At 43.1% G+C, this 126,925-nt stretch overlaps 1 protein-coding gene across 3 annotated transcripts; it reads left to right on the top strand.

The window, feature by feature from the left end:
- The first annotated feature begins 40,889 nt into the window (after window positions 1-40,889).
- Window positions 40,890-109,113, top strand: CPT1A (carnitine palmitoyltransferase 1A). 3 transcript variants are annotated; one of them, XM_072118528.1, is made up of 19 exons: window positions 40,890-40,934; window positions 63,889-64,041; window positions 64,951-65,093; window positions 65,936-66,107; window positions 68,734-68,835; window positions 71,538-71,675; window positions 75,200-75,277; window positions 76,779-76,886; window positions 79,139-79,226; window positions 83,131-83,326; window positions 83,810-83,998; window positions 95,318-95,423; window positions 96,038-96,154; window positions 97,071-97,235; window positions 97,358-97,492; window positions 97,843-97,995; window positions 99,380-99,493; window positions 99,636-99,728; window positions 103,473-109,113. In XM_072118528.1, the coding sequence occupies exons 2-19, from the start codon at window positions 63,901-63,903 to the stop codon at window positions 103,569-103,571; spliced, it is 2,337 nt and encodes a 778-aa protein (XP_071974629.1). In that variant the 5' UTR covers window positions 40,890-40,934; window positions 63,889-63,900; the 3' UTR covers window positions 103,572-109,113. The 3 variants fall into 3 exon arrangements, with proteins under 3 accessions (XP_071974629.1, XP_071974628.1, XP_071974630.1); XM_072118527.1 differs by lacking the exon at window positions 40,890-40,934 and adding an exon at window positions 55,227-55,343; XM_072118529.1 differs by lacking the exons at window positions 40,890-40,934; window positions 79,139-79,226 and adding exons at window positions 55,231-55,343; window positions 80,052-80,136.
- Window positions 109,114-126,925: the final 17,812 nt, after the last annotated feature.

The following is a 126,925-nucleotide window of genomic DNA, read 5'->3' as shown; positions in this document are numbered from 1 at the left end:
CTCTTTCTCTGAACCTTTCCACTGCTGGAACTACTCGGACTTCCCTGTTAGGATCAGTCAAGTTCTAGAACATTTCATAACCCTGTATTTTATATATAATACTATCTAGAGGACTCAAAATTCAAAGACCTGGGAGAAGGTATGGTTCCACATCTACTGATGGATGCAAACATCACCTGTCTGACCTTTATCCAATTATGCCCCCATCATATTACAGAACTTGGGTTTCCCAAAACAGCTGCACTTCCAGTTATAATAGTTTCAAAAATGGCCACCAAAAATATCTTAAAGGGTTATTCTCACGAAGACAAAATTTTTAAATATACTCGGGATGACAAAATAACACAATGGGGGACATTTACTTACCCGGTCCTGTCGCGATCCCCGAGGTGCATTGCCCTACGAGGATGAAGTCTGACGCGATTCATCAAGATCGTGTGCCCGAGATCCTGCATAATGTCGCTTCCCTGATCAGGTTCCGCCGGAGTTCACCATCTTCTTCCCGGTGTATGTCAGTGCATGTCTCGCGACACAATATGAATTGTTAAATCCCGCACGTGGTCTGAATAGGTTAGATATAATTCTAACCTATCTCTATCAGTCCTGCTGTTGTATGTTTTAGTTGGCATTGGATACGACCATAAGTTAAGTCTTGACTATAGTCCTGTGTGGTCAGATTCCTCTGACATTAACATGCATCACATTGCCGGCGCATATGTTTGGCTGGCAGGGAGGACGTCCTTGCATTATATTTCTATATAGTACTATGCACTGTGTACAACCCGTGGGATCGGCCACCATACGACCAGTTTCCATGGGTTTCACATGTTTGTGTGCATAAGTCCTTAGGCTACTTTAACATCTTGTTTCTGTAATCCATTACAAGGATATGTCAGGTGGATTCTTGACGTTTCTTAACAACGAATGGCATAGATATATGTGGGATACATCATCCTGCCCCCCCCCCCCTACCCTCGAAAGTGGGAGGAGGAGTAAACATCAGCTGCCAGTGATTGGCTGTCGCCAAATTTCAGAGTATTTCTGAAGGGATGTCACTGTCCTTAGATGAACAGTGACAGAGCACATGAGCACATGCTCAGCGGAGGCTGGGGGGAGGATGCAATAAGTTGCATCAGGCCCTCATTACCTCCAATGACTTCCAACGAGCTTGTGCGTTCTCAGCAGGAAGAAAGAAAATGACAGTACATCACAATGGAAATAACAACGTTATACTGCAAATACCCCATAAACCGATAGTTTGCCCTAAATGGCCCTCAATAAATCCTGATCAATCTCTACTATTTCCTTACAGCATCTTGGAAGTTGAGTATGTCACGTGCCGGCACTCGCTAGCACTCAGCATCTGTTATCAGCATGTCTTGGCACAACCTCTACTTGACAGATTTAGCGATCGGCATTACACGACGCTGCATTACACCAGGTTTTTGGTGCATCAGACCAGATATTTTCCCTATTACCGATACAATTACATCAGGGAAAGAACAATGGTGCCTCAGCAATAAAAGGTGACGTGATAGGTGCAACTACTGTAGAAGGACCCCTACTCTGTGACCAAAAAATTGTAAAAAATATTAAAGTTAAAGGACATCTACCATAAGTTTTTCTGTCCTACGAAGAAGTTCCATGAGGAACAATGCTCGGCAGGACTTCCTTTATTGTAACTCTATACACCACAATTGTAGGGGCTTATTTACTAAGGGTCCCGCGGCCGCATTTCCGTCTGATTTTTCGACGTTTTCAGGGATCGCACCACTGGGATAGGGAATTAGAAAGGGATTGTGTCGCACGTGATCGGATTGTGGCGCATCGGTGCCAACTTTTATGCAACAGAAATTGAGAGCCGTGCCGTCGGACGATCTGACTGATTCGGACTGAGCGCGGGATTTAACTTTAAAATTGTGTCACAAGCCCCAGAACTTACATGCACCAGGAAGAAGTAGGTAAACTCCGGTGAACCTGAGCGGGGAAGCGACACATGCAGGATATCAGGCGCACGATCTTAGTGAATCCCGGCAGAGTTCATTCTCGTCTGACACTCCGGATCGGGGAACGCGCAGGACCAGGTAAATAAATGTGCCCCATAGAGTTATAAAAATTATGTTAATCAGCCTGGCCCGGAGCACCTCAGATAACCTCATCTCAGAATTTATTCAACTCCCCCCTTGTGATTCGCCCAGTCCCACTCGTCCACAGTTCATAGAGCAGGTGATGATCGGGACTTGTATCTGAACGGGTGGGGGGTTGAATAAATTATAAAGATGAGACGATATGAGATGCTCTGGTGACGCAGAGGCTAATTAGCATAATTTGTATTACTCTATATTGCAGACATCACAGCATATAGAGTTATAATTAAAAAAAAGCAGGAACTTCTTAGTAGGACACGTCTACCATCAATAAAACTGATGGTAGATGTCCTTTAAGTTTATTAAGGTTGGGGAGAAGAGGACAATTACACATCATTTTAAAATAGTCCCTGCTATTGCCTCCATTTAAGTCGAAAGATCGGCACACCATTCTGACCAATCACAGTCCTGGTAACTATGATTCATGTATTAAGTCAAAGGAAACCTATCATCAGGAATCTACTTACTCAGTAGATTCTGATGGTAGATTCCCCTAGTCTAACTCATTCCTAATCAACTTTTACTATTTTCTAAAACCTTATGTATAACCTAAACCTTACCACACCCCATAAGCCTCTGCAGCTAATTAGCACAAAAATTAAAATAAACTATTATAACACATAGGTTAAGAGAAAATGGTAATAGTAGATGAGGGGATGCTACTGTCTGTAAGAAGATCCCTCACACTAGGTTTCCTTTAAGGTAAGTCATTGTAATGTTTTGATAAAGAAATTTAGACAATTAAATACAGGCGGTCCCCACTTGACTTACAGACGACCCCTAGTTACAAACGGACCTCTGAATGTTGGTAATTTACTGTATTCTAGTCCAAGGCTACAATGATCAGCTGTAACAGTTATTAAAAGTGTCTACAATTAAGATTTATTGTTAATCTTGGTTCTTATGACAATCCAAAAATTTTTGGCTGGGGTTACATTTATAAAATATACAGTTCCGACTTACATACAAATTCGACTTAAGAACAGACCTGCAGAACCTATCTTGTACATAACCTGGGGACTGTCTGTACAGTGTAACTCTAATTGCTGTTGTATAACCCCTTAGGACAGTGATGGCAAACCTTTTAGAGACCGAGTGCCCAAATTACAACAAAAACCCACTTATTTATCGCAAAGTGCCAACACAGAAATTTAATGTGTGATTTATACTCCCTTCTCTGTCACAGTTTTCATTGATACCAGCACCTGAGGCACCAATAAGGCAGAAAATAGTCCCAGGCAGCGCTGTCACTATAAAATAGCTCTGTGCACAGCAAGTCCTGGGCAGTCTGGGACTGCAGGAAGATACCTGGAGTCATCTCTGGTGATGGCCTGAGTGCCCACAGAAAGGGCTCTGAGTGCCACCTCTGGCACCAGTGCTATAGGTTAGCCATCACTGCCTTAGGAAATGCGGTTAGTTGTGACCACAGCGTCAAGGGGGTCATTTACAGGCTTTAGAGCCAAAGCAATGCAATTTATATGGAAACCTGTGACCTTTAAGAGCTCCTAGGTCTGCTATCCTTAAATCATAATCAGGGTCTGCCTCCTTCTAGTATTTTATTTAATTAGTCTATCAGAGAAGGGGCATCCCACTCCCCCCATACCCTCCCCCCATAGTGAGCCAATAGAAAGAGGTGGAGCAGAAAAAGGAGTCACACATGCAAGTAGTCCACAATAGTGATGAGTGGATCTGTTAAAATTCTAATTTTACACTGTAACACCTCGCAATGATAGTGGGCGTTAACTGTTTAAATGCCTTTGATGAGTGACAGTTCTTCCGAAAATGTAATGCTAGTGCCAGTGTGTGCGGCCGCTGGGATTTAAAGGCCGTTGACTCCCGCGATCGCTGTCACTGACTATGGGGGGAGGTGGCAATGAGCTGGAACCAGAACTTCTAAGACAATTCTAAAGTAGACTAAAGTAAGCAGCTCCTAGTGCTTGAACAAACTCCGCAGTGTTAGGCTGCATTCACACTGCCGTTGCCCGCCGTACCGTACCGTAGCGGGCAATGGCAGTGCACGGGGAGAGGAGGAGGAGGTGAGCGCAGCTCACCCCCGCCCCTCTCCATAGTAAGTAATGGCGCACGGCGCCGTACTACGGGTAAAGATAGGACAGGTCCTATCTTTTTCCCGAGTACGGTGCCGCACGTGTGCTGCACCGTACCGCTCCCGTAGGGCGCTGTGCGCCCATTGCCGTCTATGGAGGACGTATATCGGCCGTATATACGTCGGCCGTATATAGGTCCTCCATACGTTAGTGTGAATGCAGCCTTAGAGTGATAGCGTTACCGAAAACCTCCGATAACGATATCTAACACTGTGGCGGGTTACAATGTTATCATTGGACCGCTTGCAAAGCTGTCCGATGTATTCATGAGGGGGCGGTCCGAGGCGCTGCCTCTTCCCCGGACCGCCCCGCTCGCTCCATAGCCCGGCAGTGACTGCCACACGTCATGCGGCAGTCACCGCCCCTAGCCACGCCCCAACCCTGCCCCCTCATGAATACGTCGGAAAGCTTTGTGAGCGTCCGACGATTACACTGTACCCTGCCAGTGTTAGATAGCAATACCGGAGGTTTCTGGTAACGCTATCATTCTAACACTGTGGCTCCTAGTGCCGAAAATTTGGGTGACAGGTCCTCTTTAAGAAACGTCAACTATTTTTCATGATGGTGCGTTGTGTAAACCTTGATTTACTCTGAGAATATACCGTAACAGTATAAATTAAAAAATACTTCACTTTTATGGGATCTTTTTTTTCTATATCTGCCCAGTACATTGGGAAAAAAATATTCCCTGGAATTTTGTAAAGTGCGGATCATAAGATGAAAACCAGGATACAACTTTTCCGTGCTGTTGTGTGTGAAGGCAGCCATGTGCTTCAAATCAGAAACTCAAGGATCAGCTCAGCAGTTTCACACGTTTTAGATGTATTTCCAGTTCTTACGCAGAATTTCCTCAATAAAATAATACAAGTTTATGTATAAAGTCAGTAAGAAATCTTTATAAATAAATAATATAAAAGAATGTGATGTCAATCAACTGCTCCTAAAACCAGGCCACACATCTAATAAAAGGATTCCTAGAAAGACCCTAAAGGGAACCTGTCATCAGGAGCCCTTTTTCTGGATCCTCTGTGTCCCCATATAAAATTGGCTTTTTCCGGTAAAAGAAAAGTTAGATAAAAGTTTCCCTTTCTCTCCGTGTCCCATGGGAGCGGTCAGTGAGGGGTGCCACAACCCCCCTCCTTGCAGAGTGAAACAATAGTTGATGCTAGAGTATAGAGGGGCTCTGGCAGGGTCGGACTGGAGTACCTGGGGCCCACCAGAGGAAATTATTTTTAGGGCCCACCCTATCTTTTTGCTAGTAAGACTACCAGACTACTAATAGAAGTATAAAAAACAGCAGATAAAGGTGTACAGTTTTAGGCTACATTCACACGACGATATGATCTCCGTACTGTAGCACGGCGGGCGAACGGCGGCGCCCAGGAGAGGAGGAGGGGGTGAGTGCTTCACAACCCCGCCCCTCTCCATAGCACCCATTGCTGTCTATGGGGGATGATTATACGGCATATAAACATCGGACATATATACGTCGCCCATACGGCTGTGTGAATGTAGCCTTAAACACAATGGGGTAGTTTTATCTGAGAGCAGAACTGTTCTAGTTGCTCAAGGCAACCAATCAGAGTTCAGCATTCATTTTCCCATAGCAGTTTATGAAACGAAATCTGAGCTCTGATTGACTGCCATGAGTCACATTAAAAGACAAAGCACATGTTACTACTTGCAGAGCAATGCATTTGATGCATTTTGCCCAAATAATTTCAATGGCAAACATATCATCAGAAAGCGGCCTCTGACTGCGTTCACACTCTGCACTTGAATTACATTTAGGAAGGCAATTCCAGTGCAGTGCGGTGTTCCTAAATCAAATGTGTGAACACAACCATCAGGAACCTAAATGTGGCCACTAACCCCAAGCCAACTATACCCAGCCCGACTAATTATGCCCCATCTGATTGGGGGGTACAATCAGATGGGGGAGACACTGTGTAACACCAGCAATTACTGTAAATCCAACAACTCACACACATGACGTCTATAGTTGAAGGAATTCTCTTTAATTTCTCTATCCTTCTATCTGGAGGATACTTCTAGGAGCCAGAACTCTGCTCTAAAGGTTAAGAAACACAAAAAGTTAAGTTCCTCCTTTTCTCATCATCTCCCCCACCTTCTTATGACAATAGTGTAATAGTGTTATGTTCTTCCCCTAGAGATCACAATTATTCTCCTATAGTGGATATAGTCTTGACCCCACATACCCACAATTCTTGCAGAGCAATGCCCCCCCCCCAAGTAGTGAAGGTGCATGTCACCCTGCACCCCCACATTACATCCATGTCACCCTGCACCCCCACATTACACCCATGTCACCCTGCACCCCCACATTACACCCATGTCACCCTGCACCCCCACATTACACCCATGTCACCCTGCACTCCCACATTACACCCATGTCACCCTGCACCTCACATTACATCCCTGTCACCCTGCACCCCACATTACATCCATGTCACCCTGCACCTCACATTACATCCATGTCACCCTGCACCCCACATTACATCCCTGTCACCCTGCACCCCCACATTACACCCATGTCACCCTGCACCTCACATTACATCCCTGTCACCCTGCACCCCACATTACATCCATGTCACCCTGCACCTCACATTACATCCATGTCACCCTGCACCCTCACATTACACCCATGTCACCCTGCACCCCCACATTACACCCATGTCACCCTGCACCCCCACATTACACCCATGTCACCCTGCACCCCACATTACATCCATGTCACCCTGCACCCCCACATTACATCCATGTCACCCTGCACCCCCACATTACACCCATGTCACCCTGCACCCCACATTACATCCATGTCACCCTGCACCCCACATTACATCCATGTCACCCTGCACCCCCACATTACATCCATGTCACCCTGCACCCCCACATTACATCCATGTCACCCTGCACCCCCACATTACACCCATGTCACCCTGCACCCCCACATTACACCCATGTCACCCTGCACCCCACATTACATCCATGTCACCCTGAACCCCACATTACATCCATGTCACCCTGCACCTCACATTACATCCATGTCACCCTGAACCCCACATTACATCCATGTCACCCTGCACCCCCACATTACATCCATGTCACCCTGAACCCCACATTACATCCATGTCACCCTGCACCCCCACATTACATCCATGTCACCCTGCACCCCCACATTACATCCATGTCACCCTGCACCCCCACATTACATACATCCACATTTCCCCCTTGCACCCCTACATTACACGCAGATGACACCCTGCACCCCCACATTCCCCCTTTCACCCCTACATTACATGCAGGTTACACTGCACCCCCACATTTTCCCCTTTCACCCCTACATTACATGCAGATTACACTGCACCCCACATTCCCCCTTTCACCCCTACATTACATGCAGATTACACTGCACCCCCACATCCCCCCTTGCAACCCTACATTACATGTATATTACACTGCACCCTCACATCCCCCCTTGCACCCCTAAATTACATGCATATTACACTGCACCCCCACATCCCCCCTTGCACCCCTACATTACATGCATATTACACTGCACCCCACATCCCCCCTTGCATGTAATGTAGGGGTGTAAGGGCGGATGTGGGGGTGCAGTGTAATATGCATGTAATATAGGGGTGCAAGGGGGGATGTGGGGGTGCAGTGTAATATGCATGTAATGTAGGGGTGCAAGGGGGGATGTGGGGGTGCAGTGTAATATGCATGTAATGTAGGGGTGCAAGGGGGGATGTGGGGGTGCAGTGTAATATGCATGTAATGTAGGGGTGCAAGGGGAAATGTGGGGGTGCAGTGTAATATGCATGTAATGAAGGGGTGCAAGGGGGAATGTGGGGGTGCAGTGTAATATGCATGTAATGTAGGGGTGCATTACACTGCCCCCTTTCACCCCTACATTACATGCAGATTACACTGCACCCCCACATCCCCCCTTGCACCCCTACATTACATGTATATTACACTGCACCCCCACATCCCCCCTTGCACCCCTACATTACATGTATATTACACTGCACCCCCACATTCCCCCCTTGCACCCCTACATTACATGTATATTACACTGCACCCCCACATTCCCCCTTGCACCCCTACATTACATGTATATTACACTGCACCCCCACATTCCCCTTTGCACCCCTATATTACATACAGGTGCAGCATAACTTCACATACCCCAGGGCAGCTCTATCCGAGGACATGCTGAGTAGCTCCTCCCCGTCACATGGTAATGACCTCATCAAAGGTCCTTTACCATTGTACATTATACAGTGTGCAGGAGCCTGCGGGAAAGTGAAGATGCGCCCTGCGCCTGGTCCCCGCGGCCCACCCCTATCACCCGACCACCCCTCGGAACCCCGCCCCCCCCCCCCATCCCGCGGGGGAAGGGGGGGGGCATTCCTTCGGTGCCGATTTTTTTTTTTTTTTTAATCTTTTAATGAAAAAAAGTTTCTCTCCCCCTACCACACCAGTATCGGGGCCCAACTGAGGATTCTCCGGTCCTCCGCTGGGCCAGTCCGACACTGGGCTCTGGTAATGCTCCCTTCTGGCTAATAAGCATATTTTAAATGTTGATATTAGAAGGAAGGAGGCCACGGATGACAAATATAAGAAGATTACCACAGTCACAGTGTCTGGATCTATGAGGAAGTGCCCCTGGCTTATCATGATGGATTTTGATGGTCGATTTCTTTTAAATTGCTACTTCAATCAAGGTATGTATATACAGGTGTGTATGTATACAGGTACATATATACAAGTATATAGGTATACAGATACCTATATACAGGTATATAGGTATACAGATACCTATATACAGGTATATAGGTATACAGATACATATATATAGGTATACAAATACATATATACAGTTATATAGGTATACAAATATGTATATACAGGTATGTATATACAGGTATGTAGGTATACAGGTATGTATATACAGGTATCTAGGTATACAGGTATGTATATACAGGTATCTAGGTATACAGGTATGTATATACAGGTATGTAGGTATGTTCCTGAGAACATAAACGCACTTCACAGGAGGGGTCAGAGCCGGCTACACCTGCTGAGGAGGCTGAGGGCATTCGGAGTGCGGGGGGCTCTTCTTAAGACCTTCTTCAACTCTGTAGTGGCACCAGCCTTCTTCTTTGGTGTAGTCTGTTGGGGAAGCAGCATCTCGGCTAGGGAGGGGAGCAGACTGGACAAACTGATTAGGAAAGCCAGTTCTGTCCTGGGGGGTCCTCTTGACACAGTGCAGGTGGTAGCTGAGAGGAGGACACTGGGTAAGTTGAAGTCTATTCTGGAGAATAGCTCCCATCCCTTGCATGAGACTGTGGTGGCATTGGGGAGCACATTCAGTGACCGACTGCTTCACCCCAAATGTGAGAGAGAGCGTTATCGTAAGTCATTCCTCCCCGCTGCCATCAGGCTGTTCAACAAACAAGGCCCAAACAGAAGTAACCTGCGCCCCCCACCTAACCAGTCCCTGCAAGTCCCATCCACAGACTAAACATCAAACTGCCGATCATTGCTTGTCTCTTTTATGTCTTTTTATCCCCCTTTTATTTTTGTTCATTTATCCCTGATATTATTGTTGTCATAGTTTGTACTTCACTCTCTGTACCCTCTCTGCTGCTGTAACGCTGTGAATTTCCCCACTGTGGGACTAATAAAGGATTATCTTATCTTATCTTATGTAGGTATACAGGTATGTATATACAGGTATGTATATACAGGTATGTAGGTATACAGGTATGTATATACAGGTATCTAGGTATACAGGTATGTATATACAGGTATCTAGGTATACAGGTATGTATATACAGGTATCTAGGTATACAGGTATGTATATACAGGTATCTAGGTATACAGGTATGTAGGTATACAGGTGCGTATATACAGATATATAGGTATACAGGTATGTATATACAGGTATGTAGGTATACAGGTATGTATATACAGGTATGTAGGTGTACAGGTGCGTATATACAGATATATAGGTATACAGGTATGTATGTACAGGTATGTAGGTATACAGGTACGTATATACAGGTTTATAGGTATACAGGTATGTATATACAGGTATATAAATATACAGGTATACAGATATACAGGTACATATATACAGGTATGTTTATACAGGTCTGTAGGTATACAGGTCGGTATATACAGGTATGTAGGTATACAGGTAGATAAAAACCTTACATTAACATTTGCATGTATAGCTTAACTAGTTAAGGGGTCGGGTTAGCTCTAAATTATGGCAGATTTGGCTGATACGTCCGGAGGGCATCAGTGTCATTCACAACCCACAAGTTCAGTTCCACAAAGCTTACACCCCACATTCCAGCAACAGAAAGAATGAAAAGGTCTTTACATGACCCGAGACCAGTCTATGGAGGAAAAACAATCTCTTTTATTCACCCTTCTCATCTTTAACTTCACAACACGCGCAGAATATTACTTTCAATGTGGCAATGGATAGAATTGACGTCCCTGGGTTTTAGGCCCCAAATCCCAGCAGGATAAGATTATGTCCCTGCTTCACACACTAAGTGACATGTTCCCTTTAAAGAAAATCTACCACCGGGATGAAGTATTCTAAACCAAGCACACTGACATACTGGTGTGTGCCCCCTCTGACAGGATCCGCTATTATTTTATTATCTTATTTTTACAAAAGCAAGGTGTTAAAAAATGATGCAAATGATCCTGAGCGGGTCCATAGATGTTAATGGGACCTGGAGCCTGTCAGGCTCATTTGCATAAGAAAAAAATGTTTTAAAAAAAAACAAACCAGGGCATAACAAGCTAAAAGAAGAGCGGATCCTGCCAGAGGAGGCACACACCAGTATGTCAGTGTGCTTGGTTTACAGTCCTTCATCCTGGTGGTAAATTTACTTTAAATGGTGGTGAGCTCAAGAACTAGAGTAGAACAGTTCATCTGAGGTCTCAAAAGTTTCTTCTCCTCCCCTTGTTCAGTAGAATTATTGGTGGTAAATCTTGTGTTAGATGGATTATAAGTAGAAACATTTTGGAGCATGAGAAGGTCTTGGTATTTGCCAACATGGTGTCTTACTGTCCTATAAGTAAGGTTTATATGAGCCAATAAAATGTTACTGCAACATCATCTACACCAGAAAATATGCTAATTATTTATTAGGGTCAGACATTTGTGCTTTAAAATATCACCATGTACCAAAACAGAGCGGTCACCCATTGATATTTCCGAGGTCGGGTTTCTTCTCCTGGCAGTGTCTGACCGGCAGATGGAATGACAATCACTTACTAAGTTTTATATGAAAGTAGAAGATACAGATGGCACATGCATGGGTGTGATTATACGATGTTTACATACATAATAGTTGCGCTAAATTATATTACAACCTTGTCCCATTCACTGGAAAGTGAAAGAAAAAAAGTGAAGAGCAGTCAAGTTGTGCAAATCAAATCCCCTTGGTCGATTGTAAACCCGTACCGGAGCTTATATCCAGCCTGATCATGTAATCTGGACCCCACCCTGGATACCTCAAAGCTGCACCTAAGCCTGAATCCTGCCTGATCCAGAACCATGAACCCCAGCTTGATCCAAAACCATGAACCTGTACCTGAAACTGAAACCTGCATGATTCGGAACCACGAACCACATTCTGATCTGGAACACCGAACCTGTAACTGAGCCTGAATCCTGCCTGATCCGGAACCATGAAGCCCAGCTTGATCCAAAACCATGAACCTGTACCTGAGCCTGAATCTTGCATGATCCGGGAACCATGAACCACAGTCTGATCTGGAACCATAAACATGTACCTGAGCCCTACAACCTGCATGATCCAAAACCATGAACCACAGTCTGATCCGGAACCACGAACCTGCACCTAAGCCTGAATCCTGCCTGATTCAGAACCATGAACCACAGTCTGATCCGGAACACCGAACATGTAACTGAGCCTGTATCCTATATGATCTAAAACCATGAAGTCCAGCTTCCTCGAAAACCATGAACCTGTACCTAAGCCTGAATCCTGAACGATCCAGAAACCATGAACCACAGTCTGATCCGGAACCCTGAACCTGCAACTGAGCCTGAATCCTTCCCAATCCGGAACCATGAACTCCAGTATGATCCAGAACCCTGTACCTGAGCCTCAATCCTACCTGATTCAGAACCCTGAACTCCAACCTGATTCGGATACCCAAGCCTGTACTGAATCTAGTGTGAACCCTATTCCTAAGCCTGTTCCCCAATTATCCTGTGCCTGTCTCACTCTTCATTTCTTTGACTTCTGTTCTGAGCACATACTGAGAGTAGGGAGTGTCTAACAGTAGTCCCTTACCACTAGGGTTTGCAAGGCTTTTAGGTATTGGATAGGTGGGTAGAAATTTCAGGGCCGATTCTAGCATATTTGCTGCCTGTGGCGAATATTAAAATGCTGCCCCCCCCCCCTCCTCCGCTCCCTGTTCAGTAAATGCTGAAAACTTTACTAACAATTAACAATCCTACAGACAGCTCCCTGACATTGTGTGACTGACTACAGGTTCTGGGAGCCATTAGTGGCATCTAGTACCTTATAGATGACAATCTCTTCCATCAGGAGGATTTTATTCCGGGTTCTCCAATCCATGGAGTTGAGTTCACAGCCGGATATCTTCAGCTCCGTGCAGCATCTCCACCCGGCGTCCCTAAAAATACCACAGTCACTTACAGTGTAAAGTCTCCTGGATAACAACACTGCGCTCCTAAATAATATATACCCCTCACAACACAAGTGACCGCACTCTCCCCTGCATATAAAACATCCCTTCATTATATATATATATTTGTACTGGAATTATAGCATACACAGCACCAATCAATATACAACACCCCCAATTTATTAATACATCTTATAATGTATCTTATAACGAATATATAATAAGTGCTACCCTGATTAATGTAAATATGTTGCACCCCCTAATGAAAATATATAATTTATTTTTATAGGCCCCTTCAGTATAAACAGTATCCGACCCCATATAAATATATACAGCCCCCCCCCCCAGTGTAATAAGAATTTGGCCCCTCATATAAATATATACAGCCCCCCCCCCCAGTGTAATAAGAATTTGGCCCCTCAAATAAATATATACAGCCCCCCCCCCCCACCCACCCAGGAAAAAGGGGATCTGGCCCCTTATAAATGTACACAGCATCGCCAGTAAAAAAAAAAAAAGGAATCTGGCCTCATATAAGTATATATAGAAGATTCTAAAGAAAGCAATTGGCATAGTAACTTATGATGATTAATGTTTGATATTAACTAAAGCTGTGGCCAACACACTGGATCCAAATATTGAGGTGTTATTCTAAAGAAAGATGTATGTGGGAAAGTATAGGGAGGAGTTAACCAGGATTGAGTGGTCTTTGCTCTGAAAGTCATGTTGATTAGTCCTGTCTGGCCAGTTCAGGAAACTCTGTGTAATGTGTTTATCAACGGCAGGCTGAAGCAATGTTATAATTAAATGTTATATATTACATTAAAAGGTTAATAATCTACCTAAAGCTACATTCCCACTGCCGTGAGCCCGCCACACCGTAGCACGACGGGCAAACGGCAGCACGGGGAGAGGAGGAGGAGGTGAGAGCAGCTCACCCCTGCCCCTCTCCATAGCGATGTGTGGCCGCGGCGCCGTAATACGGGAAAAGATAGGACATGTCCTATCTTTTCCCGGGCTACAGAGCGGTACGGTGCCGCACGTGTGGGCGCCGCGAGCCCATAGAAGTGTATGGGGGACGTATATCGGCCGCATATACGTCGGCCATATATACGTCCCCCATACTGTAGTGTGAATGCAGCCTAAGGCAGGGAGTGGGATCTGGCAGATTAAATCATAATTCTCAGTGTGCAGAGCATGGTTTAGGCTCTTAATATGCTTAAAAGAAATCTACCATCAAAATCCAGCATAAGGAACCAGGAGCATTTACTCCAGGCACTGTGACTGTGGTGACCATCTCATGTTTGTTATCCATGACCTCCATCCTTCTAAAATCAACTTGTAAAATTATGCTGATGAGCGAGATGAGCGTCCCTCCGAGTTTGTCTCACCCCTGCTCCCTCAGCACTACCCTCTACCTCTGTCTGATATAATCTCACTTGAGCAGAGGAAGTATCAGCACAAAGTGGAAGGGGGGAAGTGCTCCTGCATGGTGTAACAGCCTGTGAACCACTCACCTCAGGCATTAAACAAGATATGTTTCTGCATCAATGTAGATGTTTGTTATAATAAATGCCCTACACAATGTGCGATACAGTAAAAGCACTTTGACTCCTGAAAAGTTTATAGCAAGTTTGCTCCTTACTTGGTGTAACATGACAGCAGAGAATATGACTATAGACATATGTTCTGTACTGTTTGGGAAACCCTGCGTAGAGATGTCATTTAATGCAGCAGGAAGCAAAATAGTTTCTTGTTTTACGACCTATAAATACACTGCGGCTCTCTGGGGTATGGGAATCCGATCAGGTGCCGGGCTGCAAGCAATCCACTTCTCCAAATCACTTTGGTCTCCAATCCAGAAGACAACATTCAGAAGTCACAGGGAGTTTTCAGGTGGGGTTTGCAGATCCTCAGGGTAATGTGATGAATAATTTGGACATAAATTCCAATGGGCCAAAAATAAACATACCTCATCTGCTCCGAGGGATTGTTTACAACCTCGAAATACTTCCGCCGGCCACCGAATCCGAGTGGAAGTCAGTAATGTCTTTAAAATACCAGGTGCATGGCAGGGTCCCAATGGTAATTTTGCACCGGCTTGTGTTAAGAGTGTGGCCCTCGAACGGAATGGGAAGTCCATTAAAAGGTTTGCCTGTTGCTAATTTTAGTTTTTTTCCCCCCTTGTCATATATTTTTGTAGCTCATCGCTTAGAGGAAATCTACCATCAAAATCCATCATGATAAACCAGCGACACTTACTCATACATCCCGGCACCGTGACTGTGATAATCTTCTTATATTTCTTATCTATGGCCTCCTTCCTTCTAGATCAACTTTCAAAATTATGCTAAAGAGAGCCCCTCTGTGCTGTAGCTTCACAGGCTGTTACACTGTGCAGGAAAACTTCCTCTTTCCCGCTGTGTGCTGATACTTCCTCTGCCGAAGTGAAATTATATCAGACAGAGGTAGGGGGAAGTGCTGCGGGAGCAGGGGTGAGACAAATTCGGAGGTAGTGCTCATGTGGCTCATCAGCATAATTTTACACTATAAGTGTATCGCTACCATGAGAATACAGAAGAGGGGGTGCTGAGGGACCAGGGGTGAGGGTGCAACTTGCTCTGCACAGTGTAACAGCCTGTGAAGCTGCAGCAAGGAGGGTCCCTTTAGGTTCATTAGCATAATTTTACAAGTTGATTTTAGAAGGGAAGAGGTCATGGATAACAAACATGAGAAGATTACCACAGTCACAGTGCCTGGATCTATGAGTAAGTGTCCCTGGTTTATCAGGATGGATTTTGATGGGAGATTTCTTTTAAGCATGTTAAGAGCCTCAACCATACTCTGCACACTGAGATTTATGATGGAATCTGCCAGACCACACTTCCTGCCTTAGGTAGATTATTAACCTTTTAATGTCATATATAGTAGTAGTTCAGTATATAGTCGAGTAACTGAGGCTATAGAGAACTATACACAATGTAAAGTCTATAGTAAGACCCTCAAGACCCAGAGTGAGTATAAGACTAATATTATAGGAAGGGGAGTCCCCTACTGAGATTAGTTCTGATCCATCTCCCCCAAGTCCTGTATACTGGACTTCTAAGCCAGACTGTATATTTTTTCTTTCTGTGATCCTGCATGCACCCTGTGAGCACCCTGTGAGCACCCACCTATCTGCTTTGCAATCAATTACCTCTTGCAAGAAGTTCAGGTTATCAAAGACTTACAAAAAGTTGATCTTGATGGAACGGTGTCTACATGTAACTAGATGCATGCTAATATTACAGTATATTGTGCCGCACGCAGCGCACATTACATATGCAGGAACACTTTTGCGCTGTGCATGACAGCAGTAGAGGACGTTGGGGGGAAACGTTCCCAGCCTAGCGGTGACATCTTCAGGCATCCAAGAACATTGCGGCCATAATATTTGTGCATATACTAGAAAACCTTATATACAATAACTACTAGAAAAGGTTCTATTCTACTACAAAGAGCAACAGTTGCATAGGAGACTGAGCATTGTACTGCATGATATGTATGGGAAATAATGGGGCTTATTTACTAGGGCTGGCGCCACACGTAGCGCTTTGTCTGCGCTTGCAAAAGCAGACAAAGTCGCGCCCACCGGGGCGGACCTCAGCCCGATTGCATCAGCGTTTCTATGGAAACGCCTGCGATCGGGAACGAGCCGCCGGTGTTTCGCGTAAAATTAACACAAAAGACCGGCGGCTCGTTCCCGATCGCAGGCGTTTCCATAGAAACACTGATGCGATCGGGCCGAGGCCCGCCCCGGTGGGAGCGACTTTGTCTGCGTTTGCGTTTGCGTTTGCAAGCGCAGACAAAGCGCTACGTGTGGCGCCAGCCTAAGAGTCGTGGATTGCACGTTTGTCAGATTTTCCACAGCTGTGACAAGTATTTAACAGGGGATTGTGTCACACACGATCAGATTGTGGAGCAGCTGCACTGCCTTTCATGCGGCAGAAGTAGGGGGGGGGGGGGCGTTGAACGATCCGACTGATTCGGACAGAGCTTGGGATTTAACTTTCAAATTGTGTCACAAGATCAAGCAGTTACATGCACCGGGAAGAAGAAGGTGAACTCTGGCAAACCTGAGCGGGGAAGCGACACATGGAGGATATCGGGCGCACGATTTTAGTGAATCACGGCACAGTGCATCATACAGTCATGGCCATAAGTTTTGAGAATGATACAAATGTTAATTTTTACAAAGTCTACTGCATCAGGTTTTATAATGGCAATTTGCATATACTCCAGAATGTAATAAAGAGTGATCAGCTTAAGAGCAATTAATTGCAAAGTCAATATTTGTCTAGAAAATGAACTTTTTCCCCCAAAACACATTTCAACTTCATTGCAGGCCTGCCTTAAAGGAGCAGCTAACATCGTTTCAGTGCTTGCTCCAGTAACACAGGTGTGGGTGTTGATGAGGACAGGGCTGGAGATCAATCTGTCATGATTAAGTAAGAATCACACCACTGGACACTTTAAAAGGAGACTGGTGCTTGGCATCATTGTTTCTCTTCTGTTAACCATGGTTATCTCTAAAGAAACACGTGCAATCATTATTGCACTGCACAAAACTGGCCTAACAGGGAAGAGTATCGCAGCTAGAAAGATTGCACCTCAGTCACCAATCTATCGCTTCATCAAGGAATTCAAGGAGAGAGGTTCCATTGTTGCCAAAAATGCTCCAGGGCGCTCAAGAAGGACCAGCAAGCCGCAGGACCGTCTCTTAAAAGTGTTTCAGCTTGGGGATGGGGCTACCAGCAGTGCAGAGCTTGCTCAGGAATGGCAGCAGGCAGGTGTGAGGCATCTGCACGCACTGTGAGACTGCGGAGACTCTTGGAGCAAGTCCTGGTGTCAAGGAGGGAAGCGAAGAAGCCACTTCTCTCCAGAAAAATCATCAGGGACAGACGGATATGCTGCAAAAGGTACAGGGAGTGGACTGCTGAGTACTGGGGTAAAGTCATTTTCTCTGATGAATCCCCTCTCCGATTGGAACTCTGTTCTCTGTTTGGAACATCTGGAAAACAGCTTGTTGGTAGAAGACAAGGTGAGCGATACCACCAGTCTTGTCTCATGCCACCTGTAAAGCATCCTGCAGCCATTCATGTGTGGGGCGGCTTCTCAGCCAAGGGAATCGGCTCTCTCACAGTCTTGCCTAAAAATACATCCATGAATAAAGAATGGGACCAGAATGTCCTCCAAGAGCAACTTCTCCCAACCGTCCAAGAGCAGTTTGGTGATCAACAATGCCTTCTCCAGCATGATGGAGCACATTGCCCTAAAGCAAAGGTGATAACTAAATGGCTCAGGGAACAAAACATTGGGGTTCATGGCCTGGAAACTCCCCAGATCTTAATCCCATTGAGAACTTGTGGTCAATCATCAAGAGACGGGTGGACAAACAAAAACCAACAAATTGTGACAAAATGCAAGAATTGATTGTGCAGGAATGGACGGCTATCAGTCAGGATTTGGTCCGGAAAGTGATTGAGAGCTGCCAGGGAGAATTGCAGAGGTCCTGAAGAAGAAGGGTCAACACTGCAAATGCGCCCCAATATCTGTAGGGAGATAGAACTCGCCAGGGTACTAGAAAATCCTCTACAGTAGAGGGACCTGGATCTTACACATTGAAGAAAATAATCCTAAATGAAGAAGTATTGGGGTTAATGAGTGAATTAAAAATGACTTGATATTGGGGCACATTTACTAAGGGTCGCGCTGCACATTTTTGTCGGACTGTGCACGTTCTTCATGACTAAAATGGCTTGCACAGGTATTTAAGAACTGTCTGGGCTGATATTGTGTCGCACATGACCCTTTTGTGGCGCAGCTGCACTAGCCTCCGTGCGGCACAAATTAGGGGCCGTGCGGTCCATTAGTACGACTGATTCGAACCAAGCGCCTAATTAATTGTGTCGCACGCCCTATGTTTAAGGTGCACCACAAAAAAGACAATGAACTCGGGCCAGTGCAGGGAAGCGACACATTCATGATTTCTGTTGCAGAAAATTAGTGAATAGACGGAAATAACACTTTTAGTGCAGCTTCCAACTTTGTAAGTAAATGTGCCCCATTATGGACAGACCATAATGGGCAGTGTGTTAAAGAGCAGGAGTAGCTGAGCAGATTACACGTAGTGTCCTATCTGCAGGCAGCATGTTATAGAGAGCAGGAGGAGCTAAGAAGATTGTACATAGTGTCCTATCTGCAGGCAGCATGTTATAGAGGAGGAGGAGCAGAGCACATGTTGTATCTGCAGGCAGCATGTTATAGAGAAGGAGTAGCAGAGCACATGTTGTATCTGCAGGCAGCATGTTATAGAGAAGGAGTAGCAGAGCACATGTTGTATCTGCAGGCAGCATGTTATAGAGCAGGAGGAGCTGAGCAGATTGTACATAGTGTCCTATCTGCAGGCAGCATGTTACAGAGCAGTAGGAGCTGAGTACACTCACCGGCCACTTTATTAGGTACACCATGCTAGTAACGGGTTGGACCTCCTTTTGCCTTCAGAACTGCCTCAATTCTTCGTGGCATAGATTCAACAAGGTGCTGGAAGCATTCCTCAGAGATTTTGGTCCATATTGACATGATGGCATCACACAGTTGCCGCAGATTTGTCGGCTGCACATCCATGATGCGAATCTCCCGTTCCACCACATCCCAAAGATGCTCTATTGGATTGAGAACTGGTGACTGTGGAGGCCATTTGAGTACAGTGACCTCATTGTCATGTTCAAGAAACCAGTCTGAGATGATTCCAGCTTTATGACATGGCGCATTATCCTGCTGAAAGTAGCCATCAGATGTTACAGGGTACATTGTGGTCATAAAGGGATGGACATGGTCAGCAACAATACTCAGGTAGGCTGTGGCATTGCAAAGATGCTCAATTGGTACCAAGGGGCCCAAAGAGTGCCAAGAAAACATTCCCCACACCATGACACCACCACCACCAGCCTGAACCGTTGATACAAGGCAGGATGGATCCATGCTTTCATGTTGTTGATGCCAAATTCTGACCCTACCATCCGAATGTCGCAGCAGAAATCGAGACTCATCAGATCAGGCAAGGTTTTTCCAATCTTCTACTGTCCAATTTCGATGAGCTTGTGCAAATTGTAGCCTCAGTTTCCTGTTCTTAGCTGAAAGGAGTGGCACCCGGTGTGGTCTTCTGCTGCTGTAGCCCATCTGCCTCAAAGTTCAACATACTGGGGCAAATTTACTTACCCGGTCCATTCGCGTTCCAGCGGCGGCTTCTCCGCTCTGGATTCGGGTCCGGCCGGGATTTAATAAGGTAGTTCTTCCGCCGTCCACCAGGTGGCGCTGCTGCGCTGAAAGTAAACTCATCGCGCCGGAATGCACCGAGCTGGACCAGGTGAAGGTAAGCGGTCCTTATGCGACACATTTTCGGTTTTTAAATGCGGCGGTTTTTCCGAATACGTCGGGTTTTCGTTCGGCCACGCCCCCCGATTTCCGTCGCGCGCATGCCAGCGCCGATGCGCCACAATCCGATCGCGTGCGCCAAAATCCCGGGGCAATTTAAGTACAAGCGGCGCAAAACGGAAATATTCGGGTAACACGTCGGGAAAACGCGAATCGGGCCCTTAATAAATGACCCCCACTGTGCGTTCAGAGATGCTCTTCTGCCTACCTCGGTTGTAACGGGTGGCGATTTGAGTCACTGTTGCCTTTCTATCAGCTCGAACCAGTCTGCCCATTCTCCTCTGACCTCTGGCATCAACAAGGCATTTCCGCCCACAGAACTGCCGCTCACTGGATGTTTTTTTCTTTTTCGGATCATTCTCTGTAAACCCTAGAGATGGTTGTGCGTGAAAATCCCAGTAGATCAGCAGTTTCTGAAATACACAGACCAGCCCTTCTGGCACCAACAACCATGCCACGTTCAAAGGCCTCAAATCACCTTTCTTCCCCATACTGATGCTCGGTTTGAACTGCAGGAGATTGTCTTGACCATGTCTACATGCCTAAATGCACTGAGTTGCCGCCATGTGATTGGCTGATTAGAAATTAAGTGTTAACGAGCAGTTGGACAGGTGTACCTAATAAAGTGGCCGGTGAGTGTATATTGTACACGATGGGTCAGATTTACTTAACTGGTCCCTTCGCGATCCAGTGGCGCGTTCTCTGCGGAGGATTCGGGTTCTGTCGGAATTCACTAAGGTAGTTCCTCCGACGTCCACCAGGTGTCGCTGCTGCGCTGAAGTTCATCGGAATGCACTGAACTTCACCAAGCCGGGCCAGGTGCAGGTAAGTGCGTGTCCAGCGACCCGTTTTTTTTTTTTTTTTTTAAATGCGACGGTTTTTCCTAATCCATCGGGTTTTCGTACAGCCACGGCCAAAAATTTGCATAACCCGCCAGAAAAATGAGAGTCGGGCCCTTAGTAAATGACCCCCAGTGTCCTATCTGCAGGCAGCATGTTATAGAGCAGGAGGAACTGAGCAGATTGTACACAGTGTCCTATCTGCAGGCAGCATGTTATAGAGCAGGAGGAGCTGAGCAGATTATATATAGTGTCTTATCTGCAAGCAGCATGTTATAGAGCAGGAGGAGCTGAGCAGATTGTACATAGTGTCCTATCTGCAGGCAGCATGTTATAGAATAGGAGGAGCTGAGCAGATTGTACACAGTGTCCTATCTGCAGGCAGCATGTTATAGAGCGGGAGGAGCTGAGCAGATTGTATATAGTGTCTTATCTGCAGGCAGGAACGCCCCGGAAGAAGCTGTTTAGGCGAAACCCAGGGTCGGGTGGATATGTGTGACTGGCGTCCTGCTTATGTCTAGATATGCGCATTTTTACAAACGTTTTGTGAGTATATTTTTAATAAAATTTTAGACTACAAAGAATATACTACACTATCCGTACGCATATTTCTTCTAGTGAAATTGTCTTAAAGTGAGATGGCAATGAAGGAGGATTAGGAAACGCGATGGAGTTGGTCTGAATGGTGACCTATTCTTGTCAGAAACCTGTGGAGACGTGCAATAGTCATTGAAAAGGATCGATGCGTCAAGCAATATACCGTGCTGGATTCATAAAGAATTTATAAAGGATTGTTTGAGCTCCGGTCAGAGTAATTTTTTTCTTTCTTTTGTTTTAATTGTGGGACTGTTTGTGGACCGGTCCTGAGCCGTTGTTAGCTCCTAAGAGCCAAGTGTGCAACACATTAAGATGGTTATATTGTCCTCTATAGAGCAGTGGATACTATAGAGGTTAGTATAGACCAGCAGCGCCAATGTCTGCATTACAAACTCTCTACAATAATGAAGTCTCTTAAGATGATGAAATGTGGACGCGTCCTGCATACAAAGAAAACACAGGCATAAGTGGAAGGTTTAACCTGGAAAAGCTTTTGCGTCCTAATAATAGATGATGGCGAGTGCTTTCAGCTAAATATGTCCCTGGTAGTCACACAACATCGTCGCCGCGCTATATTAAGGCTGCCGCAATAAAACTAAGTGGATGAAGATTTACAAATGTCAATAAAACCTAATCTTACCCTCCATTACTTTCTGGCTGATGCATAAGTGCCAATAACTGTGACGGCCCATATGTCACATCTGTCATAATAATCAATTATTAGAAGAAGAAAAGCTAAATACATTGGGACACATACAAAACGTAAGCACCCCCATAGCAAAACGCACCCTAATAATATATTCACCTTCTTCTGGGGTGAAAGCTGTGTTTTATTTCCTAATTCTACTTCAAAGGAAATTTGTCTGAAAAATTTCAATTATTAATAGGCAGCAGCCCTGAAGAGATGTGTAATCAAACCTTTGTGTATGGATTTACGTAGCTGTGTAGCTTCTCCTCACACTGCTGTGCTCTAAGCTCTCTGCATTGATTGGGACTCATTTACTAAGGGTCCGAATCGCGCATTTTCATTGGGTTTCCCAAATATTTCTGATTTGCACCGAATAGTCCCGGGATTTTGGCGCACTTGGTAAGATTGTGCCGCATCGGCGCCGGCTTTCACGCGACAGAAATCGGGGGGCGTGGCTGTTGAAAATCCAGATGGATTCGGAAAAACCGCAGAATTTTTTAAAAATAATTGTGTCGCAAGAATAGCACTCACATGCACGGGACGAAGAAGGTGAACTCCGGCGGACTTCAGCGCAGCAGCGACACCTAGTGGATATCAGGCGCATGGACCTTAGTGAATCCCGGCAAGCTCCAAATCAATGTTGGACAACGCGAATGGACCGGGAAAGTAAATGTGCCCCATTGCGTCTAGAGCCCCCTGCTTTATAGTGGTTTGCTACGGGCAGATTTTTAATCATAATTTTTGGTGAAAATGGATTTATACAACACTAGAGGCTTTTCTCATCAACCTGCTGGGCTCTTATCTCTCTGCACTTAATTGGTCAAGAGCCCCAAACAGTGGCCCTTATCTAGCATAGGTTCCGGTTTTACATGGTCATAACTCTCAAATAAATTTCCTTTAATTTAGCTTTTTATTTTCACACAATTCTAGAGAAGTAAAATAAAATTTGATATCTGCTGCCACCACTAGAGGGAGCTATTTATACACAGTTTGAAGGACAAACTGTCAGATAACTTGGTATCATTTAGCAGGACTTTTTCTGAAATATAAGTCCACTTGTATCTTTCATTCTTGCATGGTCCTTTAATAAATAGACCTCATCACTAGTATTTTCCGTATTATGTCACTTACAGAATGAGAATTGAGCACAACTCACGTCTCTCCTGCCAACAGAATAATTAATGTATGTGGCTCAGCACATTATAAAGGTAACACCGACGTTAAATAATTAAAATGGCTTCCTGGCAAGCGCCACTAATTGATTTCCTGACCGTGTTTCCATTTCTTTGTAGATTTACAGAACAGTTGTGTTTCTGTATGAGAAATATTACTCAGGATAACAAGGCCATTTACTTAGTATAATAGTAGAAAGTGTCCATGAAGCCTGCACTATATACCTACCTGCTAATTGAACCTACCTGCTAATTTAACTATATGAGGCACAAAAATCCCATCCCATTTCCATACACATGGCAACCAAAACTAGGTTCCAAGAAAGGTACCCAGGCCCCTCTTCAACTACGACAGGGGATCTACCATGACAACATCCTGTGACACAAAGTTCCATAGTATCAATGATCTGCTCTTACAGTAAAAAAAACCCTGTTGCTTCCTTTACAGTAAGGAATCCCTATCACTTCTCTTAAAGTAAAGAATCCCTAGCATTGCTTTTAGAGTAAAGAATTCTTGTCACTACCATTAGAGTAAATAATCTCTGTCAGTAGGCTTACAGTAAAGAATCTATGTCACTGCTCTTACAGTAAAGAATCCTTGTCACTGCTTTTACAGTAAGGTATCCCTATCACTACTCTTAAAGTAAAGAATCCCTAGAACTACTTTTAGTGTAAAGATCCCTATCACTACCATTAGAGTAAAAAATACATGTTACTACTCTTACAGTAAAGAATCTCTGTCACTGCTCTTATAGTAAAGAGTCCCTGTTACGACTCTTACAGTATAGAATATATTTCACTACTCTTACAGTAAATAATCAGTTCAGCAGAGTTGACACTGTCAGACAAAGTTTCTTCATACAGATAGAAGAACTGTCTCAGGAGCCTCACTCTTGCACCAGAATTATTGAGTCGGTATACTGTCACTACTATGAGAGTAATGAGTCCCTGTCACTACTATTAGAGTAATGAATCCCTGTCACTGCTCTTAGAGTAAAAAATCCCGGTCACTATTATTACAGTAATTAACCCCTGTCGCTACTCTTCTAGTAAAAAATCCCTGTCAGGTCTCTAAAAGTAAATAATTCCTAGCACTACTCTTACATTAAAGAATATCTATCACTACCCAGAGAGTAGAGAATCACGGTCACTTCTCTTACAGTAAAGAATCTCTGTCACGGCTCTTACAGTAAAGAATCCCTAGCACTGCTCTTACATTGAAGAATATCTGTCACTACCCGGAGAGTAGAAAATCACGGTCACTTCTCTTACAGTAAAGAATCTCTGTCACAGCTCTTACAGTAAAGAATCCCTAGCACTGCTCTTACATTGAAGAATATCTGTCACTACCCGGAGAGTAGAGAATCACGGTCACTTCTCTTACAGTAAAGAATCTCTGTCACTGCTCTTACATTGAAGAATATCTGTCACTACCCGGAGAGTAGAGAATCACGGTCACTTCTCTTACAGTAAAGAATCTCTGTCACTTCTCTTACAGTAAAGAATCCCTAGCACTACTCTTACATTGAAGAATATCTGTCACTACCCGGAGAGTAGAGAATCACGGTCACTTCTCTCACAGTAAAGAATCTCTGTCACTTCTCTTACAGTAAAGAATCTTTGTCACTTCTCTTACAGTAAAGAATCTCTTTCACTGCGCTTACATTAAAGATTATCTGTCACTACCCGGAGAGTAGAGAATCACGGTCACTTCTCTTACAGTAAAGAATCTCTGTCACTTCTCTTATATTAAAGAATATATGTCACAGCATAATACCAGTTTGGTGACCCCCACATGATAAAATGCCCCATTTCCGCCGGTGTATACTAGCCATACGATAGCAGAGATGATAAATGTTGTGCTGAGGCATCATGGGACTGATAGCAAAACATAGAAGAAGGGGAAATCTAAAAATCTAGAATGATATTGCATAAAGTAGGTGCAGAGTGCGGCACGGGATGAGGTAACAGGGATGGAAAGTTCTTTAAGATAATAATTTCAAATTTTCATTAGGTAAAACTCCTCTCCTCGTGTGACCCGTCCTTACACAGCAACTTTATCCGCATCCAATCAGGAGCTGGCAGCTACCCTGTCTACACTGGAGACAGACGGATCCTCTTCATTTCCATGCACAATGGCTTGAAGAAAATTTGGACCTTGCAATAAAAAATGACTGACTTAGCAATTACTGATATAAAAGCGTTATTCGGCGCGCTCCAGTCACTTACATTACAGGGAACACAATGCTCTGCCAAAAATCATGAGTCACACAACGACTCCGGTCCAGTTCTGTGCTGCATTGACCCAATCAGTTACAGTACAGGATAGTTTTATACAGTTTAATTAATTTAATAAAAAATATGCACCCATATTACTGCAGTACCAAAATCTGCTGCTGTATACTGCTGCGTACACACAAGGATGTATTATACGCACTTAACTTAAAAACAAACTGCAACTTTTGGCATATAATGGATTCCATAAACATGCTAAAATGGCACGAGAAGAATATACTAGGCTGTATTTTAGTCATTGGTAATTTAGTGTAAAAAGACACACTTGGTTAGATGGATTGGAGGAATATGCAAAAGTCGCCTGAAGGTGCAATATAAAATTAAGTGGACGTTTGGAGATCATCTTTGCAAACTTACTGTAAAAACACACTGCAACTTTTGGCATATGATGGATTCCAGAAACATGCTAAAATTACATGAAGGTGCAAAATAAGATTATGTCGACCTTTGCAACCTCTTTTTGCAAATTAAGGAATACACTAGGTATTATTTTAGTCATTGGTAATTTAGGGGGAAAGACACACTTGATGAGATGGATTGGAGGAATATGCAAAAGTCGCCTGAAGGTGCAATATAAAATTAAGTCCACCTTTGGAAATCTCTTTTGCAACCTAGGGATTACACTAGGCTGTATTATACTCATAGCAGATTTACTGTAAAAACACACTGCAACTTTTGGCATATGATTCCGGAAAAATGCTTAAATTGCATGAGGGTGCAAAATAAGATTATGGCCACCTTTGCAACCTTTTTCCAATCTAAGGAATACAGTAGGCTGTACTTTAGTGATAGGTAATTTGAGCAAAAGACATACTGCAGCTTTTGCCATGTTATGGATTGCAGGAATATGCAGAAGTTGCCTGAAGGTGCAATATAAAATGTTGTACAAAAATTTTTCTTGTACAAAATGTTTCCATTTGTTTAAAATCTATTAAAATGCGCTCCTGAAGGACTCCTTTAGGAAGTCGGTTTATGAAGCCGTTCATACATATAGCTCCCAACTACAGCGTGGCTTTACACACTATAGCTGACAAAAACACGTAGGACAAATTGGCGGTCAATTATCAAGAGAGATACTGTAAAGTGATAGGTCTTAATAAGAAATAGTACAAGTCTGCCATCTGGTGGTCAAACAAGAAATTACAGGATATTTTTGAAGAAAACAGATTATAATAGCACAATTCCTTGGATTAATTATCACTAAATTTATTATTTAAATAATTTATATCATTTATATTTATTAATTATACAATTATTGTTTAATAATCGGTGGATTTCTTCATTTATTTAGCTTTTATTAATAAAGAATGGTTCATCAGTAATGGCCTTTCATGTAAGAGGACAACACATTGGGGCTTATTTACTAAGGGTCGCAGATCACAATTTCATCGGACTGTTCGCAGTTTGCGGGATTTGCGCAGCTTTGTCAGGTATTTAACTGGTGACTGGGCTGGCGTTGTGTTACACGTGATCAGATTTTGGCGCAGCTGTGTCGGCTTTCATGCGACAGAAATCAGGGGGCGGGCCGTCGAACGATCCGACTGATTCGGACTAAGCGGGGGATTTAACTTTCAAATTGTATCGCAAGACAAGCACTTCGTGATACTCGCACAAACATTTGAAAGTTCGCTTCTAGAATTCCCTCTTATATGGGAAATCTGACCTGTCTACCTATAAACAAATCTCCTCCAAAGTCATGTGAAAATGAGGTGAGAAGAGATGAGTCAAGTGCATGGGGAGCATCACTCTAAAAGCCCCTATTGCTGATTTTATAGTAACTGTGTGCGTCTCCATTTCTGTAGCACTAAGAACCAGAAGATGTGATAGATGAGATTCTTATCTTTAATATGACACCAGCAGCATGTTTCAAGGTGATATAGAGATGCAGATAGGGGTGCCTGAAGTGATATATCTTGCAGATTCTAAGCTTGACTAATCTCTGGCAAATCTGACTCTTCTCTGCTCATTTTCACATGATTGTGGAGATATTTTTTTCATTGGTGTATGGATAGGATTTCTCTAAAAAAAAAGAGGGAGTTCTAGAAAGGACAAGGTAGATGGGCCACAATGTGAGAAGGAGGAGAGGGGCCACAATGTGAGAAGGAGGAGAGGGACCACAATGTGAGAAGGAGGACTGGGACCACAATGTGAGGAGGAGGAGAAGAGCCACGATGTGAGGAGGAGGAGAGGGGCCACAATGTGAGGAGGAGGAGAGGGGCCACAATGTGAGGAGGAGGAGAGGGGCCACAATCTGAGGAGGAGGAGAGGGGCCACAATCTGAGGAGGAGGAGAAGAGCCACGATGTGAGGAGGAGGAGAGGGGCCACAATATGAGGAGGAGGAGAAGAGCCACGATGTGAGGAGGAGGAGAGGGGCCACAATGTGAGGAGGAGGAGAAGAGCCATGATGTGAGGAGGAGGAGAGGGACCACAATGTGAGGAGGAGGAGGAGAGGGGCCACAATGTGAGGAGGAGGAGAAGAGCCACGATGTGAGGAGGAGGAGGAGAGGGGCCACAATGTGAGGAGGAGGAGAAGAGCCACGATGTGAGGAGGAGGAGGAGAGGGGCCACAATGTGAGGAGGAGGAGAGGGGCCACAATGTGAGGATAAGGAGAGGGGCCACAATGTGAGGAGGGGGATAGGGACCACAATGTGAGGAGGAGGAGGAGAGGGACCAAAATGAGAGGAAGAGAAGTGGGCTACAATGTGAGGAGGAAAGGGGCCTGAATGTGTAGGGGAGTGTAGAAGTACAGAAAGCTAGGGAGTGGGAGGAGAGGAATAAATAAAGGGCTCACTAATTGGGGGCCACAAAGAGAAAGGGGTAAGATTTAGAGTGGTCATTATATGTGAGGATGCCCTAGGGGTATTATATATGGGTCCATAATGGTTCTGGCCACAGAAAGGGGGCATTATACTATGTGTGGGATAGAATAAAGCGCAGGTCAAAAGGTGTAGCTTTGGGCACAGAGGTTATATACATCAGCCATTTTGTCCCTCTTACCCCTAAGTTGGGAGGAAAGTGCAAAATCCTAGCCCTCTTACAAACACATGACTCCCAACTGCACCCCCTTACGTTACACCCTTGATTCTGCACCAGTTCTCTGCCACAATTGCTGTAGCGCTAGTTTCCACTAGATGTCAGTAGTGCACACGATAAAGCTCAGACCACCAGATCAGTTCAGTCAAAAATGTTATTATTAACTTGATTAATCTAAAATAAAAATTCCAACTTTTACCCAAATTCACCTATTAAACTTTCCATATGCTATGGTTGTATCCTTGCCCTCTTTCTGTAGCCCCCTGTTATATGCTGCCTTTTTGGTAGCCCACCCATTTACAACAACCACAATTTATAATGCCACCATTTTTGTAGCCCCCATCTTTATACTGCTCTCTTTTCCCACTTCTTTCCCTTTTTCTGTTTACTGCAAATAAATTAGATACTCTCCTTTCACCTTTCCCCTACGAGTCACTGCCCCTGGTGTGTGCGGCTCTGAAGCCATCATGTGCAATGATATCATCACAATACACCAGCCGGCCTCAATGGTGGAGCAGGGAGCTGATGGTTCTCTACTTCACCATTGCTTAAATAGAGATTAGCAGACAGAAAATAGAAGTTCAGTATTCGGCATTGGAGTCTGCCTAACATTGCCTGCATTACCCGGACGCATTGGGGCTCATTTACTAAGGGTCCGCAGACAGTGATTCTGTTGGGTTTCCCGAATATTTCCTTTTTGCGCCGAATTGCCCCAGGTTTTTGGCGCACGCAATCGGATTGTGGTGCATCGGCGCAGGCATGTATGTGACAGAAATCAGGGGGGCGGGTCGTCGGACAACCCGACTGATTCAGACAAACCGCGGAATTTAAAAACGAAATTGTGTCACAAGATCAAGCACTTACATGCACCAGGAAGAAGAAGGTGAACTCCAGTGGACCTCAGCGGGGAAGCAACACATGCAGGATGTCGGACGCACGACCTTAGTGAATCGTGGCAGACCCGAATCCTTGTCAGACAATGCACCACGGGGATCACGACAGGACTGGGTAAGTAAATCTGCCCCATTGTGTGAAATGTAGTAGATTCGGAAGATTTACGCCCCTAGTAACCACGCATGGCTGTGATTGGCCAGGGGTATTCACCTGACCAATGTTGTGATGAGCGACTGTGTTACAGGTGCTCAAGATTCTGGGGGTCAACCCTGTGCCTACCCCTGTCAGAAGTGTAGTCCCTTCATTGCACCTTTTGCTTCTGACCTCATAGATCTGAGATTAATCCCTTCTTTAACACTAACCCACCCGGGTTTACAGGACTTCTGTCACGGGTGGTCCCGCGACCCATATCGCTGCCCATATCGCGGCTCACCCGTGCTGCCCAGCCCCCGCCAGCGTGTCTCACCTGGCCCGGCTCCCGGCTCGCTCCCCTCCGCGGTCCGCGCACGTCCCCGACTGCTAGGGCGCGTGTGTGGCTCCTTCTCAAGATTTAAAGGCCCAGCGCGCCATTAATTGGCGCTGGCCATATTGCCCAAATCTATATAAGCCTGCCTCTTCCTGCAAATCCTGCTGGATCTTTGTGCCTCACAGCCTGAGAGAAAGCTTTACTGCGATTAGCCTGCGTTCCAGTGTCTCCTGCGCTCCTGTGTCCCTCCGTGTTCCTGTGTTACCTGAGCTCCTCTGTGTTCCCGTGTACCAGTGTTCCTCCGTGCTGCTGTTCTGTGTGCTGTGTTCCCGTACCCCTCTGCTTGGACCTCCTGTTGCTGACCACGGATTGAACCCTGACGTTGCATCTCTGCCGCCTGCCCTGACTCTGTGCCTGGACTTTGACCACGAGATTGATTGCCGTTCTTGTACCTCAACCTTGGCCGCCACTGCAGACAAGTCACGCCTGAGGAATGACCTGGTGGCACCACGCCGCAGCAAGTCCAACCCGCTTTGCGGCGGGCTCTGGTGAAAACCGGGTACCACTTAGACTCCGGTCCCAGGTATTGGCTTGAGTCTTCGTCTGCAGTGGTCCAGTGGATCCACAACCCGCAAGCCTGACAACTTCTCCTAGGTTGCCCCAATTCTGTGGATTGCCCTACCCCTGGCTACCAGACTGAAGTTTCAACGGCTAGCGGGCACATTCACTAATAGCATTACAGCCTTGCAGCGCTGGGGTCCTGGAGTCAACATCTGCAAAGAGTTTGTATGTTCTCTCCGTGTTTGCGTGCATTTCCTCTGGGTCCTCTGGTTTCCTCCCACACTCCAAAAACATACTGGTAGGTTTATTAGATTGTGAGCCCCATTGGGATAGGGACCGATTTGGCAAGTTCTGTGCAGCGCTGCGTAATCTGTGTGCGCTATATAAATAAATAAATTATTATTATCTTTTGTAACTTTCATGCTCTTCACACTAACAAACCCTGTGGGGGTCATTTACTAAGGGTCCGATTCGCCCGGTGAACTCCAGCGCGTTCAGATGCTTTTCAGTGCAGTAGTGCCACCTGGTGGACGGCGGAGGAACTGCCTTGATTAATCCCGGCCGGACCCGAATCCAGCGCAGAGAACGCGAGGCTGGATCGCGAACGGACCGGGTAAGAAAATCTGCCCCTGTGTATTCCTCCGGTGGTCTATGTAATCCATCAGCCCTTGATATCATTATATAGGTTACTCAAGCTCCTGAAATTCTGTAAAATATAGGTTTCACCATTCTCTATTTTTATATCATATAAAGATTGACTGGAGTATTACATAAGCACTTTTACTTCCTGTGCCCCCCCCCCTTCCTCCTCATAGATTGTAAGCTCTTGTGAGCAGGGTCCTCATTCATATTTCCTTATTCCTATTGATGATTAATACTCTGTAATGTCTTATTCTGTGTGTATGTGCTCCATGACTTGTACAGCGCTGCAGATGATTGATTTATTATTATCCCTTACTTGGTCACCACTGTCAGCATTCGACTCCTTCACCTCCCCTGACCTGTAGACACCTTGCTTTGTTTTTCCCTTCTGCACTGGGGTATATATGCCACCTACCACCACAGGAAGTACTAATGTTCCTGGTGTTCTTCTACCGATTTGTGTTTTCCTTATACCTGACTTCAGCTCATTTCCTGATTTTGCATCTCGTCCTCATTATCTTTGGGTTGACCCCAGTTTGCTCCTGAATCTCTGTACCCAAACCTATAGCCTGGTTTCTGACTCTCCATGTACTCACCTGCCCTGACCTGACCCAGACTAGTCTCCCATCTGTCAGCTGTACTGAGACCTTTTCAAAAGGTGTTACAGGGTGAAAACCAGGGAGCCCACTTAAAATCCATTGTCCCACTAATAAGATGCCACAGTGAGCCCACAACTTTCTGACCTTGAGCAGTTGAACCCCTAAAGGCAAAATAGAAAGCATCGTCCTGTGGCACCATGGATCAGGCAGGGAAGTGGTCGCTAAGCAATGCGAGGTCACAGCAAGATGCTGGACATCAAACTTTTAATGGGTCAGCGCATCCGAAAAACAGGAACACGGCCTTCATTACCAGAAAGAGCAGTCCGAGAACAGCCGGGTGGTGGTCCGCACAGCAGCACAAGAGCCCCCTCATTATACCAGGACATACAAGGGTTGCCAAAAGATGCCAAATCATCACTATTTCTTTGTCTTCGGGTTAATATTACATATTTATAACAAGTTTTCCTTTTACTTTATATAAAGGGATCGCAGCATGAGACGTCTACGAGGGGAGAAATACTTGAACTCTATCCAGTCCCATTTCCCTTCATGAAACACATTGAGGGAAACTGTTCATGTGGAAGAGACCTTAGTTAGGAGGACAAAGTCTGCACCAAGTTCTCCAGCCGCATAAAACTGAGACTGAAAACTCGAAAGCAGGAAATCTGTAGTTTCTGCATTTCCAGATTTTACAGAAATAGACTAAATATTGTCATCAATATAAGAAGCTATGGAGTAGGAACCAATGAAGGAATAAACTGTTTCTATGCTTTACTTTTGCAAAAGTTCAGCAGAATTAGATCTGATATCTTATTCTTATCTGATAATAATATCAGCTTTCCCCCCATTTCTTGGTACATGAGTATAAATTGGACTCAGAATGTGATCCAGTGTTAGATTGTGGTTCCTTGGGGCCCACAAGATAAATTTTTTCTTAGGGCCCCTTCATCATCCACTAGGACAGTGGTGGCGAACCTATGGCACGGGTGCCAGAGGTGGCACTCAGAGCCCTTTCTGTGGGCACCCAGGCCTTCACCTGAGATGACTCCAGGTATCTTCCTGCAGTGCCAGACAGCACATGACTTGCTGTGCACAGAGATATTTTAAAGTGACAGTGCTACCTGTGACTACTGGAGGAGTGGGAAGGTGTGGACAGATCTGGATTATCATTGTAGCTCCTGCTCCAGCCCTGACAATTCTTCCTGTTTATAGGATCCTGGAGGGAAGCTACAATGATCATCAAAATTTCTTCTAGCTTCTGCTTAATTGGTGTCTGCAGGGTGCTGGTATCAATGAAAACTGTGACAGAGAAGGGAGTATAAATCACAAATTAAATTTCTGTGTTGGCACTTTGTGATAAATAAGCGGGAATGGGTTGAAGTTTGGGCACTCGGTCTGTAAAAGGTTTGCCATCACTGCACTAGGAAATAGACCCTGTAAGGTTGTATAACAATACATCTGTAGTAACCAACTGCCAGGGCCGGCACTAGCACTGGGCATACAGGGGCAAGTGACAGGGCCCAGAGCTGCTGGGGGGCCCACATAAAACTGTACATAAGGAGCCATGAGGGTAAGGTGGACTGTATCTAATGAATCCATAGGGGTGAGGGGGCTTTATATAAATAACCATGTGGGGCTGTTAAACTAGGGAATATTTTAGGGAACAAGAGACTATTTTAATTTCTGAATTTTTAATGCTGCCACATGAGTTCACTGCAAATGGGCCTACTGAGGCTCTGCCGCCCAGGGGCCTACTGAAACCTGGAGCCGACCATGCCAACTGCCATAAGTGCAGTACATATATTAATGTATGCAAATGTAAACATTGTTCTGGGTTGTAAAGTCTTATTGTAGGTAATTAGTGGGACGTTTTAGACTCCTACAAGGCTGGCAGTGCGCTGGGATTACATTTTTGAGACCTTTCATTGAAGATAAAATATTGCATCATCACTCAACAGGAAGTCAGGGGTTAGTGATGGAGAGTCCGTTAGAAGGATAGCGGTGGTTGTGCTGGGCCGGTGCAGGGGCCTTTGTGCTGGATGGTGGTCTGAGCTGATTGCTGGAGACGTCTTCTAGGTAGAGAGACTACTTGAAAGAAAGACCTCAAGGACTTGTAAGTACGGCTGATCGCATTTACGGAGACCACGTAGTAATACACAAATAACATAAGGAACTCTTACACTGACACCTTATCACTGGAGAAGTTGGCCTGTCTTAAGTGGAGAGCTGGAGTGAGGCCTACATCTGTGTGCTTAGGAGAAGACCGCAGTTACCTGTGGGTTACAATTAGTATTGTGCAATACATAGGGTGCACCCAAACGAGGGACCGATCCTGAAAAAAAGCTGTTTATCTGTGTGGCATCGTGTACCCAACCCTCGGCTGTTACAACCCTTCTAGTTTCCAATATGGATGTCTACCTCTGTGTCTCTGAGTTCCACTAATTTAAGGACACCAACTAACAGACGACCCCTAGTTACAGCCGGACCCCTCTGCCGCCTGTGACCTCTGGTGAAGCTCTCTGGATGTTACTAAAGTCCCAGACTGCAATGATCAGCTGTAAGGTGTCTGTAATGAAGCTTTATTGATAATCTACAAAATTTCAATAATCCAATTGTCACTGGGACAAAATCAGTTCCGACCTACATACAAATTAATCGTAAGTACAAACCTAAAGAACTTATCCTGTAAGTAACCGGGGACTACCTGTATTAGGTTATTGTCTGGGCCCACTGGAGGATCCTGTGCTACTTGGATGGGCCAGTCCGACACTGATGTGATCCACAGAAGTCATCATAAGGGCGATATTATCAGCGCTTATTAATCCTTGCTTCTGCACCATAACAATGTCCAGTTCATAGCGCTGCTATGGAGTCTGCACAAAGTGGGCCCTTCTTAGGACGCTCAGTTGATGTCAACTCTTTCTGGGTCCTTTGGACACAGATACAGTTGCCTGTAATAAAGAAGCAGGTAGGTATCAGCTCCCCGCTCCTCCATTGTGTCTCTGCTGCTGCTGTGTGCGGTGTGACATGATGACATCATAGCTGCCACTTCAGCGGCAGAGATTAAGAGAGGACTGACAAAGGGAAACAAAGCCCAAAGGTTCAACACTACAGGCGTGCATAGCTCCTGCTGCGTGGACAGCCGAATCTGGGACTGTCCTGCCCGATCCTAACAGGGGCCCCGGCATCTGGGCTATTGGGTGTGAATATGCTGTATGTGTGTATATACTGTATTTATATGTGTGTCTTTACACTGTATGTCTGTATATGGTATTATATGTATGTGTGCATTTGCTGTATATGTGATGTGTATATGATGCATGAGTGTATATGCTACTGTATGTATTTGTTTATATACTGTTTACATATATATATTTTTTTTGTTTTTTCAGGGGGAAGGGGGGCCCCATTCAGAAGTTTGCTATGGGGCCTTGCCTCTCTTTTTTCCGCCCCTGTTGATATACCCGATCAATATCTTTTCATTCACTTGCATTTGCAATATTTGCCATTCACTTGACCAGGAATGAGATGTAATACTAGATATAACCCTATGAGTGGTACTTGTCCTAAAAAAAATAATCTCCTTGTAACCTTGGACAACCCCTTAGATAAAGTCCAATCTCAGTTTACAGCTTCAGATACTATCACAATGATAGCCCTGCACTATATTTATGGCGCTTGTCTTCTCTGATCACCACAATACATCAATAAAGACTAATGGACCACTGTAAAGTTGTCGCTGGGGATTTACAATCATTCCTTTCTCGTGTCTCTGTTTGAGCCGGACGGACTGATGTTTTGGAAAATGTAAACCACAATGGAGAGACATTTGGGTAGATTGATATTTGTGAAACCATTTTTCTGTCTTCCACTAGCAACTAAACTATTCTTGAAAAGCCTCTGATCTTACAAGTGTTCACATTTTCAGCAATGTCAGCACTATGTAGACAACCCCTTTAAGGGTCTATTTCATCAGAACATGATCTGCTCTTATAACTTTGTAAATATTCTGACGCGTCCAGTTCTCACCTTTTAGGAGTTTTCTTCTTATCACCACAGGCAGGACCCACGAATGTAACTGATGCAGAGACGAGTGGTAGACAAGGAGTATGCAGAGGTTTAGGGGGTGTCCAAAATTTTTTAAAAACCGCATAGAGGGCCAAAGTGGGAAGAAATGGAAAAAAAGAGCTCTTACGGTTTTGGTTGATTTTGATTGGGAGCCCTGGAGGGGGGTTCATAGGACCCACTTCATCTGATGACTGCCCTCTTGGGACCAGGGAAGTGAAGTCCCATGGAAATGGAATTGACATCCCATGGACAGGGGACATAGCTCAGACCAGCTGGGTGCCAGCTGAAGATCCGGTAGTGAGTGATACAGGAACTGTGTGCTGGACCTGGCCCCCCATCTACAGGTCCAGAAGCAACTTTTAGTATTGTTGCAAAAAGAAAAAAACTGTAAGTGTTCTGTCTGGGCTTTGAAATTGTTTAGAGGGTCTGTATTTACAGGTCTTATAACTCTACAGCCTGAAGTCTGTAATTAAAGGGGTTGGCTACTCTTTCACACAAGTTGCCTATGTGCCTTTACTGCCATAATAATAATTCCTGAATATTAATGAAGTTATTCTGCACTCTAGATACTTACTTTTGTACTATGTGCAGACCTTCCATGATTCTTTGTTTACATGTCTGAGCTCTGATGAATAGGAGGAGCTGCAGTAGGAGATTATGACTCATCCTTCTCCCAACCCCTCCCTCTCCCTGTCAGTGAGGATGGACTGTAAGAGAAAAAGACACAATGAGTGACACCATGAGGCTGGGCAGAAAAAGTTAGACAGAGGAAGCTGTGTATATATGCAGAGGGCAGAATGGTGAGAACAGGGAAAGACCATATAGAGGAGGCTGTATTTATTGTCTGGTTTGCAGTCTGTATTATTATTTATTACCTGGATGCAGTTTTTGTTTTCTAAAATAATATTTATTTCTGTACCGCAATATTTAAAATTTCTAGGGTGGCATTTTGTGTTGTATTGAGGTTGTTGGTGTATTTAGGGTGCTGGTTATTAGTGTGGCCCCTTGAAGTTGAGGGATATGACATTGCAGCCCTCCACCCTTGACATCCGTGCTCTCAGCTCCTATTGAGGAAGAAGCAGCAGCACTCCATTGTAATCTAACCTATAGGGAGAGTTCCCAGTGGACTTTTTTTTTCCCCCTGAAATACAACAAAGTTTCATGTAAAAGTTAAGGGGGGCCCTTTCCAAATTTTCATTCTGTCTGTGGTTAGAGTACCACAAATCTGAGGGGGTGCAAATTTCCTTATCTGCCTGGGACACCAAAATGTCTCGTCCCAGCCATTTCGGCCACAGTTTATCTCCTCCACCTTCCCGCACGATGACCTCCACCTAGATAACACAGCATATCTACAACTATCTGCCATACAATCCTATAAGCAGGGCAGCAGCGGTTAGCATTACAGCCTTGCAGTGCTGGGGACATGGGTTCAAGTCCCAGGGTCAACATCTGCAAAAGAGTTTGTATGTTCTCTCCGTGTTTGCGTGGGTTTCCTCTGTGTCTTCCAGTTTCCTCCCACACTCCAAAACATTCTGGCAGGTTGATTAGATTGTGAGCCTCTTTGGGCTTTGTACAGCGCCAAGTGATCTGTGTGCATTACAAAAATAAAGGAATTATTATTATCTACAGGTTTCTATGGTTCACGTGGCTGCTGTAAAGTGTATCTCTATATGCTGTTACCGCATCTTGGGCAAGATGGCCGCCCACATAAACAGAAAATAAAGTAAAAATTAAACAGTTTAAGTATCCGATTTCACATTTTCCTTTTAAGCCTCCAGAAAAGATCAAAGGTTTGGATCTACTTCTTCTCATCAACAGTAATAATCTTGTTGTCCTGGGTCGAATCCTCCGTCTAATCTAACATGATGTTATCGGTTCCCATGAGATGACCCCGGTGCCATCCACCCCCTGTCCTTGTATTGACATGTGGTTACAGATCAATGAGTGACAATCTCTCTGGCCATAAACACGTCCCCCGCTCGCGGTCATTGAGCCGGCCGAAATAAAACCTAATACTAATTCACGTTGCACTTTGCATTACAAGGAAGTATTCTGGTACCAAAATCGGATAAAAGTCCCAGCAGGGTGACGGGAGACAAGAGCCGCTTCTGTCTCCTTTGTACGTGGATTTGCAAGAACGATCGACCTTTCCCCTACTTCCGAAATCCCCACGTGACTCCTGCCTCTACATGGAGGGAGGGTCCGTACTCCGCTCACTCAGTGCCCTTCAAATGACACAGCAGGGATTCCTCGCACATTGTATTACTCTCCTTGGCTGCAGATGACAGCGCGGAAAGTTTTGCTTTCATTTTCATTTTTTACGTCACTCATTTTTCCTTCGCAAATTCTCAAAGGATTTCGAGGACGTCCTTGACCTCCGACCGTCGCTGTATTTGGAAGTTAGTTGGTTCACAAGGAGTTAATACACTCCTTAACTCCGCTTATACTGAGAAATCTCGGACGAGGGGTACAAGGTCCTTAGGACTTTTATGGATTACTCATTATCGCAGGGATCTGTCCTCATTCCGTAAATGTAGGTTAAGGGGTTTCCAGGCTCTTATATTACTAATTTCTACCCATAGTAGATTGGTGATGGTACAAGACCCGGCACCCCCACTGATCAACGGTTGTACGTTACAGTCGTAACCAGAAGAATACAGCCCCGGCCGTAGTGTTTCGTCCCAATGGCCAAACCGTAACCACAGCTCACGTAGAAGTGGAAGCCAGAGCTGTGTATGAAGGTCCTTGGTATCATAAGACCTGGGATCAGTGTCTAATTGGGGGACCGATGTAAGAAAGCTGCATTGTCCAAAGTGGACGATTCTTATAGGGGTTTGATTGTAACCCCTTATCCACAGGGAACTGGTAAGACCCCCACCGACCACAAAACTGTGAGTCCCATTCACCCTTAATGATAGAGCAAGAGGGATCTTCGGGCTAAGGATGTGTTAAAGAGACTCTGTCACCAGGTTTTACCCCTTTAGCAGCCCCCTCAGGTAGGGGATGAAATGTCCTTTCCAGAATTCCCTGTTTTATGTGAAATGTCACCCATTAATCTATAAAAAATATCCTCCAAGTCATGTGAAAATGAGCAGAGATTAGTCAAGTTTTGAGACTGTAGTGGGGGGTTCAATGCAGGTGCTCCTTTCTTTGGTTCTGTAGTAACTAAAGACATGCTGCTGGTGATTAGATAAGAATCTTGTCTTTTACTTAGGGCAGCACGGTGGTTAGCATTACAGCCTTGCAGCGCTGGGGTCCTGGGTTCAAGTCCCAGGGTCAACATCTGCAAAGAATTTGTATGTCCTCCCTGTGTTTGCGTGGGTTTCCTCCGGGTCCTCCGGTTTCCTCCCACACTCCAAAACATACTGGTAAGTTGATTAGATTGTGAGCCCCATTGGGGACCGGGACTGATTTGGCAAACTCTGTGCAGCGCAGCATAATCTGTGTGCGCTATATAAAGGAATTATTATTAGTACGTCTTGACACATAACCAATCAAGGGAAATCTGGTTGTATAACCAATCGTTGACTTCCAACTAACGACAAACACAAAGAATGGAAACATCCATGACCCTTCTATCTTCTATCTCTAATAATTTACCAGTAATTGTGATTATGTTTGAAAGAGACCCCTCAGATGCATCTTACGACTCCATGCTCAAGTTATGATGCCTAAAAATAAAGACGACGAAAGCCAAGCACAATCCCTTTAAAGTCAATGAAACCTCAAAGAAGACCTCAATGTACCTGGAACAGTGAAACATTCCCCCCCAAAGGAAAAGCATCTCTTTGACAAGACCACTACCGTATCCCAACAAGATTATCTGGGACAGCCATAATTTATGCAAACCAACCTATTAACCTATTGTGAGATGACCTTCCCCCAAGCAGACCACTCTTTGATTAAATTTTGGGTGGACTTCTCTAAGAGGCTTTGCCATTAATAATGGATCTTAAATGATGTCTCGATGAAGGGGTGGTCTATTCATGTGTGAGTCATAGGCCATAGAGGGGGGGGGGGGGAGGGTCACAAATTAAAAAAAGAAAATCTAGGATGGAATGGTACGTGTTATAGTAAGTTGGTGACTATTCCGCACAATTTGTCCTCAGCTTTCCTTGTATTTTCCACAGCGCAGTACGCAGCACCTTTCCATGGTTACCGGCACCCATCCCCCGACTCCTATATCTGGGTCATGTGGCGGCTGGGGAATGCATAATCAATTATTCTTGTAACTAAGGACACAAAGCTCATGTCTAGGTTATTAGGCTCAAGGATCGGATTCAGGAGGAAGAACCCATGGCTTCCCTAAGAATTTCCCAAAAATCTACACCAAAATCTGCACCTCAAATAAAAGAAAAAAAACCTAACCTAAAAGAAAAGCTAAGTGGTCACCAAGCAATTTTATTTCTAAATAATTTCCTAGAATGTCATTGTGTAGTTTAATTCTCAGTTATTGCTTATGGTAATGTATACGTGTACTAGCGGATAACATCTGACCATGTAAAGAAAGATCCTATAGACTTTAGCAGAATTTAACTACCCCGCATCTATGTGTTCACATTTCCAGGAGGAATTACAGAGGAATAACGCAACACAGACCTTAAAGAAAGTGTAAGTTATATATGATTGTATATATCTGAAGATATACAATGAAATCTCAATGAGTAATGAGTAGCCCTGAATAGGGAAGCTCTATTGAGTATTTAGGTCTACAAACCATCACCAACCTGGACAGTGACAGGATCACAGCGATGTCCTTCTATATCTGAGAGATTCAGTATTATGCTGAAAAAGAACATTGTACGCTGCATACAGACTGACTTAAAGAGAACCTGTCAGCAGGTTTATCCCATTAAACTACCCTCAGGCCCCTTTCACACTTGCGTTTTTCACGTGCGTTTACTGCATGTGTATTTGATGCGCAGAACTTGCATTGCACTCTGACCCAGGGCAAATTTACTTACCTGGACCAGTCGCGATCCCTGATTCGAATGGTACGACAAGTCTGGCGCGATTCATGAAGATCGTGCGCCCGAGTTCCTGCATCCGTCGCTTCCACGCCGAGGTCCGCCGGACTTCACCTTCTTCTTCCCGGTGCATGTAAGTGCATTGTCTTGCGACACAATTCTAAATGTTAAATCTTGCTCGTTGTCCGAATTCTGTCGCGTGCATGCCGGCGCCGATGCGGGAAAATCCGATCGCGTGCGCCAAAAACCCAGGGAAATTCGGCGCAAAATGGAAATCTTTGGGAAACCTGATGAAAATGCGCTCCACTGACCCTTAGTAAATGAGCCCCATTGTATTCAATGGATTTTTTCAGACTTGCATTTTTTTTCACGCACACACACGTGTTTTTTTTAACGCGTGTTTAAATCTCAGCATGCTGTACTTTATAATAATGCTTTATTTATATAGTGCACACAGATAATGCAGCGCTGCACAAAGCTTGCCAAATTGGTCCCTGTCCCCAATGGGGCTCACAATCTAATCAACCTACCAGTATGTTTTGGAGTGAGGGAGGAAACCGGAGGACAAGGAGGAAACCCACGGATCACCGAGAGAGCATACAAACTCTTTGCAGATGTTGACCTGGGTGGGAATCGAACCCAGGACACCAGCGCTGCAAGGCAGTAGTGCTTCTCACTGAGCCACCATGCTGCCATAACTTTTGCAAGTCACGCACCTGAAGAACGCACCATACAAGTCTATGGAGATGCATTAAAAATGCATTACACTCTGAGACACATGCAAGTGAATTTAGAATCAGTTAAAGGGGTTGGCCACTTCCAGCAAATAACTGATGTGTAATGAAAAGTTATACAATTTTCCAACTTTCTGTATCAATTCCTCGTGGTTTTCTAGATCTCTGCTTGCTTTCATGCTATAGAAAGCGTCTATGTCTTCTGCCAGTGGATTGAAATCTGTCCATAGTCATGTGATGTCACACAGGTGCACAAGCCGTTAGCACCTGCGTGTCCCTCACATGATCATGGACAGATTTCTATTCACTGGAAGTAAACAAAGAAGATTTCTATATGAGGACAGCAAGAAGAGATCTAGAAAACCGTGAGGAACTGATACAGAAAGTATTTTGTTAAATTGTATAACCTTTGCATTTACTCACACAAACAATATCAATTATTTGTTGAAAGTGGACAACCCCTTTAACTGAGTGCTAATTGATTAAAGGTTTAGTACGGTAAAGCCTGCAAGAGCATGGAGCAACATTTTTTTTCTAATGGGTTTCCAGAGGTCACTGTGAACTTGACCTTAATAATTCTATAAAGATGAAAGGAGCAGCAGTGGAGCGGCGTATCTACTGCTCCTTTCATACGGAAATACAGGGGATCAATGTTAGTTTAAAGGAAATCAACCTCAAGGATGTAGTAGTTTTGACCCGAGCATACTTACATGCCCCCTGAATCCAAATCAATTCTTCATTTAGCAGTTAATGGTTTATTTAAAAAAAAAATTCAAATGATGAGCCTCAGGGGCTCCTGTGTACGTCAGAGAAGCCCCTTCTGGCTCCGTTGGCTATCAATGACTCTCTGGCAGGGGAAGGGATGGGGCTGGCAGGTATAAGCGCCAAAGAAAGGTGTGAATAATTAGCAGATGACACAGACAGAAAAAGGCTGTGACCTATACAGGAGCCCCTGGGGCTCATTTGCATGTTTTAAAAAGTTAATATATATATATATGCCTATTACAGCTAAAAGAAGAATAGGTCCTGTTTCAGGGGGCACACACCAGCAGAAATAAGTATAATTGGGTTAAAACCACTAAATCTATGAGGTTCATTTCCCTGAAGTGGTTGGACACTCATCCCTACAGGGGAGATGTGTATTCAGAGGGAAAACGCTTTTACGTTTTGTACAATAATTAGAATATTCTACTTTCTATCTCTACAAAATGTTATTCATAAGGCAACTAATGCTTCTATCAGCTCTTAACACTCCCATCTTCCCAGCCCCTTATTGTCAGGGGTGCCCCTGCATCCCATGTCTGGGCACCCTACGAGGCTTACCTCTCCGCGCTCCAGCAGGCGTCTCCTGTGATCCAGTGCGTGCATCCCCACCTCCTAGGGCACGTGCACGTTGGCTCTGTGATATTTAAAGGGCCAGAGTGCCGCTAATTGGCGCCGGCCCCTCCCGGATCTTTGTGGTTCATATCCCTAGAGAAAGCTTTTATCGTGACCCCTGCTTCCGTTCCTGTCCTCGATTCCTTGCGCCTGCCTTGACCTTGTGCTACGTCCCCGTCTCCGATCCTGTGCCGCCTGTCCTGACCTTCTGGCTGACCCTGATTCCGATTCTGCCTGCCAAATCTGTACATCGCTTTGGCCACCACCGCAAGCAAAGTTGCGCCTGTGGAGCGACCTGGTGGTATCCCACCACAGCAAGTCCAACCCACTTTGCGACGGCTCTGCTGCGGGCTCTGGTGGCACCCACTTAGACTCTGCTCCCAGGTGTTGGCTTACGTCATCGCTCGCGGTGGTTCAGTGGGTCCATCACCACCGACCAAGACCCTGATGACAGCACCTGCCTGCCATAGGCTAATACATCTTGTGGTCCCTCCAAACCACAGCCCTGGATTCTCTGCCTTCTAAAGCAACAAAAATTGTCTTCTACTGCCTAAACATACATTTATGATTTTCAAGGCCTAGTGGACCTCGAATTCCAATTTTTCTATTGGCGGAATCTACAAAATATTTGCCATTTTTAAAGTGGTAACAGAAATGTCCTCATCCAACTCTATAGAATATGTTACACATGCTTGGAACCTGCATTAGCCCACAACTTCCATATTCAGTATGGCAGCCTATAGTAAACTCAGAGTACACGTCAACAGGCAGTAGGTCATACGGTTACGCGAGCTCTGATTACAGCGATCACTCTGTTACAACCTTTGCCCTTGGGACTGTGCGGGATGGAATTCTTCTGAAAATGACCCGTAATCACAAGACCGGGATAATGTTTAGCATTTTATCTCTCTATGCCAGAATATCACAAGCGGCTGGAACGCGATCATTCCACAAAATTGGGAGGTGATACGTAATGGTGGAAATTTACTACGTTCATTAATGTCTGTACTACAGGAAGAGTCGGCTGATTCTTAGGAGGAATTAAGTCTAAGGGTCAGATACATTGTCATCTGGGCTGCTGAAATGCGTTAGGACTGGGTTGGTAGGTGGATGATGGTTTATAATTTCCACGGTACAAAGATTATTTTAGGGATAATTTACTAATAAATGTATCTATTGGTAGGTACTGTGTGCATCTGGCCCATATTATGGATGCTGTGGGACCGGGCCTGTATGAATATACAACAGTGTAGAGTTTGTAAAATTATGCAATACTTACCATAGGTTTAGCACCAAAACTTAAAAAACCAAGTTACCAACATAAAGACAGTACCAGAATGAAGCTTACTGCATAGAAACAGTACCAGAACCAAGATTACTACATAGAGTTCTAAAAGCAAAGAAAGTGTGAGAATGAAGCTTAATACATAGATACAGTATCAGAACCAACATTTAATATATAGAGTTCTAGCACTGAGCATACTACTTGGGTCCAGTATCAGAACGAAGCTTGCAATATATATGCTGCCTAAATAAATGAAGCTTAATACATAAATAAAGCATCAGAATGATGCTTAGTATATATACATAATACCAAAACCAAGATTACTATGTAGCACTAGAACCAAGCATAAAACTTAATGTAAATAGTAAATAATATAACTCACTAAATAGATTCAGTACCAGCACCAAGATTACTACATAGATTACTAGAACCAAGCTTATTTCATAGATTACTATAGATTTATTTCATTGAAGCTTGCTACTTAGATTGTGTACCAAAACCGAGAGTATGTAGTACTAGAACCAAACTTATTTTATAGATACCAAATCAGAATGATGCTTACTACACAGAATCATGACCAGGACAAAGATAGCAGCCTAAAGTACCAGAACCAAGCTTACTATATACATTCAGTGCCAGAACCAACAATATTAAAAGGTATAAAAGCAGAAGCAGGATAGAAGAATGAATAGATGCAGGTTTGAAGGGCAAAAGTCCCCACTCTAGGAAAATCATATTGGGTCATACCAAGTTCGACAAGTGGTTTGAAAGGTAATGGACCACTAGGTGTCCTTGGCCCACATTACCCTGGAATTAGGGTTTTTAGGAAATTGACACAAATACTAATCAATACTAAATCAATGTGCATTGTATGTACTGGTACAGTGCCACACATATGATTGTGGCTGGATTTGGTACTGCAACTCATAAACCATGTATAGTGCTGGAAGTTTGTAACATCTTACATTAATGACATGGTATGGTAAAGGGTTAAAATATCACACGACAGATTGTATTGTTCTCCATGGCAGACACAGTGTGATGTCCCACAAATCCATGTACATTAAATTAACTGTATATTCTGTTGACTATGACGACAGAGGAACCACAGTCAGTGGGAGATGGGTGGCAGCACCTGGGCCCACTCACATGGTGGGGCCCATCCACTTGGGACACTACATACTTGCCAACCAGCTAATTGGTGCAAAGCCAAAGGGTGCAATGTGTGTGAATGGAGGAGCTTAATGGGCCCAGCAATTGTCACTTCCCAATGCTCACTACCATTATTATAAGTAAGAATATATATAGGGGACCTACAGAGGATGTCTTATGTATCATACACCAAACACTAGAAATATCACAAGAATATGATCACATATATTTATTAGGGAATGAATTAGTGGATATTATGGCCCAAGATAGAAAAATATCTTAGTGCACAACATTGTAACAAGTGAAAGAAGAAATTACTAAAAGGAAAAGACTTGATACCGAATATAAGGAACTTATACTTGTTATTACTTCTTGCTAAAGCCATAGTTGTGGTGAGTTCCTTGTGCAGATCAGAAGCTTCATGGTCCATCGTGGGTGGGGAGACTTTAGTGGTTACGAAAGCAAAACCATAATATATAGGCAAAAAAGCAAATAAGAGATAAGAAATCTACCATCAAAGTCCATCATGATAAACCAGGGACATTACTCATAAATCCAGGCACCGGGACTGTGGTAATCTTCTCATATTTTTTATCCCCTCCTTCTAAAATCAACTTCAAAAATTATTGTAACAAGTCTGAAAAACTCCCATAGGTATTACCAGAGCCCCTCTGTGCTGTAGCTTCATATGCAGTTACACTGTGCAGGAGTTGTTTCCCCTTCCCACCGTGTGCCAAAATTTCCTCTGCTGCCCTGGAATTACATCAGGCAGAGGGAAGCAAGAAGTGCTGATGGAGCAGGGGGGAGACAGTGTAACAGCCTATGAAGCCAGAGCACAGAGGGCCTCTGGTAACGCACCCAGTTCTCTTCAGACTCATTAGCTAATTGTAGAAGAAAGGAGCCCATGGATAACAGATATGAGAAGATTATGAATCTATGAGTAAGTGAAGCAAGAAGTTAAGTCTCTTGTATACAGCAGAGCAAGAACACACTGTATAATTTTATTTTATTTTTTTTTTATGCCTTTTAAGTTACTGGAGCCTCCTAGTGGCTGATAGTTTGGGTCCTAGTGATTGGAAGACCCTAGTTTTAGCTTGGGTTCCCTTTGAGTACCGATGTAATGGAATCACTGAGACCCCAAATGATCAGCAATCTAGGCCCTATCATGTGAAAAAAAACTTGTTTCTAACTTGTTTTGTGGGAAAACTCCTATAAGGTGAGTTTCCACCACATGGGTTCAAGCCCCAAGGTCAACATTTGCAAAGAATGTGTATGTTCTCTCCAAGTTTATGTGGGTTTCCTTCCACACTCCAAAACATACTGGTAGGTTGATTAGATTGTGAGCCCCATTGGGGACAGGGACTGATTTGGCAAGCTCTGTGCAGCGCTGTGTAATCTGTGTGCGCTATATAAATAATGAATTATTTAGTGAGAAGGAAGTAATGTTTGGAGATGGCGCTACTACAAGTAGTTGCTAAGTTTGCTGTTGTGGCTTTCCAACCAATATTAGGGTTTTGGAGAAAGGAGGAAGTAGCCTATTAGCGGAAGTTGAGGTATGTTACTTTTGGTATATTGAAGGAGTCTTTGGTGGGTAGCCTCTGTTGACCCTGACCCAGGCTAAACAGCAAAGCTGAAAAACAGTTAAATTATGTATAGTAAATCCTAAATTAAATAGTACATTATTATCTCAAAAAACGGTTTCTCTTTGGAAAGTTTCATTTTTGCTTATTTAGATGGCAAGAAAAAGTTACAGGGTGTAGGGTGGACTCCCAGGTGAAAAATGGATGTACAAACGGTGATGTGAACTTTCGCGTATTTATTAGCTAAAGTTGTTTGACAACCCGTTTCGACCCGTTTTCATCAGGTCAAAGAACTACAGGGGGCAAGAGTGAGCAGAGGAGTGTAGCTAAGCAGATGGCTTCTGCCTATGTAGGGGCTCTGTAGAATAGGCCCCAACTCACCTTCCGTATATCCATTTTTCACCTGGAAGTGCGCCCAACACTTTCGGGCATTTGACCCAAAAACATCCTTCACATAGGTGATCATGCATATTTGGGGTGAAGAACCGCCCACACAAGCCTTCTACAGTCTTGTATTTTCCTACTACTACTTCCTAAAAAAAAAATTTCCCCTTCACCATTTTTGTGTAGTGTTTTTTGCCTTTTTGTTTTATTTTAACACCTTAATCCTCACCAAGTCCTAGTGTGGCCGAAGCACAATTCACATGTCAACAGGAAATGCTTGACAGATAACTTCCCTTTCCAGTTCCATCCCGTGCACATGCTCAGTAGACTGGAAAATCCATGGAATGCAGGAAAATGACAAGTGGCAAATGAGAAATCAAGATCTCTTTATATGATGGAAGAAACTTATAATGTCATTCGCATCATCAATGGTGTTGGTTGTTATCCCTTGTTCAATGGATATCCCTTAAATGCAGTTTTTAGTTTCTTCTGATTCTATATAATACCTCCCCAGAGTTCTTCCGAGCTATATATATATATATATATATATATATATATATATATACAGGAGGGGTAATGTCCAAGATTTAGATTTCTAAAGTGACATTCCTTTCCCAGCCTCTAAAAGTGACTCAACTTAGGAAAAAAGTGACTTGTCTTTGCTCATTAATATATAACTTTGAAGGAGATGAGTTTTAACATAAAAGATGGAATTCTAGAAAGGACATTTCATACCGAGCCTGAGGGGGCTAGTAAGTTTGTGAGGAAAAAGCTCTTGAAAGTGAAAATTTTCTGTTTAAGAATTCTCATGGCAAATTTGGCACAATTAGGAAGCATGCCCCAGATAGGAAAATTACAAGTCAAAACCCGACTGAAGAGCATGATTAATGTGAATGTGGAATTCTCTCCCCTTCTCTTGTTGATTTGTAAAACCTCTGTTTTCCATTTCCAGTGCCCTGGAATTGATGTTTTTGGATAATCCTTCAGATATTATTAAGAATATTCAGTTCTCCTTTGGCACCAGGGGGCTGAACCAAAGCCCAATCCACATAGCGGCTGCTTGTACAGCAATTTGCCACCTCAGTAGACTTCAATGAACTTCTCCTGCTATGTGTCCTTATGCCTGCAGCCCTGCAGGACATGAACCTGAAGTCCACCACCACCACAGCTGGTCAGGGATGAGTTCCCAGAAGAATGTTTTTGTACATCGGCCCCACGGTGCTTGTTTTTTGCCTTGGATATAAACGCCCATGCAGTCACTACTTGTACAATTCACTTAGGAATACTTTTCCCATTATTATATTTTACATTTAAGAACATGAGGAGGAAGGCAGCTAAATAATCTTCAAGACCTTCCAGGTCCTTCACTCACACTAGGAGACTTCAGTTCTTTATTACTGGGTGAAAGGGAAGTGACAAGTACCAAGCACATTTATGACTTTGCACTTGTCACTTCATCTCCTCCCCGGCAGTGGAAGGGGGATTCTGGGACTAAAATATTGATGAACTTTCCTTCGGATGGACCCTTATGATGAGGCTGGTGGCATCTGAGGCTGTAGCTGCTATACGTTGTATAATGAAAGTGTTTAGTTTGGCACCTGAGTGAGATTGAGTTATGTGATTGATGTAAGTGACAGCACTGGTCCGTTACATGGAAGCCACAGCTGGGTGTTAGTCCAACTTATTTACTGCCGATGACCAGGGTCCAGTGGCGTAACTTGAAGCTGAAGGGCCCCAATGCAAAGTCTGTGCCAGGCCTAGTAATAGTAGTAATGGGAAATTGACCCCTTATGGGCTCCCTAAATCTCTTGGGCCTGGTTGTAACCTCACCCTCAGCACACCCTTAAATTAATCCCATGCCAAAGTCGGACTGGCCCACCAGAGAATCAGAGGATCCTCCGGTGGGCCCAGGCACTAACATAATGATGGCCAAGCAGAAGACAACCCCATTTGAAGATTAGTAGGTTTTATTTACTAGGGGATGATGAACGGTGGGCCCCCACTAAAATTTTATTTGGTGGACCCAAGGAGACCCAGTCTGACACTTCTGATGAACCATCCTAAGGTTCTTTGGTCTAGAAGGACCTTGCTCATGGTATAGATAACATCAAAGATTAAGATTAACGTAAATATCTTGAACTAATCTAGATGTGGATCCCAAGAGCAGGAAAAGTTCCTCAAGAAGCTCCAGATTGGGTTTGTCTATTACTGGACCTCATAGGCCTTGATATGGAAGGATCCCACCATTGAACCTGGACTTGTTCAACATGTAAAGGGTTGTTCCAATGTGAATGTAGCACTGAATTACTAAATACTGAAGTACTGATTGTAGCTTGGATGGTAAGTGGTATTAGGATGTGTCATAATTATCTCACTTGATGGCTTTCTTTCCTTAAAGGGGGTTTAAAAAAATTATATCTAAAATTCCTCATATCCAAGTTTGAAAATAAAAAAATCCATCTTCACCTATCGTATCCTCTGATGCTCCCTTCCCAATCCAACGTTGCCCGGTAATTACTAATTGAGTGATAACATCACAATGCAGGATGACATCACTGCAGCTAGTAACTTACTGTAGGGGGTCAATGTTACAAAGCAAAATGGGGCACAGAAGTGACAAACTCCCGTGTCATGGGACCAGGAAGTGCTGGCAGAAAATTGGTGGCTAATTATGGAATATTTAATTTTTGAAATGGGTTGCACAAACTTTTGTTATGGGATAGGGGATAACAATGTGATCGGTGGGGGTCCAACTGCTGAGACCCTACCGATCATGACAGTTCACCCATTTTAAAGGACCCATTTTAATGGAAATCTACCATCAAAATTCATCATGATAAACCAGGGGCACTTACTTATAGAACCAGGCACCTTGACTGTGGTAATCTTATATTTTTTATTCATCGCCTTCTTTCCTTTTAAAATCAACTCTTAAAATTATGTTAATGAAGGGCCCTGGGGTGCATTCCGAGAGCCCCTCCACAGGCTGTTACTCTGTCTCACTCTCACCCCAGCTCCTTCAGCACTTCCCCCCTCACACTGTGCCATAAGAAGGAAGGGGGAATTGCTGAGGGAGCAGCAAGTAGGGTTAGAAAGTTTGTGAAGCTACAGCACTGCACTGAGGGGCTCTGGTAACGCCCACACAGAGCCCTTCTCTAATATAGGAAAATTCAAACAGTCACAGTGTCTGCATCAATGCCTGATTTTTATGGTAAGTCTCCCTTAAGTAATTGAATAAAATAGCAGGTTAAGCTTAGATAGAGACTAACAATTATAGAAGGAACGATTACTGGAATGGCCACTGCCACATGTACTGTGGTCAATGGAACATATTTAAGTAATAAAATTGGTGAATTGCAATAACCAGGCTCATACCACTCTTTGGGTTACACAATGTTTAGGTCAATTAACAGCCAAATTGTAGCTCTTCTAAGTTTTAGTCAGTTTTGCATTGAATGGTTTTGGATAATTGTTTAATTGATTTTATCTCCTGTTTACTATGGAGATGTGGGGCAAAAGTCACAAATGCGGAGCCAAAGTGATACCTGTTCTACAGGATTAGGAGGACTTGGGACAAGGTCACCAATGTTACCAGCTCAACCTGCAAACATACAAAGGGCAACAAATATTGTCATGTAAAATAGGTAGAAAAGTTAATTTGTTGACATTTGTCTTTCTTTGGATTTTACAGACTTTATAACACCTAACGTAATGTAACTACAGCTTCTGCTCTATAACATTCTAACTGAATTTCCAAAGTGACTGGACAGCTGGGACCTCACACAGAAATGAAGGATAATGTTACATGATGAATATTCCATATCCCAACAATCTAATAATAGAATCACACTGGTTACATTGTATGTCCGCATATAAATCATTGTAGCATACAATGTACCACTGATATGATTTGGTTATACTGTATCATTGTCATGGACCATATTTAAAGGAAATTTATCATCAAAATCCATCATGATAAACCAGGGACACTACTATAATATATATATATATATATATATATATATATATATATAAATAATAAATCCTTTATTTATATAGTTCACACAGATTACGCAGCTCTGCACAGAATTTGCCAAATCAGACCTGTCCCCATGGGGCTCACAATCTAATCAACCTACCAGTATGTTTTGGAGTGTGAGAGAAAACCGGAGGAAACACATGCAAATTAATCTTCTTATATTTGTTATCCATGGTCTCCTTCCTTCTAAAGCAGGGGTCTCAAACTCGCGGCCCACAGGCCAACTGCGGCCCGCGGGACAATATTTTGCGGCCCCCACCTGGTCGCGCTGCATGGAGAGGGCTCACGGGCTGAGCCCTCTCCATAGCCGGTAAGTCTTTTCTGCATATTGCAGCAAAGGCTTACCGGTAACACCCGCGATCGGTGCTAGCACCGATCGCGGGTGCTTTCACAGCGATGGCTGCCGACAAAGCTGCCGGCAGCCTCAAAAAGATAGCGGCGCATGGGCGCCGCCATCTTACCTGGGATCACCGCTCCCCGTGACGTCATCGGGGGGCGGAGATCCGTCTCCATGGTAGCCTCAGGTCTTCCGAAGACCCAAGGCTATTTCGTTTTAACCCCTTCATTACAATGTGCTGATAGCACATTGTAATGAATGAGGAGGAAAATCTCCATACTGTAGTATGGCAGTATATGATAGGATCGATCAGACAACCTAGGGTTAAAGTACCCTAGGGAGTCTGAAAAATAGTATAAATAAAAATTAAAAAAAAGTTTAAAAAAAATAATAATAATAAAAAAACCTAAAATTTCAAATCACCCCCCTTTCCCTAGAACTGACATAAATATAAATAAACAGTAAAAATCATAAACATATCAGGTATCGACGCGTCCGAAAATGCCCGATCTATCAAAATATGATGACGGTTTTTCAGTGCGTTTAACCCCGTTACGGAAAATAGCGCCCAAATTCGAAAATGGCACTTTTTTGCCATTTTGAAAAATATAAAAAAATCTATAAAAAGTGATCAAAAGGTTGTACAGTCCTAAAAATGATATCATTGAACATATTATCAAATTTCGCAAAAAATGACAGCACCCACAGCTCCGTACACCAAAGTATGAAAAAGTTATTAGCGCCAGAATTTGGCAAAATAAAAAAAAATATTTTTGTACAGTAGGTTTTAATTTTTGTAAATGTATGAAAACATTATAAAACCTATACAAATTTGGTATCCCCTTAATCGTACCGACCCAAAAAATAAAGTAGACATGTCATTTGGGGCGCTCAGTGAAAGACGTAATATCCAAGCCCACAAGAAAATGGCGCAAATGCATTTTCATTGCATTTGGAATTTTTTTCCCGCTTCCGAGTACATGGCATGGAATATTTAATACCATCACTATGAAGTGCAATTTGTTACGCAGAAAACAATCCATCACACAGCTCTTTACGTGTAAAAATAAAAAAGTTATAGTTTTTTGAAGGTGAGGAGTGAAAAATGGACATGAAAAAACAGGAAAGGGCCCGTAACCGGTTAATCCCCTTCCCTCCGGTACTTGAAGAAGATGAAGTCGCCGCTCTGAACGCACTTGGTGCAGGTCAGAGCGGCGACTTCATCTTCTTCGATGGGAGGGACACGGGGAGGCAAGTACCGGGTGGGGGGGGGGGGAGGGGGAATGGAGTGTCCCTGACTGGGCTCAGTGCGGTAGGAGCTTGGGACCCCTCGGTACACAGGACGCGTTCATAGAGAAAACACGTCTCCCAGCTCGGGGCTTTCCTTGCACTGGGAGACGCCGTGACATTTGAATCTGAATAATGATATTTTGTAAGCGCATTTTGTGTGGAAAACTTGATGCGGCCCAGCCTTACCCAGAATCTACCTCCAACGGCCCCCAGGTAAATTGAGTTTGAGACCCCTGTTCTAAAGTATGCTAAAGGACACTGGAGCCCCTCCATGCTGCAGCTTCACAGGCTGTTACGCTGTCTCAACCTCTCCATTGCTCATTGAGAACTTCACCCCTCCCTACAGAGAGAGTTTCTGCACACAATGGGGCACATTTACTAAGGGTCCGCGGACCGCATTTTTGTCGGGTTTCCCGACTTTTTCCGTTTTGTGCCGCATTTAACTGGGGTTTTTGGCGCACACGATGGGATTTTGGCGCAATCGTGTTGACTTTCATGCAACACAAATCAGGGACGTGGCCGTCGGACAACCCGACTGATTTGGACTAAGCACAGGATTTAATTTTCAAAATTGTGTCGCAAGCCATGAACTTACATGCACCAGGAAGAAGAAGGTGAACTCCGGTGGAGACATGCGACACATGCAGGAAATTGGAAGCACGATCTTAGTGAATCGCGGCAGCTCTGAATCCTCGTCGGACAACGCACCTCTGGGACCGCGACGGGACGGGTAAGTAAATGTGCCCCAATGTGCTCACCGTACCAAGCACAGGTGCCATAGCTGTCTACACGGACATATATCTGCGGCCAGATATACATCCCTCAGATAGTCGTGTGCCTAAGCTACGTTCACACGTGGCGTTTACAAATGAGGAGAGTTGCCGAATTAATTTTCCGTTACTATTTGGTGTTTACAAAATGCAATACTTACATCTGCGTTAACATCACATTAACATTTTACTAACATGCTTAACACATTTTGTAAATGCAAATGTTAATAGCAATGTAATCAGGCAAATCTCCTCTTATCAGCAGTTCTGATGCATGTGAAAACGCATGTGCTATTTTTTTGCTTTTTAAATCTAGACAAAATACGAGTGGGAGGGATTTTGGCCAAAAAGCATGTGCGTTTTGGATGTGTTTAAAAATATGACAAAAACACAACATGGGAATCAGCCATTTGGCTGTGTTCACACGAGGCAGTAACGCATGCGTTTTCAAATGCATCAGAACAGCTGAGAAGAGGAGATTTGCCTGATTACATTGCTGTTAACATTTGTGTTTACAAAAACGCAATGCTTACAAGTGCTTTAACATCAGATTAACTTCTTTCTAACGAGTTTAACGCAATGCGTTAATATTGCGCTTTATAAACGACAAATCTCCTCTGCCTCGGTTGTTGTATCGCATTTCAAAACGCAATGTAAACGCCAAGTCTGAACGCGGCCTCACAGGTTCATATTCTATAAAGGTTTCAAAATTTTTCGAAAAACCTTACTATTTTCAGTTTAGATCTCTGTACATCACTGCGGTATACGTCAGTGCTATCGAATTGACTAATACAACCGTACGTCTTGCTATACGCTGGCTTTGGCATTGCATCATTGCTCATAACCACAACATATAGGAAGGTTCATGTCATCCAGACATCTGCTGAGACCTCACATGTGAGTTTGAATGAAATTCCTCCCCAGCTGCTTGGAACCTCACAGTCTGCGTAGTTTGTATCAGGAAACAATGATCACTCCTCCCTCTAGTAGGAAGGGACTGGGCTGGGCAGGACAGGGCTGACTTTCCATTCTGTTTAGTGTTGCAGGGGAGAGAGGCTGGGGATATACAGAGCTCAAGGCTGCAGCTTGTCAAGAGCTAAGACAGGTAAATGTGATTCATTCCTAGCATCATGTAAACCTTGTATGTGTTTATGGCTGCATTACAATAGGCTTCCTCCAGACAGGGCCTGGGCTTCATAATCCTATATGCAAATGCAACTTTATATAGTGTCATCATGAAATATACATATACGTGACACATAAGGATGACCTGGTAGTCACCAATGTGGTGGTATCAGCCTTAAAGTGCTACCCCATTCATTCAGGGCCTCTATTGGAAGACTTACGTGTGTGATAGTTGTGGAATGAAGATGTGTCATTCATTAGACTAATATGTGTCTATTTGTCCTTTTGCTATAATACATTATTGTATCAATATCCCTAACCACTAGAATGTGACGTTGGGATTATATCTATCTATATATATGAATTACACCTGATGTTATATGGTATTGGAAACATTTATATTTATAAATATGTGTGTATATATATATATCTGTTGCATTTACTGACAATGTACAGATCATTTCCTAAAAATGTGTTGCAAAATTATGCAAATTTTGTATACTCCAACCCCTTCTATGAAACTGTACAGATCCTGTATGTTCCGATATATGTATTGGGGTTATTTGCATGCGGAATGTTCGCCTTGCTACAGTTTGTTTATTATTTGTAGAATGTTTTGATACATTGTATCAGCAATGTGATAGCATTCTAAGGGGCGTGTACGATTCTGAATACATTGTATAATATTGCGAACGGAATCTAGGAATAAGGGCTCGGATTGTCTACCTAAGGAAAAAAAAAGGGGAATGTTCTCTGTCATCATTGATCACTTGTTCTCCTTCCAGAGCATTGGAGAGCTCAGTCTCCCCCAGCAGCATGCTCTGCAAAGCTCTGACCTTTTACCTACTTTTGGTGAAGCATCAGTCATGTGGTTCAGTAGCATTTTGGGGGTTGGGAATGATGACGTAGCCAGAGGGGGCGGGGATGGCTATAGGAATAGGTTATGCTGCTGGTTGTGCCCTTGACTAAAAAGGGAATTTGTAAATGGTGTAGGCAAGGTTGTATATACATCTAAAGGACGTGTAGATATGCAGACTATTAGGATTGAGTGCGATAGTCTGCGAGTCAAGGACATGCCACTCCAGATGTATGACTGTGGGTCCTTAGCTATGTATCAGGATTCTCTTCCGCACAATGTAGTAGTAATATCCGGACGTGTGTCTCGCTATAAGACATATTCTAATCTCACTTTGTGACTTCTGTGTCACCCCCTCCATCCTTATAGACTGTAAGCTCTTGGGAGCAGGGCCCTCACTCCCATTGTTTGATCTGGTTATGTGATTACTCTGTAATGTCTTGTTTTACTTGTATATGTACCCTATGATCTGTACAGCGCTGCGGAATATGATGGTGCTATATAAACAAAGCTTTATCTTTATAATTCAATACATAAAGGGTTTCTCCCACCAAAGTCGACTACATACATACATACATACATACATACATACATACATACATACATACATACATTTGCTCCAATATATAACTACACCCTGCTCCGTCACATATCACAGCTGAATACATTAAATCCGGTGTAGACGTACACTATTGTCAGTTCCCTAGCAACATATACACTGTAATTGGTCTAATTTTTTAATATAGTCTCATAATCTGACCTCTGCTATAGCTATATTATGAGGTTGTTTTCTGCTTTGATTCCTGTATCAAAGCAGTGGAGATCCTTGTATAGTGGTGCTGTCAAAGATATATTGTAGCAGCGTACACCCATCTTTCTTGTTGCCCAGCATGATAAACAAGGGACTCATTGATCCAGGCACCGTGACACTGGTAATCTTCTTATATTTGTTATCCATGGCCTCCTTCCTCCTACAATCAATGTTTATGCTAATTATGCTAATGATTTGGGGGCTTAAGCAGAGCACCTCTGTGCTGTAGCTTCACAGGCTGTTACACTGTGCTGGAGCACCCCACCCCCTCCCAATATGTAATAAACTTCTGCTGTGGTGAGATAACACCAAGGAGGAAATGGAGTGCTAAGGGAAGAAGGGGGAGGGCGAGGCAGTGTAACAGCCTGTAAATCTACAGCACGGAGTGGCTACGGTGATGTTCCCGATAATTGTAAACATTGATTTTAGAATCAGAATATAACGAATATATAAGAAGATTAGCGCTGTCACAGTGCCTGGATCTATGAGTATAGAAATACTGTGCTTCATCTTGATGGTAGATTTCCTTTAAATTGCTAATAAGCACGTTACACCCCAGTCAACCAATCTCGCATGACAGATGTCTAAGGCACCTTATTCCAGTAGAAGGTGCCTGAGCAAGAAGGTTGCTAGTTTTCCAGTGTAAGGTGCGCTTTGTCCTCTTCTGACCCTTCCTTAAATTCCCATATCTGGACCAGTCCCATGTACTATGACCCCTGCCTCAGTTATGATTCATGAACGCACTCTCCCCACACTTCCAGCCGTAACTTATCTGTGGCTACCTACAACTATGTCGAAATCTCATTATAGGGATCCAATTGTGGAAACCATGGGACGTTGTAGAGAACACCCTATTGTGATACATTCCTATTGAGAACAAATGCATGCTCAGCCAAGGTGAGCATGCATGTTTATGAAGAAGTCTAGAAGAATAGCTCTCGGCCAAACAAGGTTTTAGACATAAGTGATCAAGGGTTTATGAGTACCCAAACAGCGAAGACTTGTAACATGATGCTACAGTAATTTATGTATTCAAATTCAATCTTTGTCTGAATTAATAAGCATTGCACAATAATTTGTTAGTGTTTACGTCCGTGTTACACTCCCAAATGATGACGCCACTTCTCTTATCAAGAAGCTGCGCAGGTGTTGGACTCTATTGGGCAATGATCCTTTGGCAGCAGCCACCACCGCAGTGATCTCACCCATGGCAATAAAAAGTAAGTTGCTTAAAGGAAATCTATCACCAGGATCAATAATTGTAAACCAAGCACACTGACATACCGGTGTGTGCCCCTTCTTTCTAATAAAAAAAAAGGCTTTAAAAATTATGCAAATAAACCTGACAGCCTATGGGCTCCATAGCTGTCAATTGTGCCCAGAACCCCTCGGGCTCATTTGCATAATTCCCATTATATTATCCATTCCATTATATTATTCCATAAATCCATTTTTTGGTAAAAACAAGGACATAAGAAGCTAAAAGAAGACCTGAAAGAGTGGGCACACACCAGTATGTCGGTGTGCTTGGTTTACAATCCTTCATCCTGGTTGTAGATTTCCTTTTTAAAGGGTTTGTCTCAAACTACAATGTAATGCATTGGGACCCAAACCAATCATAAGATTAGTGTCCGTGACATGACGGGTAGCGCTCTATGGCACTACTGGTGATGGCTGAGCTGCCAGCACCATGGTTATAGAATAGGGCAGCAGTGGGCATATTAGAAGAAACTGGAGACTCCCATTTAGTGGTGGACCTAGTTTTCAGACCCCCAGCTTACGGACATGTTATTTCCCATACACTGTGTAGGGCAACCCCTTTAAGAAAAAAATAATGTTGATTAACTTGAATAAATAAATAAAAATCCAGATTGGTTGGTATTGACTTCCTATTGCTTGTGGTCGAGTGTACTAGCGACCTCTGACCCCTACAGTAGCTACATCTCCAGCTAAAAGTAAATAAAATTGCATCAATCATTCATTGCAAGACACATGTCTACCAGTTCCCGGGGGGAAAAAAAAATTTGGAAAGTGAGAAAAAATCTGTATGTACGCAAACTGGATGCTGATCCTGTTAAACAGGATGTCCCATGTTCTCACTTGCGACCAAGTCATCTGAACTCTTAGTAAATAGAGCTGACTGTATGGTAAAACTAAGTAAACCCTCTCCAGCCACATGTCAGATAATGGTAGTGCTATTTATCTATTAATAAGACCGTGTTCCCGTCATTTTGCTGTTTTATTGGTATATAATGTCCTTATCTCCGCATACAGAGCAATGTGCCCTTTCGTCGCCTTCAAATTCGAGGACATGAATGGAATTTTCTGGGGCTGAGTTGTAAAACAAAAGATCCTGGGTGTAACCAGGGTCTATGGTAAACTTGTGTCCTCGAATGTTATCATCAAAGGAGCAGCTCCGGTCATGGCCCTGAGGGGTAATCCAAACACTGGGACAATACAATGCGAGAGAACAGTATCCTAATAAAAGTATAGTCCTTTCATGTATTCTTAGTCTATTGGGACACCATCAAAACAAACTTTGGGTTTCTATTTGTCTCAAAGTTCCACAAAATAAACCCAAAATTGGTTTACAAATAGTTAAAACCATGATAATGATCAAAGGTGGCCAAAAATTCATGAAAAACCTGCAAATTTGTGATGTGAAGATCCCATACTTGTTCATTTTGGGTATTTGGGTAATTTTGGAAATTTTTCAAGACTGCCCACTCCCCTTTTTCCTAAACCATGGCCACACCACATATCAGGCATTGCTAATTTTCTTGAGTCATTGCCAACAAATTGCCCATATCACATATAAATTTCTTCTCCACTGCGCTCAGGAACTTAACTTCATCTCTTCCAGGAGATTGGAAGGTCTCCCTCTGGTATGGGAGACTCCTGGATTCTTCAGAATTGTTGGCAAGTTTCTAATAAAGGGGTTGTCTTGAATCCAAATGTTTTTTTTTTTATTGGCCCCAAGTGGTGTAAAAATATTAAAGAACATATACAGGCGGTCCCCTACTTAAGAACACTCGACTTACATACGACCCCTAGTTACAAACGGACCTCTGGATATTGGTAATTTATTCTACTTCAGTCCTAGGCTACAATAATCAGCTGTAACAGTTATCACAGGTGTCTGCAATGAAGCTTTAGTGTTAATCCTGATTCTTATGACAACCCAACATTTTTAAAATCCAATTGTCACAGAGACCAAAAAAGTTCTGGCTGGGATTACAATGATAAAATATACAGTTCCGAATTACATACAAATTCAACTTAAGAACAAACTTGCAGACCCTATCTTGTATGTAACCCGGGGACTGCCTGTACTTACCTTGGCCCTTGCCTCTGGTCAAGCGTGGCGCCTCTCATACCGGCAACCGCTACAGACTAAGCTAATACATGATGCAGGCTGAAGAGGGCACCCAATGTTGACACAACATCAACTCTGAGCCTTATTCTACCAAACCGAGTCCATCAAGGACAGGTGGAGCCAACCTGGACTGGAGGTATGGACTAAGTTTTTGTTCTTTAATATGTTTACACTCTTGGGGCCAGACAACCACTTAAACATTGATGGTATATTGGTGGTCTAATCGGGTAAATTTCTAATAAAAAAATCTAAAACATTATATCCTCAGAGCTATAAAATAAAATTCACATCTTTCTACTTTAAAATGTGTACCAACAGTCCTGAAGACCTCCTCAATGAAAGGAGGTCCTTTCCAAAGTCCTGAAAGAGTTGTCCAAGCTCTAGAAACTGGTGGAACGCTCCCGTTGGGGCTCTTGGGTATTTTGTGTGTGTTATGGGCACTTTGGTGGACGTGGCTCCCCAAAACAAAATACAGGACCTCTCATATGTTTTCCTAAATTCAGACATTCAACCCAACCACATTTTTTTTTGTAGTTTGAATCATTTTTATATAAAAATTTAAATCTCTAAATATATATTTATTTTGTATTTATCTTGTTCACCAGTATAAGGAACAACCACATGTCTTGTTCACCCTGGATATTTCAGAGGTTCCTGGTGCCAAGTGACAGCTCTGGTTTCAATGTCTTGGGTTTCAGCTGCTTAGAAGCCTAGAAAAACAGATGTATCCCTTGTAGTTCAGTGTCTTTAAGAAACTGGTTTCATATCTTCCTGTTAACTGGAAGGTTGCTATCTTTTATATATAATATTACATATAGTAAAACACCAAAACCCAACATTTATCCATCCTTGTCTTTCCACAGTTTCCATTTGCATCACCATAGTATGTATTATTACTAATGGGGGGGCTCCAAACTTGGTGGACTACAGATTTTGTACCGTAGTGAAAGTTATTTGTGGACGATATCTGATCTGTCACTAAATGGGATGACCTCAGTTTGACGATTGTACATGCGGTCAGATGATTTCTAGTATTTGGGTGGCTTGAGAATTGACCCCACGCAAGATCAGGTCATATATTAGAGGAACATGTCACAAGGATTACCCAATTACGGGAGACGGCTCTTCCGAATGGATTTAGTGAACTTTTTCAGCTTTCGATGATTGAATGGTTCGGTGAACAGAGGAGACTGTGCACAGCTTTGCTACAGTACAACGCAAAATTAAAGGATTTGTAGGAAGAGCACCACATCTGTCCATAGATTGTACTGCAACTTAGCAGGTTACAATATCTGTATGGCGCATGCGCTACAATATTGGAGTAGCACGTTTTACGGACCACATAAATTTCCTTTGTAGTGGTACCCTTAATGTGGTTTTCCCGCTATATATGGAAGTTATTGGACACCTTTTATTTCTAAAGGGAAAATTACATATCTGAATACACCAGTAAGTAACAGGGAAGAGGTTTAGAGCTTTGCCTGTAACATGGCCATCATCTTGAAAGCCACCATATTGGATCAACATGGGTTTTTCCAGTAGGAAGGTGAACAAGTATTGCAGCAATCAGATTTGCAATGTCTCATGTGGTTCAAAAGTTGTCAACACAGAAGATTGATTGCAACAACCAGGAAAGTTTCCTGTGATGCCCAGCTGTACCTGGATCGAATTGTTATGAACTTGAATGAGAATCTATGGAGAGTCTCTGTGTTGAGAACATTTGAGCCACACAAGATATCACAAAATCCGATTGTAGTAATTGGAATTCCTAAAATAAAATGGTGTCCTGTGCCTTTTGACTCATCTGGACTGTCCATAGGACAATAAGTGTCTGGTTGCGGGGAGTTGGTCTTCTAGGACCTCCAGAACTTAGGCTCATACCACCTAGGATAAGATTTTCAGTAAATGTTACCATTGGTACTCCAATATAAGTGAATTGAGAAGTTTCCGACTTCGGATACCTCTTTTCCTTTCACATGGGGCACTTGTAGATCCCCCATTCTTTTGATCCTATGGATAAGGATATACAGTGTCATTATTGAAGAGTCGCCTTTAATGTTTGCTATTAAGCCCTTGGGTAATTGGTTTCCAGTTTTGGTTGGTTCCATCCACTTTGCTATTCGATATGAAAACTATGTCCACCTCCCTATGTAACAAACCTGGGGGAAGGTGTCTTGGAAAGTGGTGGAGTGTAAAGTTATGGAACCCCCTACTCTGAAGAATTCCCAATTGGATGTTCTCGATGATACCCTCTCAGTGAATATGACTCCAGAGGACTCCTTTAACTAATATTCAGAATCCCATCACATTTTAGGAATCTGCAGATGTTCTGAGGTCCCTGCACTTGGATATCTTTACATCTTAAAGGGTAACCGTATTTGGGTAATTTTTCTGAAGTTCCCAGAGGATTGTAGTTGACTAAATATAGTTCATCTTCCCTCTGTAATTGACTGGACTACTGCATTATAATATTATTATTATTATTTATAATTATTATCAATCATTTTATTTTTACAGTTTTTTTTCTTAGGGTTTTAAAGGTGCATCAAACATCTAATATTGCGAAGGTTTATATAGTTATTTTAGAAAGGCATTAAAAATCCTTAGCAGCTTAGACTTCATTGTTATAACTTAATCCTATTAGAAGTTGGCAAGTTCAATTGGTGCGGTAATCTGTTCTGCAGAAATGTAATAACAGAGCGTCACGTAGGTATACAGACAAATCATGACTGGGGAATAGGTTTGGAATTATATGTCTGTAAACTATGAGTCATTTTGTATGACAACGTTGGGTCATAAAAGTTATAAAAACAGATATGGATAAACTCTACTGGTGGATACTTCTCAAGGAATCTTGTTCTGGTCCCGTAGAGGGGCCGACTAATGTGCATGCCCAAAAGGTCCACAAACTAGAGTCTATAGGTTTTCTTTCATGGCACTCAGTTGTGAACACAGCCATAATAGGTCATGTGTTTCCATAGCCAGATGTTATTAGAAGGAGTTTTCTAGGATGATGGTATTTATGGCCTGTCCTTGGGTTGGTGAGTGCTGTTTTGCTTCCCAAGTCTATGAAGTAACCTCCCTCAGGCATATGGGTTGATTTAAGGAAAATCTTATTCAATTGGATTGAGTTGCAATACCAACCACAGCCACTGTCTGATGTATGGAGCTGTGCTTGTTGGAAAGACCTCAGCTCTCTCTCTTTAAACAGCTGTGGAGGGGATTGTTGTGTGACTCCACCAATTTGATATAGATGACCTATCTTGAGCATAGGCCATTAATATTTTTGTCCCATGAAGGACCAAAACCCTATGAGGACCCCCAATTATTCTAGCAGACAGAGTTTGTACCAGTTCACTACTGTACACCCCAACTGGATGAGAATTAACCATCCAAATGTGACTTCCCCCTTCAAACTTTCCAAATACCACTATTCATAATCATTATAATTAACTTTTTTTTTATCTTTCTTTCTTCTTTAGGGCATAGTCAAGATGGCAGAAGCGCATCAGGCCGTAGCGTTCCAGTTTACAGTAACTCCGGATGGAATTGACTTGCGATTAAGCCATGAAGCCCTGCGGCAGATCTATCTCTCTGGACTGCACTCCTGGAAGAAGAAGTTTATTCGGTTTAAGGTAACGCACCCACACCATCACATTTCTCTGCTTATCGTTCATTGCCAAACTTGGGCCCTCCAGATAAAAGAATTCTGGGGACCTACCCTCCCTTTAGAACCTTTGATATGAACCTTGTAATTTGGTTATTTGGTTGTCTTCTCCTGGTTCTCTGGGGTCCAATATTGGGTTAGAGCATCTGAATTGTAGCACTTGGGCTTGCTTTGTACCTGTGTCTAGTAGGTACTAATAAAATACCCGGCAATTGGTACAGAGCTGAGTGGATCGATACAATCATTGAGCAGTGTTTAGAAGGTCTATGGACCTAGTGTAAATGGACTGATACTAACTTATAGGTGGACATTTATCCGGTCATGCCCTTTTGGTGTACAATTCCTGAAATAACCAGTTACCTGGAAAATAATTTTTCCCCTTCATGCCATCTCCACAGCAAGGGGGCATAGCTGGCGGTGGAGTGGGCCGATGAGGGTGTTCTTGGCCTGCGAACATTCGCTGCTCAGTGTTCGCAGGTTTTTGCGCAAATATCTCAAGATCTTTGGCCTCCTGATGTATCAGCCACAGCTTCCATTATATGAACCACGGGGTATAATAAGTTCCACACGTAGTGTCCAACATAGTCCAAAAAGAGATGAAGGGGCAGAAATGAAGCAATTCTGTTCCATAGTTTTATTGACCCATGAGAGTCTCTGCCACCCCAAACTTCTACAAATTAAACCTTTTGACCAGGGGAATAGCCCATAAGACATTGGAGTTGTAGGAGGCCCAATGTCGCATAAGAAATGACCAGTACTTCATGATGAGACATGGGTCCACGCCCTGGTGTTTGGAGTTATGTCCCTGTTTTGACATGTGAAGGTCATCCTTTAAAGTTTGTTTTTAATACGTTGTGATATTTTTGTTTCTTACTAGAACGGTATCCTCACCGGCGTCTTTCCATCGAGCCCGACCAGCTGGCTAGTCGTAGTGGTCGGTGTAACCTCGGCATCAATGTACACCAAAGTGGATCCATCCTTTGGTTTGATAGAGAAAATTCAAAATGCTCTCGCTACTACGTAAGATTTTTTTTTGTTTGATCATTGATTTATCACTGTAAATTTGAGTCTTTATGTAGTGTACATACATATAGTGCAAGTATCTGGTTCCTCATAGATTATTCATGGTCTAGTCTGAATTAAAAGGGGTTGTCCAGATTAGAAAAAATTTCTTCTTCCAGAAATGGCGCCATCCTTGGTTGAGTCTGGTATTGCATGGATTGTGTTGGAGTCAACCGGGCTCGGTTACAATACCACACCAAGTGAAATTATATTTTTATTTGTCACAAAAACATAACTTGTTAAAACTTTTAGATAAAATCCATTGTGGATTACATTAACAGGTAGATGAATGTAAATGTTACTAAAGTCCTCTACATCCTAAAGAGATTTTCAGCCTGACAAACAAAATTTTGATGGGACTTAAAACTTCTGACAGGTTCCCTTTAAACTTTGTGCGGACAGTGTAGCATTCAACACATATTTAATGTTGTACACCAAGATTGTAAAATTATGAATTTATATATTTTAGGATTGTAGCTGGACTTGCAAGTATCCTCATACTGCTGTGCTATTATCTTTATTAAACGGCTCTTCTGCCCATTACCCTCTTCTATAAGTGATTGGTGTAATATTCAGCCAGAAGCTTGCTATACAGTGTGGAACAGTTTAAGGCAGGGTGCTAGGTGCACAGCAGTGTGAGGGCTGACATACTTATGATACAAATAAGCCGCACAGATATACGATTACGTAATGAGTGGACAATGCCAAGATGTCACCGCTAAAGCCAAATTTTTTGAATACTTTTTGAGAATAATTTGAGAATGTAATTACATTTTTTTTTGTATTTTTCTTGCCAACAGTGGATACATGACCAGCCAGACCCAGGAGATTGTCAGCAATGTCCTCTTTGGCACTGGCGTGTGGGTGGCACTTACCGCAACAATGCGATATTCCCTAAAAATGCTTCTGGCATATCATGGATGGATGTTTGAAGAGCATGGAAGACTTTCTAAGTCTACAAGGTTATGGATGGTGAGTAATGTTACAGTCCTCTGGGCCCAGCAATAGACTGCTGCTTGATCTGCAATTTATCTTCTGTTTTCCACCAAATGTGACTGTAACCACTAAGCATTTTCTACCACAACAATGAAGCTTGTTGTGCCTCTAGGTAAACACATATTTTTAGGGTGTAGTCCCCCCTGATACCACCACTTTCTCCTCCTATACTGATCTTTAAGTTAGGAAGGTTAGGAAAGAGCTAACAATTATTTTTTTTTTTTTAACTAATTTTTTATTGATTTTTATATGGACATTGTATAGCATAATAGCTTTCATGTAGGGATTGGTTGAATCAGTGGCGTAACTAGAAGCTGATGGGCCCCAGTGCAAAGTCTGTGCCAGGCCCTCGACTATAATGTATGGTTCATAGTACTAGTCTTCTCATATGGGAAAGTGACACCATATGGGCCCCCTAAACCTCTTGGGCCCGGGTGCAACCGCAACTTCTGCTCCCCCTCAAGTTACGCCCCTGGGTTGAATGCCAAATCAGCCTAGTTACCCAGTGAAGAAATCAAACAAATAGATATCTGTGGTTTTACTTTTTCAGGTTTATACAGAATTATATATTTGAATACTTTCAGGTCAGCCTTAGAGTTGGTTATTTTGCTATTTGACTTGCAAATCTGATAAACCAGTCAGGTAAAGGAGCGGAACAAATGAATGTATGATTTTATATTATTCATGTGTAGTACAATGTTCAGAGCATATTGGCCTCAATCAGGTGACAGAACACTATGAATGAATATTTTTCATTTATACAAGGGCACTCTTCCCCTGTTGCAACCAGGAGAGGGTGGACCCCGTAGTAGATTTCTGAATAGAGCCCCCCTTCTGCTTAAATATGAACAAACACTGTGCTTCCAGTTGTCTTCAACCCATGAAGCCCATCTTTGCACTGTGCTCCTAAAGATACCACAGTCACTCACATTATACTGTCACCTGGATAACGAAACTGAACCCCTAAATGATATATAGTCCTCCCAACACTAGTGACCATAATGTGCCCCCACTGAATATGAATATGTATATACATATTTATTACTTTGTACCCCATAATAAATTATATTATACACAGTGCACACTTTAAATTCAACAACTTCTTCCCTGAATTAAATTATAGAGCCCCCATGAATTAAAGAGCCACCGCCAGTCAATTGTCTACAGTGCCCCCCCTCCAGTCAGTTGTCTACTGTGCCCCCTACCAGTCAGTTGTCTACTGTGCCCCCCCTACCAGTCAGTTGTCTACTGTGCCCCCCCTACCAGTCAGTTGTCTACTGTGCCCCCCCCTACCAGTCAGTTGTCTACTGTGCCCCCCCCCTACCAGTAAGTTGTCTACTGTGCCCCCCCCCTACCAGTAAGTTGTCTACTGTGCCCCCCCCCTACCAGTAAGTTGTCTACTGTGCCCCCCCCCTACCAGTAAGTTGTCTACTGTGCCCCCCCCCTACCAGTAAGTTGTCTACTGTGCCCCCCCCTACCAGTCAGTTGTCTTCTGTGCCCCCCCCCTACCAGTCAGTTGTCTACTGTGCCCCCCCCTACCAGTCAGTTGTCTACTGTGCCCCCCCCCCCCTACCAGTCAGTTGTCTACTGTGCCCCCCCTACCAGTCAGTTGTCTACTGTGCCCCCCCCCACCAGTCAGTTGTCTACTGTGCCCCCCCCCCTACCAGTCAGTTGTCTACTGTGCCCCCCCCCTACCAGTCAGTTGTCTACTGTGCCCCCCCCCTACCAGTCAGTTGTCTACTGTGCCCCCCCCCTACCAGTCAGTTGTCTACTGTGCCCCCCCCCTACCAGTCAGTTGTCTACTGTGCCCCCCCCCTACCAGTCAGTTGTCTACTGTGCCCCCCCTACCAGTCAGTTGTCTACTGTGCCCCCCCCCCTACCAGTCAGTTGTCTACTGTGCCCCCCCCCCCCCTACCAGTCAGTTGTCTACTGTGCCCCCCCCTACCAGTCAGTTGTCTACTGTGCCCCCCCCCACCAGTCAGTTGTCTACTGTGCCCCCCCCCCTACCAGTCAGTTGTCTACTGTGCCCCCCCCCCTACCAGTCAGTTGTCTACTGTGCCCCCCCCCCCTACCAGTCAGTTGTCTACTGTGCCCCCCCCCCCTACCAGTCAGTTGTCTACTGTGCCCCCCCCCCTACCAGTCAGTTGTCTACTGTGCCCCCCCCCCTACCAGTCAGTTGTCTACTGTGCCCCCCCCCCTACCAGTCAGTTGTCTACTGTGCCCCCCCCCCTACCAGTCAGTTGTCTACTGTGCCCCCCCCCCCTACCAGTCAGTTGTCTACTGTGCCCCCCCCCTACCAGTCAGTTGTCTACTGTGCCCTCCCCCTACCAGTCAGTTGTCTACTGTGCCCTCCCCCTACCAGTCAGTTGTCTACTGTGGCCCCCCCCCCCCACCAGTCAGTTGTCTTTGTCTACAGGAAGTAAACAATGAAGCTTCCTGTTGCATGACAACACACAGAGATTTTGGAAACTATGAAGAATTGATACAGAAAGTATATTGAAAAATGTTATAACTTTTCATTACACAAACAATATCAATTATTTGTTGGAATGTCCTTAAGGTGAACAACCCCTTTAATTAGTTTGTGTACTTTTGTTTCCAGGGAATGGTGAAATTGTTCTCTGGCCGTAAGCCGATGCTTTACAGCTTCCAGACTTCTCTCCCTCGTCTACCGGTGCCAGCTGTCGAGGACACGGTCAAAAGGGTAAGTTTTTGTATTTCTCATAATAAGGAAGTTACAGAGTTATGAAAGTATTTATTTACAGTCTATTCAGTCTTAATGAAAAATCACACAAGATTTTAGTATCCACAACCCAGTGAGGCAGATATATCCTAGTAGTGGGTTTACAGCTGGTTGTGACTATTTTTTTATTGTGGAAAGGACCACATTTGCTACCAGCACCCCCTTCCATTTCCCCAATAAACCACACACAGTGCATTTTTAAAATCTTAATACATGTTCAACTGATGCCTCTATCCATTGGATTAGACCCCCCCAATCTTCTAAAAAAACCTTTTTTTTTTTTTCATAGATGTTTTCTGTTCCAGACGTAGAGTAAGATGCAGTGTACAGTTAGGCTACCCCCTCTTTACCGACGCTGCTGATTTGGCCCCCCTTTAGGAATGAGAGAGACGTGTGACTCCCAGTAGAGAATTCCTTAGTGTAGGGTGAGGAGAGAGGTTGATTTCTCTTCGTATAGCCAGTGTCTCGCTCAACCTTTACCTTTCTGAGGGAGTAGTATATGATGTAGTGGAACCTAGTCACACACAGCCAGGTCTCTCTCATCTGCTCAGCCTACTCCGTCACATGCTTCCTACACAATGGACTACATTTTCATGGCGCCAGTTTCCCTTTAAGCCAACAGATCACAGCTTTTTGAGGTTAAGGTTTAGAATAATGGGTGAGGTTGTCAGACTTCACTATTACGAGCATGGTTCTCGGCAATCATGTGTTATTTTATGTGCTCTTTTAGGTACACGTGGAGGTCTGGTAAGGCTTGTAACCTTTTTAAATGATGCTCAAATTAATCTACAAAATTTCTAACAAGCTGGGTTTTTGTCTTGCCTTTAAGCTGCGTAGTATTGGCTTGTAGCTTACATGCAGAATTTTTAATATATTCTGATACCCTCTTTGTGATAAAGAGGACCTTTCACTATCTTCCTTACACATGTGGTGGTGATAAACCTAGATTTATAGGCACTTTAAATTTTCTTTCCCCCACAGTTGCTGAGATATTAGTTCCAGTATCTGACCATTGTAATGCTCTCTAATGTCAGAGAGGAGGTTCGGGTGGGGGTGTGTGCTATGCTAATCTTATTTTAGCAGATTAGCAGAGAAGATTATCATAGCACATGCCTCCTCCTCCTTTTCTCCAGCCTCTCCTCTTTAACAGTGGATAGGATTAAAATGGTCCGATACTGGGAGTGAGATCTTGGCAACTGGAGGTGGGTTGCTAGAAAGATAATTCAAAATGCCCCCGAATCTGTGAAGCAATCCCTACATTATGGTATGAAATGGTGGTGAAAGGTCCTCTTTAAGCTGTATACACATTAGGTGGTTGGTGGCTCCTGGCCCATAGCGGCCCCATTACACAATATATAGATAATCATTCTACCTCCTAAACACAGGTTGAGTCCCCATGGCCTCCACTCATGAATCAGATCGGAAAACAGACTTTATACCAAGAGTTTCAGCTTTACTCATGAAGTCTGTGCAAGATTTGCTTTTGCAGTACAGTATGAGCCGCTCTCTCTGTGTATATATATCGGCATGCATGTCACAATATTTTACTCCTACTAATCTGAAAGGATTTTTTTATCAGGCTTGTGTTTTTTTGCTTTTTATAAAGCTTATATACTCCGAGTATGCCAAAGGCCTGCTGCATATATGAACACAGTTAACCATATGGCCATATTGTAAAACTTGGGATAGGGATAATGCACACAGTGGTGTCACAGAACAGATATAAGGCACAAAGTGAGATCAAGATGCATGGATAATACTCACAGTGAGGTCTCGGTACAGGGATGATGCATGCCGCCAGCATCCAGTCTGACACACTAAAGAATGGAGGATGTGCACCATTATACAGATATTATTCTGCACATTGCTAGCAGCCCAGATAAGAAATTGTGGAAGAAGATTGAAATCAACAGGACTGGAATCTCTACTTCCTGCCGTCTACTATGTACACTCTGTATGTATGTGTAAATGTGATGTGTATATGCGCTATATGTGTGTGTATATGTAATGTATATATGGTGTATGCTTTGTGTGTGGTGTTTATTTGTATTTGCTGTATGCCTGTATATGGTATTGTATGTAATGTGTATATATTACATGTGTGTATTTGATGTGTATATGGAGTGGGTGTGTATTAAGTACTGTATGTGTGTATATACTGTATGTATACGTCTATATACTGTATCTGTGCATGTGTGTGTATAAAGGTGTATGTGTGTAAGATTGCATAAATAAGCAAGGAGGCCCCATTCTGGATGACGCACAGAGAGACGTCGCAGTACTGGGATGACGCGCAGAGCGCTGTCGTGGCACAGGGATGACGCGCAGAGCGCTGTCGTGGCAGTGCTAGGATGGTACAGAGCAGTTTCGCGGTACAGGGATGAGGCACACAGTTTAACAGTTTTACATTGTATTTCTTCAAGAGATTCCAATTAGACTAAATTACAAGCCACGTATGATTACCTTGCTTTTATGCAATGGGCTTGATGCATTGGACCCATTGAGCTTGTGTTTTGTCAATAGCGGCAGATTTGACCTACCTGCACTGGGAGTCTAAGTTAAGTAGACTTAACTTGAAGAAGAGTTGGATCAGACAGTGGAATGATGATCTCTACAAGAAGAATCTGACAACAAATATTAACAATCTTCCTTTATCTCTTCAGTACTTGGACTCGGTTAAACCACTGATGGACGAGGAACAGTTTAAGAGAATGCAAGGTCTTGCCAAAGATTTTGCTGTCAACCTGGGACCAAGACTTCAGTGGTACTTGAAACTGAAATCGTGGTGGGCCACAAACTACGTGAGTTTCTGTTTCCTTTAGGTCTATTCTTACTTAACCAATCCTAATTCCTGTACTACAAAAGTTGTCGAGTTGTTACTTTTGTGGGTAATTTTTGGGTTGTTCAATGAAGATTAAATCTGATAGATTCTGGGATCTGAGATTCAAATATTTGTAGGCTATTTTTGCCTTTGATGTCTTCAGGATGGGAATCGGGGGTTTTGACCCCACTGCAGCTGCTTCATTTTCAGGATTGTTGGAAGTCCATGAACTTTGGTGTACGTTCTAAAGGGGTTGTATTAATAATTATTATTATTATTATTTATATAGTGCACACAGAATACGCAGCGCTGCAAAAAGCATGCCAGATCGGTCCCTGTCCCCAATGGGGCTCACAATCTAATCAACCTACCAGTATGTTTTGTCATGTGGGAGGACACCGGTTTTGAGCTTCATTGTTGTCCCTTATCAGATAGGGGTAATAGTCTGATCAGTGAGGGTCAACTACTTGGTCCCCCACCAATCGCGAGAATGAACCTCCAATGATCACAAGTTTAGAGTTCCCTTCTTACTAAATTATTGAGCAGTAGGACGAGCATGCATCCATCCTGTATTTCCATTCCATCCATAAATTGAATTTTGCTAAGCACAGTGCTTGGGCATCTTCAGTACTCGCATTCACTGTCTGAGTGGTGTAGATGGTCAAGTGCTACGTGTGTCAATTACTTCGTAGTATTGAATGGAGCCGCTTAAAGAATGCTTGATGTCTTCATCAATTGGTGAGAAAACAAGACCTGTTCTCATAATCGGTTCTGGATGTTTTGTTCCCGTGAACTTTCCATAATTTACTATGATGGAAACACCCCTCGAAGAGGACCATTTACCACCTCCAACAGCTTCAGCCCTCCGAGACCCTTGATGAGAGTCTCAACACTGTTTCTGACACAGAAGGAAAACTTTCTCCAGCCCCCACTGCTAATGAGCAATTAGTGCCATTAATTTCAGCAGACAATATGTTAATTAGTAAGTAGCCTTATTAGCATATTGAGCACTAAAACTTACAGCACTGTTTGCCTGGGAACAGTTGGGGCTAGAAAGAAAATTCCAACTGTGCCAGAATCTGTCAAGGAAGAAGCAGTAGAACTTCGATGTTATCCAGGGAGACAAGGGTTTTCTTTATTCATCAGTAACGAAGTTGCGTGTATTTCTGATGAATAAAGAGAACACTTGAACACTTTGCTTGATTACAAAGGAGTGCTGCCACTTCTTCCTCGACTTTCTTCTGCGGATACCCATCATGATATCAGCAAGCCCAGATTGGGCAGGTTTGCATGCTATCCGGCGCCTTGGTTTTCTGTGCCAGAATCTGTAGTGTAATAGGTATGGATGCATGGAGCTGGATTTGGAGTCTAAAAGTGGTGAAATCTCCTCTTTTTCCTCAATGGTTTTCCAAGAACTTGAAGGAATGTTCTACAAGGTGTGGACTTCATCTCACATCTCTCTCATATCTTGCACAATACTAATCTGCAGTGATCACCAGCAAAGTGAAACACAGTGAAGCCAGACGCTTACCGCTGGATATTGGCATGGGTACAGACAGGTGTGCCACCGGCTGTGGTGGGGAGAGTCGATGTGATAATTACCAGCTTATGGAGAAGATTGCACCTGTTTAAAATCTTAAAGGGAACCTGTCACCAGAAGGCTAAATTTCAGTGGGGACAGGTTCCCATAGACCCTCTAATGTGGATAGAAGACATGGTCTTCTCATACCTTAGTGGTCTTTAGTTGTTGTAATATTCACAGGTGAAGTTTACCTGGCACCCTGCCAGCCGGTCCTACTGAGGTCCTGGGGGTGGCTGCATTTCAAAAGGTAACGTGTGCTTCCTAATTAGCATATTTCCCCGGCTCGTCAGTATTCAAGAATGCTCCTCCCACATCCTCCCTCTGCATCCCTCCCCCTCATGACATCCGTCGGCTCATTGCACATCTATCCCTTCCCTTACTGTGCATGACTGGGATAGAAGAGGCGGCTCAGTTTGTGTACGTCCACTCTGCATGTGCAGTGCGTGAAGGGATGCAGAGGGGGGATGTGGGAGGAGCACTCTTGAATACCGATGAGCCAGAGAAATATGCTAATTAGGAAGCGCATGTTACCTTTTGAAATGAGGCCTCCCCCAGGACTTCAGTAGGACCGGCTGGCATGGTGCCAGGTAAACTTCACGTGGGGGGGATGCCGCACATGGTGTTTTGAACCCGTTTTTGGTTAGTTTTTAAGCAGTCCGTCCAAAAAATGCATCCGTTTTTGACCAGTTTTAATTAAGATAATTGGTCAAACCTGTCAAAAACTGATGCGTTTTCAAAAAAACTGATGCGTTTTTTTAACGGACTGCTTAAAAACTGACCAAAAACGGGTTCAAAACGCCATTTGTAGCATCACCCTAAGTATTACAACTACTATAGACCACTAAGTTATGAGAAGACCATGTCTCCTATCCAACGTGCAGAGTGTGGTTTGGAAAACCAAAGGAAAAAACTGGTACGGCGCTATTGAAACGGTAATCTTCCGGTAGGATAATAGGTTTATTAGTTCCAAAGTAAACGCGTTTCGGGCAAACTGCCCTTCTTCAAGTACAATATGGAAGGGGGTTTAGTGGTTGCGCTCCGAGGGATGTTTGAGCGCCAACACACAGATCCTGTGTGTTGGCGCTCAAACATCCCTCGGAGCGCAACCACTAAACCCCCTTCCATATTGTACTTGAAGAAGGGCAGTTTGCCCGAAACGCGTTTACTTTGGAACTAATAAACCTATTATCCTACCGGAAGATTACCGTTTCAATAGCGCCGTACCAGTTTTTTCCTTTGGTTTTCCAAACCACACTCTGCACTTAACTATACCGGTTAACCGTTCCCCCAGAAGGACGACACCGGCTACCTGATGGGCAGCTATTGATATAACTCTATGCGTTTTATGAGCGCACTAAGGTGAGCATAACATATAGGGGGGGTGTAGCTTACACCCTCCCACAAGAACGTCTTTGGACGCTTACTGATATATCCTCCTACCTCACAATAATACACGAGGCGCCGTCCTCTTGTTTTTTTGCCTTCTCCCCCTCCCCCTTTTTTCTTCCTATCCAACGTTAGAGGGAACCTGTCCCCACTGAAGTATAGCCTTCTGGTGACGGGTTCCCTTTAATTTTATTGCTGCTGATTAAACTAATCTAGTTGTGTGGGCAGAAAAAATTCAGTTTTGTGGTTTCCTCCAAGACACTGGCTCCATTGTTATACTGTTGCACAGTGTTTAGCAGTGGAGTTTCGAGCTGGTTATACTAAAATCTAAATTCCCCTATCTGTATCTCTCTGGGCTTATCTGTGTAATGTCTATAAAAAGTATGAAGTGTGTCCATAAACTTGTATGACTGGTACATGGAGATATGCCAAAAATGTAATATTGTGACTGTCTGACCATAATAAACATGTGCCTGCTACACGTTCCAGTAAGACCATCAGATCGATGGATAACTCTATCAACTTTTTGTTTCCAGGTCAGTGACTGGTGGGAAGAATATATCTACCTCAGAGGCCGTGGGCCGATCATGGTCAACAGTAACTACTATGCAATGGTAAGTATGCCAATATAATGGTGAATGGAAGGTGCTGTGCTAGGATGAGAAATGGCACCACCCCTGTCCGGAGTCTGGGTCTGGTATTGCAACTTCAGGTCTTCTGAAGTGATTAGAGCTAAGCTGCAATATAAGACACAATCTACGGACAGGTGAGGTATTGTATCTGGGAAAATCTGTAAAGGAGATTGGGGTAGCTGAAGATGACTGTGGACAATGGGGCAGATTTACTTACCCGGTCCTATCGCGATCCAGCGCCGCGTTCTCAGTGGAGGATTCGGGTCTTCACTAAAGTAGTGCGCCCCCGATGTCCACTAGGTGTCGCTGCTGTGCTGAAGTCAGTTGGAGTTCACTGAAGTTCTCAGTCCTACCCTGGGTGCAGGTAAGCGTGTGTCAAGCATCACTTTTTTTTTTTTTTAAATGACGTTTTTTCCGAATCCGGCGGGTTTTCTTACGGCCACGCCCCCCGATTACCGTTGCGTGCATGCCGGCGCCGATGTGCCACAATCCGATCGCGTGCGGCAAAATCCCGGGGCGATTCAGGGAAAAACGGCGCAAATTGGAAATATTCGGGTTACGCAACGGAAAAACGCGATTCGGGTCCTTGGTAAATGACCCCCAATGTCTCTTGACACTTGTTGCTGTAGGAGTTGTTTGCTTGTTCTTATGTTTTGCAAAAAAAAAAGTATAATTAAGGCAATTTTTTTGATCTGTGAAGTACCAGTCTAAAACTTGGTGCTCATAGCTAGAGATTTTGACTTTTTTTTTTTTGCTATAGTCCATAAGATGAAATATGAGAAGCATTGGGGTCCCAAGTGATTCAAGTATAAAAATACAAATATCTAAAAGCTGGAAAAAAACTGTAATGGACATGATATAATACAACATTTCACCTGTAGTGGCCACTGTTTTGGATTGGGGGTTGATTGAACTTTTTCCTGAGAAATTGGATTGACTTCCCTCGTAGGGTCATATTGATTTCCAGTTAATTAGAAAATGTTTTTGCTTTAATTCTCGTCGTAAATCTTATCTTCCCTCTGATACTATTACTAGAAGGATGTGATAAAACTTTTCCAATGCAGCGACCAAAGTACAATGAACCAGTTGGAACATTGCGTATCTATGAGTATTTTATGGCCGTACATCTGCACGCCCTTCACAGTCTCCCTATCGGGAAGACCAGTCTGTTTGTTTTAGTGCAGCTTTATTTATACTTTATTTAGTTTTATCACTGGACTTGACCCAAGGCCCAGTTTTCAAAGAAGTTATTCACGATTAGGGCAAAAATATTACCACACCAGTCCACAGGTTATGTCTGGTACTGCACCTCCGCTCCATAGAAATAATCAGGGATGAGCTATAGTGCAATCCAAACTGTGAACAGGGGGCGGTGTTTTAAAAAAATGTAAAAAAAAACATCATGTTTTTCTAATCCTGCACGTCCCCTTTAATCATCAAAATATAGTTGTGCTTAATAGGTCGTATTTTCTTTACCTCCCAGGATTACCTTTATGTGTTGCCAACCACAGTCCAAGCTGCCAGAGCCGGAAATGCGATCCACGCACTTCTGCTCTACCGGAGAAAACTGGACAGGGAAGAGATTAAACCGGTATGTTTTGTTTCGAACCTGCAGGGATTGTATTTGTTTTAATTTTTTTAAGAAAACATTCCGCTGTGCTCCTGGAGGAATACCATGAACCATTCAGAAACCTGGAGCTTTAGTCCATTTACCATTGGGCTTTCCAAACTGTAGCTAAAAAATTGTCGTGAACTACCACTCCCAATGTGCCAGTGGTAAAGCATGTCTCTTACAGGACCTGAATGTAGCAAGGAAATCCAAAAAGTTAATAAAATTTTTTTTAATACAGGCAATCCCCGGGTTACATACAAAATAGGTTCTGTAGGTTTGTTCTTAAGTTTAGTTTGTATGTAAGTCGGAACCTTATACTTTATTATTGTAACCCCAATCTAAATTTTTTTTGGTCTCTGTGACAATTGGATTTGAAAAATTTTGGATTGTCATAAGAACCAGGATTAACACTAAAGCTTCATTACAGACACCTGTGATAACTGTTACAGCTGATTATTGTAGCCTAGGACTAAAGTACAGTAAATTACCAAAATCCAGAGGTCCGTTTGTAACTAGGGGTCGTATGCAAGTCAGGTGTTCTTAAGTAGGGGACCGACTGTACAGGCAATCCCCAGGTTACATACAAGATAGGTTCTGTATGTATTTGTATGTAAGTTGGAACTCTATATTTTATAATTGTAGCTTTAGCCAAAAATTTGACAGTAGATTTTAAACATATTGGGTTCTCATAAGAATTATAAAGCTTCATTACAGACGCCTGTGATAACTGTTACAGCTGATTATTGTAGCCTAGAACTAAAGTACAATAAATTACCAACATCCAAAGATCCATTTGTAACTAGGGGTTGTCTGTAAGTCAGGTGTTCTTAAAGGGGACCTACCACCACGATTCTACCTCTAAAGGTAGAACGGGTGGTAGGTGGATGAATGGGACGTAAGGATAGCCCTTTTTGGGCTAATCCTTACGTCCCGGCTATCCTTTTGTAAACTTTAATCAGTTGATATGTTAATTTAATTAAGCGGCTACTGGGGCGTGGAGTAGCCGGACATGAGGCTACTAGTCGCGGCTACTCCACGCCCCAGTAGCCTTGTTCCTCAGCCTACCATGTAATCTTCGGCGCGCAGCACCTCGTAGCTGCGCGCCCTCGTCCGAGCACCCGTAGGCCTGCGTCCTGCGCATGTGCAGAACGCAGGATATTCGCACGAGGGCGCGTAGCTACGAGGAGCTGCGCGCCGAAGATTACCCGGTAGGCGGAGGAACAAGGCTACTGGGGCATGGAGTAGCCGCGACTAGTAGCCTCATGTCCGGCTACTCCACTGATTAAAGTTTACAAAAGGATAGCCGGGACGTAAGGATTAGCCCAAAAAGGGCTATCCTTACGTCCCATTCATCCACCTACCACCCGTTCTACCTTTATAGGTAGAATCGTGGTGGTAGGTCCCCTTTAAGTAGGGGACTGCCGGTATATATAACATTTTAAGCTCCAACTTTAAGAAAGTTTTTTTTAAAAGGGATTTGGTGTTTTGATTTGGGTTTTTCGGTTTGTTCTCCAACATAAGGAGGCCGAAAAAAAGATAAAGTAGATAGATTTTATTTGATTTTAGAAATTTTTTTTTTTCAATTTTAGATTTTCATGTGAATTAGTTTTAAAGCCACCAGGACTCCTAAAAAAGAAGAGTCCTGCTGTCCCTGCTCACAGACTGTGACTGACATCTGTCACATTACATGACTAGCTGTCAATCAGTGTGTGGGTGGGGAATAAGTTTGAATTTCTGGGGGACATTTATCATATGATGAAGACACTGCCCCTCCGGCACTGGATACATTGGGAGGCTTCTGCATCTGGCTTGTGTACAATTTTACGCCAGACATAAAGGGTCCCAGGCATGATAAAAGCACAGGTGTGGGTCAGGAAGCCCCATACCGGCCCACTCCATCGTCAGCTATGCCCCCCCTGTCACGCCCCTCCACACCCATTTGGTTTGGGGGGGGGGGTGTAAACGCGGAAATAATCGCAATTGTGATTTCAGTGCCTGCAGGACAGAAAACTAGCATACAATCCCTGATAAATATCCCCCCGATGTTCAAGTCTTGGTTATAACTATAGACTAAAGGAACTAGTCTTACCGGCAATGACTGTGTAATATATTGCTCCCCAGTCCTAAAGTAAAAAAAAAAAACAAAATGCAATGTTTTTGAATTTCCTTTTTGTGATCTTTGTGTGTTCTATTTATTACCTATTTGGCACACCCATTTGGCAATGTGGTAGATTCTGCTGTTGGGATCCACAGTTCCATTATGTTCATCTCAATGGGAAAGAATGTTTAACACTTCTCGTATACCCGGAGAAGAGACAGGTAAGAGCAGCAGCCCGTGGCCATAGCACCACTCCCTGCTATCTGTCAAATACTAGCTGTGACTTCCCAGTTGTGATGGTTCCGATGACCTCCGAGACAACAAATTTTGTTTCCAAAAAAAGCCAAAAACTTTTTTTTTTTTTGACCCAAAGAACTCCATAAACCCTTAGTAGGATTCTGTGGGAGCTGGCATGTACTTGTATCAGAAGAAGCCTGAATTATTCATTAATAATTTATGGTGAGGTGCTTGATACAATGGTTCCTGGCGGGTTCTCAGGCCCACAATACAGCAACTAAACCAAAGAGCTCCACCAAACATTGGTAGGAACCCATGGGAGCTGTAACGTGCTTGATGTTTTGACAATAGACTGAATAATTAATATGATGAGGTTCTAGTAAGGTTCCTCAATCTACTTTCGCATACAACCGGTAAACCAAAGTCGTCCAACAAACTTTGGCAGGAATCCATATGAGCTGCCATTTGCTTGTATTGACGTCAAACGAAGTTATTAATGTAAATTGTATAATTCACGGTGAAGTCCTAGATACAATGGTACTTGCCAGGTTCCTCGGCCTACTCAACCATCACTGGTAAAGTGGTTAAGTTCTACTGGGTCTCACAGCTACTATTTCATCAGATACCTTTCTCATCTAGAAAGCTGCTTGGCGACTCCTCTCCTTTTTATTTTGGTATTTTCATCCTAGGTTCATCTGGGTCTTCTCTTGTGTTTTTATATTGTGTGTATTTTACTTTATGCCTGTTTTGGTGTTTTTTTTTTTCATTCCCTTCCCTCATTTGTTTTCACCCCTTATGTTTCCTTTCAGCTTATGATTAATAATACCATTCCAATGTGCTCCTACCAGTATGAACGAATGTTCAATACTAGCCGTATTCCAGGCGTTGAGACAGGTACAGACGCGGTCCTGTCTTTCATGTTGTTGGTCATCACAATTCTAGCGCATGTGCAGCACCGTTTTAACACATACACGTGGCAAAAAAGATTCTGTTGACTGTTACACGAAACAAAGTCAAAACTCAAATCTAACATGGCAGGAGTGGACCATTTACAAACGTCCGGTCTTGGGTTCTCGGATAACGCCCTAATAAGGTGTCTCAAACGTACTAATCATTGAATGTAACTGACCCTTGATTCCAATTGCATAGTGCAATTGTTTTTAAGGAAATCTACCATAGTAGATTCCCTGTCCGGGAAGCACCTGCATGCAGCTGCTGCAGAAATAGAAGTTTAATGCTTAAATATGCAAATTTATCTATAAGGCTACTGGAAGCTCGGAGTAGCATCAGACAGGTCCAGGGCCGAAGGTTACTCCACGCCCCCAGTAGCCACAACAGACCCACCTCTACTTGTTTCCGCCCGTTCTTCTGGCACGTCCCCAGCAGCACTTGAGCTCGCCGGCAGCACGCTATTGTGCTTGCGCAAAACTCAAGTGCTGCCAAAGCAGGTAGAGGCTGGTTTGTAGTGGCTACCGGGAGCATGGAGTAGCAATCGCTCCCGATACTCTCTGAGGCTACTCCATGCCCCCAGTAGCCACTACAGGCCCACCGCTACGTACTTCAGTCCATTCTGGCGCGTCCCCAGCAGCATTCAAACTCTGCGCAAGCGCAGTAGCTTGTGTTCCACAAAGTTAGTGTGCCTGCTGCTGGAGAGCCTCGCGCAGTAGCTCCCATTTGTCTGTTGGCGAAGCGACGGAAGTGAGCTACTGTGCTTGCACAGAACTCAAGTGCTGCCGGAGAGAGAGTAGAGGCGGGTTTGTAGTGGCTACTGGGGGCACAGAGTAGCATTCGCCCCCGTAGCTGTCTGAGGCTACTCCGATCCCTAGTAGCCTTAGAAATCAATTTGCATGTTAAAGCATTAAACTTTATTTCTGAAGCAACTGCATTCCTGATTTGGTGAAAAACGGGATGCAGCAAATGCCTAAACAGGGAATCTACCATGGGGAATGTCTCAAAGTAGATTTCCCATGGTAGATTTCCTTTAAATAATCTTTAAAAATATAATTGCTATGGTGATCTTGACCTCCAAACCTATTGTGTCTTCTCAAGCCTTGTGTTGAAGCTATTCCTTCTTTTATCGGAAGGTTTCCACAAGGTTGGACAAAAAGGCAGCATCACTTAAAACCTATTCCGTAGTACCGATTTGTGGTGATAGGGGCTCAAAAAAAAGTTCAGTTTTGCCAATCCTTTTTGTTAATAAACAGCACCTCCGCAGGAGAAATTCAGTATTACACAGTGTCCATCCACAGGAGTGGTCAGTGTCATCTACCCATGTGTTCGGTCCTACAGAAAGCAAGGATGGTCGATGACCGTAAATCCCTTTCTGCTACACCGGATACACAGGATATGAGATCAATATCTTCTCAATCACGCCATGAAAGTACCGGAGGGCTCCTTTAATCAAACCCTGGTATACATGCAGAATTTTTCTTTCTATGGGACGTGGTCAATCGCTATACCAATAACACCATAGATGTAGAGTGTTGAGTATACACACTCTCCCGTTTTTAAGGCCCCCAGCAATTACACAATTTTACTCTATCCTCCTCTATCCCAAGGTCTTGTTTGTAAATGGTTCACTCTGCCTGCAGGCCACAGTATAATAACTTTTTAATTAAATAACTAAGGTTATATCGTCAAAGCTTGTGCCTCGGAATTATTACCCATCTATTGCTTATCTAGATACCTTGGCCTCCTACTTCCACTTATCGCTTGCCCCCTCTTCGCATGTTCACTAACTTTCTTTGCTTTCTTGTATCATCTTTCAATTCAGCTAACATTGACATAGCCCTATCAATTATTTGCTATGCTCTATAACCTATGTTATGTGGTGTTGGGTTTGTCATGCGTTTTTGTAACATATTCCCATAAAAATTCCATACAGAACTAGTAGTGAGACGGAATCTGACTCCATGGTTTAATCCACCAGTAGATATCATATTGGACTATAACCCTTATGGTTGGGTGGTATAGATACTGTGACCTACAGCTATAACTTTACATGGACATTGTAGATTATACACTATGATCGGGACTAGATTGGCTAGCAATATATTTTAGACTAAGTGCTCTTTCAAGTGGCTTGAGAATCCCTCGTAATAAATTAGTCATGTTGAATTCCAACAACCTGATCCTTCTGTAGCTGGACCTTGGCCAATGGTGAAAGTCGGCAGTCTCTACCTAATTAGATGGTCCATCAGCCAGACCCACCAAAAGCGGCAGGTTCCTTAGACATTAATCTTATGTGTTTAGCCAGTTTCCCAAATTCACCGATAATCCTGGTAAGTTATACTCTAGTAGATCATAGAAAACACATTTAACTAAAAATGTCCATGCACATTAGTCCGAAGCTACAATGGTCACTCTTTGAGCCTTATCCCCCCAAAATAGTACCTACCGACGGCCAACCGATGTCTACTGAATGGAAGTCTCTATTGCTTGAGCTCTATATGGTGCAGTTGGCCATTACATGGACAATCGTTCTGTGAAAGCATGTTCCACCGTGTAAGATTGTCCATCCTTTCAACATATTTGGCCAACATGGACTAAAATGTGTACAACTGGGTCTGGGTAACAATTGTTTACCAGATGGTCTCCCATTTACCAGTTGCTAAACCAAGGACCTGAATCAAATTGATTTGTATGTCTTCCTTAAGAGCTTCAAAATCACAAAGTTTAGTTATTCTTATTGCCATGGTCCTCTCTAAGCTCAGTGGCCTTGGGCATTGGCTCGATTCTTCTTGGAACTAACACCAGCCCTTTGAGTTCTTTGAGCTAGACCAAAACACACTGACGGACATGGATAAAACCGGTATAAGGGGGCCCCCACCCCATACTTTTCAGACTGATAACATTTAAGTCTTTAATGAGAACTTTTGGCCATTGCAGACACCATTCAGCATGTAAAGGACACCAAACACATTGTTGTCTACCATAATGGTCGGTATTTCAAGGTATGGTTGTATCACGATGGACGGTTGTTGAAGCCAAGAGAAATTGAACAGCAAATGCAGCGAATTATTGATGACAAGTCTGAACCCCAACCCGGAGAGAAAACGCTGGCCGCACTCACTGCAGGAGACAGGTATTTTTGCATTTTATTTTATGCAGTTTGCAATGTGATCTAAAATGTGGATATAGTTTGGAGATTTTCATAAATGACTATGATAGAGTTTTCTAGGTATGCTTTGTGAACTGTGCAAGTATCAATTTCATGATGGGTCAGTGTTATCTATACAGAGGTCATTGTACAGGGAGGAGGAGGAGATGAGCTGTGACATCATCTATTGTCAGTAGTGATGTAATGATGGGTCAGTGTTATCTATATAGAAGTCATTGTACAGGGAGGGGGAGGAGATAAGCTGTGACATCATCTATTGTCAGTAGTGATGTAATGATGGGTCAATGGTGTTCTCTGTGTAGAACAGGTTTAGTCTATTAGAATTAAAAATGAAAATGATATATCTAAAATGATCTAATGTATGTTTGAGTCTTTGTTTGTGATGGTAGATCAGGCTATATTTGGAAAACTCTAGTAATGATTCATTAAATTCTTTTTGCCATTTAGGGTACCATGGGCCCAAGCTCGTAAGACTTACTTTGGAAATGGAAAGAACAAGCAAAGTCTGGATGCTGTTGAGAAAGCTGCTTTCTTTGTAACACTAGATGACACCGAGCAGGGATACAACAAGGAAGACCCCGTCACCTCCCTTGACAAATATGCCAAGTCTCTCCTACATGGAAAATGCTATGACAGGTATGTGGATACTGAGAGCTTGGTTTTTGATAGATAATTTATTTTACTTCTTATGAAATCACTACCTTTACCATTAGCCTAACAAACATGCTTTACATGGGCCCCTACAGACCTGTGGGTCATTGATGTATGAGGTCCATTCACCGACCTCAAGCCAATGTTGGCAAAAAAGACTGCAGGCGTTACAAAAACAAAGGAGGGTATAGGATCTGGACAGTGGCCATGTTTGTGAGAAAATTAATGGAAAATACACCTTATATGTAGAAGGCCTAAGTTTGTTTGTGGTCTTGGTGTTGAGAATATTGCCCCTTACCCCCTTGCTACCTGCCTTGAGGTTGAGGAGCAGTTTGGTTTGTGCTTGTTTTCCTTACAACTGTAAGAAATGTATCAGTTCCTATCTGCACTGCCTGTAGTTGTCCTACATTGAAGCTTGTTAGAAGAAACAGTTTGAAAGCTTTGGCCAACACATTCGTAAAAATCGAAGATAAAAAGTAGAGCGTACTCTTGTTTTTTGACAAAACAATAATTGGATACAGGTGAAGGGGTTATGTTTGGGGAAAGTGAAGACTCTTTACTAGAGATGAGCGAACACTAAAATGCTCGGGTACTCGTTATTCGAGACGAACTTTTCCCGATGCTCGAGTGCTCGTCTCGAATAACGAACCCCATTGAAGTCAATGGGAGACTCGAGCATTTTTCAAGGGGACCAAGGCTCTGCACAGGGAAGCTTGGCCAAACACCTGGGAACCTCAGAAAAGGATGGAAACACCACGGAAATGGACAGGAAACAGCAGGGGCAGCATGCATGGATGCCTCTGAGGCTGCTTAATCGCACCATTATGCCAAAATTATGGGCAACAGCATGGCCATGACAGAGTGACAGAATGAAGCTAGATAGCATCTAAAACATCCAATAATTGACCCTGACACTATAGGGGACGGCATGCAGAGGCAGCGGCAGCAGCGGCAGGCTAGAGAGTGGCATGGCGACATACCCTAAATGGACTCAGGCTTCAAACCAATGGGTGGCAGAGAGGAACCAAAGGAGGTGAGCAAGAAGCGCTCAAATAATATCGCTACATGATAAGTTTGCCAGTATATTTTGTGGATTACACAGCAGGGTGGCGACAAAGTTAACATGGAAGCCATGAAAACAACCCCAAATTCTGCCTGACACAGCTCGTTTGATAAGGGGACCATGTATGCTTACAGTTCATGCCAGTCGCTGCACTTGCTGCCAGTCTCCTTTCGAATAGTTTAAAATAATAATAACCCTCATCCATAAAGCTCTGTATAATGCTGCACCCCCCTACCTCTCCTCTCTTATCTCAGTCTATCGCCCAACCCGTGCTCTTAGATCCGCCTGTGATCTTAGATTAACCTCTACCCTAGTGCGGACCTCCCACTCGCGTCTCCAAGACTTCTCTAGAGCTGCACCAATTCTATGGAATGCTCTGCCCCGGACTATCAGACTAATACCTAACCTCCAAAGTTTCAAACGTGCTCTTAAAACCCATTTCTTTAGGCAAGCCTATAACACTCATTAACTGCATGAAGTTTTAACTCTTCTACTAACCCGTCCTGTGTCGTCCTCCCATCTGTTATCCAGCAACCAACAGGCACCAGACTTCTCTGCAGTCCCATTCACCCTGGACCTGGTATATAAGATGACGGCTGAGTGTTTCAAGCGACAGCAATTCCATTTATTATATTTTTTTCTATTCCCTAAGAAGAATGGCTTGACCATTAAATATTCTTTTACCTCGTGTTACCCCATCATCTTCATAAACCGTAAGCTCTGGCGAGCAGGGACCTCACTCCTGTTGTTCCATACAAATGTTGTGCTCTGTTACATTACATTTGTATTTGTTTCCTATGATTTGTAAAGCGCTGCAGAATATGATGACGCTATATGAATAAAGATTATTATTATTATGGAGGCAGTGAACTAGTAGTAGATTAAAGGTGCTGCAACTATGTTAGTTGGATCTTGTGATGGAGCTGGCGCTCTGCAGCCAGGCGAGCTTTCGCCAATCCAAGCCCCTGTTTCTAGGCTACTCCCCAAGCAGCACTTCTAAGAACCTTTTGTATAAGATCAAGTGTAGTAGCGTTCTTATAAGTTTAGGATATGCCGGGTGAGGGGAATGTAAACAGATGCGCAAGAAGCGCTGAAATAATATCCCTAAATGGTAAAAGTTTGCCAGTATATTTTGTGGATTACACAGCAGGGTGGCGACAAAGTTAACAACTTTGATGTGGAATGCCCTGTAATAGCTCTTGGGCGGTGTGCCTTTTATCGCCTAGGCTCAGCAGTTTCAGCACCGCCTGCTGTCGCTTAGCGACGGCACTGCTGCTGTGCCTAGAGCTACCGACTGATGGCGCCATGCCCACGGATGGTAATTCGGAGGAGGAGGAGGTGGAGGAGGGGTGGGAGGAGGTATAGTAGGCCTTTGAGACCTGGACCGAGGTAGGCCCCGCAATTCTCTGCGTCGCCAGTATATGAGCAGCCCCAGGGTCAGACTCGGTCCCAGCCTGCACCAAGTTAAGTGTAGTAGCGTTCTTATAAGTTTGGGATATGGCGGGTGAGGGGAATGTAAACAGATGCGCAAGAAGCGCATGATGCGCATGGAGCTGGCGCTCCGCTGCCAGGCGAGCTTTCGCCAATCCAAGCCCCTGTCTCTAGGCTACTCCCCAAACAGCACTTCTAAGAACCTTTTGTATAAGATCAAGTGTAGTAGCGTTCTTATAAGTTTAGGATATGCCGGGTGAGGGGAATGTAAACAGATGCGCAAGAAGCGCTGAAATAATATCCCTAAATGGTAAAAGTTTGCCAGTATATTTTGTGGATAACACAGCAGGGTGGCGACAAAGTTAACAACTTTGATGTGGAATCCATGAAAACAACCCAAATTTCTGCCTGACACACCTCGTTTGATAAAGGGACGATGTATGGAGGCAGCTATATGGACGACTTTTGGAGGTAGCAATGGAGACAACGTGTGGAGGCTGCTATGGAGACAATTTAATTTGGATAGTGCCTGTATGTGGCAGTCCCAAACATTTTTCAAACCAGAGGAGCAGGTAGGTGGCCCTCCAGTAAAATGGAATAGATTGAGTGCCTGTATGTGGCAGTCCCAAAAATGTTTCAAACCAGAGGAGCAGGTAGGTGGCCCTCCAGTAAAATGGAATAGATTGAGTGCCTGTATGTGGCAGTCCCAAAAATTCTTCAAACCAGAGGAGCAGGTAGGTGGCCCTCCAGTAAAATGGAATAGATTGAGTGCCTGTATGTGGCAGTCCCAAAAATTCTTCAAACCAGAGGAGCAGGTAGGTGGCCCTGCAGTAAAATGGAATAGATTGAGTGCCTGTATGTGGCAGTCCCAAAAATGTTTCAAACCAGAGGAGCAGGTAGGTGGCCCTCCAGTAAAATGGAATAGATTGAGTGCCTGTATGTGGCAGTCCCAAAAATTGTTCAAACCAGAGGAGCAGGTAGGTGGCCCTGCAGTAAAATGGAATAGATTGAGTGCCTGTATGTGGCAGTCCCAAAAATGTTTCAAACCAGAGGAGCAAGTAGGTGGCCCTCCAGTAAAATGGAATAGATTGAGTGCCTGTATGTGGCAGTCCCAAAAATTGTTCAAACCAGAGGAGCAGGTAGGTGGCCCTGCAGTAAAATGGAATAGATTGAGTGCCTGTATGTGGCAGTCCCAAAAATGTTTCAAACCAGAGGAGCAGGTAGGTGGCCCTCCAGTAAAATGGAATAGATTGAGTGCCTGTATGTGGCAGTCCCAAAAATTGTTCAAACCAGAGGAGCAGGTAGGTGGCCCTGCAGTAAAATGGAATAGATTGAGTGCCTGTATGTGGCAGTCCCAAAAATGTTTCAAACCAGAGGAGCAGGTAGGTGGCCCTCCAGTAAAATGGAATAGATTGAGTGCCTGTATGTGGCAGTCCCAAAAATTGTTCAAACCAGAGGAGCAGGTAGGTGGCCCTCCAGTAAAATGGAATAGATTGAGTGCCTGTATGTGGCAGTCCCAAAAATTTTTTAAAACAGAGGACCGGGTAGGTGGCCCTCCAGAAAAATGGAATAGATTGAGTGCCTGTATGTGGCACTCACAAAAATTGTTTCAAACAGAGGACCGGGTAGGTGGCCCTCCAGAAAAATTAAATGCATGAAGTACTATAGCAAGAGCCAGTGGGCCCTGTCAAAAAATAGCCATTTTCCTCTGCTTTACTGTACAAAGAGGAGGAGAAGGAGGAAAATGAGGAGGAGGAGGAGGAGTGGATCAATTATTCAGGTTGAGCTTCCTTCACCTGGTGGAGATTGGAAATTCTGAGAAATCCAGCCTTTATTCATTTTAATAAGCGTCAGCCTGTCAGCGCTGTCAGTCGACAGGCGTGTACGCTTATCGGTGATGATGCCACCAGCTGCACTGAAAACCCGCTCGGACAAGACGCTAGCGGCAGGGCAGGCAAGAACCTCCAAGGCGTACAGCGCCAGTTCGTGCCACATGTCCAGCTTTGAAACCCAGTAGTTGTAGGGAGCTGTGTGATCATTTAGGACGATGGTATGGTCAGCTACGTACTCCCTCACCATCTTTCTGTAAAGATCAGCCCTACTCTGCCGAGACTGGGGACAGGTGACAGTGTCTTGCTGGGGTGACATAAAGCTGGCAAAAGCCTTGTAAAGCGTACCCTTGCCAGTGCTGGACAAGCTGCCTGCTCGCCTACTCTCCCTCGCTACTTGTCCCGCAGAACTACGCACTCTGCCGCTAGCGCTGTCAGAAGGGAAATACTGTTTCAGCTTGTGCACCAGGGCCTGCTGGTATTCATGCATTCTCACACTCCTTTCCTCTGCAGGGATGAGAGTGGAAAGATTTTGCTTGTACCGTGGGTCCAGGAGAGTGAACACCCAGTAATCGGTGCTGGAATAAATTCTTTGAACGCGAGGGTCACGGGATAGGCAGCCTAGCATGAAATCTGCCATATGCGCCAGAGTACCAACGCGTAAGAATTCACTCCCCTCACTGGCCTGACTGTCCATTTCCTCCTCCTCCAACTCCTCCAACTCCTCTTCTTCTGCCCATACACGCTGAACAGTGAAGGACTCAACAATGGTCCCCTCTTGTGTCTCGCCAACATTCTCCTCCTCTTCCTCCTCATCCTCCTCCACCTCCACCTCCTCCGATATGCGCTGAGAAACAGACCTCAGGGTGCTTTGGCTATCAACAAGGGAATATTCTTCCCCCGTCTCTTGTGACGAGCGCAAAGCTTCCGACTTCATGCTGACCAGAGAGTTTTTCAACAGGCCAAGCAGCGGGATGGTGAGGCTGATGATGGCGGCATCGCCACTGACCATCTGTGTTGACTCCTCAAAGTTACTCAGCACCTGACAGATATCAGACATCCACGTCCACTCCTCATTGTAGACTTGAGGAAGCTGACTGACCTGACTACCAGTTCTGGTGGAAGTTGACATCTGGCAGTCTACAATCGCTCTGCGCTGCTGGTAAACTCTGGATAACATGGTCAGTGTTGAATTCCACCTCGTGGGCACGTCGCACAACAGTCGGTGAGCGGGCAGTTGGAGGCGGCGCTGCGCTGCCCTGAGAGTGGCAGCATCTGGGCTGGACTTCCTGAAATGCGCACAGATGCGGCGCACCTTCGTGAGCAAATCAGACAGATTGGGGTATGTCTTGAGGAAACGCTGCACTATCAGATTTAACACATGGGCCAGGCATGGCACATGTGTCAGTCTGCCGAGTTGCAGAGCCGCCACCAGGTTACGGCCGTTGTCACACACAACCATTCCCGGCTTGAGGTTCAGCGGTGCCAGCCACAGATCAGTCTGCGCCGTGATGCCCTGTAATAGCTCTTGGGCGGTGTGCCTTTTGTCGCCTAGGCTCAGCAGTTTGAGCACCGCCTGCTGTCGCTTAGCGACGGCACTGCTGCTGTGCCTAGAGCTACCGACTGATGGCGCCGTGCCCACGGATGGTAGTTCGGAGGAGGAGGTGGAGGAGGGGTGGGAGGAGGAGGAGGCATAGTAGGCCTGAAACACCTGGACCGAGGTAGGCCCCGCAATCCTCGGCGTCGGCAGTATATGAGCAGCCCCAGGGTCAGACTCGGTCCCAGCCTCCACCAAGTTAACCCAATGTGCCGTCAGCGATATATAGTGGCCCTGCCCGGCAGCACTCGTCCACGTGTCCATGGTCAGGTGGACCTTGTCAGAAACGGCGTTGGTCAGGGCACGGATGATGTTGTCTGACACGTGCTGGTGCAGGGCTGGGACGGCACATCGGGAAAAGTAGTGGCGGCTGGGGACCGAATACCGAGGGGCGGCCGCCGCCATGAGGTTGCGAAAGGCCTCGGTCTCTATTAGCCTATAGGGCAGCATCTCCAGGCTAAGCAATCTGGAGATGTGCACATTAAGGGCTTGGGCGTGCGGGTGGGTTGCACTATATTTGCGTTTCCGCTCCAGCGTCTGGGGTATGGAGAGCTGAACGCTGGTGGATGCTGTGGAGGATCGTGGAGGCGACGATGGGGTTTTTGTGCCAGGGTCCTGGGCAGGGGGCTGACTAGCAGCTGACACAGGGGAAGGAGCAGTGGTGTGCACGGCCGGAGGTGAACGGGCTTGTTGCCACTGAGTGGGGTGCTTAGCATTCATATGCCTGCGCATACTGGTGGTAGTTAAGCTAGTAGTGGTGGAACCCCTGCTGAGCCTGGTTTGGCAAATGTTGCACACCACAGTCCGTCGGTCATCCGGTGTTTCCTTAAAGAACCTCCACACTTCTTAAGATCTAGCCCTCGCCGCAAGAGCCCTCACCACGGGAGCTTCACTAGTTGACAGTGGCGCTGATGCACCAGCTCTGGCCCTGCCTCTCCGTCTGGCCCCACCACTGCCTCTTCCAACCTGTTCAGGTCGAGGACTCTCCTCCGTCTCAGAAGCACTGTGTTCACCCGGCCTCTCAACCCAGCTTGGGTCTGTCACCTCATCATCCTCCGATCCCTCAGTCTGCTCCCCCCTCGGACTTCCTGCCCTGACAACAACTTCCCCACTGTCTGACAACCGTGTCTCCTCATCGTCGTACACCTCTTTACACACTTCCACTACGTCAAGAAGGTCATCATCACCCACAGACTGTGACTGGTGGAAAACCTGGGCATCGGAAAATTGCTCAGCAGCAACCGGACAAGTGGTTTGTGACTGTGGGAAGTGTCCAGAAAACAGTTCCTCAGAGTATGCCGGTTCAAATGGCAAATTTTCCTGGGAGGGGGCAGACTGGGGGGGAGGAGGCTGAGGTGCAGGAGCTGGAGGAGTGGGGATTTCGGTGACATGGGTGGACTGCGTGGAAGACTGACTGGTGGTGGACAAATTGCTCGAAGCATTGTCAGCAATCCACGACATCACCTGTTCGCACTGTTCTGGCCTCAACAGTGCTCTACCACGAGTCCCAGTAACTTCAGACATGAACCTAGGGAGTGTAGCTCTGCGGCGTTCCCCTGCTCCCTCATCAGCAGGTGGTGTCTCACCCCGCCCAGGACCACGGCCTCTGACCCCTGCAGTAGTTGGACGCCCACGTCCCCGCCCTCATCCTCTACCCCTAGCCCTCGGGTTAAACATTTTTAAAATGAGAGTTATAACTTTTTTTTTTTTTTTACTTCTTTTTGTTTTTTTTTGTGTTTTTTTGTGTTTTTTTTTTTTTTTTTGTGTTTTTTGTTTTTTTTTGAGTTTTTAAAACCAAACAATCCTATCCTATTGCTATGGCTATTTTCTAGCCAAGTATCAAAGGAAGCACACTACTATGCCAGATGAGATGACACTGAGTTAGTGCCTAATAGAAATCCAACCCCTACTGAATTTTGCCACTTCGGCCTTTGCTATGGATATGTGCGCCACTAAGCGCAGAACACAGCGGTCGCAAGTCTCACTACAAATTGCTCAGAATTGGCAAGTACATGCACTGCAGAAACTACAGCCACCAGCAGATCAACCAGAAATCAAATATATAGAACGCTACTGTAGGCTTCAAGAAGCTGTTTGTATTCTCCTATGGCTATTTTCTAGCCAAGTATCAAAGGAAGCACACTACTATGCCAGATGAGATGACACTGAGTTATTGCCTAATAGAAATCCAACCCCTACTGAATTTTGCCACTTCGGCCTTTGCTATGGATATGTGCGCCACTAAGCACAGAACACAGCGGTCGCAAGTCTCACTACAAATTGCTCAGAATTGGCAAGTACATGCACTGCAGAAACTACAGCCACCAGCAGATCAACCAGAAATCAAATATATAGAACGCTACTGTAGGCTTCAAGAAGCTGTTTGTATTCTCCTATGGCTATTTTCTAGCCAAGTATCAAAGGAAGCACACTACTATGCCAGATGAGATGACACTGAGTTATTGCCTAATAGAAATCCAACCCCTACTGAATTTTGCCACTTCGGCCTTTGCTATGGATATGTGCGCCACTAAGCGCAGAACACAGCGGTCGCAAGTCTCACTACAAATTGCTCAGAATTGGCAAGTACATGCACTGCAGAAACTACAGCCACCAGCAGATCAACCAGAAATCAAATATATAGAACGCTACTGTAGGCTTCAAGAAGCTGTTTGTATTCTCCTATGGCTATTTTCTAGCCAAGTATCAAAGGAAGCACACTACTATGCCAGATGAGATGACACTGAGTTATTGCCTAATAGAAATCCAACCCCTACTGAATTTTGCCACTTCGGCCTTTGCTATGGATATGTGCGCCACTAAGCGCAGAACACAGCGGTCGCAAGTCTCACTACAAATTGCTCAGAATTGGCAAGTACATGCACTGCAGAAACTACAGCCACCAGCAGATCAACCAGAAATCAAATATATAGAACGCTACTGTAGGCTTCAAGAAGCTGTTTGTATTCTCCTATGGCTATTTTCTAGCCAAGTATCAAAGGAAGCACACTACTATGCCAGATGAGATGACACTGAGTTATTGCCTAATAGAAATCCAACCCCTACTGAATTTTCCCACTTCGGTCTTTGCTATGGATATGTGTGCCACTAAGAGCTAAACACAACGGTAGCAAGTCCCCCTGCTAATTCCTCACAAAATGGTAATAGATGCAAATTAAAATAAAAAAAGTAGAACGTTATTGTAGCCCTAAGAAGGGCTGTTGGGTTCTTTGAGAATCACTCCTGCCTAACAGTAAGCTAATAGAACACCCTAACGCTTTCCCTGACCAGCAGCAGCTCTCTCCCTAGCGGCATCCAGAGACAGAATGATCCGAGCAGCGCGGCCAGCGGCTAGTCTATCCCAGGGTCACCTGATCTGGCCAGCCAACCACTGCTATCGACGTGTAAGGGTACCACGTCATGCTGGGTGGAGTGCAGAGTCTCCTGGCTTGTGATTGGCTCTGTTTCTGGCCGCCAAAAAGCAAAACGGCGGGAGCTGCCATTTTCTCGAGCGGGCGAAGTATTCGTCCGAGTAACGAGCAGTTTCGAGTACCCTAATGCTCGACCGAGCATCAAGCTCGGACGAGCATGTTCGCTCATCTCTACTCTTTACCCCATATAACTGGAGGCCAATTGTACGGTCCCAAGGGGAACGGCTAAAGTAAAACCCCTGTGTGTGATTACGCACCTAGTTTTAAAAGTCCTCAGAATACAAGCAGAAAAACACATTTACCCTCCAATAGGAGAGAGAAAAGAGGACAAACTAGAAGAATATATACAAATAGTGAGTCTTTATTTGTAGCACATATGCACAATGACATAGGCGATGCCACCACCAGGTGGCACCGTCATAGAAATGACAAAAAACAGACAATAAAATGATATTAGGAACATGGGAGGTATGGTACAGAAAAGAAGGAACGGCTGACTGCAGACAGATGGGATAATGGGTAAGTAAAAACCTGTTTGGTTTAAACAATAGACTGGGTAAACACTATCTTGTAATCTGCCTAGCCAAAATGGCTATGATGTGTGAAGGCAAGGTCTTACCCAGTCATCTGTAGAATCACTGTCTCCTCCACCGGCTCCTCCAGGACAGTGATTCTACAGATGACTGGGTAAGACCTTGCCTTCACACATCATAGCCATTTTGGCTAGGCAGATTACAAGATAGTGTTTACCCAGTCTATTGTTTAAACCAAACAGGTTTTTACTTACCCATTATCCCATCTGTCTGCAGTCAGCCGTTCCTTCTTTTCTGTACCAAACCACCCATGTTCCTAATATCATTTTATTGTCTGTTTTTTGTCATTTCTATGACGGTGCCACCTGGTGGTGGCATCGCCTATGTCATTGTGCATATGTGCTATAAATAAAGACTCACTATTTGTATATATTCTTCTAGTTTGTCCTCTTTTCTCTCTCCTATTGGAGGGTAAATGTGTTTTTCTTCTTGTTTTTTGACTCAAATGATGCTTTCCCAGTCTCCAGTGCTGCAGGTTCTGTTGGGACCAGAAGTATTGACGTCAGGTCCAGCATGCCTCTTGGGCCCCTTTCATACTTACTCGCGAGTGGGATGTGTCCAAGTTGCAGCATGGAACGTCCACCCCAGACACTTGATAACCGAAACTGACCGGACCTGCTGAGTTCAGCATTCAGGTCAGAGGTCCCAGCCAGCACACACATAAAGTGTGAGTTGGATGTATGACACTCGCCAGTGTGTAAGGGGCCTTACAACTTGGCTAATCTCTTGCGAGAGGTTGTCCAAGGCCTCGCACACAATTTGGCTAATATTCTCATTTCTGGTCCATCTTGGCTGAACGCACACGAGACCAGGGAACGGCTGCTGTTTTTTGCCAATGCAAATTACTGTAGAAGGAACACAGCAGGGTTCTCCTACTCCGGCCAGTAAGTTGTGTGATTTTAAGACTATTTTATAGATACAGATATAAGGACCAATTTACAGAAGACCCCTAGTTACAGACGGACCTCTCTCCCCATTTTTACCTCTAGTGAAGCTCTTTGGATACTTTACTTGAGTCCCATGCTTCAATGATCAGCTGTAAATTTTACTGATGATCCTTATTCCCATGACCGTAAAAATTTTTAAAATCCAATTGTCACAGGGCTACAATTATAAAACATACCATTTTCAACTTGGATACAAATTGAACTTAAGAACAAACCTTAAAAACCTATCTTGTACATCGCCCACGAACTGTATTATATGAGATAGAGATATATTTATTTCTCCATCCATTTCTAAAACAAGCCAAATTTGGACGTGGGGAAAGGAAGAGTTGAAGAGAAAAAGACTTGGAATTTTAGTCTTTGTTTTTTTTTCTTAAAACTGAAATCCTCTAATATTGTTTAATCTGTCCTAGGTGGTTTGATAAAACAATCAGTTTCATCGTCTTCAAGAATGGAAAAATGGGTATGAACTGTGAGCATTCCTGGGCCGATGCCCCTATTCTCGGTCATCTATGGGAAGTAAGTTATTCTTTGGGTTCATTTAATCATTACATTACATCATTACAAGCCAACTTGTAATTTACAGTAGTAATTTAAAGGAAACCTACCATGAGGAAATAACCATCAGAAGAATAGATTCCTCCTGCCTGCCTCTTCCCTAAAATGTAATTTAATAATCCTGGAAGCTAACCTAACTTGTTAAAAACTTTATTTTAGTAATATGTAAATTAACTGCAGAGGCTATTGGGATGTATACTAGCCTGGCCGAGCACTCGGAGCGAAGGCTACTCCACGCCCTAGTAGCCTCTGCAGTTAATTTACATATGACCAAAAAAAAAGTTTTTGAACGGGTTAGGTTCCAGGATTGTTAAATTACAGATCAAGGCAGAGGCAGGCAGTAGATTCCTCATTGGAGGTTTCCTTCAAAAACAATTATTCTCCTTTTTTTAGTTTCAGTTGATATTTCCCATTTATTCATCAATGAGACTTAATATTTGAAAAAAGTTCGATCATAGCCAGGCTTATAGCATGTTCCTGTTTTTTAAAATTTTCGGTACTATAACTTAATTTACATTGCTGGTTTTCATGACCTTGCTTGTAATGTATGCTCAAATGGATTTTATCATCTCCAGTATGTCATGGCAACTGATAAGTTTGATCTTGGATACGAAGAAGATGGTCATTGTAAGGGAGATGTCAACCCCAACATTCCTCCCCCAAGCAGACTGTCATGGGATATCCCTGAAGAGGTAAGAGAGACTACAAATATATTGGATCGTCAACTAATGAGAAGTCCCCTTCCTGGCTTCTATGATATGCCATAAGTTTTCTAAGTTACCAGGAAGACCTAAACTGTTCAGAATGGTCTCTGGTTTCAAGTCTCTCTACCCCAGTATTTGACATACCCTAAAACAATTAGTCCCAAATTAGAATTAAGGGAAACCTTAGTTGTTGTAATAACCTCTATAGTATCTGTAAAATGCACAACATAACAGTCCTTAATGTGAACAGTACCTCTAAGTATGTATTCACCATAGATTGGGAGCCTAGAACCTAACGTTCCGAATTCCTTCTATCTTTTTAAAAGAGCTTTGAGATTTAGCATGAGATGAAGAAATCATTTCTTTGCTTAAAAATAAGTAATACCTCTGAAGCTGAGAGCAGATTACTATATTGACCAGATTTTAGGGCAATCCACATAAATTCCACACCAAGAGCAAGTCTTCTCGCTACTTTGATATCTATAGATCCCATTCTCCAGCCAATTTTTGCCAGGGGAGGTTCCTGCAAATGACCACTAAGAGAAGAATGGAGTATTATAAACGGGTTTGGTCTGTCAGTATTGTGAGATGATCATGGAGAAGAGCACCCAACTGGAGGACAACCTCTGTGGAGTCTTTATATTGGGAAAAAAAAGTTCATATGGGGGTTGACCTAAATGAACAATTATACTGGTTAAATACAATTTTTTTTAACCAAGGATTAGGTGTTGGCACAACATCGGATAACTATTTAAAAAAATGTGGAGGCCACAATTACACGATTGTGCTAGTAATCCTATACTCCTATAAACGATTTGTATTCCTTTGTTTTATGTTACTATTCCCGTCTGTTACCGATCCTGTTCCGTGGCTCACACTTTCCCTCTTGCTTATTTTTTTAAAGTGCCAAAACGTGATTGAGAGTTCCTTGACTGTTGCCAAAGCCCTCGCAGATGATGTTGACTTTCATTCATTCCCTTTCGAAAATTTTGGCAAAGGTTTGATCAAGAAAACCCGAACAAGCCCTGATGCCTTTGTTCAGTTGGCTCTTCAGCTGGCGCACTACCGGGTAAGTTGTATATCTACTCGGATATGTGATGTGTACTAAGGATTCCACTATTGGAAAGATGGGTGGGTGGTCTTCTTCTTGTAGAGGACTAATGATATGGTTTCATCTATTGCGCACTCTAGGACAAAGGCAAGTTCTGTCTGACGTATGAGGCTTCCATGACAAGATTGTTCAGAGAAGGCAGAACGGAGACAGTCCGCTCATGTACTATTGAGTCAAGTGCATTTGTTCAGGCCATGACAAATCCCAAAGAAACCGTAAGTATTTCATCCATACTATTTAATTGGTGAAAAAATGGGGCATTTCATTCCTGCCCCAGGACTTTCCAAATTTGGACAGTTTTCACACCCTGTTGACTGTGGTCATGTTGAATTTAAGAGGGTTTCCCTAATGGGATGAATACATGTTGATGCCCCCTATTTGACACTAATATTTCATAGAGGATGATGGAAAGATTTGGAGGTAATGTATGGAGGATAACAATTCAGCTTGGGCCAACCCCTTTATTTTTCTCTTTAAATTTAACCCTGTCGGAATTTTGGCTTGTGATTTGTACTCTTTCGGACCGAGAACCTGTTTCAAACTGGACACCTGCTTTTACTTACAGAATGAAAACAGAATTAAGTTATTCAAGATTGCAGCAGAGAAACACCAGCAGATGTACCGTCTGGCCATGACTGGGGCTGGAATCGACCGTCACCTCTTCTGTCTTTATGTTGTGTCCAAATACCTTGGAGTAGACTCACCTTTCCTTAAAGAAGTAAGAGAAGGCAAAACATCTAGTTTTTTTATAAGTAATATTGATGTCTCTTAAGAGGGTTGACTTGATCACTGTACTCTCCTTTATGACATCCATATACCCTATTGTGGCTGATGGACAGGAGTTGTCCTAAAGATGACAACGTATATCAGTGCAAATATATACATTCCAATTTCATAATTAATTTTACCAAATTGTCATATGTGACTCCCCCATTTAAAAACCAACAGAATGATGCCCATATTGTGCTGCTCATTTTTTTTGTTTTAGATTTATGACATTTTCTGTTCTGAAGCTACTTATCAGAAATCCTCCTTAACAGCAGTGAAGTAGGAGGAGTCAATCCTCTACCTGTATTTATACCCTGCAGCTCAGAGTCAGATTTAGGAGGCCCACAGTTCCCATCTATTTTCTCATTGAGTAATTTAGCAGTAAATCCAGTGAGATTGCCACACATAAATTCACTGAACACTGTTTAGTGTATATACAGGGTCTATATAGTGACTATTTCGTCAGGAAGGAATAAGTAGTATTAACCAGCAGTGAATAATTACATGAAGTATATATTCTGTCCTGTGTGAACACTAAGGGTTAACAATTTCCCTGAAGCGGAGAAAGTGTCTGAGAAGAATTGCTGAGGAGTCTATGACACAGCTTAAGGTGCAGAGAGAGAGTTTGGCAGAATAACAGATTTGGATAGAGGGACTGAACAGGGGAAAAATTTTACCCCACCAGTTTGTTTCAAAAAAGCAGCACACACTATGTTCTCCTTTCAGCTACAAACATGGAGCATCACATGACTTTTCCCTCCTCCCTCCAGAGTGAGGAGCTAGCAGCATCCCGCCCCCCGTAAAACTGTCCTGTATGCAATTCTGCAGACCTACAGGGATAATTGGCACAGCTAGGGGAGACTGCTACTGCAGGAATAAGCTAAACCGTAGAGGATAGCATAACTGTTGAACACCTGTAATAATAAAGATAACCGGCAAAGTTGTTCTATATGATAATAGTGTTTGATCTGTGAAAAATTTAAGTTGCGCTGTAAAGTTATAATGCAGTCAATTCTATCAAAATTCTGTTAGAAATGTGTTCATCGACTTTTTGTTCATAAATATTTATACCTAAATTAACAACAGGATATCGCTCTTATTCCCCTTGTCAAAGAGGTGTGTCTATCTAAAGACACCCCCCCAATAGTTAACACCCATTTGTCAATGTAGTCAATTTTGAATGGATAAAAGCTTGCTCTAAAAGTCTGTATTGAAAAATTCTTAACAATTTTTTAAATGAAAATATTTTGAAAACCACTAGGTCATCTTTATTTTGAGTTTCATCTTTTTGGGTTGTACAGATTGCTAACAATGTCACTATGTTATTCTTTTAGGTTCTATCAGAGCCATGGAGACTGTCAACAAGTCAGACACCCCAGCAGCAGGTTCACCTTTTCCAACTGGAGAAGTACCCAGAAAATGTCTCAAGCGGTGGTGGCTTTGGACCTGTAAGTTACTTTAATAATTGAGAATTACTATGTGTTATAAATGTTTTTGTGTGTATTTTTATATTTTATTGTAGTGTTACCATTGACTTCTTTTGAGACACACAATTTGAAAGTTCTCTCTCATGATTTACTATATTTCTAGGTTGCCGACGATGGTTACGGTGTTTCCTACATAATTGTTGGAGAAAATCTGATTAATTTCCACATATCAAGCAAATTTTCCAGCCCAGAGACAGTAAGTACTCAAGGTTGAGCTTCCAGATTTGCATTGCTTTGTATGTAGGTCCTTTTTTTTATTATTCTGATTTTGAGCTGAAAATAAGCACTAATTGACGACAAACTGATTGGCGCATGTTTAAAGGGCATTTCACTTGGTGCTAGAATCCGCTTCTTGGGGAACAGAGGATGTGTCCCTTCTTCCTGCTATTAATCTGTGGCTTCAGGAGATTTGAAGGACCTTCCAAAGTCCTGAAATGGCTCCTGTGTACATGTATATTGAGAGCAGGAACAGATGTACAAGGATTTCATGGGTGAAGATCCTTTTCCGTGGGTGGTTTGGGTGGTCATGTGCCCCTAGAATGCTTTGGCCTGGGCTGCTGCCTAAACCTCCTAGATTTCAATCCACTACTGGGCCTACTGCATCCCAGTATGGAGCAAAACAATCATCTTAAGATGTGTAGAGGCTTCCCAATGACACAGGATGGCGGTCAAGAGGCTCTTCCTAAAAAAAAGGGGCTGAGAGTGAGAGGTGGGACCTACATATATCAAGTGCTTTTGAAACTAAATGGGGATCATTTATCTTTATTTCCCTGTTTTTTTTTGCCACTTTTTTGGCACATTGCAAGTTTTTGTGCCTTCTTGCAGACTTTTTGAAAAGTGCACTGACGTCCGCCAGTTATCAGTTTATCGTCAGTAAGACACTATTATTTTTTTTTATTCCAGAAGTGCTAAATGTCAAAAATGATATTTATCTTTTCAAATTGTCTAAACTTTGTGACATATTTTTATGAAACCGTGCTTAAAGTAAACTGAGAAGTGAAAGAAGTGACATTTGTGTGACATTTTTAAAAACCTCTGTAACAAATGTTGCAAAAAGAGATCTGAAAAAAAAAAAACAATTAAAGGGGTATTCCGGGAATATGAACGTCTGACACAAAAACCCATGATGATATAAATAAATGAATACAACAATACTCAATGTCATTAGTCACAAAACAGAGCTAAAATAATTTGATTTTATGATTTACAAAGTTTATGGCCTCTCTAAAGTAGGTGGAGTTATCACTAAGATGGCTGCCACTGGTAACTACAAGTTCCATGATCCTTTGGTTCTCAGTAACTCCTCCTACCACTTATGCTCTGCTAACAGTGATGATATAACAGGTTTTCTTGCTCTGTTACCATAGTAATGATGTGTAACTGCCATTACCACAACACTGACCATACTGGATGCACTGCAACCAACCAACAACAGCCAAACCTAGTGGTGATCACATGACCTTCCCAGGCAGGTGATGGACATGTGATGTGAACATGTGACCGGTGGCCATCTTCTGTTCTGCAACGGACCGCGCGGAGGAAATTAACGGACTGATTAAAGGGCCAGTAGCATTTTAATTCTTCATTACAGTCTATGTCACCAGCATTTTCTGCTAAGCGGAGCAAAATTTTAAATAACAACTAATTACATATACGCTTATATTTTGAGTGCCCATTTGTATATGAATTATGCTGATTCCTGGAATACCCCTTTAACACAAGAAAAAAGTGAAATTGAGAAATTACCAAAGTAGCAGACGGAAAAAAAGACGGTAAAAAATATCCAAATCAAACAGAGATAAATGACCCCCAATGCCTATGCACTTTGCATCTTCCACCACAACACTTGATTGGCTTAGGCAAACCTTTTCTAGACCGGGTGCCCAAGCTACAACCAAAACCCACTTATTTACCATCAGGTGCCAACATGACAATTTAAACAGTAACTTATTGCTCCCTGTTCTTCTACAACGTTCCAACATTCAATTGTATCTGCCTCCTGAGGCCACCAATACAATTGAAAGCAGGAGGGCAAATTCAGACATCATTGTAGCTTCTCTGCAGGGTCTCTCTGTACAGGAAGAATAATGGGGGCAGCAAGGGGACCTCCAAAGATAATCCGGCCCTGTTCACACCTTCTCACTCTTCCTGCAGTCCCAATCAGTTGACGGTGTTGACAGTAGCATCTCAAGTCTCTGGAACTGCAGGAAGATTCAAGTCCTGTCTGAGGAACTCTGTCTTGGGGTTGACAGCCTGGGTGCCCACATAAAGGGCTCAGAGTGCCACCTCTGGCACCTGTGCCGTGGGTTCGCCATCACTGGCTTAGGTTCTCCATTTGATGGGTCCGTTCTGAGTAACCCAAAACATAGTGTCCAGAGTTGTCCAGATCAGATGGAACCACAGGATAGATGTCAAGAGTCCGATCTCTCTAGTTACGAGGAAGGACTAACCTTGTCTATAGGAGTGAAGCTAGTCTTGTACTGCAGAAGATTATCAATGTATCTCAGAACAGTCTTAACCTGCAGTAGATTTACTATCCAGTGTAAGGCTACAATTCCCATTTGTTGACTTAACTTGAAGCCAGAAAATTGTGACTGCAGCTGACAAGTATTTTCGTCCAGTGTTTGGAGACTTGGGATTAATTAGAATAAGGCACAATTCCCTAAAGTTTACAATTGTTAATTTTAGTCTTGGCCTCCTTACACATCCCTACCAGATGTAGAATTCTTGGCACAATATCTGTTACACTGATGTTTCCATGCCTCCAGCTTCCAATTTTAGATATCAGTTTTGATGAAGATGAACAACTCCCACATGTCAGTTTATTCATATAAAATATATATATAAACAGGCAGTCCCCGGGTTATGTACAAGATAGGTTTTGCAGGTTTGTTCTTAAGTCGAATTTGTATGTAAGTCGGAACTGTAATATTTTATAATTGTAAACACAGCCAAAAAATTTTTGGTCTCTGTTACTACATTTTTGAAATCCAATTGTATGATAAAATTCTGGGGGTTGTATTTTTAGAATGGGTAGCACCAAAATTAAGGGCACAGGCACAAGCAGATCTTACTCAGCATTTTTTTCAAGGTGTCGGGTTCGAGTGAAAATCAAAGGTATATGTTTTGTGCAAATTTCTTCCTCTGGATTTTTTACCATTACCTGTGATTTTATATTCCTTTGGTCTTTCAATAATTTTTAGTCTATATATCTCTGGGTAAGACAATATAGGGGTGGGAAGTAAGAGTTTTCCTTGCAGAGACTTTGCCAATTAAGGCTGCCTTGCAGGCGTGTGGAGACTTGCAGCCGTTGACGCTGAAATGAGGAATGGATTCTGGGAAAAATGAAAATACGTTTTCAAGAATGGGATAAAGAAAACATTGCCTCTTTTGGTCCCCTTGTAAGGCAGCCCCCTTGCCATCAAGCATGTAATTGCGCTTCTCAAAAGTCATGTTTTATGATAAGGGGGCTGTCTTATAAGATAGCCATAAAAGGCAATGTTTTCCTTATGCAAATATGTTTTCAAGGATGGGATATTTCCCAGAATCCCTCAGTGGTGCATACATAGATGTAAATCTCCCCACACCTGCAAGGTGGCCTTAATTGGCAAAGTCTTCTTAAGGAGAATTCCTACTTCCTAACCCCAGTCAAAAGCCTCAGCTAAACTAGTTCCCTACACTGTGCTGACGAGATGCAAAGACATTGAATCAGTGCTGTCTACCAGTTCCTTCTGGAATAGATGTACTGGTTTGGCTTTGAAAGTCATGCTTGTTGTTATGGGGAGCCGCCTTACAATGTTTTACCTTATCAGATTCCTGGAAAAAGTATTTGCATATTTCTCTAAAACAATATAATGGATCACAATACCATTGGAAGGAAATTCAATTAGGACATGTTTTTTTTTTCCCATTTTAAATCTTCATTATTACCTCATTGCAGGGCTCTCACCGCTTTGGACAAAACATCAGACAAGCCATGCTGGAAATGATGGGATTATTCAACGTTACCACAAACAACTGCAATAAACTAAAGAAGTAAAACCCCAGCGTTTGCAGATGAGAATGAAAAAAAAAATGTAAAAAAAAAAAAATACCCCAAAAACTTTCTGACCAGTTATCTAGTTTTAAAACACATGTACTACGAAAGTCCTGACAGAACTAACTTAGTGACTGCAGACAGCTATCAATATCTCGGGGCCCCATAGTCTTCTCCGATGTGATAGTTATTTTTATACAGTTTTTTTTTTTTTATGTTTCAAGGTTTGCGGAACATATATGTAGTTTATGTAATTTCAGTTGCTGCTGGAATGTCCTCCAGAAATGTTACAAGGGCTTCTTCTAATTTTTGGAGACTTACACCACGCTGTGTAACCTCACCTTTTTTATTTTCTTCATTGAACTGTTAGTATCTTATTTTGGGACATTTTTCCTTTGGTACCCTACACACATGTATATTTTGCCAATCAACAACCCTGGACATGGTTGTTTTCTCTGGGTCCACAAATTTATCCGTATACTTGCCAACAGTCCAAATATTTGCATCTCTGTCCCAGAAATGGCTCCTCGGGGGTGGAGTTACTGCTAATAAACATAATAATGGGCATTCCTGGTCCATTTTAGGGAAGCTTAAATATTGTGTCATTTTAGGATTACAATGTTGGTACGCATTTTTTGGATTTGCATCCAAATGCTTGATCTCCTATACTAGTTGTTGTACTGTATGTCTCACAGTAACCGTATCAATGGACCACTATGCTTTCTCGTATGATCCATAGGTTGTGGAATTATTCCTATCTATATTTACACAGAGTGGATGTATCTTTGGGGGGGAAATCTAAGAAGGTGTAATCTTAGTAGAAGATACTGTATCTAACTCAACCTAGTACTTGAATAACATACGTGCTCACTGTATGTTGTATGTAAATCTGCATTTACATTATTTACAATGGTATCAGGCTAACAGTTATTAGTTTACACAAACCGAGGTAAGATGATGAGACTAATTTTGTAACGACAGTGATAGCTAGGCTTTCCTTAAAGGGCATCTACCACCAGGATGAAGGACTGTATGCAAATGAGCCCAAGGGGCTCCAGGTTACATACTTGTCAATGGAGCCTGGAGCCCCTTGGGCTCATTTGCATACCGTCTTTCATTCTGGTGGTAGATGTCCTTTATTTAGGGACAAACATGGCTCTATATCTAAATATTCAAGCCAATGCAGAGTGACTTTTTGGGTTATTCTGCACCCAACTTACCAGACACATTGCTCACCAGCACCCCTACTTTCGTCTTCATCTCATGGAGTTATCCTCACATATCCTCATATACCAGCCCCATGCCATACATAGTAACAGCACTCTAGATGTCCAACACTGGAGATGCGGTTAGTACAGTGACCAATGTTCAGCCATTTCTTAAAATTTAATGTATTTTTGACTCCTTTTGAAACTCTTTGGAACTGTTAACCTCTTCCAAAGTTTGGAACTCGGTAATATAACATTGCCCATAAGGGATTTCTTTCCACTTTCTGGAGAAAATGTAAAAAAAAACTATCATAAGGAAATCGGATTGAAAATTACTTGCTTCTAAAAGCTTTCCAGCTTTACAGAGTTATCAGGTTACAGCTTCCCTTAAAAGTCAATGGTCGGAGTAAGGGTAGGAGAAGCAGTTACGAAGACCATGTAGTGACCATGCTGAAGGCTCCTTTTAGTGTTCTATCTCACTGCAGTGCTGGATTCACATCTACACTGCTCAGTACTGCTGTTTAATGTCCTCCATACTGCTGCCGATTCTGTTTGTGAGCAAGAGAGAGACTGCAGAGTCTATTGTTTGTGTTTTTTTTTTTAATGTATGGGAGACATAATGGCATCTAGACTTCTGCTTTGTTATTCAACTTCCTTTTTAACCTAGACTTCTATAAGCAGCTACTGTAACCTGATCTCTCAGTAGAGCTTCATCATCATCTTCCATGGTGATGAATCTCAATATGGATCTCCACTGCCGGCAAAATGGAGCCATTTCTGTGTAAGCATTTGACTAATGCTGTACTTGAAGGGGGCAGACGGACTAGCTCAATTCGGTGGGCTACGTCAGCCCCTTCTCTATCACAGCCAGTGCAACGACAGAGTCGGGGGCTGGCTTAGCTACCATAAAGCACCATAAATTGATCACATCTCGATACGGAAAATACAAGTCAAAAGTTGAGATTCTGACAAGGGAAGTCTTAAGGCAATTATCCTTTAAGTCGAATACAACATAAAATCACAATTTAACAGATGGCCGAACATTGACGATTTACTTACCAAATTTTCATTGTGCGAGACACATGGGACTCCGGACTAGCAGATATCCTGGAATAAAGCTAGACTTCAATTATTAAGGACAACTAGGCCAGTATGTTTTTCGTGTCAAAACCACATATTTTGGAGAGAGACTATTTTCTTAGTGAGGTTGGGTTTTGGACGAACCCCATAATCCCCCCCCCCCCCCCCCCCCCCCCATTGGACATTGGAGAGATTATTATGTTCCAGTGCCTTATGTGTACAAGCCGTGGTGGGTGTAACAGATTAATTTATTATATCTAATGCTATAAGTCATAGAACTATGATATCCTATGTTTACTGCCAGAGTGGTTTATAAGGGGGTTGGGTAGAAGTAGCGACTCCATGTGCCTCACTCTCTACATATCACCGATAGTCACGTTGGGGGTGTCTTGAGATCAGTGTTCGTATCTTTGCACACAGACTTTATCTCATATAAAAAATGACGACGTTTTATAGGAAATTTACCAATTCTGTTGGATATTGAATGTATTTATAAGCGGAATACACAGCGGTTTGGCTAGATTTTACAAATGGTGAACGACCGATATCTTACAGGTTGTGCTCCGTACTAGACTACAGATGGTTTTGACTTTGAAGACTGTGGGGAGAGTTTTTTTAAAACTAGCGCAAAGGAAAATTCATTTGATTGGTTGCCATTGTTGTTGTTTTTTCCCCTTTTATATTATATTTGAAAAATTAAATGTTATAAGAAAAATCCTGAAAAATATGTGTTTAAAGGTGCATTTCCTCTGATGTTGAATGTATGAACTTGCTTTCTGAACAAAGCCTTCACAGCGAGTCCCTGCCTCATCAGTGGGATCTAGGATTAGACAATAGGGGACAGTGCCCCAGGGGCCTATAGGTTGTGTCTGGTATTGCAATTGGATACAGACTTGCACTATAGGCTTTTATTTTGCTCCTAAAAAACATTTACCCTATTTTCTAATCTTGGAAACCCCCTTTAATTTATTGATCATTAAAGATTGTATTGTGATACCAGCTTTGAATGGATAAAATATCAGAGATTACAATGTTGCAGTGGGCTGGCATATGGTGAAATTCCACCCCTCTGGATGGGGAGGCACCGGCTTCCTGATGTACTCATCAGGGCGGCTGAGGCGGCATATAAGTCCACGGCAGGTCCTGCCTAGTGATGAGCAAACCCAATGTTCCCGTTCGAGTTCAACTGTGCGACGCAGACATGTTGCCGGACTGACCATCCGGCATCCAATCTGGCAACATGATTGGGTCGCACGGCTGAACCCGAATGGGAACGTTGGATTTGCTCATTACTAGGTAGGACCTGACGCCCCTAGCGTCTGTCCATGGCTATGATTGGCCAGGAATGTCCCAAACTCGAACATCGGGTCTGCTCTTTTCTATCCCACACCACAAAACAGATTTTTGACAAATGGTCACACCTCAAGTGTCGCATGTAGTCACTGCTGACAATTATTTGTATATAATTCTGAAATAATCTACTAAAGCCATAAAAAATGGCCATCTCAACCAATTTTTATATTGCGCGTATAAGCAGCTTAAAGGGGTTGTACCATAAATAGAAATGCAATCTTGGCTCCGCCACTGGTGGTGTCTGGTATTGCAGCTCAGCAAAATTTACTGTAAGGGACAAATGGGCATTTATGGGGCTGTTACTTGGGAAAAGTTGACGTGAATTTCTTATCCTGAGTTTCTTATAGGGTTTGTCAGAGATCTGAATTTTTTTTTTTTTTTTTAAATTATTATTTGAAATGGCGCCACTGTTATCCATTGGCCTGCGGTGGTATTGCAGCCTGGCCACATAAAAGAAAAAGCAGTACAGTGTTCTAGTGCCAGAGTAAAAAGTGTCACTCATGGCACTGTAATAGTGAGTAGTAAAATTAAAGAACATCTGTCAAAACAGAACAATGTTCTCAATCACAAACCTACTTAAAGGTAATCTACCTCCAGTATGAAAGACTGAATGCAAATGACCCTGAGGGGCTCCAGGCTCTATTCACGCCTATGGAACCTGGAGCCCCTCAGGCTAATTTGCATGCAGTCCTTCATCCTGATGGTAGATGCCCTTTAAGTAGAGACTAAGGTCAGGATTAGTGGAACAAACAATATCAATGGGAGCTGCACCTTTAAACCAAAAGCGTAGCTCACTTTTCGTCAAACTTTGCAGAAATCAGTAGTCCAGTGTCTCCACATGAGGAATATCGCAGATTCTAGTGATCATGTGACTTGTATTCTTCATTTACCAGCAGTTTTCCTCTCTGCAACCTCTTTGTATAATTTGCAGTTCACTTTGAGCTGAGGGGTGGAGACCTAGCTGCTGTAACTCCCTGCTCCCCCCTCCCCTCTCCATAGAACTTCTATGTAATCTGACATTCGAGCAGAGATTTCACAATCGAAAGCCGATTTGGAAGAGAGGGAGGAGGATCAGAGCCAAAGTAAGTGGGAAAGGAAGCGCTTTGCTCAGATAAGTTATTTTACAAAGTTTCTTGTAATTACTTGCACTATTGCTTTATGCAAAGTTTGTTAACATGTCATTGACCATTTAATAATATGATAGTCGGAGGTTAGAGAAATGCACTTGTCAGAAACTGTACCACACTGTATGGGTAGTCTTAAAGGGCATCTACCACCAGTATAAAATATTGTATGCAAATGAGCCTGAGGGGCTCCAGACTCCATAGATGTTAATGGAGCCTAGAGCTCCTCAAGCTCATTTACATACAGTCTTTCATCCTGGTGGTAGATTTCCTTTAAGCTCAGCTATACTCAGTTGGCTGGGAGTAAACTGTAATACCAGACGTAACCCATGGCTAAAGGTGGCGCTGTTCCTTAGTTGGGGGGAAAAAAATGCATATTTTTTGGGTCATTTCAGACAAGAGGAAGAGGAACACAAGTTGAGGGATGAATAGAATCACATGTACATAATTACTAATGGAAACTTCTATAATATTACGGTGTCTCATAAGAGTATAGCTGCTACGCTGAACAGGCTGTATACAATGTGCACTATTTATGTGAACTGTTGACCAACTGGGTGTTAATTTAGATGATAACTTAGGCCGTTCCTTCGTTTTGTGATGTAAGTGAATTCTGAGGGAACTTGGGTTTAGAAAATGCTCAATCGGCCGCCAATGGGAATCACTTCTGAAGACGTTGAATTTACTGAAAAGAAAAAAAAAAATAGGAAAAAAATAAAAAAAAATTTCCGAAGGAAACTTGTATCAGATTTTAATTGGAAGTCATGGAATACTATCCGGTCTTGTAAGAGATTTTTTGTTTTTTTTTGTGTCGTCACAGAACCACTTGCATGTAAATACAATGTGTTCCTTTGGGTGTAAATCTTTAGAATGGCAAAGTTGTTGGATTTAGGCTGTCGATAATAAAAATATTAATTTAAATTTTTTTATTTCTCTGTGTGAATTCTTTTTATTTTTTGTTTGTATAAAGTTCTGGGTAAAAGTTGGGCAGCACGGTGGCTCAGTGCTTAGCACTACAGCCTTGCAGCGCTGGGGACCTGGGTTCGATTCCCACACAGGCCAACATCCGTTTGTATGCGCTCTCTGTGTTTGCGTGGGTTTCCTCCCACACTCCAAAACATACTGGTAGGTTGTTTAGATTGTGAGCCCCATGGGGACAGGGACACATTTGACCTGCTTTGTGCAGCGCTGCGTAATCTGTGTGCGCTATATAAATAAAGAATTATTATTGTTTGATGGAATTGGCCATCAAAATGCTGGCTAAGGCTCCGTTCACACCTGTGCCAGGGGTTTCAGTTTTAGAAGGGGGGCAACGGAAACTAAAAAAAACGGGAGAGGTTTTTCTCGTTTAACTTCAATGTATGAAAGTTTTCTGGCTCACACACCTTATACAAGAGGATAAAGGCGCATGCAGGTGATTTTTGTGGACTGGTGGGAAGTATGCAAATGCTGATTCCTAAATCGGCCACCGGATTCTACCGGACTAGTGAGTTGCCATTTCATACGGTTGGCTGATAACTTCGTAGCAGTGGGTGGGATTGTGGGGATAAAAAAAAAACGGTCAGGAGGAGATGAGGCGTTTCTTTGTGATGATCCAGCAGTAAAGGCGACGCCAAGATTGCACCAACCATGGGATTCGCATAAAGCTACAAATCAATTTTCTATAAAACTATAGTACCAACTTTATGTTCTGGATCAGTGTGGCTGGAGGTGATGGTAGACTCCACTTTACGCTACTACTTTAGAAAGCGTTCTTTGATTGCAGAGTTGGTTCCACACCTGCCTAAATCTATTAGTGTCAAACTGCCCCATCAGAGTATCAGTTGCTGGGCCCAGGCTCGATCTAGTACAGATTCCGGAAATACAGAAGAAGGCAACATCATTAGTAGGGTCTATTTTCCCAGGCTTTCCTAGCGGGTGGGCCCCAGAATAATGTTATCTAATGGGCCCAAGAAAACCCAGTACTATATGTGTTCCATTTATTGTTAATACAAGCACAGATGCTACTTAACCCCTTACCAACATTTGACGTAATATTACTGCATCGCAGGAGGTGCGTTCCCGCAATTTGCAGTAATATTACATCAAGCTTCTGGAAGCAGCGGTGTCGGCTATATATTATATTATAGCCGACACCCGCCTCTAACACCCGCGATCGGAGATTTCTCAGTGTGTTACATTACACAGTGTAAGGTGAAGAAGGTCTTGAACAAGCGTTCAGTGGACCTGTTAAAGTAAATTAAAAAAGTTAAAAACATTAAATAAAAGCACATTTTAATAAAAAAGAACTAAACATAAACATTCCCTATACACATGTAATAAAGTAAAAAAAAACAAAAAACACTATCGCCGCGTCCGTAACAATCCGTACAATAAACATTATTGGACCCGCTCGGTGAACGCCGTGAAAACAAAACCCAAAAAACTCGCCAAATATGTACATTTTTAATAAAATCTCTTCATGTTCTAAAAAGTGATCAAAAAAAGTTATGTGCACCAAAATGGTACCACTGAATAGAACAACTCAACACGTAAAAAAATAAGCCCTAAACTAGCTCCGTCAACGAAAAAATAGTGAAGTTACTGCTCAGGAAAGATGGCGATGCAAAAACAAATGAGATTTCCTCTATATTAGTTTTTTTCCCAGTAAAATTGTAAAAATAAATGAAAAACTATATAAATGAGGTATCACCGTAATCGTAGTGACCTATAGAATAGAGATAATATAGTATTTTTAGTGAGCGATGTACGACCCCCAAAAAATACTAAAAGAAAGGAAACCTAAATTGACAATTTTCTTTTCACCCATACATTCAAGAGTTAATAAAATCTCATCAATAAGCTAATGACCCACTAAAATGAAATATTTGTAAAGTGCATCTCATGTCGCAAAAAATAAGCCCTTATATGTCCAAATTGCCAAAAAAATAAAGATTGTATAGCCAATAAAAAGTGACAATGCATAATCTGCTCTGAATGGCGCAGCTTCCCTTCGATGCCCTGGCGTGTGCCCATACAGCAGGTTACCACCACATATGGGGGATTGTTATACACGGGAGGGATTGGGTATCAAATTTTGTGGAGCGTTTTGGTATTTTATCCACTGAAAATTTGTAAATTTTTTGAAAAACACATTAATTTAGCCAAAAAAATGTTACTTTCAAAATTGCATCCAATTTTGTTTTAACCCCTGTAAAACAATTAAAGGGTTAACAAACTTCATAAAAGTTGTTTTATGTACATTGAGGGGTGTAGTTTATATAATGGGGTAATTTATGGGGTATTACTTTTATTTAGGCCTCTCAAAGTGACTTGAAACTTGAGCAGGTCCCTCAATAGCAGGATTTTGTGTTTTTTATGAAAATGTGAAAAATTGCATCCCACAAAAATAAGACTATGCATAAAAAACCATGTCCACATAAATTAGACATTTAGTGAATGTTAGTTATTAAGTTTTTTTGCGGTTATGACTATGTGGGAAAAAGTAGAACATTTTAAAGTTCGAAAATCGAGAATTTTTCCAAATTTTCACCAAATATCTGATTTTCTCATAAATAAATGCAAAACATACCACCAAAATTTTTCAACTAACATGAAGTACAAAGTGTCACGAGCAAACAATTTTAAAATCACTTGGATATGTTAAAGTGTTCCGAAGTTATAACCACTTATAGTGACACAGGGCAGATTTGAAAAAAATGGGCCGTGTCAGGAAGGTGAAAAGTGGCTTTGGCGGTAAGGGGTTAAAGGGAACCTGTAACCACATTTTTCACAAATGCAGCTAGTGACAGGTTCCCACACAGCTCTAACTAAATGCCACCCCTTCTTTTAGTAAAAAATTGTTTAGTTCACATCATCATAAAATCAACTTTATCTTTCCTGGCATATTGACAGACCTAGCAAGGGGCGTTGTCTGCTCGGCTTGGCAAATGCCTTCTCACCATTCAGCACTGCATGTCAGGTGACTAGGGTGTTGTCATCTAAGGTCATTTACCCACTAACATTTGCAAAATGTACCTCATGTATGTATCTGATCACATGAATTCACAGCATTCCTCAATGGAGGATGGGGAGGTGTAGAAGTCGACGGAAGCTGCTGTGATTTCATGTGATTAGATACATACATGAGGTACATTTTGCAAACTCAGCATTTCTATGCTCAACATACATTAATTTACAGTGTTTTGTTAAATACATTTTATTTATTATTACTGTATAGACTAGTAGAATGGGTTAATGAACACAGAGAGTCATTTCTATCTCTCAGAAGTCAGTAATTTTCCAGCTATACCAGAAGTTGTTTTGTAGAAGGAAAAACAGACTTGTTTGCCAGACAAGCAGACAGATTGACCTGACAAGTGATGTCTGAAAAAGTTGTTTACACTTTAGAAACTCTGCTGCCATGGAATATTATGGGGACTCAATGTAAATATATGGCAAAATGCCTTTTCATTGTATTTGTGCTAAAATGTAACCACTTCTCCCCTGGTAGAAAGTATATAAGGAAAACAGGTTCAGTCCTGAGTGTCTTGCAGTTTGGGAACAGAGCTTGGAGGAGAAGATTGCCTGTCTATGTGAGCATCCAGAAGGAGCAGCTGAGATGAGGATACTCTGCCATACACTCCTAGCCTGTGACTAGGGTACCAGCCTTCTGAGGAACACAGGGACAGCTAGCCCAGGGCTTTCCTCGGCATTTTAACCCTTCTGCCAAGGAGAAGATTGGAGAAGTCAGTCTTATGATTTGCTTCTTCAATAAAGAAGGAAACCGTTCACTGCAGCCCCTCACTCTTCAGACATATTTCCCATTGGGTTGCACAACGCCTTACCACCCCTTCCGGAGAGCAACAACACTCCTCTATGGTGTCTAGCGGTTGGGCCACCCCTAACCTGTGTACTGCACATCCAATGAGGGTTCTTTCTTGTCTTCTTAATTTGATACATGGACATCAGCTCCATTTTTACATGGCATGGTGTGAAACAGAGGTGGTCTATTTCTCAATATTGTGCCATATGGAGGCAAAATACAGCAGCAAATGGAGCACCATTATACAAACCATATGGTATTTGTGTACATACACCACGGTCAGAAATTTGAGGCCTTAGATTGATTGGTAATTATAAGAAACACCCAAAGTTTTGTACAACTTTTTCTCTTACCCAAGAGGCGCAACTTGAACCTGATGGACCGCAGTGTAAAGTGTGTGCCGGGCCCTGACTATAATGTATGGATTATAGTAATAGTCTTCTCATATGGGAAAGTGACACCATAAAGGCCCCCTAAATCTCTTGGACCCGGTTGTGACTGCAGCCTGTGCACCCCCTCAAGATAAGATGATACGTGGACAGGAGAATGTAAGTCATTTACACTTTTAAGGAGATGGCTCAAGAGATTAATATTTCACAAATAACTGTATCATATTTTGGTAAAAGTATTTATACCATTTTGCAATTTAATTAAAAACAAAAAAAACAAACAAAAACAAATGGAAAAAAGTACAGAAATTAGTATTTTTGTCACATTTTTAGTTATTTGTCTGCTCATTGTATAAACAAAAATCATGTTATTAATAAATCTATTCTATCAAATCAAAGTCTTGCATGTCGTGCAAAAAAAAACAAAAGAGTTAAAACTGTTATGATATATAAAAGCTGTAGCAAAGTCATTATCATTTAAAGGAGAGCAGAACAGAACTGCAAATATTTGGCCGGACATTCAGGTAGCAATAACCCGAATGGTCCTGAAAGGGTTAAAGAATAATTGGAAAATATTTTTTTAACTTTTAAAATAAAATAACGCCATCCAATTCGGTTACATTTATCATAGATGTAAAATCCAAGTGAATGAAGGATGAAAGCAATTTTACCGCTACCTCATGCTCAAATACGTAAAATCTTTTCAAAATATATATTATAAAGAAACTGCATTTTTTGGCTATTTTTGTAGAAGTGTAGGAGGACTCCTACAAACCAGTTGCAACACCCCTGCCAATGCGCATGGCAGAGGAGTGGGGGATGTTGCACAGTGGTCGGTCTGTGAATGTCCTGCATTAAGGAGGGACTACAGTGTCCAGGAGGGGACTCCTTGCATCATAGTGATATGTGATACAAGGATTCCCTGCTTCGCCAAACCGTAATTACGAATACAGTGGGGAAGAAGAGAGTCCTTACATCATATAGCTCAAAATATATGAGAATTAAGTGAGACCTCTGTCCTCAAAATCGGTGTGGGACCTGTACTGATCAGGTATTTGAGGTATCCTAAGGCCACGTTCACACAATGCGATGCGTTTTTGACGCAGCAAAAGCCCATTTTGCAAATGCGTTTAATAATCCTAATCAGATGAAAGCAATTGTGTTCTGCACCCTTGAAAAAAACACATAAAAGGGGAAATGCTTTTTAGCAAAACGTAAATGTCAAAACGCATCACAAAACGCGACGCAATGCAAAGAAAAGTTTGTGTGCGTTTTAAAAATACAACGCAAAGGCAAAAACGCAACATAGAGAAGGGAGGGCCGCAAACACATGCATTTAAATGGAACAGGAACGGGAGCGTCTTTCCAAGTGTGTCATAAAACGCATCGTGTGAACGCGGCCACAGGATATTTTATAAATACCTGAGTGGGAAACCCCCTTTAAGTCATTGATTCTTGATTATTATTATTTGTCATAGAAAAACGTGTCCACAATAGTAACAATACGCGTCATAAAGAGTCCATCCGAATTAAAGCGGCAGCGGCGGTAAATCTGTACGTGTGCTCCTGCGCCAAACTCAAGTTGTGATTCCGTGAACTGGATACGGAGAAGAAATATCTCAGATTCGACTAACATAGACGATGATCATGATAATAAATACTGTGATAGAGACGGTTGTTGCGGCCATGTTGAATCTCCGGGCAGTGGTGCCTTGGAGTCTCGCTCCTATAATATCTCTAGAGTGTTTCCGATCTCGAGACTGTGATAAAAGAGAGAATAGAAAGCAAGGGGTTAATTCAAGGGTCGTTATAGCGCATTGTAAGGTCACATTCACATTGCTGTATGTGATGAGGTAGCAGCTGGCTTAACTGGTTCATAAAAGCGGAATATTGGACATAAAGGAGGCGGCTTAAAGGACACCTGTCATCAGGTCTGTGTCACTAGTCTTGTCACTACTACCTGTTGGAGCAGCTCACAAGGATCCCATCCCAGCCTTTATCTAGTTATTTCATACATTATTCATTGGAAAATCATCTATTCTTTATTATGTAAATGAGGCTGGTCACATGGTCAGAGGCAGTGATGTCACCCCTGTTACCCCTCCCCTCTCCTCCCCCTGCTCATGTCTGTGTGTAATGTATAGTAAAGCATGGCTAGTGTCTGTGCTGCATCTGCTGACATGCTGCATCCTCCTAATATACAGGTGAGAGACACAGACATCAGCTACACATGAATCTGACATGTTCTGCTGTAACATGGCTGCCTGGAGCTGCTGTATCTCTCCTATACACACACACATGCGCACACAGGCTGCAGGGGGCGTGGCCACCAGCACCAGGAAGCACATCATTATACAGCCTCACATCATTATACAGCCTGTCAGTCATGCACTGGGGGTGTGGCTGTGCCTCCCACTCATGAATAAGGTGGACAGCTTGAATATGCTAATGACTCATTGGACATTTCACAGGTCATTTGCATACAGCTTTAGGACCTCATTGCTTAGGGTTACAGGCATGTAGAGGGACAATGAAGGGATAGAGGCAATGCTCTCTAATGGCAGTTTATGAAAATATATTTAGTTTAGGGGGGTTATTTTGCATGACGGGTTCTCTTTAAAGGGGTTGTACCAAGTTTTCTTGTACATGGATAAGTCGGCTCACCTGGGAAATAGCCATGATTGCACGTGGAGTGTCAGGCCGGGTTCACACGTTGCATTTTCGTTGCGTTTTACATTACTGTTAATATTAGTGTTTACAAAAGACAATGTAAACGCAATGTTAACACATGCATTAACAATTTGTTTGTTATGCTAACACATGTGTTAACATTGCATTAACAAATGTAAACAGTTATGTAATTATGCAAATCACCTCTCCTCAGTCGTTGTAACCAAAAATGCAACCAAAAAGCAACGTGTGAACGCAGCCTGTGAGCGCGGTCTCTCCAGCTACTTTAGGAGAAGTATATAGGTAAGTATATAAGGTGCAGTCTATTTCAGAAACACCATCTTCCACAAAATTTGTAAAATCCACTTGTTTTATTATTTTCTACTAATTAAACATCAGTTGTGTCTGGCTACATATACAGATAAAGCAGATAGTCAGGGCATATTCGGATATGTTCTCTCTCCTTAAAGGGGTTGGCCGCTTTATCCCATGTATTTTGTAATGTGTGTGTAAGTGTGTGTGTGGGGGGGGGGGCAGGTAATTTACCAATAAAGGCGGTCCCCGCCGGGTTACGTACAAGATAGGTTTCATAGGTTTGTTCTTAAAGAGGACCTGTCACCCCCCCCAAAAGACCCCCACCAAATATGTCCCCCATAATCCTCTCCCCAGCCCCTTTCTATCAATGACATTTTTAAAAAAAATTATTAATTTATTTGGTAAAAGGTCGGATCGATTAAAAATAACTTTGCTAACCTACATTTTTTTTTAAATGTCATTGTTATAAAGGGGCTGGGGAGAGGATTATGGGGGACATATTTGGCGGGGGTCTTTTTAAGTTGAATTTGTATGTAAGTCGGAACTGTATAATTTATAATTGTAAATCCAGACAAAAATTTTTTTGCCCCAGTGACAATTGGAGTTTCAACATTTTTTCCTGTTGGACCAAGGATTATCAATACAGGCGGTCCCCTACTTAAGGACACCCGACTTACAGACAACCCATAGTTACAGACGGACCCCTCTGCCCATTGTGACCTCTGGTGAAGCTCTCTGGATGCTTTACTATAGTCCTAGATTTCAATAATCAGCTGTAAGGTGTCTGTAATGAAGCTTTATTGATAATCCTTGGTCCAATTACAGCAAAAAATGTTTAAACTCCAATTGTTACAATTATAAAGTATACAGTTTCGACTTACATACAAATTCAACTTAAGAACATACCTCCGGACCCTATCTTGTACGTAACCCGGGGACTGCCTGTAAACCTTCATTACAGACACCTTACAGCTGATCATTTCAGTCTGGGACTAAAGTAACATCCAGAGACTTCACCAGAGATCACAGAGGGCAAAGGGGTCCGTCTGTAAGTCAGGTGTCCTTAAGCAGGGGACCGCCTATAAATATAAGCATACAAATGTGTGTGGTTGTATACTCACACACATAAATTACACATATGTATTTTTTTTACTGAGGGAAGGGGGGGGCTCCTTTCGGAAGTCTGATATGGGGACCCCGCCTCTACAAGTCATGACCCTGGCAGACGCACAGCGTGAAACAAAATCGTATGTGAGCAGCTATGTGTCAGTGTTTAGCGAGTCCAATGCGATGACTTGTGGGCAAGGGGTCTTAACCTACACGGACATAAATGTTGTACATGTGTGACCACAGGTGCAAAAAAAAGGTTCCTTTTTAAAATCATAATTTTTGTTGTTACTTTTCGCTTTCCAATGGAACCCAATCTTAAAGGGTGGAATATGGCTGCTATGCCACATCTGTGTACAGGTTAACGCTTGTCTTGTAGCTATGCCTAGTTTATGTCAGTAATCAGTAATACCAGCGACCACCTTCAGACAAGTGTGGCGCTGTTTCTTCAAAAGAAAGCTCTACTCTGCAGTACGGCACACATATATCATACAGAATTTGAATAGAATTATTATGAAATATTAGCAACATTATATTATGTAGCATATAGTTGGTCTCACCCATTACTCACCTGTATTGAGTACCAGAGCGCCACCAATCCCAGGCAGCACATGTTTAAATAGATGGTATTGAAGAGGGACCAGAACAAGTCATCTCGTACAGGACTGGTATCTTCTTGTATGACCACTACTGTAGAGTGAACATTCCCCGGCACCATCTCCCCCTTGTGTAGGTCTGGACCAAAGCCACCTTGGTAGGAACCCACTGCATCTCCAGAGGATGGGTTTGTATAAGGCTGAATATTAGCGGCCCCTGAATCCATGATGGTGGCTACAACAAGAGCTGGTTGTCATCTGCACAACTGGACTTGTCGCAGGATGTTTTAAGTGAAGTAATAGAGAGGAGGAGGAGTCAAATATGCAGATTTCCTCTTTTGCACATCAGATTCCTCTTTTTCCCATAGAACTGTTGCTTAAAAGTCCAAAGTTTTGTCACTTTCTATAACAGTGATGGCAAACCTTTTAGACACCGAGTGCCCAAACTACAATGAAAACCCGCTTATTTATTGTAAAGCGCCAACATGGCCCTTGCTCCCTGCTCTGTCTATTATATCGGCTCCTTGTGGACACGAATAAAGTAGAAAGGAGGATAAATTCAGTTTAAGAATTGTGTGACCCGAAACAGGAGCTATAATGATAATTCAGCCCTGTCTACATCTTCTCCTTCCTACTTTAGTCCCAGGTGGCCCAGGATCTGATACTTTAAAATAGCACCTAATTTAGCATGCCCTGGTCTTCCTCGGACTGAAGGAGGATACTTTGAATCCTGTCTTGTGAACTGTTCAGGTTGATGGCTTGAGTGCCCACAGAGAGGGCTCTGAGTGCCACCTCTGGCACCTGTGCCATAGGTTCGCCACCAGTGTTCTATAACAATGCATTAAAAAACAAACTTCACAGTAGATGTTTTTGTATCGATTAATAAAACATTGAGCTTAAAGGGCAGGTACAAGTTCACCACATCGATGCACCTTCCTGGTGGTCTACTGTGCGTGGACCTCCAGACTCATCCAGACCACTACAGATGTGAGGATGGTAGAGGAATGGACTGAATATTGTACTTTTGCCTCCAACATTCAATATTATAATTCCTTTATTTATATAGCGCACACAGATTACACAGCGCTTTTGTCAAATTGGTACCTGTCCCCAATGGGGCTCACAATCTAATCAACCTACCAGTATGTTTTGGAGAGTGGGAGGAAACTAGAGTACCCAGAGGGAACCCATGCAAGCACAGAGAAAACATACAAACTCTTTGCAGATATTAACCTGGATGGGACTTGAACCCAGGTCCACAGCGCTGCAAGGCTGTAGTGCTAACCACTGAGCCGCCGTGCTGCTCAATATTACCTATCAACACCTTTAGGACCTGTGCACATGAATGTGTTTTTCAAGGATCAGTGATGAAGTTGTAGAGGACTGTAGAAGAGGTCCTATTCCTGACCATACGGGAAAGTGAAAAATATGGATGAAACATGAACAACACACAGGTGCCACCCACGTGCTGGCGGTATTTGCGGATCAGTTGCTATTTAACACAATCATGTGACCCATGAAGAGGTTCGGGATAGTTAATGACATCATGTAAACCAATAGAAATAGAACGCACAGATGGTATTGTGGGCAAACTCAAGCTGTAAACAATGTGTCCTGCCACTCCATTCAGTTGTTTGGGAATGAAGGAAATAGCCAAGCACAGCGCTGGGGTATCGCTGTGAATGGAGCGGCAGGGATCGTGCTCATCCTGCAAAAGCACGAGATCCCCATTTGCAGGGGTCCAGTTCTTGTGAGTGTTCTGGGTCTCAGCAGTCGGACCCCTACCAATCACCTTGTTCTGCCCTATCCTGTGGGTGAAAGCCCCTTTAAGGCTACTTGGACACAAACTCCGACTGTAAACAATGGATCCATTATCAGTCTTTCCGGTCCTTGTGTCAGTGTGTAATCTGTTTTTGAAATGTATGTCTGCATTGCAAGCCCCTAGGCGTATAGCCGTTGGGCTAGGGACTGCAGGCAGGTGTAGGGTCAGCTGGAGGCTAGTGTTACATCCCCTTTAAGAATGTTGGTTGGGGGTAGTGGTGGTGGCTACATGACGGGGGGTGGAGAGAATGAAAACCCTGCCTTGGGGGTGGCGCTAATACTTTAAAGGGAACCTACCACCACAAATCTACCTATAAAGGTAGATTGGGTGGTAGGTGGATCAATGGGACTCACCATCTTTGGCGCGCAGCTCCGTGTAGCTGCGTGCCCTCGTCCGGAGATCCCGCCGTCTGCGCATGCGCAGAAGAGCAGGCCCGCGCCTGTTTCGGAGCAGTGACCGCACAGGCGCGGGCCTGCTCTTCTACGCCTGTGCGGTCAAGATGGTGAGTAGGAGGGGAAAAGAGGCTACCGGGGTATGGAGTAGCCGCCTCGTGTAACCTCAGATGCGGCTACTCCACGCCCCAGTAGCCGCATAAGTAAATTTCCATAAAAGTCTAATAAAAGTTAACAAAAAAGTGTGGGGACGTGAGGATTAGCCCTTAAAAGGGCTATCCTCACGTCCCATTGATCCACCTACCACGCAATCTACCTTTATAGGTAGATTTGTGGTGGTAGGTTCCCTTTAAAAGAGTGCTGGTGATGTCACTCACCCTCTTTCCTGGATTGCTTCCCTCCCTCCCTATGGACATAAGAATTATACAAAATGTCACAGCTGGCGGTGTATTGTTTGGGGGTGAGGACCTACATGCCCTCTAATGAGGCTGGCATTTCAGGTGCATTATGGTTAATATTTTATTCAAGTTACTGCTCTATGAGTAGGAGTTATAATGTTAAATTATTGAATAAAGGTGTGGCCGACTCCCTGTTGTCACTCCACAAGTTATAAATTAACATCTGTGTCTGTGTCATTCTTAAGGGGATATATTGGGGCTGGTTGGATTTGGGCTTATGCATGCAGTCTAAACAGTCTGTGTATTTACAATAAAAGTAGTTTATTAGATGAGTACTACTTTTATTGTACTTTTCTGGTTGTTGTATATTTTTGGGATATGGATAATATTACTACAGTTTGATACAAATGAAAGCATAAAATATACTGAAACATTAATTTGAATATATTGTAATGAGATGAATTTTGATTTTTGATGACAGGTGCCAGCGTTCCGCTTTTTTTAGCAGATTTGCAAAAAACGGATGATGCACAGGAAACACACGGACTGTTTATGCGGACATAAACGGATTACACACTGATGACACTAGGACCACAAAGCCCGACACTGGATCCATTGTTTACAGCCGGAGTTTGTGTCCAGGTAGCCTTAAAGGGGTTCTCACCCACAGGATAGGGCATAACAAGGTGTTCAGGGTCCGACTGCTGAGACCCAGAACACTCACTAGAACTAGACCCCTGAGAATGGGGATCTTAAGTATGTGCAGGTTGATCATGTGCCCTGCCACTCCATTCAATGTCAGAGATACCCCAGCGATGTGCTCAGCCATTTCCATCATTCCCAAACATCTGAATGGAGTGGCAGGACACATACTCATCCTGCTGCTTCACCCATCAATAAGATCTTTGTTTGCCCAATTGCGGAGGGTCACAGAAGTTGGACCTTTACCATCTTGCGACAATCCCTTTAAGTGACTGTCTGCATTTCTCCTCAGCACATTCTTGTGTTGTAAGTAACAAAGTCTTGTAACATGTTTCCTCTTACCTAAATATTTTGTAATTTCACTCTAGGTGATACAAGAGCAGGAAGTAAATTGCCAATTTCTTCCTCTTTTGAGAAACTAGATAGATAATTATTTGGAGAAATAATCCAACATTTACTCCAATAAAGGATAAAAAAAATCTCTTTCAGCGGAATGAGTGGATTAGGGTACAAGGACGTATTAGTAAACAGAGGAATATGTAGGGACAAGAATTCTTTACTGTAAGACTAGTGACACAAAGGAACTCCCTGAACATGGGGAGGGGGGGGGGGGGGGAGAGTAAGGACTTCAAAGGGCCTTGGATTGCATGAAAATTGAGGTTTTACTAGTCTAAATTTTTGAATACCCCGTATATACTCGAGTATAAGCCAACCCGAGTATAAGCCGAGGCCCCTAATTTTACCACAAAAAACTGGGAAAACCTATTGACTCGAGTATAAGCCGAGGGTGGGAAATGCATTGGTCACAGCCTCTCCAGTATGTAGCCAGCCAGCCCCTGCCCCAGTGTATATAGCCAGCCAGCCCCTGCCCCAGTGTATATAGCCTGCCAGCCCCTGCCCCAGTGTATATAGCCAGCCAGCCCCTGCCCCAGTGTATATAGCCTGCCAGCCCCTGCCCCAGTGTATATAGCCCCCCCTTCCCCGTCGTGCAGCACAACAATACCGGATGGATCGTACAGAAGATCCACGGGTGCCGCCAGAAAGGCGAGTTTTGATTTATTTATTTTTTTGACTCGAGTATAAGCCTAGTTTGGGCTTTTCAGTACATTTTTTGTGCTGAAAAACTAGGCTTATACTCGAGTATATAAGGTAGTTTAAGTATGGTACCAGAACCAAGTTTCTTTGGAAAGGAGAAAGGCCCCTTCTGTGGGGTTTCAGTTCTGTAGTTTAACCCCTTAACGCTGAAGCCACTTTCCACCTTCCTGACACGGCCCATTTTTTAAAATCTGACATGTGTCTATTTAAGTGGTTATAACTTTGGAACGCTTTAACATATCCAGTTGATTTTGAGATTGTTTTTTCGTGACACATTGTACTTCATGCTGGTTGAGAAATTTAATCAATATATTTAGTATTTATTTATGAAATAAATGGAAATTTGGCAAAAATTTTGAAAAAAACAATGTTTTCCAAATTCAAAATTTTCTACTTTTTGGAAAGTTGGTCATACCACTAAAATAACTTGATAACTAACATTTTCCATATGTCTGCTTTAACTTGGCATCATTTTTCAAACATCTTTTCCTTTTTTTAGGATGTTAGGAGGCTTATAACTTTAGGTGCAATTTTTCAGATTTTCACGAAAATCATCAAAACCTACTTTTGGAGGGTCAATTTAGTTAGAAGTGACTTTATAAGGCCTACATGACAGAAAACCCCCACAAATGACACCATTTTAGAAACTACACCCCTCAAAATATTCAAAACAACCGTTGGGAATTTTGTTAACCCTTTGAGCGTTTCATGAGCGTGAAAGATAAATGAAAGTGAAATTAGAGAAATGTAATTTTATCTTACTATAGATTCATTGAACACTAAAATTTGCACCTTCACAATGGGTTAAAAAGGAAAATGCATTTTACAATGTTGAGGGCAATTCCTCCTGAGTATGCCACGAACCATTTTGTCACTGTACCCTGCTGTACGGGCACAGGGGGGCACTTGGAATGGAAAGAGCGTTGTTTCGTTTTTGCAGGGCAAATATGGCTGAAAAAGTTTTCATGTGTCAGGATGCATTTGGAGAGCCATAGTGGTACCAAAACAGAGGAAAGCCCCAACATGAGACACCATTTTGGAAAGTACACCCCTTGGAGAGTTTAGCAACGTGTAATTTGTGTATTTTCCCCAACAGGTGTTTGATTCAATTAGGCCCCAAAAGGGAAAAAAGGTGAAGATTTTCTCAAAAAAGTCACTTTTACCCAAAATTTTTGTAAGCCACAAGGGATAAAAGATGAAACAACCCCATAAATGTGTAAAACTATTTCTCCTAAGCACAGAACTGCACTACTTTTGCATATAAAGTGTTGTATGGGTGCACAGTAGGGCTCAGAAGGGAATGAGGGGCTTTGGCCTTTTAGAAGCCAGATTTGACAATAATCCTTTACATGTGTCAGGATGCATTTGGAGAGCCCTAGTGGTACCAAAACAGAGGGGAACCCCAACAAGTGTCACCATTTTGGAAAGTGCACCCTTTGGAGAATTCAGCAAGGTGTAATATGTGTATTTTCCCCTACAGGTGTTTGCTTCAATTAGGTCCCTAAAAGGAAAAAGGTGAACATTTTCCCAAAAAAGTCACTTTTACGGCTAATTTTTGTATCCCATAAGGCATTAAAGATGAAACAACCCCAAAAAATGTGTACTAGCATTTCTCCCGAGTATAAAATTGCCCCACACATGCAAATAAAATGTTGTGTGGGTACGCAGTGAAGCTCAGAAGGGAAAGAGGGGCGTTGGCCTTTTAGAAGCCAAATTTGACAGACATCCTTTACATATGTCAGGATGCATTTAGAGAGCTGTAGTGGTACCAAAACAGAGGGGAACCCCAACAAGTGTCACCATTTTGGAAAGCACACCCCTTAGAGAATTTAGCAAGGTGTAATATGTGTATTTGTCCATAAAGGTGTTTGATTTAATTAGGACTTAAATAGATAAAAGGTGAACATTTTCTTATAAAGGTCATTTTACTCCTAATTTTATATAGCCACAAGGGATAAAAAAATGTAATAACCCCTCAAAATGTGTAAACCTATTTCTCTCAAGTGTAGAAGTACCCCACATGTGTATATAAAATGTTGTATGGGCGCACAGTAAAAGGAAAGGGGAATGTTTGCCTTTTAAAAGCCAAATTTGACAGAAATATTTGGAGAACCCTAGTGGTATAAAACAGATAAGAATCCGAAAAGTGACCCTAATCTTTGAATGCACACCCCTTAGAGAATTTTGCAATGTGTAATATATGTATTTGCCCCTACAGGTGAATGATCCAATTAGGCCCGAATCATTAAAAAGGTGAAAATTTTCCTATAAATGTCACTTTACCCCTAATTTATGTAAGCCACAAGGGATAATATATTAAATAACGCCAAAAAAGGTGTAAACCTATTTCTCCCGAGTGTAGAAGTACCCCACATGTGCATATAAAATGCTTTATGGGCGCACAGTAGAGGAAAAGAGGGATGTTTGTCTTTTAGAGGCCAAATTTGTAAGAAATCCTTCACATGTGTCAGGATACATTTGGAGAGCCGTAGTGGTACCAAAACAGAGGAAAACCCGAAAAGTGACCCTAATTGTTGAATGTACACCCCTTGGGGAATATAGCAAGGTGTAATATGTGGTGTAGTGTAATACACGTGGTGAAATGAGCATTTAGAACATACAGGTGGTTTCCAAATATGATGTGCAATGGAGTCCAAGATGGAAATTGCAATTATTTCTGGAAAGTTCAGTGCCCGTTATGTGGCGCCCCTTATGAAATAATGGAGGGGTATAGGGAGCAACGGGACATAACAGTTGTTACAATTATTCATTTTACCGAAATTAATTCACAATAGGTTGGGCGTGAATTGTGAATGTCTAGTGTATAAAGAGGTAGAATATACCAGGGGACCAACTAAACTTTTGTCACTCTGGAGGTGTCGCAGGTCTCTTAGTAGTATATAGTGTCCATCCTTAGTATATAGTGTCCATCCTTAGTATGTAGTGTCCATCCTAACTCCTCTTTTGGAACAGACTCTTTATTGAGTCTTACCATTAGAAGCAGCAGAATTCACCGGGAAAATGCTGTCCTGGCAAAACACAGGAACATCTAAACCAGAGGTACTGGGGCCCGTCCTTCTTGTCCCAATATTAGTTTCCTAATATCTTCCTCTTGAAAACGGAGAAATGATACGGCAGGACATGCACATTGGAACAGCTCGTAAGAGTTGTACAGCATCATCTGAACAATGTGCACAGCCAGCACTTTTGTACCAAATCTTCGTTTTAGTAGGGAAATTATCACCAAGTGTTACTCTTATTCACCCTAGCGATGCCCATTGTGACGAATATTGCTGCTTTTGGCTGGACCAAATTGACCAGCAAATAGCGGCAAACATGGACAGAGGGGGGCAACAAAACCCCTCTGGACCGCAAGGCAAAATTAGTGGCTGTCAGGAACAGCCGCCACCCTGCCCCGATCACCGTGTCTGCAGACATAGTGACCGGTATTACTGACGTCATAAGTAAATTCGCTTCTATTGGCTCGTCTGAATTGATGAGCCAATAGCAGCGATAATAAACTGGGGGGGTGTGGGGGCGACGTAACCCTTCTGGTCCATGGGGCAGGATGGATGGCTGTGAGGAACAGCCGCCGTCTTACCCCGATCAGTGAACAGCCACCGTCTTACCCTGACCGGTGTTGGAAAGTCACTACCCGCCGCACCGTGCTATAACAACGCTCGTTGGGAATAGGCTATACAATCTTTATTTATTTTTTAAGCAATTTAGACAAATAAGGGCTTATTTTTTGCGAGACGAGATGCACTGTAAAAAAACCTTAATTTTAGTGGGTTTTTAGCTTATTGAAGAAATTTTATTAACTTTTTACGTGTGGAGGAAAATAAAATCATCAATTCTTGTTTTGGATTTTTAGCATTTTTTTGGGGGGGTGTTCACTGTAGCATAACAATAATATATTATCTTCATTCTACGGATCACTACGATTACAGTGATACCTCATTTATATAGTTTTATTTATATTTGTCCAATTTTATTGAAGGAAAACTAGAATAGAAAAAATTGCATTTGTTTTAGTATTGCCATTTTTATAGCAGCATAACTATAGTATTTTTTGGTTTACGGAGCTGGTTGTGAGCTTATTTTTTGCGTGACAAGTTGCTCTATTTATTGGTATCATTTTGGTGCTTGTAACTTTTTCGGATCACTTTTTAGAACATTTTTTGTAAAGCAATTTGATAAAAAGTTTTAATTTTTGGCAAGTTTTTGGTTTTTTTTTTTACCATGTTCACCGAGCGGGTCCAATTATGATTAGGATTTATTGTACAGATTGTTACGGACGCG

The sequence above is a fragment of the Engystomops pustulosus genome, chromosome 7 (assembly GCF_040894005.1).
Source record: "Engystomops pustulosus chromosome 7, aEngPut4.maternal, whole genome shotgun sequence".
Classification (NCBI taxonomy): Eukaryota; Metazoa; Chordata; class Amphibia; order Anura; family Leptodactylidae; genus Engystomops; species Engystomops pustulosus.
Note: the sequence above shows the minus strand (reverse complement) of the source record. Positions and strands in the feature narration are given on the sequence as shown.

Bases quoted from the DNA above. Each gene is read 5' to 3' on its own strand.
- CPT1A (XM_072118528.1), top strand. From the start codon at position 63,901: ATGGCAGAAGCGCATCAGGCCGTAGCGTTCCAGTTTACAGTAACTCCG. The intron at 65,094-65,935 runs GTAAGATTTTTT...TCTTGCCAACAG, and splicing joins CAAAATGCTCTCGCTACTAC to TGGATACATGACCAGCCAGA. The intron at 97,236-97,357 runs GTAAGTTGTATA...TGCGCACTCTAG, and splicing joins TTCAGCTGGCGCACTACCGG to GACAAAGGCAAGTTCTGTCT.